Source organism: Musa acuminata, chromosome BXJ1-11, assembly GCF_036884655.1.
Source record: "Musa acuminata AAA Group cultivar baxijiao chromosome BXJ1-11, Cavendish_Baxijiao_AAA, whole genome shotgun sequence".
In the NCBI taxonomy this organism is placed as follows: Eukaryota; Viridiplantae; Streptophyta; class Magnoliopsida; order Zingiberales; family Musaceae; genus Musa; species Musa acuminata.
Genome location: NC_088337.1, coordinates 26,355,254 through 26,477,149, shown reverse-complemented (window position 1 = coordinate 26,477,149; position 121,896 = coordinate 26,355,254). Strand labels below are relative to the sequence as shown.

Below are 121,896 nucleotides of genomic sequence, written 5' to 3'. Positions count from 1 at the left end.
AGCTCAGCCACGTCAGTCATATGGTGCCCGAGTCATGCCGCTCGGCCACATCAGTCATATAGCGCCCTAGTTATGCAGCTCGGCCACGTCAATCATACGATGCTCGAGTCATGCCGCTTGGCCACATCAGTCATACACAGCGCCATGCACCAGGCCCCTCGAGGAGCGACCCGGCGCAAGCCGCTCTCGGGGGGGAGGGGGGGAGAGAATGATAGGGCATATTTTGGTAACCTACCCTCCAACCACTATTCATAGTCACATCAGCATCAAGGTCAACATACTGGACCGTACCCCCCGGTCAATGTCGTTCCGCAAAGGTCGGGCGACGCCAACCGAGTACATCTTCGTGCCACAATGATCATGATGATGTCGATCGAGTACTGTGATGTCCCGCAAAAGTCAGAATGACGCCGACCGAATACCGTGCCATCCCGCAAAAGTGGGGATGACGCCGATCGAGTACCATACCATCCCGTAAAAGTCGGGACGTCGCCGACCGAGTACAGTGCCATCCCGTAAAGACTAGGTCGGCACCAACCAAGTACAGCATCGTCCCGCAAAGATCGAGGCGACACCGACCAAGTACAACGCTATCCCACAAAGATCGAGACAGCGTCGACCAAGTACAACATCGTCTCATAAAGGTCGAGACGACACCGAGTACAACGCCACCGCACAACATCGTGACGCCGAGGATGCCCAACATCCACCCCAAGAGTAAGTCCGCCGCCTGGAGGGTTGGCAATCATAAATATGATAGGTACGACTGGTCCCCTGGCGGAGGGATAAAAACCCATCGCGGGGCGAGCAACAGGTGGTCTTTTGCTCATTTTCCACCCTGTGCTAACTAGATCTTCGGAGGGGTCGAAATCGGGAGCCCCCTTTTCGACTCCAACTTATGTGTAAGGACCGAAGATAGAGAGGCAAGCGACCCGCCAAGGAGAGCTTTCCGACTTTGAAGTCAGAGCCCAAGCCTGACCTCACCAAACGACGATCCCTACTGTCGAAGCGTCGACGTGGACGATCTTGCGCACCTGGGACTAAACCAAGCCATGCTGACTCCCTCTGCTACGGTGTAAAGGATCACTATCACTCGGTATTGATTTTATACCCATCTTGATTTTTATCATTTTATCTGAAAAGTGTTACTCTTCCATTAATCCTAGAGCTAATTAGAAAAGGTGTTCAATGCTTTAAGAAATAATTTACACAAAGAACATATAGATTTAGTGATCATATGAAATTATAATAGTCTATCGACAACAAAAAGCCCGCAATGAAATTTGTTTTAGAAGAATACTTAAATTCTAAGAATAATAGATGATTTTCATATACTATATGTTAGTCGTACCAATTTTGTGTAATGTCTATTCTTATAATCCGTAAAAGAGTAAATACAAAGATCATATCCAAATATCATCTTCACAACTAAGCAATCTCACATTTACTATATGAGTCGAATTAATTATTTAATTTATTGAACTTGAAACTAAATGTGAGTCGAGTATTTATTTTTCTATTTAAAATCACATTAATTTAAACATATCGATGAGCTTCGATTTCCAAATGGTTTCTACCCGCTTCGGTACCAGAAGTTTCCCTATCGAAGCAGATGACGTGCGCATCATCCGACGGTCCCGAACCGATCCCCTCCGTCGAAAGCGACACCGTCTCTCTCTCTCCCCCGGCCTTTTGCTTCTGCAGTTGTATAGACCGTCCGATTCAAACCTCTTTGTATCCCATCCGTCGACCTTCTCTTGATCTTTATATACACGCACGCACACACGCAATCGTCGTCTTCTTTCGAGAGAGATTGCGCGAGCCCCCAGTCAAGGGATCCTCTCCCCGAAGAGAGAAAGGGAGAGACAGCGCGCCTGAAAGATATCGGCTTCCTTGACGAAGCGCAGTGTCGATCCTGAGGTTTGCTCCTCTCTTTCTTCTTTCTTTTGCGAAGTTTGGGTTTTTTTGTTTCGGTGGAACCCTAGAACTTGCTGCCGGCGGCTCGTTTCGAGTCGGAGATTTTGGTCTTTCTTGATCCTGATTTCGTTTCTGGCTCGGATGCCTTAGGTTTCTGATGGAAAACGGGGCGGGTGCTGCGAAAGATGAGTGCCGGCCGGGGCAGATGGGGCTGGAGATGGCGGCGGAAAATGGGGATTCGCAGCAGGAATTAGCGGGCGGCGCTGATGGCGGTCCTCCGAAATCGGAGGATGGATCGAAGGATTTGGGAGAAAATGAGGTCTTTGAGGAGGCGATGGAGCCCCCGCAGCACTCGGTTCATGATTCGCACGTTGGTATGGTGATTGAGCCTGAAGGGGTGGTTGAGCCGGCAGATCTACGGGTGGGTGAAAAGAATCTCGAAGTGGAAATGGTTGGTTCTGAGGGATACATTGATTCAACAGATGCTGCAGGACACGATCAGAGACCCGACGAGCAAGAAATGATCGGTCTTGTAAAGCTCGATGGGGCTCCTGGTGTTGAAGGTAATGGTCAGGAAGATTCAGTTTCTTTTCACAAGCTTGATGCGTCGACTGGTAGCCAGCATACTGATCAGAGTTCTGAAGAACAGGTGGCTGTTGAATCTGAGGAAGGGATGCCAGCTTGTGATGAGTCAGATGGTGAACTTGGAAAAGGGGAAGATGAAAAAGAGTTCATGCTTGGCAAATTAAATTCTGTGGTTCCAGATAGTAAGGATGGCAAAGGGATGGATGAAGTTACAAATGGATCTTCTGAGATTGTGAATGACAGGGAAATTACTGTCGGTGATGGCAACACGGAATTGGTTGGTAAGAAATCTGAGATTGAGGAGCCTGAGAGGGTGAGATTAGATGGGCTGGCTGATCTTCTTGATGAAGGTTCTGAAAATGGACAGTCCCTTGAAGTGACTTCTGATGAGTGTGGGGCAGATAATGATGCGGAATCACATCAGGTTTCGACACAACAGATGAAGGATATATCAGCTCAGTCATTAGCTGTTTCTGAAGAGCCGTCAAAAGTTCCCCAGCTGAAAGATAACAGTGCAGAAGATAACTATGGTTTTGCAACTAATGGACATGCTGCTGTGCAAAAAGAAGGTGGTAGCTTTGCAACTAATGGACATGCTACCATGGAAAAACAAGATGGATCATCCTGCTCTCATGTTACTAGTGCAGCTAATGATTCTTATGTAAAAGACGATAAGGCTGTCATGCATGAAACTACCAAGAAACTTCAAAAGGAATCTGTTGAAAATCTAGGCCATTTGAGTTCTACAAGTAGTGACAACAAGAAAAGTTCTAGCCCATCCGCATTGCCTTCAACTTTGAATCATGAGAACTCGGGAGGCCCTGGCTTGTCATCTCGTCCTGCTGGCCTTGGCTCCTCTGCTCCTTTACTGGAGCCTTCTGTCCGTTCTCTTCAGCAACCTAGGACTAATGGCTCTGCTCCACGGAGGGTCTCTCAGCCATCTGAAGAGCCACCAAATGATGATGGAGAGGAGAATGATGAGACACGCGAGAAGCTTCAGATGATTCGGGTTAAGTTTCTTCGTTTGGCTCATAGGCTTGGGCAAACACCTCATAATGTAGTAGTTGCCCAGGTTCTATACAGGCTAGGTCTGGCTGAACAGCTTAAGAGAAACACAAACCGGCCAGGTGTATTCAGCTTTGATCGGGCTAGTATTGTGGCAGAACAACTTGAGGCTGCTGGCCTGGAGACTCTGGACTTCTCTTGTACAATAATGGTCATTGGAAAAACAGGGGTTGGCAAGAGTGCTACCATCAATTCAATATTTGATGAAGTTAAGTTGCCAACGGATGCCTTCCAGGTGGGGACAAAGAAGGTCCAGGAAGTAGTGGGCATGGTTCAGGGGATCAAGGTTAGGGTTATTGACACTCCTGGTCTCTTCTCTTCCTCTTTGGATCAGAATCGAAACGAGAAAACACTTCATTCTGTCAAGAGGTTTATCAATAAGACTCCTCCAGATATTGTTCTTTACTTTGATCGGTTGGACATGCAGAGTAGGGATTATGGGGATGCTCCACTTCTGCGGACCATCACTGACATATTTGGAGCATCCATTTGGTTTAATGCAATTGTTGTTCTAACACATGCTGCTTCTGCTCCTCCAGATGGCCCAAATGGTAGTCCGTTGACTTATGAGATGTTTGTGACTCAGAGGTCTCATGTGGTTCAGCAAGCAATCCGACAAGCTGCCGGGGATGTACGGCTCATGAACCCAGTTTCCTTGGTCGAGAATCACTCTGCTTGTAGGATGAATAGGGCTGGCCAGAGAGTACTACCAAATGGCCAGGTTTGGAAACCACAGTTGCTGTTACTGTCATTTGCTTCCAAAATTTTGGCAGAGGCTAACATGCTCCTGAAGTTGCAGGATGGTCCTCCCGGTAGGACATTTGGTTCTCGTCCGAGAGTTCCTCCATTACCCTTTCTTTTGTCTTCTCTTCTACAGTCAAGACCCCCGCCTAAATTGCCAGAAGAACAACTTGGTGATGATGACAACTTGGATGAGGATTTGGGTGAGATATCTGATTCCGATGAGGGCTCAGATTATGATGAGTTGCCACCTTTTAAGCCTCTCACTAAGTCCCAAGTGGCAAAGCTGAGCAAAGCACAGAAGAAGGCATATTTTGAGGAACTAGATTATAGAGAAAGGCTCTTCTATAAGAAACAGTTGAAAGAGGAGAAGAGGCGCCGGAAACTCATGAAGAAAATGGCAGATATGGCTACGGATATACCAAATGAGCACACCAATGGGGATGTTGAAGAAGAAGCCAGTGGCCCTGCATCTGTGCCAGTACCTATGCCAGATTTTGTGCTTCCCAATTCTTTTGATTCGGATAATCCTACTCACCGTTATAGATTTCTGGATTCTTCCAGCCAATGGCTTGTCAGGCCTGTGCTAGATTCCCAGGGCTGGGATCATGATATTGGTTACGAAGGTTTGAATGTGGAAAGAGTATTTGTTATCAAAGATAAAATGCCACTATCAGTTTCTGGCCAGCTGACAAAGGATAAGAAGGAGTGCTCTCTCCAAATGGAGGTGGCAAGTTCAATCAAGCATAGTGAATCAAAATCCACTTCTTTATGTCTGGATATGCAGACTGTTGGGAAGGATGTTGCGTACACATTACGTGGTGACACAAGGTTTAAAAATTTCAGGCGGAACAATACAGCTGCAGGAGTTTCAGTAACCGTCCTTGGGGATTCATTGTCAGCTGGCCTGAAGTTTGAAGATAAGTTGATGATTAGCCAAAGACTTAGAGTACTCATGAGTGGAGGTGCTATGACAGGTAGAGGCGATGTAGCTTATGGGGGCCGTCTCGAGGCAACTTTAAGGGACAAAGATTATCCTATAAGACAGGCTCTGTCCACTCTTCAACTGTCTATTATGGATTGGCATGGAGACCTCACACTTGGTTGCAATGTTCAATCTCAACTCCCCTTGGACAGAGGAACTAATCTAATTGGTCATGCAAACTTGAGCAACAAAGGAACTGGTCAAATTGGTATTCGTTTGAATAGCTCAGAACATTTTCAAATAGTTTTGCTTGCCCTTTTTCCCATAATAAGGAATGTCCAGAAGATATTATTTAGTTCTTCTCAGTCTATGTAAGCTGTTGTCTAGGATGGGTAACACGATGAGTTGCTCAAGACTTGAAAGTGACTTTCGTCTTTACTTGTACTGCAAGTGAACTTGGTTTTCGAGTGGTATTTCTCTTTTTTCCTTGGATTTTGCTTTATGCCTGAAATAGAATGAATATCCTACTAGATATCCTAGTAGTTTCGCTGTATTAGATAGAGAAAGAGTTGCTCGAGGTTTGATTATGGCTTTATGAACTGATTTTTGTCAAATGATCATGATGAGTATACAATTTTGAGCAATAATTTCCTATGTTTCAGTCTTGGCTTGTTTTTTATTACTCAATTTCTACCATCTGCAGCTGATACATTCTTTTTTATCCCTGTGCTGATCCAGATTTATGTAGTCCTGTGTCCTAGACTTTCCCTTCGTTTGAGGTGGTTTGTACACTTTTTGAATTTCAAAAATTAACTACCATGATGCTTGAAATTGCACATAAAAAATGTAGGATCTTCTAAATTTAATCGGTTTTTCTTAGATATGTGAATCATTATGAACTGTAAATGGATATTTGTTCAGCTAGTTGTCTATTGACCACTTGGAGTTCAATTAAATCGGTTTTGGAATGTGTGATACTATTCTTGTAAACCAACGAGACTGATAAGAGTGGGGTCATACCAAATTGCTCCTTTATGTTGTGAAAATGTGAGGTCTCCTCCACGTTTTCCAACCTCTTGCTTCTAAAGCTGTGCCCTGTTGGCTCGATCTTGATCCAACCTGTCACATGGATCCCATATCCCTTGTCATATTTTTCTCCTGGACCTATACAGTGGCATTTTGTGGTTCTTATATTTTAATGGTTCCACTTGAAGGAATAGCTTGATGCTAGTTCAGTTGATAATGACTGATTTCCAGTTTGCCCGAGAATGGGTGAGTAGTTATCCACTCTCTTTCTGATGGGACAGGGTTACATTGAAATCCAGAATTATTTCAAATTGTCATCAAAAGTATAGTTTCTTATGTTCAATGTATACTGTGTTCCCCATGTCTCGCCATTCTAATGTCATATTCTTTCTCTAGAGATTAGTAAGTACAGTTTGGATCGATAATGTTCCTGATATGCACTGTCAAAGTAGTTTGTTTGATGTCATCATTATTGGCCTTGCTTTCTTTTGAGATCCTTGTGAGTTAAATTAGCCCTATTTTTTTTCGGAAGCCAAGTAACAGTAACTTTGGTAGGTTATCTGGAGAGGGTTTTTCCAATTTAAGGCACTATGAATGGGTTTCAAGTCTTAACCTATTATTTATCTATATGTATTGTCGATATATATCAAGTAGTTCTGTATTTCTGAAGTTGATAGTCCATACTGCAGCTTGAAAATGGTTGAGAGGTGATAGTTCAAATCAGGGGGATATCTTGCAAATGTTCTGGGATACATGGCACTGTTATCAACTAAGCATGCCAGCTTCTGTACTTGTTGCCTTGTGTTTGTTTTTTGTTGATTATAGTTAAAATGCCTTAGTTCCTTTTTATTATAAACTAATTGCTCTCTCACAATAAGTGTTTCTGATGTTGATTAACCTTCCCATAGAAATTAGCACTGCTGTAGAAAACTATTTGCCAGGTGATTATTTGTTTCAATTCTGTGTGGTTTTTACTGTTAAGTCTCTTTCATGGAATGCTGCACCATAGTGATGTTTTCATGCCTGGATCCATTTGAATAGCTACAAGGATGAGACTGCAATTTACAAGACTGGTTGTCATTATTTTGTTGGATCAGTCTAATTCTGTTTTGGTCTGCATATAGTTTAGATTTTTTTGGGCTCCTTTATTTCACTGCTATCCAAGTTGCAATTCCACTTGTTGGTTAACTTGATCTGAATTGAATTATCTTGTTTTAATTGGTGAATTGAATTAGTATTACTTTCCATGGAAATATAAATAAAAGGATATATGAATGCTTCTAATTGAACTAGAAATAATATCCTACTCTTGGTAACAATGTGATTTTTGTATCAGTTTATGAATGTTTTGGTTAGCATGAAACATCTAATCAATAGTTACATCTGTGCTGGAATCTAATTTAGATGACACAGCAGAGAAGTTAATAGACTGTTCATATATATATATATATATATTATTGTTATTGTTGAACTAGAATCAATGTGATTTTGGTATCAGTTCATGAATGTTGTGGTTTGCATGAAACATCTAATCAGTAGTTACATCTATGCTGGAATCTAATTTAGATGAGCAGCTGAGAAGTTTATAGACTGTTCAGAGATCTCTGGTCTTTGGGATTCAAAGCATCGAGGAAAGCTATAAGTGAACTTGTTCTGTCAAGTAAATGGTGACATATATCTGGAATTTTCTTTCAGATTTAATTCCCAACTAATTTCTTTCCAAAATCAGGAGATTTAAGGAACTAATTACAACTTTTTATTGCAAATTAAAACATAGTTATTAGGACCATAATATATTAATTCTTTTATTGGATTATTTGTTCAAATCGTGAATCTCATTTTTTTTCTTCCAAAAATGATATATTATGTTAAAATATATGAAGAATAATATTTTATAATATGGTGAAAGAGGATGATAGGAATAGTATAATAGAATGATGGAGCAATGAATATTATTAAATATCCTCTTAAAGTTTAAAATACCTTTGATAATATGTGACACAAAATTGGTCCGATTTGGATTTTATTATTATGACACAAAGTTTTTCCCTGTTTTGTCACTCAAAATTATATAACCAATCCATATGAAATATATGTAATATCGATATTATATGTTATAATCATAATTGGACAAATAAAAAAATTATTTATGCATGCACCGATCCAATCTGATTTTTTGGAATCGTATTGTCTTTTGTAATCCGAACCAAATTGATCGATCAATTGAACCGGACCGGCCGGTCTAAACTGGTCGAAACGGAATCCGAATCGAACCGGTGCATCACGGTGCGTATTGGAAGTTGCTATCGTCACCGCGCACCCACTTGCGTCCTTTTGCCTGAAACAAATATATCCACTTGCTTTGTTCCGTGGAGCCCGAAATGTAATTAGGATAGAGAGAGAGGGAGACGGACGCTGTTCCCAACGATTCCGATCTCCCCCTCCCCCCTCCGCAGAGCTCTCTGCCCGTCGCGGTCGACCAATTCTTCCACAAGGTAGTGAAAGAGCTCCCTCTTCTTTCCTCCTCCATCCCTCCCGCGAGCGACTGAGGCACCGGGAAGCCCCCCTTCCCCTCCGTCTTGGCCTTGGGTGTCGGTGAGAAGCTCCGAGCCCTTGGCCGCTCCTCCTCTTTTCTCCACCACGCCGCCTTGATTGATGGATTCCAGCGGCTTCGGGTACGGATCAATCTCCTTATTCCCCTCTCTTTCCGATTCTTCGATCAGGGCCGCAGCGTGATTCCGTTAACGGTGCGGTCGAGTGATCGAACTTGGACCTTGCGGCGGAAAGTTGCTGCTGCCCTTCGTTAATTGAAGGAATGCACCGAGATGAATTTAGATCTGATGTATACCAAGCTTCTGCTAACTGATGACGGTGATAAACAAGTGGAAGATGGGGAATATCTGTTAAGGGAGTAGAGAAAGATGATGGGAATATGAGCTGAGAGGGGAAACAAATAAATGATAGATAAAAAGGAAAAGTGTTTGATACCAACCCCGCCCCACTCCCCCGCCCTCCGCCCCCCCCCACCCACAACCCGCACACACACACGAACCTCCCTTTTTCTAATTTTAGAACCATAGTAATCTACAACTAAGATCATTGTTCTATGTCGATTAATTCTTCTAAGTTCGAAAATAGAAAGCTCATAATACTCCAATTGGGCCATGCATCTTTCCTGAACTAATTCATAGAGGATACTAATGAAGAGAGAACAGGTAATGATCTCAGTTAATCGAAAATAGGCAGGTTTGGTCATCCATTTAGATCTCGAGTTTTTGAATGGAAATTATTAACCACTTCAACTGACTTATTGGTTGGACTTTTTTTGTTGTGTGAGTGTTGATCCTACGACTTACTTGAATCTAACCATATGTTCAAGTAGAAGAACTGTTGAACTAATTGATTCTTGGTAATTTCCTTGAATAGAAGTCTAATATATTCAGCCTAAATGTGTTGAGGCAACTTGTAAATTTGCTTTCTGGGCTTTGGTTCTGCTTGACAACTGTCTGCTCTAGACCGAAGACTTTTAGGACTGGGATCAAAGATCAGGGGTTGCTTTAGGATAATTTCATTTGATTGCGACTTTTCTGAGGGATCTTTAGGCTACTTTAGAGAAATAATATTAGCATACATAATCAGATAATTTTAAAGAGCTTATCCCAATATGTAGTTCACCTATGCATGAATAATGTCGATTAGGATGATAACTTCCATAAGTATAGAATTACTGTGCGTAAGGTGCTATGGCCATTGGGGGCTTAGTTGTGAGGTGCAAAAGAAGGCACACTCCCCTTGGTGGATTGAGACACAAGTACAGTGAGAGTTTACAGGTTACCATTCAATAGTAATTCTAAACTCAAAATACTAAAACTTGTCTGTGATCACGGAGCATTGTACAGATCACAAAGTGTAACAACACCAAGGAATGAGTTGAAATGGGAAGACGAGCAGTAGGAACAATAATCAATAACAGCAGAGGATTGAAAAAAAAGCAAGAAAAGAAGAAGAAAAGACAGGATAAAAACATGTCATAACAAATTATCTGATTGTGTGAATCCTTGAGCATGTGGTCTTATTTTATTTTTAATAAGGAAAAAATCCTCCTTACAGTTCATGATCTTTGCCTTCTTCCGAAAATTTTACATTCTCTTTCCTTTGCAAATTAGACTTAACAATCTGTTGCATTACATAGATCTAATAGTTGTTAGTGAAGATGGTTCTTGCACCATGAAGCAAAAGGGCAATGCACCTAAAGTTTACCTTACAGAAGCCTGTGAACTTCACTTGTCTTGTCTGCTCCATTTTTTTAGTCTACTGTGCTTACTGTGTGCACAACATTTCTTTCATTAGTTTAATCTACAGGTGAAAGATATTGCTTCAAATTAAAATCATATTTATAATTTGAGAAATTTGAAACTAATACTATGCTGGAATTTGACCTTCAATGGGTCTGACTCTTGCACTGAATTTTGCACAAAAGGTTGTAACGTGTTGCTCTCTTTTGTGTTTTTTTTCTTCTGAAAGTTTGATAAGCACAAGATATTCAAGTGACTTCTATAACATGGGATATGTACCAACTTCATGGAATTTTGTGTGGTTACTTTATGAAAAATTCAAAAGTGATATCTGGCAGTTTTAATTAAACTTTGTTTTTTCTAGGTTAATCAGATATTCTGATACACGAAAAATGTTTTTGGTGGTAGGCTTTGTAGATTTAACATGTACAAGTCAGAAATTAGATTATGTTGCAGGCTTGTTATCCATCTGCATTTAGTGGAAAATCAATTTTCACATATTAATGTATATATTGCTCACCTTACATTCTTTAAGATCCAGCAAACTCAAATACTACTCTTAATTGAGTTAATGTATATAGTGCATACCTGGAGATTTTTGGTGGTTATTTATTAATAAGATCAAATAACATGCTTCACCTGGGAATATATGCCCTATGATTAATTAAGCTTGCGGAGACTGTTACTAATCATTTTTTATGAGATTCTATGATATGTCTGTTAGATGTTGTAGTGTATAACAGATCATACATTTCCATTACTTTCACCCTTTATACTCCTAACAAGGAATATTTTTGTCTTCCTTTCTAACAGTCACAGGGTGGACAAGGATTCTGTTGCTGCACGAAAGGTTCAGAAAGCAGATCGTGAAAAACTAAGGAGAGATAGACTAAATGAGCAGTTCTTGGAGTTGGGAAATGCATTAGGTAAAATAAAATGTCTTTCCTGACATGCAATGGATGTCCATACATATAAATCAAGGGAAACATGGAATTAAGTGAATGATGAGTGCCTAAATCTCCAATTTAAAATTTTCAATAGATCTGGGAAATAAATTTATTTTGAAATGTTCAGAAACTCAAAAGCAATGTTCTTCACCATGATCACTGTTTGTTAATAATGGATCAGTGTTGTAGAGGCTTCAGGATGTTTTCTATGTGCTTCTGCTGGTATAAAATTAAACAAAAAATCAATTGGATAAAATTGGATTTTCTAGTAATTAACAATTCTTGTTTCTGTTTTCTGTCCACTTTCCATGTTACCAAATGACTCTTCAGCTTGTAGATTATTTCCTTTTCACATTTCCTATTCCTCCTCACCTTGCTACTCTAATCTTATAAACTTAGATATTCTTAGTTATTTGTCACATTGCATTAGTTTTATGACTAATGCAATATCATTTTAATGCAATTTTGGATTATCGCTCCTTTCCACTTCACATCATATAATATATGGACTTGATTGAACTTTGAGAGGACTAAATCTGAAATAAGCAAAAGTATGTTGGTGCATTTTAGAGATGAGAACAGACATGAGGACATTGAATGGTACTGGAATTTAGGGCACCAACTAAAACTTTGAATTGATTATTGGATCACTGAAAAATATGCCAAAATAGACAGTAAAAAGGTCACTGTTCTTATCAAATTTGAATTTGGATATGATTGTTGCAACAAATAGTATATGACTGTTGTTATTATAGCTATAATAGATTCTACAGTATATGACTGTTGCAGCAACAAGCATATCAGAATTTGGATTAGAGGTCAAGACCTTTTGTCGACTGGATGAAGACCGAGTGTTCAGCCTGCTCCTTTCTGTCTGAATGAGGTTCACAGATCAAGGATATGACAACCAAATTAGTTGCCAAATGTAGAATTCTAATATTTAAGTGAATTAACTTTATCTGTAGTAGTGTGTCTCTTAATTTGGTTATTAGATTTGGCATTAACAATTCATGACTTTATTGAAGTAAGTCCTCCTAATGAAACTCCTCAATTCTCTCATGTTATTATCTGCATGAAAGTGTTGATCTGTTTTTCTCAATTTACACTGCTGAAAACTCTGATGCTGCGGGACATATACTAAAAACCAATGAGTGCCTGATGGACTTCATTTGACCTCTTATTTCAACATGAGTTATATAATCCAACCAACTAGAATATCTTATACCTTAGGCACAGGATACTAGAATTTTTGTCTGACTAGTTTCATTAATCTAACCAACTCAATACAACAACAACCATAAAGGTGTAAGTTCCAACTATTTGTGGTCAGCTATATGGATCTTTTGCTGTCATTGAGATTTGTAAAAAGTCATATGTTTAGTTAACTTTAGAGTACTTAAAATCTTTATTTATAGTTTCTATTAAGGTCTTTTTAGGTCTTTCTATACTTCTTCTCGTTCCACTAATTATTCCGTCTCTTCTAGCTATCATATCTGTAGGTCTCCTAAGCACATGCCCAAACCATCTTAAACGATTCTCTCTCATCTTTCCTACTAGCTCCACACATCCATCTTAGCAACATAAACTTTTGGGACTCTAACCAACTCAATAATTACCATATTTTTTATCCTTCTCATTTTGGGACTCTAAAAGTTGATGTTTAATTATGAAATATTGGGTCATTTAATGCCTGTGAACTGTGTGGATATTTTTTTTTCTCCCTTTCTTTCCTTATTAGTGTGATATGACAACACTAATGGCGGCTAATTTTTGACACATTGAAAAGTTACTTTGTATTCTTTGGTCCTAGATGTCGCTAGAAGCATGCTAATATAATTATTCTTTTATTATAACTATTGCTTGAAAATATTATTTTGATAAGTCCCTCGTCAACATCCTAAACCAATTCATGCTTTTCAAGAATTGTCTGACGACAACTGTTGTACTCTTTTCTCAGATATCCAAGCAAGATATTCTTTTATTAAAACAAACTCTTGAAAATATTATTTGATATGCCCCTTAACATCCTAAACCAAATCATGCTTGTGAAGATTTGTCTGACGACAACTGTTGTACTCTTTTATGAGATATCCAAGCAAGATACTCACTTGCTCCTACATGTGTAGTAGCATCTACTATAATGTTGCAACAAACTTGTTTGTACATTTTACCTAACAGATATGTTACAATATCCAGATCCAGATCGACCCAAGAATGACAAAGCAACTATTCTAGGTGATACAGTACAGATGCTAAAGGACTTGACTGCTCAAGTCAATCGATTGAAATCGGAATATAATTCACTTTCAGAAGAATCTCGTGAGGTAAGTCATATTATATGGAATGAGTATAAATGGTTCTGATAGGCAATCGTTGATTCTTTAACATTTTTGTTGTTTTTTATAGTTGACGCAAGAGAAGAATGAGCTTAGAGATGAGAAAGCAAAGTTGAAGTCTGAAATTGATGATCTGAATGTCCAATATCAGCAAAGGCTTAGAGTTTTTTATCCTTGGGCCACAATGGACCCTTCACTTGTTATAGGTCGTCCTCCATATCCATTCCCAATGCCTGTTCCAATTCCCTCAGCTGCAATACCTATCCACCCAGTACACTCTTATCCCTTCTTTCATGGCCCGATTCCTGGGACCATTTCAAATCCATGTTCTACCTATATGCCAAATTCCCCCAGCAATCCTCAAGTTGAACAATCATCAAACCAGCATATTAATCAAAATATGCATATAAAAGATAGCAGATCACAAACCTCAAGCCATCAAGATTCTAAAAGCAAGCCATCTGATCAGCATCAGCGGAACTCTGGACAAAGAAGTGATGATTTTAGTGATGTTGCAACAGAGTTGGAACTCAAGACTCCTGGATCTGCAGTTCATTCTCAGTCAACATCGGCACATGACGAGGTTGATGTTAATATGCAGTAAATTATTTCATTCAAGCTAAATAAGTTATGTTTTGTTTTATTGTACACGTCATTGATAAGGAAATGATTAGTTGTTATTCGTTGCAACTTGGATTAGTTCCAAACACTGCTTCATTAAAAATCTGTCATTTAGAATTGGTAGGAAATGATATACTGGCGATTGGAAGGAAAAAGGAACTAACTAGTGATTTGTTTTGCAGGACCTGTCCTCTGAAATGAGAAAAGGGAAACAGCTGCCGCAACACAAGGGAAGTGGTGCTTCTACCTGTAGCAGTTCAAGCAGATGTTCTTCATCTTGCAGCGTGCCAGATGACAATTCCAATGATGTTAGAGATGGCTCAGGCCCCGAGAAGCAGTGATGTCCAAGTCCAAAAGGTGCTTCTTATCTTTTTCAAAATTAAACAATAGGAGACTTGCATGTTTAATCCTGTCACTGCAGTCAGGATCCCTCAAACTAGTTCTTTGAGATAAGCATATGACTTCTAGCAATGTCAATCAGGAAATCACCGAAGAAACTGCAAGTTATTTACAGAGCTATTTGCAGTTTCACCTTCTGAGAAGGCTTCTAATCATGGCGCACATGCATGACTTGCTTAGTTGCGTGTGTGGTTCAGACTGAAACTACAAATAACTTGTAAAATCACTTGAAGTTATCTGACGATTTCCTGATTGAGTCGCTTGCAGTCATATGCTCACACATCAAAGAATTAGTTTGTTGGAGACTGGTGCACGGGAGGAGGCCCGAGCTGATATCTATATACACACAGTGTTTCAAGTAGCTAACTTAATGAGCAACAATGGTTTTAAACTACATGGATGTCCCAAAGTTTCGTGAAAGAACTGGAAGAACACGACAGGATGGTTCAAGGTTCGTGAAGAGAGAGAAAAATCTATATAACAAGCATAGTAACTTTTTCTAGCCACACATCTATGAAGCCAGGAGATTCCTGTGTCATAAACTTTCTGGGAGTCACTTGGGTGCGCAATCCTTGATTGAATGATTCCCGGAAATATGGAAATGTGGACGGCACAGGAAGAACTCATGGGCTCGGGGAAGCTGCAAGTTCTGCAGCCCTAATACGTTGCCCAAGATCAGTGTAAGGGTTTTGTTGGGGATTCCAACCCATTCCATCTCTTGTTAGCATGGTTCTCCCTTGTGTCTCATTGCTTGCAGATGGAGGGGAAAGCTGCCGAACACAGGCCCGAAGAAACCCTAAGATAGTTTGTAAATATTGGAGCTTATCTGAGTTGCTGTGAAAGATGTATCATTATTTAGTCAATGACAAGCAGTAAAGATGGGTTTTTTTATCTTAAATAATCTTTATCATTTAATGTAGGTAGAACATTTAAAGGACTTTGTAGGATGCAACAAACCATCAGATTTGTCTTGGTTACATCACACTAATTATTGTTTGCTCTTAGCTCTATATCTTAGGTGCTAAACAAAAGGATTAATGGTTGGTTTTGCGAACCATGAAAGAACAACCTAATTGTACGACATGCCGACATCAGTATCACTCGTTATTACTGTGAGGGATGAATTAATCACTGTTTTCCCTGAAAAGTCGGAGCCCTTAAATCCTGGATGGAGCGTTGAGCCATAGCTGGTTCTTGGAAAAAAGAACATATTCTGTTCATTAGAATCAATCTTACCTTTTGTATAATCTTATTCAAATATCACCGTTAAATATTTAATAAAAAGGGAGGAAAACAAGAGAGCTAACAGCTTTAACACAAACCTCGTTCTTTGAAATTGGAGTGGCAAATTGGATTTGGGACTAAACTTGGAATTTAGAGTTTCAGGCTAATTATAGATTATCTTTTATAGTTAATTATTTTTAATAATTAACGTTTTGATCCTTAACTTACATTCGTATCTCTATAGTTATAAAAGTGAAACATCTATGTTCATTTATACTAATGATATCTATTTTATCTACGAAAACAACAAATAGAAAGATAATTTTAATGTTCGATATCGGACGATGACATTGATGTAGTTGCTTGACTACGTTCGATGATGATAAGATCCGCTCTCATCATGACGCCACTCGCCTCCATGAGAAGCGCGTTGTCAACCTCATTGTCGTCCGCCCTATAATGACGTAGTTGGTGATGGCCGCTCTCGATCCCCTCGATCCTTCGTCATTCCATTCTCTTGGGAGAATCCCTAAATCCCTCTACCACCCCATTGTAGCTGAGGATGCCTTTGCCCACCCCCTCCTTCCATTAAGAACTCCACCATGCGCAAGAAGTGCTCCATCGCCTCCCTCGACCCATTTGCATTGTGCTCGCCTTCTGCTCCAATGGCCTCCCACATGATGGCAACATCATGGATAAGCTTTGGTTAATGCCCGACGCCATGCCATAGAGGGCGGAGTTCATCGTCGACTCAATTACTCTAATGGCCACCTGCACAATGGACATTGTGTAGTCTTGCATGATGGACGCTGCCTTTTGTGGTGCGACCCCGGGAACTAACTAGAGCTCATCCACGTCGTCATTGTCGTGCAAGAGGCCACAATCTACCACAAATGGGTCAAGGGCAAGCACGACCACAAATGGGTCAAGGGAGGTCGAGTGGGGGCGAATCGAGGGAGAGGATGGGCAGAGGCATCCTCAGTTACGATGAGGTGGGAGTAAGGAGCGACTACCACAATCTACATCAACACAAGACGAGCAACGATAAGATCGAGGAGGTACTCCTCGTGAAGGTGAGTAACATTGCAATGAGCAAATATCATCCACCACCACTAACTACATCTACAACAAAACATTAAAAGTATATATTTACTTTTTATTTTTATATTTTCATCAATAAAACTAATATTATGAGGATAAATAAATCTAGATGTTTCATTTTGCTACTATAAGAATATCAATACAAACCAAAACGTGAAAGATAAATAACTACAAGGGATAATATACAATTATCCCATACAGTTTCATACAACATAATAGCACCCAAAGATGTTAGAATCAACAGCTATTGATAGCCATAACATTCAATTCACATGCTTATATCGTGCCCTTATAGTTCAGTACACAAAATCATCTTAAATTGGCACACTGCCATGCGCAAAAGTACATGGTTCCAATGTATGCAAGAAATATCAGTTGTGACAGCGCACGTTTGTTAATGGTAAATAAATTGAATATTTCTATGGTTGTTACAATGCTAAGCTGAGTAAACGCATAAAGAGTACATAAAGCTTAGCTACTACGACAACTACAGGTTTAGGCATGCACCAGCATCATTCAACATACGGGCGTCAAATTACATTAGAAAGATGGAAGAAGGAAATCACAATTTGTGTGAAGTAACGAAGTCACAATTTCCACTGCTATGATGGAATGGCCGCTTGATGAAGCATCATTTGGCAAATAAATGTGTCAAGCCACTTTTAATGCCTTGCTGCATCAGAGTGCACAATCACAGTTGGTCGAGGATACATATTTTCTTTTGTACAGCTGTAAATATTAATGAAGCATCACACTGGAAGACAGAAGTGTTACACCGATGATAAAGATGCAAGAGATGCTCCTGACGAGTTGAAAGTTTGCACCCCTACTGTTACAAGAAGCTTGTTCCGAGCGAAAGATCATTTAAATTGGAAAGAATTTGTGAGCGGGTTGTACCAATTTGAAAAGCAATTTCTAGCTGTTTGTCTAGTGGCAGCATTTCATACCTGGAAAGCAAACAAGAGATGGTCATAATGGCATATCTTGTATGGCATTTAACATGATAAAGAAAACACAATAAAGAAAATCTAAAGCTCAGAAAATGTAACCCAACTAAAACACGATAAAGAAAATGTAAAGCTCAGAACTTGCGACTTGTCGGTATATAGTATCAGCATATGGCATGCCTGTATCACCAAAAACAGCTTATTTTTGTGTTGATTCCTGTTCCAAGGATGTAAATTGCATAAGCAACAAGATGTTTAATGCCTATCAATCTCTCTTTTAGAGTTTATTACTCAAGTAACAAATTCTAAGATGGCTCCGCTTAAACTTATTTCATGTGATTAATATAGGAAAAATTCATCTTCTACATGTTCTGGTGACAACAAGGCCAGGGACTGTTCATTGATTTCAATCATTAAGAGTTAAAATCTGATCAATATATCCCATCTTAGGTAAGGTGTAACAAAGTAATTTTATGCTACTCTTTACACTCATATCAAGAAAAGGTTGCCATTTACACATAAAAAATTATGTTGAAATATTCAAAGTGGATCATGCCAAAACTATACCCAGGAAAACAAAATATTACCAAATACCTCGTAGGAGCACCTGGACTTAAATTTGGTAGCAATCACAGTTGCTACAAGTCATCAAAGTGAAAAGTAGAAGTGATCGAAGGCATGAAGAAACGAATCCTTACTGGGAAAGAAGCTCACAGTCCACCATATTATCAGGACCAGGACGATGTGCCTTTCCATTTGAACGGAATTGTCGAAATGATCTTGGGTTCAAGCCACATGTATGTGGAACAGCATCAACCAATTTCCTTTGCAGGGTTTGAAGCCTCCGGAAGGTTAGCTCATCGAGTGGGGCGATGCAACCAATGCTCCCATCTAGCGTGCTGAATAGAAGGGCAAACCGGTTGGTCTTGTCCGATCCTGGAGCTGTATTGGCTCTATCAAAAGAGGAAGAGAGCATCTGCAGTCTCAAGAACTTTGTCACATGGGTCCCGGCATGAAATTCAGCTCTAGGCAAAAGCTTCTGCCCTTTCCAACTCTCTAGCGTTTTTGGAGCATAATAGAATATCTACAAAGAATTTACTAATGCATTATACAATTACTGCTGAAGTACTACCATGTCCATATTTTAGTTGTCTGAACTTCTAAAAGCACACATTGACAGATAACAACATCTCAGATAGAAACATCTTCAAGTTAGGCTTTAATTGTAAAAGGCACTTTTATCATGTCGTATGAACTATGAAACTACTATGATAAGTGCATATGACAATCAGAAGATACAAGATACTTTACCTGGATATTTTTGTCATCATCAGAAACTACAAGACTCAATGTACTTCCATCAATCAAAAATTCAGTTGCATAACAATCAAGAGAACCAAAATCCTTTGCCAGCAAGCTCAACTGAGCACCCTGCTCTTTCCAATTGAGAAAATAGATGCTTTTGTGGATGTCTCCCAACAAGACAAAATTTTTGACCTGCAACATGTTAATATTGAAATTCTCATAACTTGCAAGTGAAAAAATTGTAACAAAAACAATATTAAAATTCATCACCTCAGATAATATTAATATGTATTATTGCGTCCTTTCTGTATTATCTTATTTTTCAAGCTTTCCAGTACTGGTGCATCTATTTATGTTAAAATTTTCATGTCCAGGCCCATAATCCATGATCTTGGACACATTGATCAATTGAAAAGATTTATTTATTACCTTAAAATACATTTTTGGCCTGAATAATAACACAGTCTAAAAGAAAAAATTAATTCTAACGTACCGATATAGTTGAAATTTTAGATCACCATGGTACCAAAATCGAGCAGGAAATTGTAAAAATTGACTAGTTCAGCTGATGAGTGGAGAGCACTGACCTACTAAATGATACTTTAAACCAAGGTTCACAATACCGTACCATATCGGTATTTCGACCTGGGCTCGGTACCGGTACGGTACGGTATACTGAACGGTACACCCAGGTGTACCGAGCTGTCACGAACGGTCGTTGCGCACCCGCAACAACTCCGTTCAACGAACCGTTCGTCGCTCGCACCTGCATGTATAGCTGCTTGACAGCACGTTTTCTCTTGGTTTTGGGTCATTTTACTTGTAAATATGTAAGTTCGAACAAGCTGCAGCGTTACAAAGCGACCGCTCACCGAACCGAGCAAAACAGCCCCAAAACAGCTCCGTTTTCGCGTGCCGCGGGAGGTGAGCGGAGAACTGCCTCCGCTCACCAAAACGTCAGCCATCTCAGACCCCAGGAACCCCCCGAGTGGCATAGGGCTGGATGGGGCTTCGGTTATATACCGGGCGTTGAGATCTCTTTCGCAAGTTCGCACGTGACCTTTACGGGAACTTGTCTTCGCGCCCGGGACCAGGTGAGCGGCTGTTTGTGGGCTTGCAGCTGTTCGTTCATCCTTGAAAGCCTTGTTTTTCTCCCTCTCCCTCTTTTCTCTTGTGCACACAAGGTGTTCGTCGAATTGCTTGTAAAGCTTCCCCTTTCGCGAGACTTCGAGACTTGTCCGTTGCTCGTTCTTTCGAACTAACTCTCTTTCTCTTTTACAGGTCCTTCGGGACTTGCGAGAGGTTACAAAGTGGGCTGATCCTTGCGGAACAATATCGCAAGGGCGAAGCGCGACTTAGGCAACGCAAGCTAAGTTCGCGTCTTTGCCACAAGGATAACTCGCGACTTAGGCAAGGCAAGCTAAATTCGCATCTTTGGCCGCAAGGGTGCCTCACGCCTTAGGCAATTCCAGCTAAGGTCGTGACAGAGCGGTACACCCAAGTGTACCGAGTACTGTAGCACTGTTACAGTGCTACAGTACACTACTACATTTCTACAGTACTCTCGGACCGGTAACAGTCGGTCCGCATACCGACAACCTGTCGGACCGGTACGTACCGCCCGTACCAGGCGGTACGGCTCGATACGGCAGACCCTGCTTTAAACTCCTTGCACTACAAACTAGTATGGATTAAAATGATAGTCCACGGACTGTGATGAATAAACAGTGATTAGAGGTGCTTTGTTATCCACGTTGTCTGCTAGGCTAAATACATTGTCCCTTCCCAACCACTGTTCATTTATATCCTATCCTCGCTATCATGCATCCATATTTTGGTGAACCTGTAATAGGTACTCCATATATTGATTGTACCAAAGTATATAAACAAATTAACCTTTTTGTATTTTCCCAGGCAGTATACCATGATACAGGTAAGACAACTGAAGATAAAGTACTATCTTCCAATTTATTCACTTTAACTTGCATTGATCCTGAAATGACAGCTGCTAGCAGAACTCAACATTTCAGGGTGAAATTACAAGGAAAAGCTAAAGAAAACTGCATATTAAGTTGATGCTAGAAAGAAACTATACGGTTCTATTTGCCTAGAAGCAACCCTATTCTCAAAATCTAGAATAGAAAAAGAGAAATCCATCATAAACCTTAGTATTTACTGAGTATTTAGTTAGGTACACATATGAGAGGAAACAGATATACTCACAATGTTCAAGCTCACAACATGTAGAGGCGCATCATAGAATGCAATACCATTCAATTCAGTACCAGTCCACTTGTGCAAGGTGATCTTTGGGCCAGATGCTACCAGCAAATGACCTTGGAGAGATGCTAAAGCAGAAACAGCTCCCTTCAACTCTTTGGAGTAAACCTCGGAAACCTGTCAGACAAATTATATGCTAAGTGGACCCCAGCATCGAGTTCAAGTTTCAAAATTGTAATTAAAGGTAATGACTGATCAAAAACAATTTTGCTGCTTGTCATGCTAGTACCAGATTTTGAGCATTCTCAGTATTTTTGCCAAACGAGTATAGCAGCATTCTTCCTCTAGCAGCTACATCCTCACCTTGCACATAAGCTGTGCCAACAGATAAAAGAGTTTCATTTTCCCTTGTTGTCGTATTCTGAAAGAAGCATACCAAAGTTGTATTAGAATACGACAACAAGGACCTCAAGGAAACAGTAAAAATTCCCTCAAGGACGTCATATCTAAACTTACAAATAGTGTAACCACCCTAACAGTGAGAGCATTTTCAGAGGTTTGCATCGGAATGGTAGCCCTTGTTTCCCAGTGTCCACCAGATTTTCCTGACTCCAAAATGCGGATCTCAAACTCATCAACAGTATAAATTTTTTGAAGATCATCCGAGATAACACTATCATTATCACTAAGATGAACAGTATCTTGATCAACCAAAGACGAAAGGACTTGACTAAGAGGCTTAACAACCTACAGAAGCAGAAATAAACAAGAGATCAATAAAATAGCATATGTGTGAAAAGCAATGTCATTACTTGACAGAATGAATAATATACAAAGGAAATACGGAAAGGAATGTATAGGAAAATTCAGACAACATAATGACATCAACGATTATTGAATACACTGAGAAGAGAATAACATAAAGTGAATTTTTCAAGGTGTCAATGTTTTAAATTCAGCTTCTTTTGACCCTCTAAAGCTGATCTGTCATATTTTAAGCAATGGCAATTAGTGCTTTTGTTATGACAACGAACTTGCCTACATCAGACGTCTGTTTCTTCCAAAATTTGTGGCATATTGATTACAAAAACTTGCTTTAATGTGTTTATTTATATCATGGTTTGTAATACCATACCATAGCGCTCGGTATGGACAGTACATACCAATCCAATAGAGGATCGGTATGGGCAGTACATCGGTACACCTTAGTGTACCGTGCATCAATACAGCTCGATATATATCGTACCAACACTTGATTGGTACACCGGTATGGTACAGTATTCAGAACCTTGATTTATATGATAGTTTATCCTCAGATGATTACATATTTAGATCAACAAAAATGTGTAAAATTGAACCCATTTTTATTCAAGGAACCAATCAAAATTGTCTATTAATGTCAAATAACTAAAGAAAGCCAAATGTGAAACATAATGTGTTTGTCAGTTGCATTCCAAGAAAGAATTCAATGAATCTGCATCATTCAGAACCAATCATAGAATAAGACAAACAGTAACAATCAAAATAAGTATAGCATTGACATATATCCTAGGCATTGCTAAAAGCTTTGCAAGACAGATATTTGAGCTCTAAATCAACATAATGTAGGATAACTTACTGGGACAGATACTATCAGTGGATACAGGTTCTTTTCAGAATAGTAAGTGACCTGATGTGGGGTACCCCTCAAAGGGACCTAACCAAAAAGATAAATGTCTTAGTTGCTTCACTTCAGAAGCAATGCTAGAAAGAATGATTAACAATGGTTGGAACACCTATGACTTCACCTTCTGAACTGGCCAATAGTTATCGTAGTTGCACACAGCTGGCAGCTGGCAGATTTTCAGATAGCCCTAAGAAGAAAACTCACTTGTCAGACAGTCTTACATGTAATCCAATTAAAAGAGAAACTAAGAAAGGTAAAAACTATAGATTTGTGATTACCTGTGAGGTGACATATATAAGTCCATGATTACAATTTACATTGTGTAGAACAGTGAAAGCCACAATGGAGCCATCGCAGAGCTACACAAAATTTAAATGCAAAATTCTAAATGAAAGAATATAGACCATCAGCTTTAGGTTAAATGCAAGAAAGCCAGTGCAGATTATAGAAATTAAATAGTCCATATGGTTTGAGGAAACCTCCATATAATACTCATAGTGAACCTAAAGTTTTTCCTTTTTTGGGTACATGCCTCACACAATATAGATTTCATGTTGTATCCTAGTTGATCAACTTTTCACTCAAAAACCATGTATCAGGTAATTTTGTTGACATGTTAATCTGTTATACAGACGACAAATGATCTTTGGTATAAGTGCTTTTCCAGAAATACAGTTTTATACTCTTAGGCATTGGTAGATGTTTATCTATATGCAATGAATTCAATTATTGTAAGTGAACAGAACACCAGCAAACCTGGGGATGAACTCGAAGTCGCTCCCTACAAACCATAAACCAAGCTGGTCTTGACCCAGAAAGGAATAAACCTTGGTAGCCACCAACATTCTTGAATACTGTAATTCTTGGCCTTGAAACAATATTTGAAGCCTCTTCACTTGTAGCCGTGTCAACAGCAACACGGATAAATCTCAAATTGTGAAGTCTTGAAGCACTCACGTTGCCCATCTCATCAGATCTGTGAGGGGAAACTGCATCTTCAACTTTTGGTGTATTTTCCAGACCCTCGTATAAGTATGCATGATAACAAAGCATCGTTCCATCACTTAGTATTCCAAAAAGAAATGGTCGACTATATTGACCAGACCATCTCTGCATGGCTAACTCAACAATTTTCATGTCTTGTGGCAGCTCTTTCTTTACAGAGCCATTTGCTTCATCAGTAACTTTCGATTTAATACCCTGAGAGTTTCTGCTTGGTTCTCGAGCATATTTGTCAAAGAGATGGGTCTTTCCAGAAACAAAATTGTCTACAGAGAAAACACATTTGAAATTTGATACGTCAAAGATTTCAAGTGTGCCACTTTCATAACACACCAAACAATATATATCGCCTTGATCATTGTATAATCCATCATGTCCATCAACCGCCTCAGCAATTCCAGTAGAAAGCCATGCATCTGTACTTGTCTTTCGGAGCCATGGTTCTGGCCCTTTGTCATGATAAAGTGCACAAGCAGAAATCAATTCAGTTGAGCTTGCAAATGTAGCTGGGACATTGACAGAAACTGTGCAAGTGGACGGATCTGGAAACAAACAATATTCTCAGACACATATATTCAAAGAGCTTGAGACAGAAATAGCAGTATATAAAAATACAAACAATCATGAGAACAAGGAAACAGAAAAGAAGTGAATATTACCAAAGTTAGACATGACAAAACCAAGGTATGCAATTTCGAATAATACCGTCTGGTATGGGCGATACATACCGATCAGTCAGCTGACCGGTACACAGACCGCCCATTACCGGACGGAACAATACACACACACACAGACACACACACACACATAATTATGTATACAGTATCGTAGCATATCGAGCGAACATCGAAACACCAGTACAGTACGATATTTCAATCCTTGGGCGAAACACAATAAAACATTAATTATGTATCAGAATGGGGAAGCAAAACAATCCAAAAGAAAAGTAAACAATGAGCTAAACAATTAAACAAAATTATGGAATAAGATCTAAAAGAAAAGGCACTAGGAAGACAAGCTACAACAATAGATACATCAATCAACAAGGTAACATTCAACACTTGACCCTTACTGTGCTGACAGGACAATATATTTGATGCCAGCAAAATATAATATATTTTGAAATTATTATATGATATGCAAAAATCATCTTGACAAGAAAACCCTATGAATACTGACAACTTGACAAACATCTTCACTTCCTGTCGAGTACTGATTAATTATATGTGTACGATTTCTGAGTTTATCCTCCTCTTGTTAAAACATGTCATTGAACTTTATAATAAATGTTTATAAAGTTTATTCATAATTAGCACAAGAAGGTAAAAGAATCATTGTTCATTTATGCAACACTACTGTGACTGGAAATTTTGATCTGAAACTCCCGTAAAAATAGAACAAAACAAAAAAATAATGGAAATTTTAAGTGATGCTGATTGAGGTCAACAACTGCTAGAAATGATCTGGCCTTTCCAAGCCACTCCAGCCAATTAAGGAAAGGGGAGGGCTGTCCAAGCCTATTCATCAACTCAATTAGTAACAAGACATATTTCTCCATTTTTCCTGTTATTTTTGGACTGATTTAATTATTAATTTAAACAGCTCATTTAGTTGGAAAAAAATCCTATTTTACTACTAATAGTTTCCTAGATTCCAAATATAGATACAGTATAGAACAAGCAAGTTTATTTCTTTAGTACAACAAAAAAAAACTATAAGTCCCAACTATTTAGGGTCAGCTATATGATTTTTCTTTGTCACCATTGAGATCTGTAAAAAAACTATATGTTTAGTTAATTTTAAAGTAATTAAATCTTTATTTATAATTTCTAATAAGGTCTTTTTGAATCTTCCTCTATATCTCCTCGTACCATTAACATTAATCATTTCACCTCTTCAGACTATCATATCCTGAGATCTCCTAAACACATATATCATCTTAAACGATTTTCTCTTATCTTATCTGCTTTTGAAGCGATATTTAGTTATTCACAAATAAAAATATTTTTTTCTTATATTTCCTACTAATTCTATACATCCATCTTAGCATTCTCATCTCGATAACACAAACTTTTTATATATATTGTTTCTTAACTGTCTTATAAAATTTTACTTTTCAATCTCAAAGATATCCAATGATCACACAAGACTCTTGACGCCCCTTACCATTAAACTATCTTATTCTCACTCTATTAATAATATCTTCATCGATCCCTCTATCTTGTTGAATAATTAATTCAAGATGCCTAAAGCTTTTACTTAAGAGAACCTCTTGTCCATCCAACTTAATTATATTCTCCTGTCTATTCCTAAAATTCCTAAAATTACGTCTCATATATTCAGTGTTAGTCCTACTTAATCTAAAACTTTTAGTTTCTAAGGATGGCCTTCTTAGCTCAAGTTTACAATTAATTTCACTTAAGCTCTCATCAACTAAAGATAATATCATCAGCAAACATTTAATTCTTTAGTACTAAGTCAATTTACATAGTAGTTTAATTCTTTAGTTGTAGCTTGGAAGGTATTTTCTACTCTCGATTGGCAAACACAAGGTATTATTTGCAGAAGATGCACATATAAAGAAGCAAAAGTAAAATAATTTGTAGAACCGAAAGGGCATATCATTTGAACATTTGAGATCCTAAAAACAAATCTTAAACTCCACGAACATGAATAAATAGTACCTCCAACAAGTAGTTGAATGCTTCCATCAGTCATTTTCAACAATACATATGGGTCAGCAATAGAAACAGATGCCACCACAGGTGCCTCTGAATTAGATATTAACTCAGAATTATGCACTCCAAAGGTCAACTCCTGGGTCATGTAAGAACCATCAAGAATACGAGCACCACGTGCAAAAATTTGTACAACACGACGCCTGGAGTAAACATACTGTTAGACCAAAAACAACATAAACATTAAAAACTAGCTCTTGGCTATACAAAGTGTACCATTTGAAATCTTACAATAATGGATGAAATTGGTTTATTTCTTTGATCTTATAGTGTTAGACCCATCTAAAACTTTGACCTGGACCCAACATGACCTAAATATTTTACTCATTTTTGAATAATATATAACAAATATTTATCCAATATATTCTTTTGACTTTTAAAATTATCATGATATGTTTCTATGTTTAAAAAAATGAGGGAATTTTATTGCGCATCTACCTGTTTTAGATTTCTATTATTGTTTCTTGTACTGTTTTTCATGATATTCCTCACAATCTAATTGCATAACATAAATTACTTGCTAATCTTGTTTTTTTGCTTTCAACTTGAACATATTTAATACCTATGAAAAAAATTGAAATCCAACAAAATTTCAATCTTCTATAATCAACCTGAACACGGACCCAACCCAATATTAAATTAGGTAGGGCCAGCTCCAATCTCACACAAATTATTTGGACTTGGTCCAGGTTTAGGTCCAGGATAGTAGTTACCCAGACCCAAAACCGGCCTACTGTCGTCTCTATTATTCACCATAGAAAAGTGTCCTAAAGTAGCAAATGGAACTACAAGTTGCAGAACCAACAGCCTGAATATATTGATGAAGAGGTCAGCATCAAATCAGAATTACCTGACCAATCAAGCCCATGAATAAGACAACGTACTAAACAGTCCAGTTCACCACTAGGTTAAACCAATCTTCATTTATGTTTCATATGAATAATTCACATCATCCTAAACACTAATGGATTCTTATCTCATGAATATTCTTCTTGCAATTTCTCATCTTGCTAAACCAAGCATCAGTACACGTGCATGTACCAAGTGTCGAAAAAATCTTGAAACAAAGACTAGAAGAACAAAAAAAGAAACTAGTATAAGGCATGTGCCACCCGGTATTGAGCAGTACAGGCCCTGTACAAGGCATACCAAGTGGTATAGAAATTGTACTGGAAATACTGTCTGATATGCCCTGATCCACATACCAGTAGACTGTTGGACAGGTAGATATCACACATAACATACCATACAAGGCAATATTGCGATCCTAGCTCAAACATATTATTTGAATAATTATGCTAGGTGAAGAAATATCATCAACAGACAATTGTACAACTACTAAACAGTATAGTCTGAAACAATTACACAATGTTTTTGTGAAGAAGATACAACACTCACCTTCCAAATAAGTTCCCTGCAGCAATTGTACTTCCTTGAACATAATAATCGACAGTTTCCGTGACCTCTCCCAGATCATCAGCTGTCTCAAGAACCTAGATGACAACAGACAAGCAATTAGGATCATAATTCAGATATACCACTACAGAGATTAAAATCTAGCAAGACACCAGCTGGATCATTTTTGCAGAAATGCAAGATTGTTGCTCACTACCATGTATGGGTACTTCAAACTTTTGCACATTCAGATTAATAGAAAAGACGAAAGAGAGGAGTGGAGGACACCTTTCATCTGGAATGAATGAACTTCTAGTTTTCCAAACAATCACATGAGCTCGCATTAACATGCAAGAAAAACTGACTCAGAAGATGTACAATATTTAAAAAGAAAAATGAGTTTGGAGCCCAACTATGTAGAGATCGATTGTTAATATTAGCATTTGAAAATCTGCAGAAGATGGAACCTTTATGTGATAATCGATTAGGAAGAAAATCTTCTCATGCAAGTTGTGTATTCTGTAAAAGTCTGGCATGCTTCACCAGCGAAACTGTATGTCAACCAACTACTAGGTTCTGCATAATAGATCTCTCATAAGCCTTATTCTGTCAAGCATGCTCAAAAGATTGTGGCCTTTTAGAGTTGCTGTCTGATAAGAGTTTAAGACCATGTCATCTACCAAATATGAGGAGAGTTTCATGCACAAATATCCAATACCAATTTGCTCATAACATGATTTATGAAGGCACAGCAAAATCATGAGGCTTAATTTCATAGGTCTCTCAGTAAAGTCAGTATGTTTATTTTAGGAAGAAAGTTGTGCAAATATCATACAAAAGAGAATATTATGAATAGCAGAATTACATAATTTTTTAGAAAACAGGTACATTAAATTATAGATCTAATATCATATTTCATCATAGATTAGATAATAAGTCAAAATGAAACAATAAGAGAACTTTAGCGCTCTGGAGCAAGGACATATTATCATCAAGTACTATAAGTTGAAATCACCATAGTACGGGTCTCCAAACTTATTATTAAGTAGGCATGATATTCATCATCTTCCATCATTGTTTTTGACGAGTCAGCTGCATGACCACGAGAGCCCTTATGGTAGACAGACCATATCCCCTTGCATCCAGGCAACTCAACCTGCAGGACAATTGAAGAATTTTCAAAGTATCTTAGACAATCTCTCTCAGATTACCTACATTAGAGCTAAGTCTAACTGTTCACGAATAAAAATATTTCTTTTTTTCCATCTTTTCTATTAACTCAACACATCTTCTCATCTCAAGCAACAAAAGAATTTTGCATATATTGCTTATTAAATGTTCAACACTTCGATTCATAAAACATAAGTGACGTAACATGTGTCTTACAAAACTTTCTTTTAATCTAAACTGAACCAGATGATAACACAAAAATTCTTACTCCCATCTCCCCTTTAACCACCCAGCTTTTGTTCCATAAACAATATCTTCTGCAATCTCTCTATCATGTTGAATAATTGATAAATGATAAAAAAATTTATACATTGACAAATAGAGAACAACTATAACCTATTGAAATTTGTCATAAGATATCAGCAAGCCATGCCCTTGCCCAGAAATATCAAAGAATAATAAAACCAGAGTTCACCTCAGTGATCAATTCAGGACGAATTGATTGTTGAAGCACACAAAGAGCTCCATTCTTCCCATGACCCGAACAACATACCTGAACATGAATCATGGATATGAAACACTAAAGTCAATTTTATTTAAAGCTTCACTGTCTGAGAAAATAAAGTAATTTCTGGATAACGTAAAGGTCAAATAAGTACAAAATCCTGAAAAATTAATAAAAGCTAAATCAGCGAGATAATGTAGAGGTAGACAGGTATTATCCAGTTTGTGCCTAATTGAACAGATATACAAAAACCATATTAGTACCACCGGAGATAGACTAAATATATTAACTAGATAGAAATAGCAGAATGTTGTCGCAAACAAGCACATAATAGCAACAACATTAATATCCAGAAAAGAAAAAAAAAAGACCAAATTACTTCGACTCCATCGACCATGATATTTTTTTTGCCACAACACCATAAGGCCGTCCATTAAACTTCATCATGACCTTCTTTAGTCCTTATTCCAAGATTATATAGCTGCAAGTGGGGGAAAGGACTATCGAACAATATGTCTCATCAAAGAGACATATACACAACCAAGAAACGAAAATTGAAAGTGTATAATTAAGCTTAGTAGCACAAAACAAAATGATAGGGTCACAATAAAGTACATTTAAATGATGAGAACTATTAGGATTTATTCATGGCTTCAGTCTCCATAATTTTTAATATGAACACATTTTTGGTACCAGCAAAAGAATTTAGTAGTTGATTAATATTTTCTTTAAGTCGAAATCTTTCAGTCAACAAAGTTTAACAACATCAAAACAGAGCTTTAAGTTTTGGATTTTTATGTTGTTCAGTGAAAATCCATAGTATATCGTAAGGAATCATTCGGCGCCTACAAAAATTTCCCAACTTCATCAAATTTCCATGTTTTCATCTAGACACATTATAATTAGAACCCTTTCAATTTGACAACCAAACATATTCTGAAGCTTCTGACTAAAAGAAACTAAAGCATTGTAATGCATCCTCAAAGTTATGAATAATGAAAAAAAACAATAATAATTAAACTAACCAGTTCATAATTACTTTGCTTTGCAATTCCGGTTGCATTGGGATCAGCATTGATTCTTAAACCATAGGAGAAATCCTTCAATGGACCAACATTGATCAAAGAATCTCTGACAATAAATGAGAAGAACTTCTGCATACAAAGGTACAACATTGACTATACAAAAGAAAAAATATGCAGTAAAAGATAGTGATATAGGAAAGATATTGTAAACAGACAATTTCACGAGCATTTGAAGCTATTATAAATAACAATAGGCACATAAACAGTAAGGCAAACACTGAAACACACCCGAATATAGAACAAAATACATCCATGCACTTGAATGGGAATAGACTATCACCAGGCTGATGCGCTGAACATGCACTAGACACAGCAGAAAGCAAATTCATGCAACAAGAATAACATCATGAACAATAAACAAAGTGCATACCAGGCATGCAATCATAGCATAGATGCTAATTGATCAATATCTTAAACCCATGAAGATTATAATAATTCCAGTAGAGCAAGTGGATGTGTATCATTTTGAAATTAATGCCACAGTACAGAAGCAAACAAAAACTGCAGCATCACTGATGTACAGATATGTTGGAGAAAAAACATGTCTGCTTGTGCAGGTCCCACCAATCAAGATAAGACAAGATTGATTCACACAAGCTGCTATTATATGTGCACAAGAATCAAGATATAAGCAAACAATCTTCAAAAAAAGTTCTCTGGGTGCCCTACTTTATTATGGTTCATTTTAATGCATCATACTGAGATTTCTTGCAACAACAATACCAAATAAAACACTTCCTCCGTAAAGAGAACAAACATAAGAACGAGGTGACCGTAAGAAAAATTCATATCACAAGCATGGGGCAACCACGGCAACTAAATGCATACATACCTGAGCTGTTTCAGAGCTATCTGGGGTAGTAGTGTACAGAGACAGCTCCTCACCACTAGCAAACTCTTGTAGAGCATCGGACGGTGTCCTTCGTAAACGCTTTGCTAAGTGGAGATCACCTTCGGTATCAGCAACCTGCAATGTGGAAATGGAACCATAGCAGAATAAGATCTACAAATTGAACCATCAAAGTACTATTTAAAAAATGCCAACCCATTTGAATTATAATTTAAAAAGAGGAATTTAGGCAATAACAAACATAAGTAAAAGGTTTTTGTTGTCAATCGTATGCACATGGTTATAAATGATATGGATTTACAACAACCTAAAAGAACCGTCAGTATGTATGAAACTAATCCTCAAACCAGAATGAACTGACTAATCAAATGGTTTATGACCCTCACTGCAAACCAAAATAACCAAATAAAAAGTCTTGTTGATAAGTTATGCAGCATGGTTTATAATCCAGAGCCAATAGCAGCCAGCATGGTTCCAGTATAGAACTATTTAACACTTGATACATACCAAACCAGTAAACACCTAGTGGTAAACCCAATATGAAATCAAATCAGACAAAAGCTAGTGGTCCATGTAATGGTTGAAAGTCAAACAAGAAAATACCCATCCATATCGCTAGTATGATCATTTTTTAAGAATTTGACGAAGACATGTATGTTTCTAACATGTAAAACAACATTTAGTCAACAGACATATTCTTGAAGATAAAGACAAGCGACGATCCAGTAACCGGTCTAGATTATCAATTGTTATCCAATATAAACTAACAAACGCAATAGAAGAATAAAGGGCATTGTATCTAACAACAAAGAAGAGCTAAATAACTACTTTCACATAGTCAGACTGCCTTGATGCCAGTATGAGGTGGTGTACCAACACCCGGTGTGACTGGTTATGCCTGGACCATAAAGAAAGAGAGACAAACAGAACAATACAAAGAGAAGAGGGAAGGAAGTAGAAAGGTAGATGGTGGAAGAGGAGCAGAATGAAGATGAAACAAACCGGTAGGAGGTCATGGCGATGAGACGAGGAAGAGGAGGCACCGATGCAAAGGAATGGAGGGAGAGATAGGGAGAGCCTGACAGAAAATAGAGAGAAGAAAGACAAATGATAGGCACAAGAAATTTAAAATAAGTTGGTAATACTAGTGATAGGCATAATACTAATACAATTACTGTCAATTTATCTACCCCATTGTAAACCTGATATGGTGAGACTATGGGAAATAGGTTTAGTTTCAATTCAGATTGGGTAAGATCATCTAATCTGAGTATGGATCAGACATCAGACCAAAAAATATTGATCTGTACCGACTACTACATGCAAAATTTAGTACCTTTTTGTCTGATTAGATATCAAAATGATCACCTTCTCCACCCATAAATTCTTGCCATATTTTTCAATTCACATTTGAACTCAAGACCAACAGGGCAAGTAATCTGCTAGTCAATTAGTTAAACAATTACTACGTTCCAATGGCTCAATGTGATTTCCTCAACTGCTGAAGAGCAACTAAACTTGTGATGCATTATATGTATGTTGAAGTCAGAACTCTTTTGATGATTGCTTTCCAATTTTGACATACACCAAAAGTCCCAAATCAGTCTCTCTGTTAGTACTAAATATCAAATTATCTATATTCGAATAACAATACTTTCAACCAAGGATTGCAATTTCGTACTGTACCAAAGTTTCAATCTTAGCTCAGTACAGTACGATACGAGCATACCGAGCGAAAGCATATCGTCATCGCCTCGTTTCTTCTCCACATGCGGGGAGAAGAGGCAGTTTCTTCTCCCCACGTCGTCGAGGCGACATCGCCTCGTTTCTTCTCCCTGCGTGGGGAACGGTTTCTTCTCCCCACCAAGGCTTCTTCTCCCCGCATGGATGAGGAAAGTCAACGACGGATCAGTGATTACAATAGGCGCTCGGGCACTCACCTAGGCACTCAAGCGAGGCAAGGCCCGAGCGCCTCGCTTCATTTCCAAGCGGCGTGCTTTAAAGAGGCGCCGCCTGGGCGCTCGCCCGAGCCCAGGCGTTGGGCGCTTCGGGCGAGCGCCTGGGTTAAACCAGGCAACCGAATCAGATTTTTAGGTCTGGTTGGTCTCTGGTGCTTTAGTTGGTTCAATCGAACCAACTAAATCATCGATATCATGCTCCCTCTTGCGATTTCCCGGACTTCCCCAACCCTAACTCTCGCGATTTTGTCGTTGAGATTTCTTCTCCGCTGTCGCTACTACCGTTGTCGCTCGCCGCTCGCAGCTCCTGCTCCCACTCCCGTTGTCGTTGCCTCAACAGCCTCGATCTTCTCACTACACTGTTAACAGTACATCAACAGTATACTACTAACTGTATACTAATAATAGTATTTTTATTTATTATATTAATAATATATTATTTTGATTTTAATATTATTAATTTTTATTTATTTAAATTTATTGTTAGGTTTCAGAATAAATGACAAGTGTACAAAGCAACTCAATAGATTTAATATAAAATTTTATTGTTTTGATTTTTCAGACTTTTTATTAATGTGACATTGTGATTTTGTACCTGATTTTTTAATTTAATAGTATATTTTTATTTAAATAATTATATTTATTAATTATATTATATATTTTTATATTTTAGCACCTCGCTTCGCTCAGGCAAGCGCCTCGAGCGTTTTTGGACCTTAGCACCTAGTGCTTTTTAAATCACTGCGATGGATCGAGATCGTCAAGAGAGAGCGACGTTGGATCTCCAGGTTCTCCCTTTTCTTCTCCCTCTTCTTCATTCTCCCTCGGCTAATACTGCATGCTACAATAATAGGGCGGAAACAACCCCAATCGACAGTACCACTCGATAGCGAGCGGTCCACGTACCGGTCTGCTGGCGGACCAGTACGTATCGCCCCGTATGGGTGGTATCATTCGAAATTAAAAACTTTGCTTTCAACCACTAATACAATATTCCAGTATAGCTCAATATGAATTAGACAACTACTAGAAGATCAGAGTTACTTAAGTGACCCTGCATGGCAATCAGAAATATAAAGTACACCAAGACCACAACAAATATCCTAGCCAATTTTCAAGTATTCATGTTGCAAAAAGTAACTGAGGTAAGAGAAACATTTTACTTTTTCACCTCATCTTTCCCATTTGCAGAAGTTGGACCAGATGTTCCAGTACTATACTGAACAAGAAGACTGTCCCCCAAGCGGCTACCCAAGAAAAAGAAGGAACTACCGATGGTTGTGATGCCCTTGTCAGAAACAAGATTAGGCTAAATCAGAGCAAAGCTAAGCAAAAAAGTGAAACAATAGATTGAAATATGATTATGAAAAAGGCCCAAAATAGCAAGATCCAGAGCAAATACAACTAACCGAGGTCAAAACTGAAGCCTTTGATTTCATGAGTTCAAGTCTCTGCACAACTCTGCAAGGAAGAACAACAAGATTCAGCAAAATTTATTATCACTATGCCACTCATTTTACATTCGAAAGATAGTGACAATCAACAAGACTAACTTTGCAGCAGAAGAATGAAAAGGCTATCATGAAATTAACAAACAGCATCATGAGAAAAAACACAATGATAGAAGAATTAGCGACCATTTTCCTCAAGGCTTCGATAAAGTTGATGATTTGCATGCAACACGTAAGATGCCATTGTCTTAAATTTATTATAATTTTATCAAAAAAGTTACAGCAGCAATACCTCCCATCATAAATTAATGTTAGCAGTAATAGATCGCCTGTCTTTGATGAGAACATGGCCACATCAGGTGATAACCATGTCACATTGGCTGCATCAAGCTCCACTGTAAACTTTGCTTTTGGCATTTCTGAACTGAAACAGATATGTATCAGTAAAACGCTCATATCTTCCATCAAATTAAATTCCATAAAAAACTACACAGCCATATGGAAGATGTAAACTAAAATGAGAACAAACAAGCAACCACATCTATGAATGATTTCAGCTGTAATTAAGGAAGCAATGGTGTTCCTAATTATAAGTTATAACAAAAAATTTAAGCTGACTGACAAAATTTTAGTTTATGTTGTTGATTTGTAGTGTCACTATTAACTCATGTCTGTAGGAAAGCTGTAACAAAAACATACCATTATAATTGATTGTTCAACTACGGAACATAGATCAAATTAAAAATGAGCTGCAGTTGATTTTCCATATCCCATAACAGACATTCTCCCACCACAGCAAGAACATGCAAACAATCACTAAATCAAGTATGAAAACAAGGGTTAACAAATTAACAGAACCACTGTTCAGAATCTCAATCTAACACACCTTGTAAGGTCAGTACAGGACTGGTATATCAAGTGATTACCAACTTTTACCACAGTGTCACATAATAATAATAATAATAATAATAATAATAATAATAATAAATGGAATACTGACCAATACCAAGCTATATGACCCCTAATGTTCCTTGGTTGGATCAGTTCTTTGTAAAGATCCAACTGCTATTTAAAACCCTAAACAAGACTATCCAACTGTTTCATTCACAGACAATTTACCAAGACATTAAAAGCCAAATGTTATTGTTGGCTACCAAGCAATTTAATATTTCAAAATCTTTCACATCAATTTAAGATGAAGATTTCAATACTTTATTATGGACCAGGAATAACTAAATCACACAGTAGAGAGGTGATCATAGGCATGCACATGCACACTCATATAGAAGGATGAAAATGATGTGAAGTGGAGAGAGGAAGAATTCCTCAAATCAATTAAAGATGAAAAAGTTCTGTTGGTTAATTAAACAATTAAAGTTTGCACACAAATGAACATATTAACAGTTCCAAGCATCAAGATCAACGATAACTTGGTTTCTCTAATTACTAGAGAAACAAGAATAAAAACAATGTCTTGGGTTCTCAAAACAATAGCATCTAGTCAGTAGCATAGTAGAATGACTAGAAAAAATATAGTCTACCAGCACCGAATCCTGAAAACCTGGTCCTATTATCGGAAGTCTGTCAAGTTCGGAGAAGAATAAAAATCTGAACAAAAAGGTCAATCTAATGTGAAAAATGTAGATAGTAAGACAAATTATAGCAGAAATTCAGAATGCTAGCCTTGAGAAAAACAAAAAGAGTATCAGTTGTACAATGTCTTTTAACATGTTGAAAATGTATGATAAGACCATAAAAGCAAAGATGTACTACTGGTTCACACCAAATCTAATAACCTATTGGACCAATACAACACCGGTACACTGGGCTATATACCAACCTATACTACTCAATATTATTGAATAAAATAACAAAAGATAGGTCAGTTTTTTTTCTGCACTTCGGTACACTGGCATATTTATTTTCTGGAAACTTCAGATTTAGGCTTGTTTCTGAGTTGAATTATTTGATTAGATGTTGTTTGGATTAGGTTAAAGTTAAGTTACCATGACTTCTGTCATGTACTGACCTAAGTCTAGTTTGAATTTGAACTGCGTTGGTATCGGGCTACATATCAGAGTCCTGATATAATTGATCGAGAGTCTGGCTAAAGAAAGCAACTGTTATTTTAATTGTTCACTCGCTGTAATATGAAAAGTATCAGTTGCAATAATGCTACAGAAATTTCAGCTCATCAGATCCTTCAAGTGTTATTTTAACTCGAAGTATACTTGGTTATATCTCATCTCAAAAGCAAAAGTACATCTTTGCCTATCTTTGCCTCACCCGCAGGTAAGGTGGATGTTTGGAAAGGCTATTGCCAGAACAACCAGTGCATCTCATGCTGCCTCTTTGCCTCTGCAACCTTGCATCTTTCTCTGTGAAACCAAGGCAGGAAGGCAATAATACCATAGTGTTCATCTCAAAAGTGAAAGTTGCAAGTTGGATAAAATGTTCCCATTTAGATTGATTATACGGCTTAAGGTTGTAAAAAGAAACTGTCAGTTGACCATATTTACTAAAGTGAAAAAAATAAGCGAAAAAAGCAACAATTTGCAGGAATCCTTCTAAGTCATAAAGCACCCAAGTACCAACTACCCTTGGTCTTGAGAAGTCCTAGAAGAATAAAACTGCGACTGATTGAAAAATTAAGAGTATTGAAAAAGAAAATCCAGATGGAGAAAAAAATTTTAAAAAATATTCATACCAATGTTTGAAATACCACCTGTAAGGATTAGTACAGGCAGTATATGCATGTCCAGCAATCTACTGGTACGCGGACCAGGCCCGGTCCAGAGTATATACCACTGCCACAAGACCTCTACCACCCAGTACATGGCAATACATAGCCCTGCACCAGACAGTTCTTTTTTTTTTTCAGCTTTTCTTTTCATGCTTCTTCTGAAACTTGGTACACACCAGCAATACCAGTATTCAGTACACCAATATAGACCTGTCCGAGGCCTGACCGGTGCACTACTGGTACACAAAACTGTGAACCTTTATTCACACATATACACATTTACCCACACCAGACAACTTTGGAAGGAGCATAATGCACTAGGTTGCCCTTTTGCCTAAAAGAAATGGCAGACAAATTTTCTATATTTTATAATAAATTCCTATAAGTTAGATTCTAATAAACATATTTTCTCAGGTTTCAAATAAGAATCTAGTATTAGAATGGTAAACAAACTTGATAATTGTACTGTAATAAAATTAAAAGGTCAACATGACAATGTTATGAGTTGTGACGAAATTGTTCACGATTCCATAGGCAAGCCCAAGACAACTCAACACGCAGATCTGCAGCATTGTAAATAAATAGTTAAAATATGGAGTTGTCAGACAATACCTGCCTTCTGGCTGGGTAGCAAAGCTGTTGAGGGCAAGCGAGCAAGTGGCGGACTGCAAATCACCAAACCAGGATGAAAAACAAGTGGAAGAAAAGTACAGATAGGAAACACTACAACAAAACATCTCAAAAAGAGAATGAATGACCTGACTGTGGTAATGAATAGTATTGGCACAGATAACAAGAACACCACCAATAGGAGAAGGCACAGCGAGAAGTTTGTTTGCATCATGAGGAATATTCTGAAGAAAGAATAACTTCTCAGAAGAACAATCAGAATATAATAAAAGTGGTCAGAAATGAAATGCTTAAAGACATATGCAGAAGCAAAATAACAGAACAATTTATTGGCTGTAGCTGGAGCACAAAAAACCAAATTGATAGAAAGAACAAGCAACCATTCCATTTTCAGCCATCAAAGTTCTCCCAAAGAAGAAACATACTGGGCCAGTTCCTACAAAATGGCACACATCCAATGATTCAACAAAATCATGACTGGAGGGTGCCCTCTACAGCATGGTATTTTATAGCAACTCGGCTTCATTTCAACCAAACAGGAGCTTCAATATCTCAAATAGAAAATAAAAAACAAAAGTGATTTAAGGATGAAAATATTATCTTCTGCTAGTCATTCAAACAAATGATCTTAAAATCAATAAAATCATATATCCGCTTAATTCTAGGAGTCAGGTAGCACCAAGCACAAATATAACAAACACAGTGGTCAACCAATGTGGACAACAGATGAACATTCTGATCCAAATCCAAGCTGTCTCCATTAAGGATTCTGCAAGATTGGACTTTACCACAAAATATGACCAATGAAGGTGCTGTACTGGCATACCTGGGAAGCAATACACAATAGCGAGGTAACACTGTGTCGATATAGTACATGATTCAATCATCACACCTTCATGCAAACCAAAGAGTACCATGTCATGTTACCACACGACAACATATTCCTAAACTCGTTAGTCTTGGCTACAGAATCCGAAGACATTGTACATGCTCCAGAATATAAACATAGTTCACATACAACTTAGAACTCTTTTCCAATATTGGCAAGCCAACCAAATTTCTGGGGAACATTGATTAGGGAACAATGTAGTACCTGTAGTATCTAAACCTTATTTGGTAATAAACTAATAATACGAATGGAACGGATCATGCTAAGAAAGTTTACAAACCCATTGCTAGTACATGCATATCACAAGTATATGACACAACACAAATTTAAATTAGGTTTTAAGTTTTAACTTATGTCCAAATTTAATGAAGTCAAGACTCAAATAGTCTAAATTGAGTAGCTGGCCATTGTTTACTTGTTATTTAAGAATTTTGGTGGTCATTTTGTAACCATTGGCAAAGGGTTAGAGCAATAATTACGATTGGTGTTTAGGATTCTACTTAGATATAAATTGAATCAAAGAATGAAGTCATTTGGATTCAATTTTGAAAGTTATGTCTCTTAATATAGAATTTTATGATACAACAGATTTTATATCAAATAAACAAAGGATAGACATCACGTGAATTTCCAGATGATAAACTAGTCCTCTCTATTCACTAACAGGCAAAACGAGACAATTGTCAAGCAATCTTGGATAAGTGAATCCAGCAAAAATCTGTTCAAAAGAGAAAAAAAAAATTAAAACATGGTTTTGTTAGGCTTCAAAATCAGTAGAGCTTCAATGTGATGGTTTTCAAATGGCAATATATAAGGTAGTAGGAACAAGCATGTTGGAGACGCGAGCATTCTGCTAATGAAATCGATTCAAACGAATTGAACCGCACAAGCACCGAAAGGTAAAGTTATTATTAGAATCTTCCATGCAATGAGCTACAGGTAATATAGCAACCATTCCAACATAACTTACCTACTGCACAGAAATGAACTAAAAAACCTTCTAAACCTACATGTGGATCTTCTGGTAGACAGTTTAAAAATGATGGTATGTGCTAATCAAAAGGGTAATGCTTTGGGCACAACCAATTCCGCATGACAAAAATAATAAAAAAAATTGTCTGTGGAAAGGTTTTCCAAAGCTTAATGTCCCAGGAGTAGCTAGCAATGCTGATGAACATAACAGAATTGCATGCCATAGCAGCATGATAATAACAATGTTGAATCCTGGTTTATATGGCTGCTATTATTTTTTCATGAACTAAAACTTCAGCACGGGCATCATCAATTATGTAAAACTTACTGAAGCGGACCATATCATAGGATGCTGTTTAAGAGTCGTGCTGATGCTAAGTGCAGATATCATGCATGTGTGATGCTTCCACGAGATTCGCCCAGCCCAAGTAGGTTCTTTTTCATGAAGTATGACCATAACAGGCTCGATATAACCTGCCCATGTCAGTAAAAGCTGAAAAACAATCTTGAATAAGCTAATGAAATAAAAGAAAAGCAGCAATGCTGATGTGCAAAATTCATTATATATAATGATTAGATAAATTCAACTCAGATAGCAAGACATGATGAATCAATTAATAAATATTGTTTTCATCATAGCATTCATAGTTGTGAACTGAAGCGATGAGGACTGCATTACAACATACAGAAGGCCATCCATTTAACGCATCCTAGAAAGGAAGTTTAGCACATTGAGCTGTGTAGGTAGTCAGCCACTAAACCACATACAGTTGTACCATGCTAGCTACTGCTATGCACAGGTATGGAAGCATGTCAAACAGTTAGCTAAAACAGCATCCAAGTATGTGAGTTAGAGAACTATAGACTTAAACAAGAACAGGTCACAGAATTCCCTGTGTAGGTAGATTTAGAAAGGAAGTTTAGCACATTGAGCTGTGTAGGTAGTCAGCCACTAAACCACATACAGTTGTACCATGCTAGCTACTGCTATGCACAGGTATGGAAGCATGTCAAACAGTTAGCTAAAACAGCATCCAAGTATGTGAGTTAGAGAACTATAGACTTAAACAAGAACAGGTCACAGAATTCCCTGCCAACAAGATAGACACTAGACCTATTATTCGCTGCATCAATTTTAAGTTAAAGCAAAATATCACTTATTTATGTAAAATTTCTGGTTTTCTTTTAAGGCGGCTCAAGGTCAGGTAGTGTTCTGGATGTACTTTCCTCCCACTCCTATCTAATTTTGTTTCAGAGATTTAAACTAAATTTAGGCTACTCTTATTTTCAGTAAAAAAAATTACATAGAATAACAAAGTGTGCACAATCTAACAGGTGCACATTTTTCAACTGGTTGAAAGCTCACATTGTGATAGCAAAGATTGAAAAGAAAAATGTCTGCCGTGAAAACAACAGCAGGCACGATGACAAATAGAGTAGATAAAGATCGGAACTTCTTATGATGTCACGAAACACATAATAACAGTCTCTTCTACCTAGATGGTGATTAGTGTTTATAGACTAAGTAGCTACAGGATGATAGAGCTGAGTCCTAAACAGATATTTATTAGTGAGAAAAGGATTCAGCTATCCCTCCCTGTGATTGGCCACTACATAGAAGGCTAAAGCAAGGAATTTCAAATTGCTCTTGTATCGTGATTGGAGTATGGAGGTACCGACATTATATCATGCATTGTGATTTCAGGCAAAACACCATATCTTGCACCAGCAAGACAATGCAAAATAGCAAGTGATCAACAAGCTGAGGTAGCCTAAGCAATCATTGTGAATGTGAGTGCCCAATAAAGTAAGCAATTCTTTCGGCTGCAGAAGGATGTGAATTGGAAAAACAAAAACAAAAACCTCCTGCCACTAGACAAATGCAGAGATAAAGTTAAGCCTTCAACATTAATAGAATACGAGCAGATAAGTACAATATTGAAAGAAATTTCACAAACATTTGTCAGCTGACAAACTTGAGCCGATGTAGTTGATGAAATAACCAGCAAATGTTTTCTCTTAGATTAGTAATATATTAGCTATTTGGAAAACCCTCATCTAGAGCCTTGCATATCCAATCGGATATTAAAAGATGAAGAAATAGTTGCCTCTGCTCTGTGGTTTATTACTTGGAAACCAACTGGAAGACAAGTTAAAGAATTTCATCAATTTTCTGATGGCACCTAAAGATTAAGTCGATCTTTTTGCACTCGACCAACATTGCCTACAGAATTACTGTATCATCAAGTTCTATGTGAAGTTGAATCACCAATATTTAATATGCCCAAGCCCCTATGGAAGTGGCCCAAAATGAAGGCAACAAATGTAATTTCAGAAAACTTATTTTGCATATTATACATGTACGCATATGGATGTTCCTGAGTCCAAATAAAATGGGATGAAAAGATAAAAACAAAGCATTCAGTGAAATATAAGGATGTAGGTCATCAAAATGACCCAAGTGCCAACCTAATCATGAAAGAGTCCAAAATGAAACCATAGACTCGTACTAGTTGTAGTGTGCCTTATTTTTGTATCTTGGTGTGTAGAATTAGAATATATTAATTGATAAAAGCATCATAATGTTTGATAGCTTGTTTCAAGAAGAAAAAAAGAAACAAGTTTTAACTCTCTCTAGCACAAAATTTGTAACAACTTCACTTTCTTATTACCTAATAACCATAAACCACCTGTCTCAGATGAATTTCTGCAATTTATCATAAAAACATACAGTATTTGCCAAGTTTCATAACTGGCCACCATCTCGCTGCTTGGTGATCCAAAGCCAAAAGAATTCAAAATTTTCAACAGTGGCCAGATCACAAATTTAAGTCAAACCAAGTAGAGTTTAGAGAACAAGTACAGAAACATGTCTAGTTTAGGTTGTATTTTAGTAAACTTGGCTCAGTTTTGTGTTAATATAAATGTGAAGTAAGTCAACAGGTTTATAACACCTTAAGATCAGTTGCTGCAGCTTGAACAATATTATTCACTGTAACATTAGCAGTAATGGTACCTTGCAAGCAAATATTTTAGCTAGGTTCCTTGTACCAGAGGATGCAATTATCTACTAGGAGAAGGGTGCAGCAAAATGATTTTGCCCCTTCCAAGAATTGATGCAACATAGAAGTGCCCTTTACAGCCATGAAAACACTTATTCAGAGTTCATCAATTAAGACTTCATTAGATTTCAATTCAGATTTGATGTAGTTAGATATTTAGATGTGTTTCGGTCAGATTTGCCTTTATTTTGGTTAGGTTAACCATGTGTTCTTTGATAATTAATTGCTATGTGATAGAGTTTAAGATAGACTGTAAGTCCAGGTTTTTAGGTCATACTTGGCTGAGCAATATAGCATGAATTATTTAGTTTTGTCTTTCCTATCTTGGATCTAAGATTGCTGGTTTAAATAAACAATGTGCCTCAAGCCACTTTCTCATCTTAGCCTTTCACTTCCCCTACTTCTCTCTTTCCAGTTTTAATCTCCCAACAACTTATAGAAAGCAGTACAGACTAAGATCCTTGTGGAATTTTATTTGATGTGCCAATATCCAGCAGCTATTTTCATACCTACGCTGGATGTATGATGAATCTTCAAGCAAGGCAGAAGACTTTAAATTGCCATATAAAGTTGCCATGGCCTCTGATCTCTCTAACAACCCTATGTTTGAATGTAATTTGGTCTGCTGCAGCCTGAGACTGCATCAAGAGTCCTACATATGATAGTAATGGAGTTAAATTCACGTATTTGTAAATGAAGAAATTTGGATGTAAAGAGAATGGAATTTACAAGGCACAAAAGTGTAGGTCTATTGGCCCTCCCTTCTCTCTTTTTTTTTTTCTCATTCTCCCCTCATAACATTTTTCAACTTTTTCTCTCTTATCCTCTATCCTCCTATTTGTTCAACGATAGGGACACTCAATCGGCTGATTCTTCAACCAGGAGCCACCGATCTAGTATTTTCTACTTGACAATGACAGGTTTGCCAATTGTTTAAGACTGAAAAGCCAAAATGCAGGTCAATTTAAATCCTAAAGTTGGCTGCTGCCACAAGCAACCCAGGGCCAATATAGAACATATGCAGATTTCAGAATCTAAAAAGTATAAACCAATTGATTCCAGAATTCTATATCAAGCATGTTCCTTGTGTCATTATCATCATAAACCAAGTCCAATTGAGACAAACATTGCCAACCATGCTTATATGGACATGCACGAAATCAACAATCAACAATTACGGGTTGAATGGAAGCTGCACTACATTCAGACCTGACCTGGTTAACAGAAAGATATTTATCTTCCCATGACCCCTGTGATAACAGTTGGATTTGAATCCCTCACCTTTAGGCCTTGCCACATATCATAGTGCCCATCACTTTCTTCTGGGGAGATCCACTAATGACACTTTCATGTGGGGTGGAAGGTTATGTGGAGTTTTCTGGTAGTACCCAGAGTCAAAAACATCTACGGAAACTTTTGTGGAAGCGACTCCCAACCTCCGAATGGATCCCATCTATCCTCCACAACTACATCATCTCTTGTCCCATCCATACTCCAGCCAAGATTTCATCACTCACATCTTTTTTTAATGCATTTTTGCAAAGAATTTTTGTCATTTGGTTCAGTCCAAACTATCCTGCACTCATCAATCCTTTGACAACTGGATCAGTGGATCTTTTCTGGATGAAGGCAAGTATTTGGACAAACTATCTGCTGCTTAGTTAAGAGCTCTAATAGCAAATAGCCTTGGGTTCATTTGGAAACACAAACAACAGTCACTTTGCAACCCCATTTCTAACCTATCTCCTTCACTCAAGGAACTAGCACTAATGAATTATTCTTCTCTTTCCAAAAAAGTTTCTGTGGGTCGCCATGGGAATGTTCATCTAGAAAATGTTGTTGACTTCTCTCTGAAATCCTGTTTTACTTTTAAGTTGTGGTGACTCATTTGCATATAACACTTCCACTGCAGGAACAGGTGGCAACATCTCATGGCACCTAAAGAACTTCTGTCGTGGTACTTTTTTGTTACTCCAAAGCTGTTTTAGTTCAGTAATGGACCTATGTCCCTAGGTCTTTGAACACTTCTGCTCACAAGTTGACAAATTTTGATAGACAAAATGTAACCAGTGGATTTTCGCGAGGTTCAACCTGTCCTGATATTTTGTACAATGTTCTCAGGAGTTAACACTACTTAATTTCAAGGGCAAAAAAAAAGCAATCACAGGTCGAATGGAAACAGCAGATAAGTAATTGATCATGCAGGCAACCAGTGTTAAATACGATGCAAGATATATACAGAAACTAGCCATTCTTTTGCATTCATAATGCGAAAGTAATTACTAACTGAAACATTTCTGATCTCTGCATCTAAGATCTAACCAGCAAGTTCAGATGTTGAAAAAAGAGGAACAAGATTAAGCAATGGTTAAATCCAGCTAGAGTTCGATGTGACCCAGCCTTATATTCATCACAAACTGATGCACATAGTTTTGCTTACCATGAACAAAGGTGAAATCCTTCACATGCTTCATGTCCAAATCACGCAAGTTTATTACATATGATGACTCAATTCGAACAGAAACTGCACCACCGGTGCTAGTAGGCTCATCATCTCCAACCAACCCTTGACCAACCTAATAAGCAAGATTGTTGAGAACCACAAGGACATCATGAAGATGCATTTCAAGAAAACAAAAACAGAGAGTCGACACTCTCAAGTGACTAAGATACATATTTAAGAGAGAGTATGGCTAGTAAAGGACAGCATATAGAATTTAAACAAATTGGGCAGGAGTACCAATTGTTTGAACTTTGAAGTATTGTTTGCAATGCTTAACCACAATGAACAGGCATAATATAATAATGCATGCACAAACATAAATACAAAAGGAAGCAAACTAAATAAATAATTATACAAACAATTGATGGAATAAAGAACATGCTTCAGTTGACATCTTATTGATGCACCACACATCTGATAACACATTTTTTATCATATTATCATAAGCAATTATTTTAATTGCTATTTGTTCCTATTGGATATTTTTGGCTCAGATTAAGAGCTTATTTACATTTGGAAATCCTTTCTAGATCTGAGATAATGAGGTAGCTAGAGCAGTATTTGAAAGATTCAGATTCAAATGCATGGTTAAGTAGCTTGATCATTTCTCATGATGTGTGTGTAATTTGTTTAGAAATATATTTTTTTAAAAAATTGCATGATGAAATGTTGAGAAATGGTTGAAGGACTGTACAACTTTGTTGACATTTTAAGTCATACGGGGGCATAATAATTAGAACCCAAGTAATTCAAGCCAATTCCAAGACATATATCCGATGATGATAATGTGACCAATCCAATTAGACATCGATCCTACAATCAATGTCAATCCCAAATCTATTTTTGATCTCCCAAACCTCTAACTTGAGCAACCTAACATCTAAACAACTTGTTCAATGTGTTAATTATTAAAACCAAGGTGTTCAATTCTAGGTAATGAACCCATGCTGGCCTGGTCAGACCAATATGGGCCTGGTCCATTCCAGGGTACCGACTCACGTTATGACATAACATACAGCAGTATTGTTGGGGAGGGAGAGGGGGAAGGAAGAAGGAACAGAAAGAGGGAAAAAGACGAGCAGGAAGGAAGATGGTGGAGGAATAGAAGGAGATATGCCAGAGTGAGCAGTAGGACAACAATGAATGTGCAGGTGGTGGAGGGCATGATGGTAGCAACAATACTCCTCATAGGCCCTAGTGTCACGGACTTAGCTGGTTTTGCCTAAGTCGTGCGGCACACTTGCGTATCCGTCCGCAAAGGTCAACCTCCCCGAAAATTCTCATGGTCCCTTAGGACCTACAAAAGAGAAAACGGGTTAGAGAAAGCGTCTCACTCGGGATCCACAAGCAAACATTCCCAAAAACACTTCATAGACAATGCAAATTACAAACAGACTTTATAAGCTCTGAACAATTGCACAACAAAGGGTCAAAATTGTCCACTACAGACCGAATATCTCTCACTGGTATCCACATGACACAACCTTCATTTACAAGCCTAAAAAGGCCACCAAACCCAACTAAAATGGGGCTGTTAAGCCTTCAACCATTCCTCTACATGTTGTGCAAAGCATAAACAAACAGAAAGACACGGACATACATAAGTATTACATCAAACATCCTGTTTAGAACGTTGTCCGTGACATTCTCCCACACTTATTCCTTCGACGTCCTCGTCGAAGCCTTTACCGACACTGCAACTCCTCGCCTTTACTGAGTCTTCAATCTTCTGCTCCAGCTGCAATGCGCCTCTTGGCTCCTAGCTGCTCTCCGCTGCTGTTTTTGAGTAGTCGAACCTTTGATCCGTCATGCTGCTTCAATTCGCCAATGACTCTGACTCTAGTGTGGGGTTGGCTAAGTTGTGTTGATCCCTGTTAGTTCCTACGGATCCTCCAGATGAAGGAAAAGATCATCCTTACTATGCGCCAGTCTCTCAAATGCCTCATGCTTTTCGAACTAGGTAGATGCTTGTTGGAGCTTTAACGAGCATCGTCTTGCAAACTTCTGAAGTTTTGGGTCCTTCCTCCACAAAATTTGCCCATTGACTCTTCTTACACTTAGTTGTCACTTCCAAGTAGATTCGCATCACTTCCGCTTTCGATTGACATTCTGTTGAGAAAATGAAGCGAATAATCTACTCTCAATAGCACTGATCACCATTGGTGAGGATTTGACAACTATTATCTTCTAATATCTTCGAATGGTCTTTGAACCTGTGCAGAGCTCCTCTGCTGGATAGATAAGAGAATTGGGATACTCGATTTTGCCCATTCTCTTAAGAGTTGAAAAAACAATGGTTACTTGACTTCGCCCGCTTCCTCAAGGGTTGTACTCCATGCATCGAGCTGGTTACTGGCCTTCGCTTGCTTTTTGCTCACACTTCTGAAGCACTCGAAGTGTTTGCACACCTTGCATTGAGTTAGCTACTATGATTTACCTTCTCAATGCCATCGAACTTCTGGAATGTCGGACGTTTTCACCCCAACTTTGAGTAATTCTCTAATAGATTTGATCGCCTCTGGGATTGTACCGTCTTCTCCATCAACCCTGTCGCCTACTCCACTGAGTAGCAAATGTACAACACCGCGTACGGCCTGCTTCGATCCTTGGTCGTGCACTCTTGCATGACCCGAAGTCCTTCACTTTCGGTTATCTTGATGAGAAACTCGTTAACACCGATCTTACGAAGTTCCTTGGCCTTTGCCCTTCAGCCTTGTCTCGGTGCTTAGAGTTTGCCTCTACATGCTCTACCTCCTTGGCCCCTTTCACGACCAAGCGCTATCCCTCCATGAGAGCAAGGGATCAATGACTTTCATGGAAGTCCCGCCTCTGTGGTACCATGGCGCTATCATGCCCATGGCCCTACTATCCGTCGTCTCGCATCTACATCTCTTTTCTTCACGATCAGTAGATATGTCTCTGTGGCACTCCTCTGAATCCACCTCCATTCTAACTGATGCTTGATTTTGGGTAGCTAAGTCCCTCTAGACTCATCGTCGCCTCTTCACCCCTTTCGACCCCTTGCTTCAACACCTTTGTGTTCTCCAAGCAGCTCCCTTTGGTCGATGGAAAGACGGACTGCAACTCTCATGCATGGCCTCTACCATCACGTTGTAGGGTTTGCATCGATTCTATTCTCCTTAGCTTCCTTGGTAGCAACGTTCACTTACTCGACCTTGTCTTATGACTTGCCGGGCTCCTTTAAGCGAATATGGGCTCTGGAGCAATCCAACTCTCCAGCTGTTTCGATCATACCTCTGCATGATCAAGTCCCTCCCATGGGACTCACTGATATTTGCATTCAAACTTTTCCATTGGTGGAACACAACCCTCATATGCTGATGACCAAAGCTTTCATCCGATGCAAAATTCGATGCACGCACGGAAGACCCGCCTCTGCGGTACCATGACCTTCACTCCTTGAATTCATAACCCTTCTTGTCATCGTGTTGTTCACCGAAGTGGAGCTTTCAGTAGCTCCCGATCATACCTTCGTATGATCTAGTCCCTCACGGGATTGTATCGTGTGTACCACGTTGCCACGAACTGTTCCACCACGATCCGCTGCACCATGTAGCCTCCTAGTAACATCTCTATTGCATTATAATCCTTATGGGATGAACTCGAATTGTGATCCCTCCATGTGTGGCTTCTGCCAATACATCGCAAGGTCTCTTCCACCTTCGATTTTGTTCGCTCCTTTGGCAATCGACCTTCATCCACCTGCTCTTAGGTCACACCAAGATGAAGCACCGCTCTAGGACAGTCCGTCGCCTAGTAGCCCCCGAAGTCCACCGACTTCACTGAAAATGGTGCACCATTGTCTGGATCCTGGGCCTCTGCCCCTACCAGCACAATCTTCGCCGCGCACCGCTTCCTTCATGGCAACTTGAATGGCAACACTGTGGCATATTCTTCAAGAGTACCCGCCTCCGCGTCCTCTTGCCCCGTGCCAAGGCCTTTTGAACCCAAATTCGCCTCCGCAAGTTGAGTCGCCTTAGTTCCTCCGTCAAATGCTTCTCCGAGATAAGGTACATGTGCCCAGACACTCCCTTCATCTTTGGCACCATGCAAGATGAGTCCACTCCAACAAAATGAAAGACCCATAGAACAACATGATCTTGCTCTTGCCTCTGCAAGAGTTCATGTCCTTGACCTATGTCCAAGGAAAGCTCTGTGCCTCCGCTTCATGTTCCATCTTCTATGTCGGCTCACTTTATGCGGCTTGGGTACTTCACCAAGTTACACCTAAATTACTCCGCTCCTCATTTTGCATTGAGTTGATGGTGGCCCACGCGCCCACCATTCCACGGTTCAGCCCTCCCTTGAGTCTGATCTCCATATCGACTCCAAGTGTGCCTTCATTTATGTTGCTTTGGATCGCTCCCCCACTTGATCTCGCAATGCATCCACCAATGCATTCTCTCAAGCGAGATGATGCGACGACTCTTCACCGCTCGCTCGATCCATTGAGCTTCGTGGAGTTGCTGTTTTTGAGGTACTCCGCCTCAACATGTGCAATCTATTGCACATGATTCTTCCTCTGGAGAGCCGGAACTTATCCCTCCTGGATATCTATCCCGTTGGAGCAACATCTCTCTTCGTTTCGAAGACCACCAACCCCTTAGACTACTCTGATTTACTGAACAAACTGTGTATTGTTCTGCCTCCTGCAAACGCACTTGCTAGATTACGACACCACGTCGATATAGCCCCCACTGCACCACTCAAGGCCTAGCAACATGCTGAAGCACACTTTAGCCTCCTACGGATGTATCCTTCACATGCCAAAGAGAAAGTTTCAATACTCCATGGTGCCGAGTTTCGGTCGCCTTGGGATGACCGCGAATATTCCATCGTCCGCATACAAGCTCATGCATGAGTACCGAATTCTTCGAGTTAGCAATTTCCCTCACCTCTATGGGCTTTGCATAACTCTTTCGATCGTTGAGCAACCCATTCCACCTTGCATGGTCTTATCCTTTACCAAGCGTCTCGTTTGCCTTGAGCACCATCAAATATAGTTGTCAACGTCGAGCCGTAGCTCAAACTCGACCATCTCAACTTTTGTGCACTTCGCATTCTTCCCAGCTTGCTTGTCCTCGTGGTGCCTCTTGCGCGAAGGGTTGGCCATTCCTCTGAATACCACTATCAGATGCCCGCTCCTCTGAGCAACTCCTTTTCTCTACATCTCCATGCTCGTTTTCCCCCAAACGATCGCGCGTGTGCTGACTGCCCTCAACACAGCCTCGCTAGGTCTCCCACATTTGCATGCCAAGTGTTTCTATGAGTGCTTGTCCCGCTCTAATACCATCTATCACGGACTTAGCTGGTTTTGCCTAAGTCGTGCGGCACCCATGTGTGTCCGTCCGCAAAGGTCAACCTCCTCGAAACCTCTCATGGTCCCTTAGGACCTATAAAAGAGAAAACGAGTTAGAGAAAACGCCTCGCTCGGGATCCACAAGCAAACATTCCAAGAAACACTTCATAAACAATGCAAATTACAAACAGACTTTACAAGCTCTGATCAATTGCATAACAAAGGGTCAAAATGGTCCGCTACAGACCGAATATCTCTCACTGGTGTCCACATGACACAACCTTTATTTACAAGCCTAAGAAGGCCACCAAACCCAACTAAATGGGGTTGTTAAACCTTCGATCATTCCTCTACATGTTGTGCAAAGCATGAACAAACAGAAAGACACGGACATACACAAGTATTACATCAAACATCTTGTTTAGAACTTTGTCCGTGACACTAGTGCGGCCACTCCTAGCAAGAAATAACATCACACTTTAAAAAAAAAAATCGAGTAGACCAGACCAAAGCAAGTTTCAAGCACTATGTATCCCGATCGCTGTCGGGACTGGTAAATACCACGAAACTGAACCGATAAAATTAAAAAACCTTGATTATAACCAAAGGAAAACAAGCTTAAGGTCCATACAAAATCTCCATATGTTCCCTCTTACCCACGTGCAAAATTTGAAAAATCACCATCACAGCACTAGATCCTCAACCTTTAATATAAGGCACAATCCGTAGAATCCAACAAAGTTGTGTACGATTTCAGGGGCACTAGGCTTATAAAGGTGACTCCATAAACAGATAGTAGCATGTTGCTAAGCATCAATCAGAAAATCCAACTGCAAGCATCACAATTAATTGCCCACATAGATACACTAGATACAGATGGATGGGTGAAATACCAAGAAACGAGTTACCAAGATTTATACCAATGTGCTAAAGTAGTTATGACAACATAACATATAACACAATTGCAATGGTTTAGAAGAGCACTTGAGTCCATGATTGCTACTGCAAAATCCTACTTCATATATCATAAAGGATGGTTTGACTAGGGAAAATCTGAACTACAATAACCACAAGATTCTTGCATTACCCTATGAATGGAATAAGATAAAAGCAAAAATAATATCATAATTCAAAACCCAATACAAACCAACAAATTGACCTTTTTGGCAACATCAATTAAATAACATTAGATCCCTATAAGAGAGAACATAGCAGAAGTTCCAAATTACTGCAAAGGTTTCTTTAAGATAAGGTACTAACCATGTGATCGGAAATAGTATGGGGCATTCTGTTTCCAATGTTGGTATGTTCAGCCTTAATGGAAGAAGGTGACATGAAATTCATAGAATTCTTTACCAAACCAGTTGAAAAGGACCAAAGACCATCGATATCTAAAAATATTGTTGACAAGCACAAAGCAATCCACATTAAAGTCCCCTGAATGACTTTTGCATTTGCCCAGAACAGGTGGTGCACTATAAAATGGAAATCCTTGATTTTCAAATAAGTCAATATGATGATCTATATGAAACAATTAAGGGCAATTTAGGCCCCAACAACAACCACCAAAGCCTAAACCTTGACAAGAAACTAAAAAATGTATTGCAAAATATGCTTGACTATAGTTTCTTTAAAAGGCCTAAAGATAGTAAAGAGTAAAAAAGAAGGCCTTAATTTTCAACTTTAAAGATAATTCTAGATTCAAATAATTAATGGGACTAAACAAGGGCACCTATCCAGGTAAGATCAGCGAAGGGCCATACACAAGCAATCTTAACTTCATAAGCAAAGAGGTTGTTTCCATGAAAATTCCAGATTCAATACATAAATCATGTTAAGCTTTATATCTCATACCTATTAGGCATGTAAGACATACTTTCTTGCAAATTTACTATTATCCAAGAAACTTGAAATTCAGCCAAGAGAAACAACTTTCGTGCATAACTTAAATAAAATATGTTATTGATGTCAGTTTAGATATCCACAAAACACGATCATGAAAACAATAACAAAAGAGAAATCTGAACGCAAGTTGGTACCTGAGCAGCCTTCAAAACAATCATCTGAAGCCCATATATAAGTGCTCCACTGCAACAGCCAAGGGGATCTGCCTTTACTACAGGACCCCTTGCAAAAGATTCTCTACCTCTCTTTAAATAAAGCCAGTCCGGTCCCTCAAAGCAGTGCATTGAACTAGAGAAATAATTGGAGAAAAACTCTTAAAAGTTTGCCTTGAACAAAAAATATCAACAATCAAGCAGCTTAGCTTCTTAAAAGCACGTAAAGAGCTTAACTTTTTAAGGATAGCACATAATGTCTAAAGATGTTATAATTTTTTTAGTAGAACATTAAAAAAGTTCCTAGCAATTATTTCAGATATTTGATAAGAGAATTCAACTAAATAATACCAAGAATTCCAAGGTTACAAAGTAGTGCATTTGATATCTTATAGCATTTATTAAAAAGGCAAAAAAACATGGAAGCATACTTATTTCATATAAATGCTTTATAAGTGGCTCCTCATCATGTTCACATTTATATGGACTTTCATGCTCGCTATAGACTGCTATCCATTAGAACAATAAGATCAGCAGGTCACAGCAAAGCAGCCATATATATGCATAGCAACATGCAAAAACTTTTATTTATTTATTTATTTTGATCTGAATTCTGACATAAATTATAGTGATTTTATGTTGGTTGGTTATTAAGTCTGGAAGGACTACTGTATCACAAAATTTAATATGTTCCACCTATGATCAATGTTAAGACCTTGCATGTATCATGGAGGAAATTCTTTAAGAAATAACAGTTAATTAATTTTAGATAGACTAGACTTTGATCTTTGTAAAGTGATCATTGACTAAATAATCCTCATTTGTCATACTCACAAACTTCAGCATACATGAATCCAAGGATATGTGAATTTGAGAAAATTTTAAAACAATGTAGAAAGAGTAACCCTATAAACCACACAAGGCTAAGAAGCCTCTCTAAATGACTGCAGTCTAATTAGTTCTCCTAAGGGACAATTCGCCAAACTAAGCTCTTCAAAAACAAACTTAGTGCTGCAAATTCTAAATTTAGTGGCCATAAAGAAATGACAGAATAAATATTTTGTGTATCTTAATTGGTAAATTGTTCTATCACTCCAAAAGTACAGGAAGGTTATATGCAAACATCTCACCTAGTACGCAATTCATGGGATGAATCATCATATTCCAGAACTGTAATTTTTGCATCTTGAAATGCTAGCATTATTGAATCTCTTCTCTTGTTGTGGTCATCAACTCCAAGAGACAGTATCGCCATTGATTCAACATTACCATGCAAACTAGAGAAAAAAAAAACTAAACTGTTAAGAACTTGAAGAACTGCTAATGTTCAATAATCAAAATAAATGTCAACATAAACCAAAATGAAAGGTACAGAATGTATTTTTCAAGCTTGTCAAATAAACCAGTGGTGACTAAGACATGTCTAAGAAACAGTAGGCATTTGTGTAGAAGCATTTTAAGTTAATTGTAAATTTTACACTTAGATGAAATACTATCATTTTTACAAAATTCAAAAAGCTTTCAAATAAAGAAAATCAGTAACAAAATTATAAAATAACCAAACAGAATTTTAGCATCATGACAATTGAATAATAAAAAAAACATTTGAAGTAAAAAACAAAGCAACTTTTTAACATGTCTGAAAGTAGACTTTTGGCATATGATAAACATTTGAAGGACCATAGCTTGTTAAGATACTAACTGGTGATCTTAGCTAGATGATTAGGCAATGGATCAGACCCATCAGGTCAGATTGAGAAGTGGTAGTTACAATCACTAGGATCGAATCCATAACCAGCATAGCTAGCTTGTTGCAAAAGAACTTGTGACTAGTCCTGATACCTTATGCCTAATGTTTACAATAGGTTGACTATGTTGGGCCAGCGAGTTCGGTCAATTTATGTGTTGTTTTAACTTCTTTTCTAAGGAAAATGCCGCAAACAAGTTATGTAGGTGCACCATAATTAACCAGCATGTATTTAGATTGCCACATGGTGGCATTTTGCAGCCTTTTTCCAACCAGTAAATCAAGTCAAAAGAACACAGGCTTTCCAACTAAAGCATATCATTAGCAAACCAGAAATTTTGTTGACAATAGAAATCATCTATTAGTTAGGATACAGGAGAACATATATAAAATACTACGAGTGGAGGATCTCAAAAGGTTCCCCTAGTTTAGTTCACAAACTTGTAAGCTAATCAAATAATTTTACATTGTAATTTTTTTCAAGGAGACACATGCCCAAAGTACTCCCATCTTTGGTTTTTCTGAGGAGCCTTGGGTGCAATCGAATAACTATTACCATTTTTAACAGAAGAGAAGAAAGATGTTCTGGAGAACTGCTACAACAGATGTTGCCAGATGACAGTTGCAACTTTGTCAAAGGGCGTAATTTAAAAGTAGCATCCCAGATGGAACAGCACGAACATCCGAGAAGCCTAAATTTTTGAAGTGGAAGAAGAGAGAAAGAGAGAGACGGCACACCGGTAATGGCAGACGAGCTCAAGCCGAGCACCAGCGAGGCCATCCATGGTGCCACCTCCGCCATGCTGGTCGCCGGTGGGCCGAGGGATCCTGTCATCATCCTCCTGGATTCTAACGAGGTAGACCTCCAAGATATTGGCCGCGGTCACGACGAGGTTGGGGACGGGACCGACTCGCCTCTGGGTGGGCCACTCAGAAGAGTCGAGGTCGTCGGCCTGGGCCGGGGGAATCTGCGGGGGTGAAGAGTCGGAAGGGGAGTGGGTGATGAACCCAGAGGCGCAGTGCTCGATGCCCGTCGGCCAGTGCATCATCTTGAACGCCGCGTAGCTCATCTTGGCCCTCCTACGGTTTTTCTTTAGGGTTCTTGATCGCCGCCGTTCTCTAGGGTTCGGAACCCAAGACGAAGACCAGGAACGAGAACCCCGAGCGGATAAGCGGAGTGGTGCAAGAGCAAGAGAGAGTGAGAGAAAGAGAGAAGCGCCGGGGAACCCGAGGATTTAAGCTGCGCTTGAAACGCCGAAAGTTGGCGGGACGAGCGGGAGAAGCAGAAGATTTAGGGCACGCGAGCTGTTGAAGAAGGCGAGGATAGATGCAACCGAAACGCACAAATGGGTCAGATTTGGGTTCTAATCGGGCTGGATCGAACCGGAAAATGTCTGATCCCGGTTGACCGACCCAAGCCACACCGAACCGGCAGTGTTTGGCCTTTAAAGCTCGAACTGAACCAGACTATGACCGCACTCTCACCGAACCCGATCCATCCAAACCAACCCATCTAAACGGCCTCATCGACCAAACCGAAAGAGGTATGGCTGATTGGTTTTAATCGGGCTGAACCGAACCCGACTTCCATGAAGACTGATCCGAGTTATCCGATCCAATCCGCACCGAACCGGCAGAATTCGACCTTTAAAGCTCGAACTCAACCAGACTATGTTGTTTAAGTTTTAGATTTAAAATTTGCTTGTGCATGACGGCAGTGGTAGATTTGGATGGTTGACCAACTTTACTTGGTTTAGATTTGATCCATGCCAAGAGTTTTAATTTCACTTAATGTTTGAAATCATATTATAACATTTTACGGTGAAAAGAGAAGTATTTATCTCGTTAATCATGTTCATATTTGATCTTTTATAATTGATAGGGGTAAAAAACTGACTTGACATAACACCCCGGATTTGACGTAATACACCCCTCCCCCACGTCGGACGCCCAGTACGGCGCGTTACCCCCGAAAGAGCATTAACGATGACGCGACACGCGCCCATGCCTACCGTACTTGGGCCTCCTCGGCTGACCCATCAAGGCCGGCCGAGGTAGGCAAAACGCACCAGCTGGCACCCCCCATACCCTGCGGCAGCTCGGCTCCACACGCAACACCCACGACAGCGACAGACACCACCGAAGGTACGGTCCGGCTCTTGCAGGATGGCCCGTCAGGTAACATCAAGCCCCCCTCATAAATACCCCCCTCGGCCCCCAGCGAGGGAGGAGGATTTTCTCACTCAATACAATACTCCTCCCCACTAACTTAATCGTCGGAGGGGTCGGGCCGAGCCGCCAACCCGACCTGTGTGCAGGTACCCGATCGCCGTTAACGCAGCAAGGCCAAGCTTTCCAGGCAGGTCTCGACATCTGCCATCTCAAGGCCTCGGGGAGGGACACGTCCGATTCAAGTCATTTGGAGCCCTGAACCAGCCGCGTCGGCCCCTAGGTCGCGGCTAAAGAGTTACTTACCGTAACAGATTGGCGCTAGAAGGAGGGCTCATCCAAATGTCAGGCGATTAGCAAATCTACCCCGGCGGATCCTCAAATGCGGAGCCCCCCGCCTTAGGGGAACGGCGTGACGAAACCCACGACGAACGCCCCGCGGCGGTGTCGGAACGCTATTGGCGGCTGTTCAACGACCCGGGCTTGTCGCCCCCTGGCGGCGCACCCGCCAACTCCTCGCAAGTGTCGACCGAGGCCTTTCATGACCTCGCCCACCAGGTCCGAGCTCTGACAAGCATGGTGCAGACCATTGTCTCCCAACGAGCCCCTCCGCACGCGGCGCGGCCCTCGCAGCAACAGGAGACCCCCGACCCGGCCCGCGCGCCACTCCCAGGGCCTCCGGGCTCACCTCGAAACCCCACAACTCGACCAGGGAAGCAGAGGACACGGCGAGCCGCCCCGAGCCCGAGGCTCCGACTGCCGACTCTACGAACGCCCTACGGGCCCAGCTGCGCCTCGTCAATCAAAGGCTTGACGAGGTACAACAGGAGGTTCGTAAGTCAAAAGGAGAACTCGGGGCGGACGGACACCAAGGATCTCCGTTCACCCCCGAGATACAGGATCAGGCGATCCCGCCGCATTTCCGCCTCCCCTCCTTAGACACGTATGACGGCGCGACCGACCCCGCGGACCACGTGGCCGCTTTTCGGTCTCAGATGGCGCTATTCGGGACTTCAGACGCCCTGATGTGTAGGGCATTCCCGATGACCTTGCGAGGACCAGCCCGCGCGTGGTACAGTGGCCTGAAGCCAGGGACCATCGCCTCCTTCGATCAGCTCGCCAAGGATTTTGAACTTAACTTCCTGGCGTACGCCCGACCGAAGCCGTCCATGGCATTGCTCTTAGGGCTCAACCAGAAGGAGGACGAGCCCCTTTCTCACTTTGTGAACCGGTTTACGACACAAATACGTGGATTGTCGGATGCTCACCCCTCTCTCTTGATGCAGGCCTTTATGACTGGTCTGCGGCCCTCCAGGTTCTTCTGGTCGCTCGTGGAGAGGCCCCCCGTCGCGGTCCCCGAGATGCTCCAACGGGCCAATCAGTTCATCGCCGCGGAAGCCTGGATGGTCGGAAGGCGGGAGGAGCACAGAAAGGTCAAGAGCCGCCCCGACAGCAACAGCCCACCGCCTCCCGGCGAAAGTTGGACAGGCCCGACCCAAGGCCTCCTCTTCCCGCCTTGAACTCTTCCCGGACTGAGATATTCCTACACGAAAGGGGGAAGGGGCTGCTCAGGGACCCTCACCCGATGAAGAACCCGCGAGAGCTCGCGGACCGCTCAAAGTATTGCCGATTCCATCGACAACACGGGCACGACACCGAACAGTGTTACGAGTTAAAAAGACAAATCGAGGAGCTCATCCTCAGAGGTCACCTCGGCCAGTACCTCCGACCGAGCAAGGAGCAGTCTCCTCGTCCGGAGGGCCCTGTTGAGCAACACATCGATGTCATAGCCGGGGGCCCCGCTTCCGGAGGAAGTTCTATGTCGGGCAGGAAGGCCTATGCCCGGGCCGCCCCCGACGAAGCCTCGGGACGCGGGCCCAAGCCCGAGATCACCTTCCCAACCGGAGCTACCGAGCGACCCCACCACGACGACGCCCTGGTGATATCGGCTAGGGTAGCCAACGCGCAAGTAAGGAGAATCATGGTCGACACGGGGAGCTCGGCCGACATACTCTACTTTGGCGCCTTCCAGAAGCTGGGCCTAGCCAGGGAAAGTCTAAGCCTGATGTGCTCGGCGCTCACCGGCTTTACGGGAGATTCAATATCGCCCCTAGGAGCCATCACCCTGCCTCTGACCCTGGGGACCCCGCCGAAATCAAAGACCGTCATGACCACCTTTTTGGTGGTCGATCTTCCCACCGCTTATAATGCCATACTCGGTCGACCAACCCTCAACAAGGTCAGAGCCGTCGTCTCGACCTACTACCGGACCGTCAAATTCCCGACTCGGGAGGGGGTCGGGGAAGTCACCGGAAGCCCCCAAGAGTCCAGGCGCTGCTACCTTACCTCCGTCTCATTGAGCAAAAGGGCCAGGGGAGGGGCGCCTCTAGAAGATCCCCGGGAAGCAAAGAAGCCGGCCCTCCACCCTGAGCCGAGGGGATCCACTGTTGACGTCCCCTTGCGGGAAGCACGGCCGGATCAGACGGTCAAGGTCGGATCAGAGCTGCCCGAGCGGGAACGGGAACAGCTCGTCGGCCTTCTGCGGGAAAATGCCAACATTTTCGCCTGGTTCCCGTCAGACATGGGGGGGGTCGACCCGAAGGTCGCGGAGCATCATCTCAATATCCCACCTGACGCTCGTCCGGTGAAGCAAAAGCCCCGGCGCCACGCACCTGACCGACAACGTGCCATACAAGAGGAGGTGGACCGACTCTTGGCGGCCGGCTTCATAGAAGAAGCCAAATACCCTCAGTGGTTATCCAATGTAGTTCTCGTGAAAAAACACAATGAAAGCTGGAGGATGTGCGTCGACTACACTAGTCTCAACAGTGCGTGTCCTAAGGACTGCTATCCCCTCCCGAAGATCGACCAGCTGGTCGACGCGACGGCAGGGCACGCGCGCCTCTCCTTCATGGACGCCTATTCAGGATACAACCAGATCAGGATGGCGCCCGAAGACAGGGAACACACGGCTTTCCTTACCGATCAAGGGATCTACTTCTACAAGGTCATGTCGTTCGGGTTGAAAAATGCCGGAGCCACGTACCAGAGGACGGTAAACAAAATGTTTGCCCCTCAAATCGGGAGGAACATGGAAGTCTACGTAGACGATATGATTGTGAAAAGCAGAGAGGCCGGAACACACCTTGCCGACCTAGCCGAGGCCTTCGCCACGCTACGCAAGTTCGGCATGCGGCTCAACCCCACAAAGTGCGCTTTCGGCGTCACCTCCGGCAAGTTCCTGGGGTTCATTGTACACCAGAGAGGGATCGACGCCAACCCGGAGAAAGTACAGGCAATAATCGATATGCAGTCCCCCCGGACGGTTAAAGACCTGCAGCGACTCAACGATAGACTTGTCGCCCTATCTCGCTTCCTTGCCCGATCGGGCGATCGCTGCCTCCCTTTCTTCAAGGCGCTCAAAGACCCGAAGAACTTCCAATGGACATCGGAATGCGAGGAGGCTTTGAAACAGATGAAGCAGCACCTGGCCAGCCTCCCTCGACTCGCCTCTGTCTCCCCCGGCGAGAAATTGGGGCTCTATCTGGCGGCCTCCCTGCACGCAGTTAGCTCCGTCCTCGTGAAGGAAAGCTCTGGTGCATAACTCCCGATCTACTACGTCAGCCACGTCCTGAGCGGACCTAAGGAGCGTTACCCGCCGATAGAAAAACTCGCACTTGCCCTCGTGCTCTCGGCTCGGAAATTGCGCCCCTACTTCCAGGCACACTCGGTGGAAGTCGTCACTGACCAACCTCTCCGGCAGATGTTAACCAAGTACGATGTTGTAGGTCGACTCCTCAGATGGGCGGTGGAGCTCGGAGAACACGATATCAGTTACGCGCCCAGAACCGCCATCAAGGCCCAGGCGGTAGCCGACTTCATCGTGGAATTAGCTCGGGTGGACAAAGACCTCGAGCAAGCTCCCGAGGCTTGGACCCTACACGTGGACGGCTCGGCCAACTCAAGGGGCGCCGGAGCCGGGCTGGTCCTTCTCGCCCCCGACGGACGCTCATTCGAGCGCTCCCTCCGCTTCGGATTTAAAGCCACCAACAATGAGGCGGAGTACGAAGCACTCCTAGCAGGATTAAGGCTGGCCCTCGAGATGCAGGTGGCCGCGATACACGTCCTCACTGACTCGCAACTCGTGGCCGAACAACTCAGCGGCGGATACGAAGCTCGGGACGCAACCATGGCCAAATATCTGGCGTGGGTAAGGGATCTAGCCGCGAAATTCCCTTACTTTACATTATCTAATGTCCCGAGGGAGGAGAACGGACGAGCCGACGCGCTCGCTAAGCTGGCGTCAAGGCAAACCCCCGAAACATGGCCAGAGATGGAGGAGCTTCCCGCTCCCGCCATTGAGGTGGCGGCCACGGCCCCAGGCGGCGCGCCGACCACGTGGGTGCAGGAGCTGTTGCGCTTCAAGCGGGATGGAACCCTTCCCCTCGACGAAGGCGCAGCTCGGCGTCTGCGCCGCACGCAGGCGTGGTACACCGAGGAAAGTGGCCGGCTTTACAAACGATCCTTCACCTACCCCCTCCTGAGGTGTTTGGAGCCTGACGAAGCCCAAACGGTCCTGGCTGAAACTCACGAGGGGATCTGCGGCGAACACATTGGCGGACGGACCCTGGCGCACAAGATACTCCGTCAAGGCTACTACTGGCCAACCATGTGTCGAGACGCAAAAGCTTACGTGCAGCGGTGTGGCTCGTGCCAACGACACGCCCGCGCACCCCGATAGCCTGCGGTCCCGCTCAGTCCCATCGACTGCGCATGGCCATTCGCCCAGTGGGGATTGGACCTCCTCGGCCCCTTCCCACCGGCCTCTGGTCAGCGGAAGTACATAATTGTGGGAGTAGATTACTTCACAAAGTGGGTCGAGGCCGAACCACTGGCTACGACGATGGAACACCAAATGGAGAAATTCGTTTGGAAAAACCTTGTAACCCGGTTCGGGTTGCCCAGGGCCATTGTCACCAACAACGGACCTCAGTTCGCCGGCACGAGGTTCCGGGAATTCTGCGCCGGTCATGGCATTCAACTGAGGTTCAGCTTAGTGGCCCACCCTCAGACGAACGGGTTGGCCGAGGTAACCAACCGGTCCATCCTGGATGGCCTCAGAAGAAGAGTGTCCGCAGCCCGATCGACCTGGACGGACGAGCTCCCCAGCGTGCTGTGGTCGCTGCGCACCACCCCCAAAACTATGACCGGAGAATCCCCGTACAGCCTGACTTTCGGGACCGAGGCCGTCCTACCGCCTGAGATGACTGTTGCCACACTTCGAACAAGGAGCTACGAACAGGAGGCCTCAAACCAGGGACTTCGCGCCAGCCTCGACGTGCTCGAGGAGCGACGCGTCGATGCACACCTGAAGGTCCTCTCTCACCAGAGAGCCGTCGCGAGGGTCTACAACAGAAAGGTGCGACCCAGACCAGTCAGGATGGGCGATCTGGTCCTACGGAGGGCCGAAGTCAGCAACCCAACCCAAACGAGGGGGAAGCTGGCCCCCAAGTGGGAGGGACCTTACCGGGTCACCGGCGTGGTTCGACCAGGTACCTATCGACTCACAACGATGGACGGTTCCTCCCTGCCAAGGACATGGAACATCCAGAACCTTAAAAAATTCTTCGTCTGAGGTCAATGCCCCTGGCAACAGCCCCGGAGTCGAAGTTGTGCAATTTTTGAAGCTTAAAAGACGCTAGGAAAAGGTTCTTTTATTCACGAAGCATAAGATTACAAGACCCGACGTCCGAAAGACATACTGGGAAAAGGTTTTTTTATGTAAAGCAAGGAGTTACAACTGTGACCAGATCCGAAGGGCACAAAAGTTACAAAATGCGGAAGCTGCCCGGTTGGGCTGACCTCCAGACCACCCTAACCGTCGGATCCCCCCATGCCATCATCGAAGGGAACTTCCTCCGGCATGTCCACATCCAAGTCCTCTGGATGTGAGACAAACGGATCCGCCTCCACTTCCAGCCCGGGATGGCTCGTCTGGAACCGGCCAAGGGCGATTCGGTACCCGTACTCGTAGGTGACCTGCCCCGATCGAGCCAGCCCGAGCTGGAAGCCCGGTGACTGTTTATAGGCCTCGATTATCTCCTTCTCTTTCTCCGGCCGCCGCTCCCGCTCGGCCGCCAGGGCCTCCGAGGCCCCCTTCACGTCAGCCAGGGCGCCCTCTAGCCGCTGGGTCAAGACGGCCGCCTCGCCTCGGGCCAGATGGGCCTCTGACTGCGCTCCCTCCAGGAGTCCCCGGAGATTGCCTTTCTCCTCCTCGGCCGCCTTCGCCTCGGACCTTAAGCGAAGGACCTCCGCCTCCAGCGCCAACGCACACTCGTCGGCCGCCCCTGCCTCAGCTCGGAGACGCGTCGCCTCCGCCTCGAGCTCCGAGGAGCGCTGCTCGGCCGCTGCAACCGCCTCCGGAGCTGCCCCGGCCCGAGCCTCCTCGAGCTACTTGCGCAGCTCGGCATTGCGGTCGCACAAAATTCCAAGGGCCCGACCCGCATCGCGAACACGGTCAGCCAGTGCCATCGCGTAATGCTGGCCCTGCAAGGAGAAAGTCAGAACGACCCTCGAGAACACCACAAGTCGGAAGCCGGCAGCGGAACACTTACCCACAGCAGCGACTTCACGGACTTCCCGAGCAAGACGTCGGACGGCAGAGTGTACATTTCGCGAGCCAGATCAGGATGCAGCCCCCCTCGGACGAACGCGGCCGCGGTCTCCCCGTCGGCCCACACTCGGGTCCCGCAGGTCACCCCCCCCCAGCGGGCTACCAACCGGTCAGAAGGTTGGCCCTCGGAAAGTTTGCCCATCAGACGCGCCTGGTAAAAGTCGTTCGGCGGCCCCGCGGGAAGACGGCACAAGTCCCGGATCGAGGGCTCCCGAGGCGCCTTTCCTGCAACCACGTTGCTCGGGCCTGCCTCGCCCCGACCTCGCCCCCCTCGCCTATCGTGCGAGCCCGACTCCGCCGCCTCTGCGCTCCCCTGAGCCCTTGGGGGAGTCGGTTTCTTCGCAACAACGACCTTGGCCTTCTTTCGAGGGCGGACGTCCTCGAGATCCACCGGCGCCTCCCTAGTGCCGACGCTCGGGCCGACCTGGCGCCGCGGAGATACGGCGGGTGAAATACGTCCTCCACGCACTACGGCAAGGTTCACCATCTCTGCACAAGCATAAAGACCTCGGTCAGTATCCCAAAAGAGAAAAGCAAAACTGGAGGGCCCAGCGCCACCTTCTCAACGCATACCTCGAGGTACTGGGCTCAAGCCCGCCTCGACCAGCCACGCCTCGGTCATCCTTCGGATGACTCCGGAAGACGGGAGGATCTCCTTCAATCTTCGAAGGGCTCCAAGCTCCCCCTCGCCCAAAGCCGAGGCAGTATTATCAACTGCGCGCGCTGCCCACCGGAGTCCGAAGTTCCAACTCTCCGGATGGCAAACGTAGAAGAAACGCTCCTTCCACCCCTTGTTGCTGGAAGGAGCCCCACTGACACGGAAACCCGGTCGGGTGGACAAGTAATAACCCCCCGACCCCCTGGACAGACGGAAACAGGAGAGGAAAAGGGATCGGCTTGGGGCGATCTGGGCATAGTAGCATTCCCCGAGGAACGCCACCAGATAGCGCCAAGAATTCGGCGCCATCTGAGAAGGAGAAATGCGCCACCACGCGACGCAGGCAGTAATGACAGGGTGGAACGGAAGGCGCAGCTCGGCCTCGAAGGCATCTACAGTTAGGGCGAAGCCCTTTGGTATAGGATCATACGCCCGCTGCCCCGGCTCAGGGGCAATGAGCGCGAACTCCGCCGGGATACCGTAATGGTCCCGGAGGAGGCCGAGCGACGACTCGCTCACGGTGGAGTCGAGATCGTGCGGCCACATAAGCGATTCGAGGGCTTTGGTGGCCCTTTCCTCGGACGACGAGCGGGAGCTCGCCAGTGCCACCTCCTCACCGGCGGCACCAGAAAGAGGAGGCAGAGAAGGAGAGGACGAAGGAGGGGAAGCCATCCTTACCAAGTTTTTGGGAAGGTAGGGCGGCTGAAGAAGCGCTGGGCCAGGTCACACAAAGAGGCGATTGAAGCAAATACAGGTGCCAAGAAGTGAAAGGGACCGACGGAGCGCTACTTATAGCATGTTTCCCGCCGAAACGGCGACCCTTCCTCTTCTGAAGCGCGCTACGAAGATGCAAAGTCGCATCGCCATAACTTCGGCCGGCGCGGCTCCTAATGACAGCACGGTGCGAAGTACGGAGCCCCTAATCATATCAACCTCGAAAACCGGCGACGCCCGAAAGGCATGGCCCTTTGACCTTCCCCAGGCAAAAGGCGACCCGGCTACCCGCACCCGCACAACGGTCGAAATGACCAAACTCTGGACCAAAAGCCAAGTATCGCCTCGGTCATGTTACGCCCGGAGCCATCGCTCCGGTCGCAGCCTACCTGCACCGAGCACCTCGGCCCTCGGCTTTGCGCCTCCCGAGACACGCCTGCGCGGTCACCCCGCCTGTGCTATGTTCCTCGGCCCTCGGCTCTGCGCCTCCCGAGACACGCCTGCGCGGTCACCCCGCCTGCGTTGTGCTCCTCGGCCCTCGGCTTTGCGCCTCCCGAGACACACCTGCGCGGTCACCCCGCCTGCGTTGTGCTCCTCGGCCCTCGGCTCTGCGCCTCCCGAGACACGCCTGCGCGGTCACCCCGCCTGCGTTGTGCTCCTCGGCCCTCGGCTTTGCGCCTCCCGAGACACACCTGCGCGGTCACCCCGCCTGCGTTGTGCTCCTCGGCCCTCGGCTTTGCGCCTCCCGAGACACACCTGCGCGGTCACCCCGCCTGCGTTGTGCTCCTCGGCCATCGACTCTGCGCCTCCCGAGACACGCCTGCGCGGTCACCCCGCCTGTGCTGTGTTCCTCGGCCCTCGGCTCTGCGCCTCCCGAGACACACCTGCGCGGTCACCCTGCCTGCGTTGTGCTCCTCGGCCCTCGGCTCTGCGCCTCCCGAGACACACCTGCGCGGTCACCCCGCCTGCGTTGTGCTCCTCGGCCCTCGGCTTCGCGTCTCCCGAGCCACACCTGCGCGGCCGCCCCGTCTGCCTGGTGCCTCCGATCCTCGTCGGCCCTATTGGCCCCGAATCTGACCCCGCTCGGCCTCCCGACCGAGTTGTGTCCCGGCCCGGCACTGCTCGAGAAACGTTCACACAACTAACCCATCCACAGCGCACCTCTCAAACCCACCTGAGCCGCACGATTGAAGCAGGGAGCCATGCGTCGAACTCCTTACGTGCAAAACCAACGCATAGCTCCTTTCGGGTGGGGCATATGATAGGGGTAAAAAACTGACTTGACATAACACCCCGGATTTGACGTAATACACCCCCCCCACGTCGGACGCCCAGTACGGCGCGCTACCCTCGAAAGAGCATTAACGATGACGCGACACGCGCCCATGCCTACCGTACTTGGGCCTCCTCGGCTGACCCATCAAGGCCGGCCGAGGCAGGCAAAACGCACCAGCTGGCACCCCCCATACCCTGCGGCAGCTCGGCTCCACACGCAACACCCACAACAGCGACAGACGCCACCGAAGGTACGATCTGGCTCTTGCAGGATGGCCCGTCAGGTAACATCAAGCCCCCCTCATAAATACCCCCCTCGGCCCCCAGCGAGGGAGGAGGATTTTCTCACTCAATACAATACTCCTCCCCACTAACTTAATCGTCGGAGGGGTCGGGCCGAGCCGCCAACCTGACCTGTGTGCAGTTACCCGATCGCCGTTAACGCAGCAAGGCCAAGCTTTCCAGGCAGGTCTCGACATCTGCCATCTCAAGGCCTCGGGGAGGGACACGTCCGATTCAAGTCATTTGGAGCCCTGAACCAGCCGCGTCGGCCCCTAGGTCGCGGCTAAAAAGTTACTTATCGTAACAATAATCATTTCTTTTTAACTGCTTGTGGTTAGTGAAATATTCCATACGAATAGAAAATATTTTCTGAGTCCAGAGGTGATTTGGCACTTTGATTACTTAGATAGATATCATGTGCTAAATTTTGATTAGAGATGAATATTATCCCATTAAAATTGTATCAAACAAATTTATTTTTTTGTATAATTATAATATAAAGTTTAATTAAAAAGTAACCTTTTGCAGTGTTTGATTGAAATTATTATTTGGTGTTAATTATCGTAAAAAATAAATCATAATTTCGTCACGCGGTTCATATTATAATTCAATTAACATTTAACCTTTTATTACTTAGTCATGCTCTAATATTATTATATTATAATTTAATTTAATAATATAATTGACTCGTTAACTTAAGTGAGATATATATACTTTCAGTTAATTTTATGAATCAATTTAGTTCTATAAAATAACTCCATTTTTCTTCCACATTTGATATAAGACAAATTTAGAGTATCACATTGAGTGACCAATAACTTTTAGAAATTCTTGAAGCTTTAGTGATATAGAGAGAGTATAATGTCTTTAACAACAGATTGAATTCAACAATCACAGGGAGATATTGCAGCATAAAACCCTGTGATGTTAAAGGTGAAGTATGTGGTGGTGCTAGCTGCCACAACTGCAAAGTGGAAGGCTATGATCCAATTCCAATTTCCAATTTCTGCATTAGCAGTGGAAGAATAGAGTGCAAATCCAAATTATCAGGTACAGAACTGAACCGTGTCATCTTATCATCTTCCATGGATTTTTTTAAGTAGAATGGAAATTAGTACCCAGTAACTAAGACATTGTTAGCAAGTTGAGGTGTTGCAAACTCCTGGATTTAGAATTGATTCATCATCCTAAGGGTAATAGATCCTTAAAGTATGAATAGTTTCATTCTGATGCATTTATCAGTGGATCTGAAACCAAAATTTCCACTGACAGATTTGGGTTATAATCCACCAAGAATTGCTTTTTCCCAATAATTTGCTAACAACAAAAAGGAGACAAGCAATTACTTATCTAGTTTGTTCTTTGTTACTACTGCTTTTGGGTTTGGAATGCAGTCTCTCTTTTGAGACCTGCATGTTAACACATGTAGCATGTCACAGGAAAAGCCATTCATGAAATTGCTGAGCACAGAAAGCTTTCTTCTCTCTCTCTAATTTGGAATCTTATGAACACAGCAGTCGAGTAGTTCTGCTGCAGTCTGGCCACAAGCAGCATGCATTTTGCCAGTTGCCTCTGACACTGAACAAAAACAGTGGCAAGGAGGAACAACAACATCACATTGGAAATCACATGTTGCTCAAACTGCTTGTGTTTTTCTGCAAGGAATCATTTGACAAAGAAGAGAACAGTAATTTAGTCCATTAAATGAACATGCAATCTTTGGACAACAGAAACATAGTCAAATTAGCTGCTTCCTCTTCCCTTATCAGTACTGATACCCTATACTGCACACTGTTGGAAGTTCCTGGCAGCATTACAATGATGCAACATTAACACAGTTAGTTCTTGGATCAGTAGCTGCTGTTGCTGTTGATGCTACTCAATTCTTGAAGCACTGCCTCCATTGTTGGTCTCTGATCTGGAACTTCACTTGTGCAAAGCAATGCGACACCTGCTAATTTTGCCGCTTCTGGCTTCGGATAATTGCCTTGTAGATTCTCATCGACGAGGTCTTCGAGTTTACCAGACTCCAAGTGAGTGATCCTTGTCTTGCCTGTAAGGATCTGGAACACGATGACCCCAAAGGCATAGACATCACTCTTCTCTGTGAAGCGCCCGACGGTAGCATACTCAGGAGCCAGGTAGCCCATGGCAGCACTTGTTTTGAGGGTCGAGAACACGACATCGTCAGCCAATAGTTTGTGGATGCCAGAGCCAGAGAGAAGAGGATTGGATTGGTGGTCAATGAGAACCTTTGTTGCCGATAAGTTCTGGTGGAACAAAGGCGGTTTGTTTGTTCTATTGCTGTGTAAATATTCGATACCTGTGGAAGAATCAAACAAAATCATGTCCTGTAAAGAAACTATAGCAGTCTGTGGAAATGAAAGAAGAAAATTCCAAAAAATTAGCTCTTGATAAGCTATAGTTTGCAAGCCAACGTTTGATCTAAATGCATTCACCCATGGAAAAGTCTACAAGAATGTTATGCTGTTTTAGATTGAAACTTCAAGAAAGAAAACACGAACTACAATTGATATCATCATAATTGTATCCATGAGCACAAGCTTTTTAAGGAACATTAAGAAAATGACAAGAAAATTAGGAGAAATTAGCTCTTGTTAGGCTACAGTTTGTTCCATTTAACTACATTCACCCAATGGAAAGTCTACAAGAATGTTATACTTTTGAAACCTAGATTCAAACTTTAAGAAAGAAACATGAACCATAAATCATATCATCATCATAATTGTAGCCATCTCACATGACTATTTATGACCACAAACTTCTTCAGGAACACTAAAAAAGATAAAGAGAAAATTAGGAGAAATTAGCTCATGTTAGGCTTATAGCTTGTTCCATATTACTGCATTTACCCAATGAAAAGTCTGCAAGAATGTTTGCACTTTTGAAACCTAGATTCAAACTTCAAGAAAGAAAAAATCAATTCATATCATCATAATAGTAGCCATCATCACGTGTTGCTATCCATGATAAGAACATACATAAATCAATCCATAGATACAAGTCAATACCTTTTGCAATGCCTCTGATGATAGAAACTCTTGTAGGCCATTCAAGAACCTTTTGGATCTCATCACCTTTCACATCCAGATACTGTGACAAGCTCCCATTAGCAACAAAATCATATATGAGGAAACACTCCCCTCTTGCTCTTGAATAGCAGAAACCCTTCAATCGAATGAGATTTTCATGCCTCAGTAATGTCAATATCTTCAGACCCTTGAGGAACTCAACTTCGTCAGACTTGCAACTGGTCTTGCTGATTCTTTTTACGGCAACTTTGGTTCCATCTCGCAGTATACCCTTATACGTAGCGGCAAAACTGCCCTTTCTCCCGAGCAGATTAACCTCCGAAAAGTACTGGGTGGCACACTCCACCTCCTCCAAATTAAACTTGTAGTTCTGAGAAATCTCCTGAGACAAGCTAATTCCGCTGCTCTGATCAGTCATTGGATCCCAGCGATTCGAGTACTCGAGGCTAATAAGTGGAGAGGCACTTCTCTGATATGAAAACTTGGCCAGGTCAGTGCTAAGAAGACCATTCTTTTGTTTACGGCGACGGTACCAAACGAAGGCCATCAGTCCAGAGATCATAATTCCAAAAACAACTACAGTGATTGTAATGAAGACAGCCAAGTTGGCAGACTTGGAAGAGCTGGAGCAGTGGGTTGTGTTACAATGTGAAGAGATATTGACAAAATGCGGGATGTCCTGAGGTGTGAGACCGGCACTAAATGGTTCAGGTCTGCTTGCATTGAGGAGATCAGCAGAAGTGCAAATTCTGAGATCAGTGAACCCAGTTCCACACAAATCGGTGTTACTCCCGTACTTGAAGTTCTCGCCCAATCTTTTCAATTCTTCAGGTAGGAGAAGAAGGTGTGATGAGCTCACGAAATGAGTGAGAGAGTGATGAAAGAATCAAAAGGTTAATGAACATGGAAAGTTACCAGGGGGAATGCTGCCAGAAAGAGAGTTGTTCTGAACGTATAACACTGTCAACTGAGGAAGCTGAGATAGCTTGACTGGGATTGAACCAAACAGCTGATTGAAGCTCAAATCCAACCATGTCAATCCAATTAGATCTCCCAAAGTTGCTGGTATTGCCCCACTTAGGTGATTTGATTGCAGGTCAAGCATGTTGAGCTTCTTCAAAAGCCCCAGCTTTGGAGGAATGCTTCCGCTCAGTTTGTTGTTGGAAAGCTGGAGGACTGAAACAGAGGAGGAAAGATGAAGACAACATTTGCATCAGACATGACAAGAGAACTATAATACACAAACTAGCAAGATGATTCTTCTTCAGAGACGGTTGCAGAAGAGTCATGCAAATGTACCTGAAACCCAGAATGCAATGGAAGAGATTTATGGAAGACAACCCCAAAGAAGACATCTTTGACTCAAAAAGAAACTATAAATCACTTTTACTGAGGTAAAAATCGTGTTTTTCGTGAAAATAACAACATAAAGATGGAACATTTCGCTGAAAAAGATAACCTTTTTCCCCTTTTCCCGTTCTTGTTCTCCACAACGAACTCACCTTGAAGGCCATCCATGTCTCCAATCTCCTCAGGGATGCTGCCGGAAAGGTTATTGACGTTGAGGTAGAGCTCGCTCAGCTCCGTCAGGTTGGCAATCCCTCGCGGGATCTCCCCGGAGATGTTGTTGAAGTGGAAGTAGAGCCCCGTGAGGCTTTTCAGCCGCGCCACCGCCGGCGAGATGCACCCCGAGAGCCCCTTCCCCTGGAGAGAGATGTTGGACACCTTCCCCTTCTCGTCGCAGGCCACGCCCTCAAAGCCCCGCCGGCATGCCTCCCCGTCGCCGGCCCATGTGGTCAGGATCCTGTTCTCCGGGTCCAAGGAAGCCTTCAGCTCCATGAGAGCCGTCAGCTCCTCGTTCCCATGAACCAGCTTCTGGCGGAGAAGATAGGAGTCGAAGAGGAAGAGGAGGAGGAGGAGGTGGAGGAACGGGTGTGAAACCAAGGCCATTGCAGCAGCTCAAAGAAGACAATGGAGGAAAGGCTCCAAGAAAAGGCTCAATAAAGAAAGATCAAAGCTTGGAGGTGCTTCCTCTGCCTTGCAGCTCAGTAGTGAAAAGCCACGGGAGGACAAGGAAAGAAGACATTTTTTCTTGGACCAGAGGAAAACTGTGTGTGGACCAGTGAGTTGGCCTGTGACAACGGTGTCAGAGAATTTTTAGGAGTTGGGAGTGCTCTTGGATCTTGTTGGTGGTGTCTCTGATAAGAACATGCATCAGGGAACACTTGGTGAAGGGTGAGAGGAAATCGAACGAGTCCAGCTCTTGTTCTTGTATAGTTTTGCTGATATCATTTCCAAGAAGACGAAGCTTTGGTGTTCCATTTGGATTGGAACAAAAGGGTTCATCCTTTGCCAAAGTAGGAGCTTCAACGGAATCCGGTTCTTCCTGCACTGCATTCGATTCCTACTTGATATGATTGCATTGAAGAAAAGGTTGTGAAGATGATGTGGACCAGATCACAGACCAGTGTCAGAAAGTGAATTGAATGGGACTATCACCTATCAATTGCCCAAAAAAACAAGTGGAAATTGCATGATTCACTTCTTGTTTATGTATGAAAAAAAAAGAGAGTTTGAGATGATTTACAAACCAATTAAAATAGATATCTGTCAATAGAAATTAGGACATTTTTTTTTCATTGCTACTATCAAAGATAACCAAAAAAAGAGATTTTTTTTCTTTTTTTTATCTCTATTAGTGAATTTATCTTTGTTTAAAATTTTAAATTATACTAAGGATAAAAAATTGTTGGATTATGATACCCTAAAAAGAAGAGAATCCAATTTGGATCTTTTCATTTTTTTTATTGGATAAAGAGTCTGAAATTAAAGAAATTGATAATTTTTTAAGGTCTCTATATATCCTTAAAGTATAAGTGACTCGATGTATTATTATATATTTCTTGGGTTTTTTTCTTTTTTGCTTCTTATCTCAATTAGTGTACTTATCTTTGTTAACATCTTAAATTTAAAGTCTAAGTGAAGCTGATAAAGACATTTTCTCGAAGCTGATCAAGATGTTTATATAAAGTGACATTTTTTTTGTTTCGTTAGATCATTGAAAACAGCCATTTCTCATTGACTAAATGGTGTAGTTAAGCACTTCAGCTGCGTTTAGATGTTTATATTAAGTGACTTTAACTGTACAGTATCCAAGTAAGCTACTGAAAACAGAGAGAGAGAGAGAGACTCGTAGGTGACTATATAATTGTAGAATATCCAATAAAACTATAGAAAACAGAGAGAGGGAGAGAGAGAGAGAGAGAGAGAGAGAGAAAGAGTCGTAGGTGACTAAATGTACAATTTCTAATAAAGCGATAGAAAGCAGAGAGAGACTCATAGGTGCCTATGTAACTGTACAGTAGAACGGAGCTATAGGGAAGAGAGAGAGAGAGAGAGAGAGAGTGAGAGTCACAGGTGCCTATGTAACTGTATAGTATCCAATAAAGCTATATAAACAGAGAGAGAGAAATATTCGTGATCTCTCTCTCTCAATCTCCCATGTTGCAGCTCAAAGATCAACGCATCAATGGCAGTAAAGAGAGAGAGAGAGAGTGAGAGAAAGAGTCGTAGGTGACTAAATGTACAATTTCTAATAAAGCGATAGAAAGCAGAGAGAGACTCATAGGTGCCTAACTGTACAGTAGAACGGAGCTATCGAGAAGAGAGAGAGAGAGGGAGAGTCACAGGTGCCTATGTAACTGTATAATATCCAATAAAGCTATATAAACAGTAAGAGAGAAATATTCGTGATCTCTCTCTCTCTCTCAATCTTCCATGTTGCAGCTCAAAGATCAATGCATCAATGGCAGTAAATTCCGCAGTTAGTCCGATGCACGGGGGGACCATTACTTGGTCCGAGAAGGAGAGAACCGAGACAGTTGCCTCGATCTCTCTTTGAGTTCTTCAATCGTGGCTCATTTCATCCGGGACGCCATGGACCACCTCTACCAAGCTGAATAGCTTCTCCAAAGGGAACAAGAGTAGATGAAGCTGTATTCGCAAAATTATTTTGATAATTGATAGCAGATATTGAGGAAAATCCCCTATTCTGTTAAGGAAAATTCTTCCTCCTAATCTATATAAATAGAAAAATGACATGTTAATGTATTCAAGCTAAAACTTCTTCAATAAAACTTCAGAGCGGATGAGACGAACGAGGCTCCACAGCCATTGAAGCTTGTCATTCACCACATCCCTTACCTCTATATAGCAAAGAAGAGGGGAACTCTTTCCTCTACTGTAGCTTCCTCCTCTACTGTTGTTGCCGTCGTCGTCGCAATCGCAGCAATAACAACAATAGCAGTAGCGATCTGCTCTTGCCCTACTCACGAAGCCTTTTACTCGAAAACTGTTTGCTTTACACATGAGGAAATCTCTCTATTTTGTCGAGGAAAATCTTTTTTCTATTAAGAAAAATCCTCCATCTATTCAAGCTAAAACTTCTTCAATAATTCTTCTTATCTTTATTCTTTCTAACAATAATAAGAGGTTTCAGTTTGAAAAAAAATACTTCATCAAAAAAATTTAAGAATTAAATATTTATTATTATATAAAATATCTTTTAGATTTTGATGTGTAATACTTACGGAACATAGTTTTATTAGTGATAAGACGTATTTCGGATCTCAATCGCGTCATGATCCATATCGCGATCCACCTCCAGCGTTAGTACGAATGTGGGCCCTCGGGACATGGACCAGGCACCACGTTAGATACACTCCTGCAGACTACTCAACACAATGATCGCCTTCCTCTCTCATCGAGCTGAAGCCCGTACAAGGAGGTGACCTCTTGGTAAGTCTTGTTTCGAAAAACTCGGGACGACGCCGCATGGAGTCGTTCCACGCATATCGGGTGGCGATCGCATGAAGGTACGTACTCGCCACTTGGGGCGGTCGACCGTCACGTCAAATTTGCGTACAATCAATCCTCAGACACTGGTATAAAAGCCATTGACCGGCATCTGTTCAGGGGAAGGAAAAAGACCACTGACTTAATCTACGAGGGGCCCAAATCGAGAATCCCCTGACCCAGGTCTGTGTGCAGGGACACAACAACTCCCGAACTAGCTCAATCTCGCGTTGGAGCAACGACCACCCCGACCTTAGCATCGCCTCTAATCGACCAAGAAATATGCTTTCGAACATTGACGACTTCGGACATCGATCGACATACCAAACCGTGTTGACTTCTCGACCACGACACGTGAGTTCACTAACAGTTCAAAGATATTCAAGGGAGCATAAATCTAATATTTATGATTCTTAAGAATAATAGCCAGCATTCTATTTTTTTTAGTTTTATTAAACTCACGTAATAAAAAAAATTAAGTCTTTCTCAACTTCGAAGGGTATCGAACTATATAGATCATATATAACTCGGAATTATATTTTTGTATCTTACTGACGAAGCACAAGCTGTGCCGGAAATCTTCTCTTCAACAATACCTCAACATAAGAATCCAGCAGTGAAGCACAACACATCAAGACAGGAACAGTGGATTACGAGGGAACCGAGGCATGGCACTGCACTGTTCAGCAGGCCAAAGTGCAGGTGCCATCCATCCTCACCTGGTCTGCGAGCAAGACTGAAACAATGATGCAGGAGTAGGGAATCAGATGCCAGAATAAGAAACAAAGGAATCAAATGATTTCAGCGACGACCAACCCCACGAAGTTGATGATGAGGTTGCTCAAATATTTCCTCGAAGCACATTGGAACAGAGAGGAGGCTGCAGTAAACTGCACGAAGGACTGCTCCATTTTGGTTTATGATTGATGGTGGCATTACAACAGCATTAAGTGTGTGGTATCAAATCAATTCTCTATTTCAGTTGATTAAGTTGTAATTGAACATCTCATTTGTTTATTGGATGATTATTATTATTTTTGAAGTCACAACTCTAATTCTAAAGGTTTACTCTTCCAAAAAAAAATAATAGTGATCTTAGCATTAAATACTCCTTCATGTATCTTTCTGATCATTCTTGTATTTCGATTGATGTTGTTAAAGCTAAATATGACTATTAATCCTTGACACACTCAATACTCCTGTAAATATAATTAGAGTTGGCATTTTTTTTTATTGGTTGCGTTTGATTATTTTCGTGTTGAATTTTCTACATTTATATGTCATGGCCTAATCATAAATATCCTTCAGGATAATTGAATCTTGGATGTATCACTTACATTCAAACCTTTCTTCCTTGATATTAAGATTTTCGGTAATAATCTTATCATTTCATTATTCTTGAATAATTAATAATGAGATAAAATTAAACTTCATTACATGTTTGGGAACACTTTGGTTGAAAAATAATGATCTTAGCTACAGAATAAATGTGTGATCTTGCTAAATTAATAAGTGAAATTTTTATTATTTTAAGAATTAAAATATTTTATTAGAAACTTTTATATCGTCTTTTCATTTCTAGTATATTGATCCCATTCTTAACTATCCTTTGTGGTATTGAATCGAAATCATGTTGGTTCTATTTAATATATCAAATATGGATCAAATAATTGTTTTATAGAATCAAAATCAAATTTTGATTCAAAAATATGCTTTATAAATCAAAAATAAGATTTCAGAATATTTTTATAAAACTTATTAAATTTACTATAATATGTATGAAATCTTACAACAACTAATAAACATATTAATATGAAAGCATACCTGATGAATTCATTAGAGTATTTTCTGAATTAATCGATGATTTGATCTTTCAATTGCAGAGTATCTTTAAGAATTTTAAATTTCTGGTGAAGAAACTTCATTCGATACTGCAACCGGGAACCATAATCTTATTTATAGTCTGATGAATCTATAATTATGATTATATTTATAATTGATGAATCTACAATTATGCGTTAAGAGTTTTATATTCTTAACTTATTATTAAGTTAGAAATATAACTGATGGTATTTACACAATTAATTTTTATAATAATTATGTCCCTTAGATAACTTTAATTTTGACTAATCAAAATAATGACTTAACATATTTAATTATATATGTGTGACTCTTAAAATTCTAACAAATCACTCTCCCATTGTTTTTATTTTTCTTACTCCTTTCTCTCTTCACTTTAGGAGATAGTGGAACAAAAACTTTGGTATCAATATTACATTCATCGATGAATGGATAAAAGATAAATGGTTAAAACTTAGTGAGTTTGGAAAGCAAGAAATAATCATTTACTTTCTCACAATCTCTGCTCCCTAATATCCATTTTACATAGAATCATTACCATGGTTTTTGACTACGATAAAATTAAAAATTAAAACACTAACTTCTTAGCATCTTCCAAAATTTATTAAGTGGATAAAACCCATGGATGATGATAAATTGATGGTTTCATCAAGTGCTATTTGGCCAAGCAAGTTTCTGAACCAATACTATGGCCTCCTTTCCAGTTCATTCTCCATCTGCATTAATTGTAATCACATGATCATTACTGATGGAGAAAACATCCAAACCCTATATCAGTCATAAACTATCTTAATACTCAAAAATTTTCAGTCAAATTCTCACCATAATCAACCCTTGCAAGCTGTGGAATGAAGTAAAACCAAGTCCAGAATCCCATGCAGTACTATATATCTTGCTGGGAGGATGGAGTATGTATATACTATTCACAATGCTATCTGGTACTGTTAAGTATGAACAATATTATATTTACTGGTCCGACAAGCTATCAACATTCCAGCTGAGGTAAATCAGATCAGTCTCTTCGGTACAAGACTTTATATAGATTTCACTGCATCCAACTTGTATACAGATCACACTCACAGCCTTTTTCTTAGCAAAACAGCAACTTGTATACCATTTGAATCGATCAGCATGAAAGCATAAGCTCAGAGAGAGTCGCTAATGAAAATGTTACTGAGAAATTGGTTGGCAATACATCAGGAACAAGAAAGCATAAGAGAGAGAATGAACTTGGGCAAGCACAAGAAGAAGCGGGGGAGGAGAAGAAGCTACACTATCACTTCCTCCCGCTCTCATAGATTCCATTCTTTCGTTCGTGGCATGCGACACCAGACAGGCGTCCTCCTCCGTCCGAGGACGCAGCAGGAAGGCAAACGAAGCACTCAATCACCGGTTGTGCAGTGGGTTTGCGCCGGTGGGAACCTGCCTTTTATCTTCTCCGGTCAGCTCATCTGCGATCTGGTGGCTTTCATGGCCGTCGGACGCCGCCACCGCAGGTCGAGCTCCCTCCGCTACCATGGCGGAGCCAAGAAAAGGCGGCTCAGCGGAGTGCATCAGCAACATCCCCAAGAGCAGTACCGCCGTTTTCCTGCGTCGAACGCTTCGGATCATGATAACGGGCCTGGTGTAGAGATCGATCGCCAGATCTGCTGCGCCCGCTTCAGCTCTGCCCTCTGTGGGGTTTTGAGGGGTTGAGGCCGATGATGATGACTCCGAGGGAGACATCTCTCGTCTGGCGTTCGATGGTTACGTAGTCAGCGGATCCGATGGAGGTGGTAAGCTCACGTGAGCTCACCGGCATGATTCTTGGAACCTTCCACACTTGTTTTCTTTTGACCCTCTTCTCTCCGCGTCACTCCTGTCAGAAATTATTAGAGAGAAAATCTCAAATAAATATTAATATTTTATTCGACCATTATTATATATATATATATATATATATAAATTATATTTTAAATTTAATTACGTGTGTTAGGTCTCAATTTCAAGCCCACATGTGTGCGCATGCTATTTAAATTTTTTGTGAGTGCAGTTTAATATTTCTACTAAATTTAAATTAAAACATCCTATCACCATTCAAAAATTAATGTAATCGATTCAATCTATACTAATTTACTTGAATGGATTCCGATAGAGAAACAATTATTTTGAGTATGTGAAACAAATAAGAGTTCTTTGGGAGAAATATGAAAATATATGGTACCATCCATTAAAAAACCCCCAAATTGCACTAATAAATCTGATTTTATTCGGATAATTATTTTTAACAAAAAATATATTTCTAGTATTTGAAAAAGATAGAGACTCCATGTGGGAAATATAAAAACATAGAATACCATAAGACAAAAACCCAAAATACGATGTTTTTGATTTTCTCAGAAATTATTATATTCTATTTATTTAATGATTGATTTAATTTTTGATAGTTTCATTTTCTTTATGATTATTTTTATTCCTTCAAAAAATAATTACAACGCGAAACCTACGTATTAGGCCAACCTGGGCCAGTCACGTGGCTAATGCCGTGAGACACGTGGGAGGCATTAACGGGCTTGTATGGCCCAATACATATTTATGGGCTTTCACGGCCTGTTTCGAATCAGCATCAGTGGCGATGAGACCTGCACGACGAGACCCCGATCCCCTTCTTCACTCCTCCCACTCTCGATCTTTCGATCGAGGCTCGGCTTCTTCCCGATCTCGCTGCCGATGGCGGTCGTCTCCACGGCGATGACGCAGCAACCATCGTCCTCCCCTCTCCCGATGGCCGCTGCAGAGCAAGACAAATCCTCCTCCGCGGCCCCCACCGAGGCGGCGCCGGAATCGGTGACGACTGTGGACTTTGGGAACGCGGAGGCGGTGGATCTGGTACGATCGCTCACGGACGTGGGCGCCATGACCCGCCTCCTCCACGAGTGCGTCGCCTACCAGCGCGCCCTCGACCTCCGCCTCGAGTCCCTCCTCGCCCAGCGCCCTGACCTCGACCGCCACCTCGTCGTCCTTGCCGGCCCCCGCTCCACCCACCTCCTCGACCTCGCCCGCTCCGACGCATCCCTTCTCCTCTCCTCTGCTCGCTCCACTTCCGAACTCGCAGACCGCGTCAGCCGCCGCGTCCGGGACCTCGACCTCGCCCAGTCCCGCGTCCGCGACACCCTCGACCTCGTCGATGCCACCCTTGACCGCTCCCGCTGCCTCGACGCTGCCCGCCGCGCCCTCGCAATCGACGATCTCCATGCCGCCGCCAACGCGGTACACGACTTCCTCCAGATCGACGCCCGCTTCAGCCGCAGCTCTGACAACGGCAATGATGAGCAGCGCCGACAGCTCCTCGACGTCAAGCGCCATGTGGAGTCCATCGCCCGCAAGCGCCTTACTGCTGCGGTGGACCAGCGCGACCACCCCGCCGTCCTCCGCCTCGTCCAAGTCTTCCCTCCGCTTGGCCTTCAGGAGGAGGGCCTCCAGATCTACGTCGCCTATCTCAAGAAGGTCATCGCCCTCCGCGCCCGTCTCGAGTTTGAACACCTGGCCGAGCTCGCGGAGCAGGCGGCCGCAGCCCAGGCCGAGCGGCCCGACTTCGTTGGCTGCCTCACCAACCTCTTCAAAGACATTGTGCTCGCCGTCCAGGAGAACGACGAGGTGCTGCGGAGCCTGTGCGGCGAGGATGGGATCGTATACGCCATCTGTGAGCTCCAGGAGGAGTGCGATTCTCGGGGCACCCAGATCCTGAAGAAGTATGTGGATCACAGGAAGCTCGCCCGCCTCGCCTCCGAGATCAACTCCCACAGCAAGAACTTGCTCTCTGTCGGAGCCGACGAGGGCCCTGATCCAAGGGAGGTCGAGATGTACCTGGAGGAGATCCTGGCATTGACTCAGCTTGGAGAGGATTACACCGAGTTCATGCTGTCCAAGATCAGAGGCTTGGAGTCTGTCGATCCAAATCTTGGGCCTAAAGCCACCAAGGCGTTCAAGAGTGGGAGCTTCAACAGGATGTTGCAGGATCTAATTGGTTTCTATGTCATCCTTGAGGAGTTCTTCATGGTGGAGAATGTCCGGAAGGCCATTAGGATTGACGAGCATGTGGCTGATAGCCTGACAACCTCGATGGTGGATGATGTATTCTACGTGCTGCAGAGCTGCTTCAGGAGAGCAATCTCGACCTCGAGCATCAATTCTGTGTTTGCAGTGCTGAGTGGAGCAATGAACCTGTTGAGCAACGAGTACCAGGAAGCACTGCAGCATAAAATGAGGGAGCCCAATTTGGGAGCAAAGCTGTTCCTTGGGGGAGTTGGCGTACAGAAGACTGGGATGGAAATTGCTACTGCTTTGAACAATATGGATGTGAGTGCAGAGTATGTTCTGAAATTGCGCCATGAGATTGAGGAGCAGTGTGCACAGGTGAGTGATGATTCCTTACGTGATGGTTTCTTCTTTTTATGCTTTGGGTTCCTGACTCTCATATGGAAAAAATGGATAGTTTTATGTGCTTCATGAATCCAAACCTTATGATTCAAAATCAGGTTTGATGCATGATCTTCTGATTAGTATTTAGATAGTTTTAAAGCATCACATACTTGATCGATAGAGTTAGCTCATCTCAATTTAGATCACTGAAGATGTTAATTTCATGCTAAGGCAAAATAAAATACAAGGGTAACATATTTTGTCACATCAATCATTTTGGAGGATCTTGCAGCCACAACAAGCTAGGATTTCAATATCTATTTGAATTTCCAAAACATGAATTCTTTTTATTAAATTGTAACTTCACTCATTGTTTACACAATCATTTCTTTAGAAACCTACCTTGCGGTCAGTTGAAGCTTTTCTAAGGCCTTCACCGCAAGTTTTGAGAGGCAAAAATAGATCTTTCTGTATGTTTCTTTGTGAGTTTGTGTAGTAGAGGCTTTGGGGGTCAATTATTTCAGATTTGTTTGTCTTGACTGGTTTTAGATTTCCATGTTTTTCTTAGTATATGAAGCTGTTAATGTCATTGAGGGTGTGCTTGAGGCAACCTAGCCATGTGGCACAACGGTACATGAATTTGTGTCCTTGCCTTATTGCTACTAGAGAGAGATATGCAACCTTCTGCAACTATAATTTTGTTCTGAGAACTGCACATATATTTTATCTCCTGCCAAACTATATTTTGAATGCATTTTTTGTAATTAAATAATATTGCAGATGTCCTGAAGATCAGGAAACTTCAGACCAACTTGCTCTTCCGTTAATACTTTGTTGCTGTTATTTCCTTGTTACACTTAGATTTAAGTTCAGCCGCAATCTATAGAATATTAGTGGAATCAGAAATAAGAATGTGAGAGGTGGAAAGGCAAAAGAATAGTTCAAAATTGAATTAACTTTAAGAACAAGGCCAAATATTTTTGCTTCATGTAGTCTTGTTACCTATCATCAGTGCCATACTAGTAAGTAGTAACCATGCGATGCAGTATAGGTTCAGATGGATCTAGGTTAGGCTACATTGACCCTAAACTCGAGTCAACGTTGATTTTCTTCATTTAAAAAAAAAATAATCAGTTGCATTTTTGCCATAATATATAGTGGTGAGTTTAATGTGTCCTATTTTAAGTTGACAAAAGTTCTTTGGCCAGTAGATTTGAATCTGAGAGTTATAAAGAAATCATTATAGTGATTTTTTTAGAATTACAAGATTTTTAATAAAAGAAAATTTTTGGCCCATGATTATTTTTTCCTTTTTCTGGTGTCTTGGTTTAACTAGAATCTAGTTCTAAGAAGTCTATAACTGCAAGTGTATCATCTGAAAGAAGCTGCTCTAATTTGGAATTTGGGTAGTGAAAAAGTTTCTTGGCCTTTTAGACTTTAGTATATTTCTTCTCGTATCTTTCTTTGTCTCATTGACCTTCCACTTGGTTATCATACCCTGTCACTATAACGTAGAGAGTAGCTTGACACTAAAGTTCCTTTTAAATCTGTTTTACTTCTAGATCCAGTACTGATATGCTTTGATAAACTTAAATTTCTGGTTTGGTTATTTTTTTTATTTTTCTTTCCACTTTATAAATTGGGAAAAAGAATCTATAAGTATTTTTTCAGTTTACAAATTTACTAACCATTGGTTTGAATTAGGTGGTATTAGTTTCTGTGATGATTATACTTAATGTTAACTTCCGAAGGACCAGATAAAATGTTTGAAGATTTAATTTCGACACAGTTCTGTGCAAAAAAATGCACAAAAATGTCTGACTATAGTTAATGCAAACATGAAATGCTCCTGATCAACCACAAGGATGAGACACACCACGGATACCTGTTTATGGTTTGTCCGGTATTGGTGATTTTGCTGCATTGAACAAATTATTGGGTCTGTGAATACCTAAGACAGGAGATTTTGGTCTTGCTAAAGGCTTAGGCATTAGTTGTGTTTAACTAGATTGTTTGTCTTCTGTTGGTTAATATCTATAAAGAATAATAACACTGATACCATTACAATCTAAAATGCAAATGTTTTGCTAACTGGGAAATGGAACTCGAATCACTGATCCAGGAAACAGAAATTTTGGTAAACTATAGTTTTGATTTTATCAGCTTATCCATCTAAGTTGATCATTAAAACTGGTGTTCAACCTTAAGGATCATATTTATGTATGGTAGAGAACAGATATAAAGCTTATTTCCCATTAGGGTTCTTGCATAAAATTCTTCTCCATTTTTTGTCAAAGTTCCATCATGAAAGTAACATAAGGTTCCGGTTGCCTCATAAATGATTCAAGTGCTACTCATTTTCTGTTCTTTTGTTATTAGTTGATCTTCATATTCAAGAAAAGGGTTTGAATTTAAAATTTGGTGATGATTGTAGATTCTTATATCAGCATTCCCAAGTAATGTTGATATATTCAGGTCCAGTAACTAGCAAGGGAATTATGTTATTGTCTATTTATTCTGGAGGTTTGGAATATGGCAGTGCTATTACCATCAGTGGTAGCACAAATGATAAAAAGCACTTGGTATCTATAATATTTGAAAGTTGTGCGACCTCAGTTTCATCGGAAGGATGGCCAACTTGTTCTTCTTTGGTAATTTTCCTTGTTAGTTCTTCCTTCTTAGATTGTTGAGGAGTGTGGAATAGTAGATTGTTCAGCAGTGGGACTTGAGAGGAGAGGCAGGCTACTGGTCAAACTGGCTATATTATTATCTGCTGTTGTATTATTTATTCTGTATGCATGTGTGTGGATTATTTTGGTAAATTTATCACTAGTGAAGGACTTGAGAGGAGACTGCATACTATTTTCTCATATTTGCGAGCAAAACTTGTTTTTGAGTGATTTACATTGTTATTTGGGCTCATGAATTGTAACTGAATTTTGCCTTTGGAATTACATCCACCTTTCTGTTTTTTGCTAATGTCTTCAGCACTTATTATAGAGTCTAGTTGTATATCTTATTTGCAATAGATGGTTCTAATTTGAATATGTTATTATGTCTTTTGGAATTGGTTTATGACTTTTTCCATATTTTCTTGGTTTTTTCATATATTTTCTCTCTTTTCATTATTTTAATAAAAACCTAACCATTGCACAGATTTGTGAATAACAATTTTTTTTTTATCTTAATTAAGCTCTCTAGGCCATTTGAGACCAACTTGACTCTTTGCTAATCAAATATGTAGCTCAGAATATAATTGCATGAACTGTATACAATTCAGTCTAGATTTTTGATGGATTTGTTTGAGAATTTTATTTTGATGATACAAGAAGCTTTTACTTCTTTCCGTATAGCTGAACCTTATAATTGGTTATAGCTTAGGAGCTTCATTACATGAGGATACCGAAGATGAACCTTATAATTGGTTAAGCTTTCTTATTTTAGAAACAAATGTTATTTTATTTTAATTTGTACTCCTTATGACTTTCAGACTTTAAAAGGGAACATATAGTGAGTATTCATTTGGTAATGACCCATACTTTTGATCTTCATACACATTTTATGTTGTTGCAAAGAATCTAAATAATGGTAGGATCAGTTTGTGGCATGGTATTGACCAGTTCGACTAAGTACCGGTCTCAAAATATGTAGTTGTATAGCACCATATATACTATTATTTTCTTTTTGTTATATAGTTCAATAAGACTGAGTGGTACAAGTCGATATTATCACTTGGTACGTCAAATACCATATTGATTTGATAGGTTAATGAAAGCAATGTTGGACTGGTATATAAATCCTTTATTGTTGCTAAAACATATTAATAACCTTCTGGGGTTTTGCTGTCTCAAGAAGGTTGATAGTGGAGGAAAATACTGTTTTGGGTCCTGTTGATCATTTCTATATTATTTAATGCTTTGTTGCTAAAATATGACTGAAAAAGATGAGTCGAAAGATTGTAGCAATATGGAATTACAATCTCATTCAAATTTATTACAGATTCAGCATTATGCATTATATTGCCTAATATTATAATACGAGCCATCACAAGTGATCTTTTAGTGTACCTTTTGAGAGAATTATGCACTCGTAAGCTGTTGAGAACTCATTCTGTTGCTTTTAGTGTACTCTTTTCTAGACATGATATGTCTGAAATAGTCTTTTTGTTCTAATCATTCTACACCAGGTCTTCCCTACACCAGCAGATAGAGAAAAAGTAAAATCCTGCTTATCGGAGCTTGGTGACATAAACATCGCCTTTAAGCAGGTTCTACAATCTGGGTTGGAGCAGCTCATGTCAACTGTGTCGCCTCGCATCCGTCCCATTCTGGACACTGTTACCACCATCAGCTATGAGCTCGATGACCCTGAGTATGCAGAAAACGAGATGAACGACCCGTGGGTTCAGAAGCTTCTCCACGGAGTCGAGACCAACATCTTGTGGCTGCAGCCGCTAATGACGTCTAACAACTATGACTCCTTTGTCCACCTGGTGATCGATTTCATTGTGAAGCGGCTCGAAGTCATCATGATGCAGAAGAGGTTCAGCCAGCTGGGTGGCCTCCAGCTCGATAAGGAGGTCCGGGCTCTCATCAACCATTTCTCTGAGATGTCACAGAGACCAGTGAGAGACAAATTTGCTCGGCTTTCCCAGATGTCGACCATCTTAAACTTTGAAAAGGTTTCAGAGATCTTAGATTTCTGGGGAGAGAATGCAGGGCATGTGACATGGTTGCTGACTCCTTCGGAGGTCCGAAGGGTGTTAGGCCTCAGAATCGACTTCAAGCCCGAAGCTATCGCTGCTCTAAGATTGTGAATGAGTTAGTCAACTCTCTCTCCTTGCTTTTGTTGAGTTTACCATCAATGAGAATCTTTGCTGTTGTACTTCTGGAAGAACTCACATTTTTTTCCTATTTGTAAATCAGATATGTAAAAGATCTTACTTCATTACAGGGGATTGGCAACATTATATTTTTTTTATGCATTAAATACTTAATTTATATGTATGTTTAGATTGGTAACATCAATGAAGAAGAAATAGCCTTCTGATGGGAGACTTCCACACACACACAAAAAAAAGATTGTTCTGAATGTTTATATAATTGCATTCAAAGTTATTTATTGGGTGTTGTAAATTTGATGTCCTGTCTGAAATTAATAATGCATGTTTGATATGGAAAATAATGCTTATAGATCACCATATGAATGTTACAGTTAAGCCTGCTATCAAAGTAAACTATCCTTTCGAAGTCTGGAAATAGTATAAATATTTGGATTCTTTATACGACACTGCTGGTGATTACGTTCGTCTAATTAACACTGACTAGTCATCACTAACCATGTTACATAATTGATATTTTTTAAAAAATAAATATATTTTTTTTATCAATCTTATTAATTACTTTTTTGTTTTTGTTTTTATTATTTTTAGATGTATCTCGGTGTTGGAGAAGAAATAGATATTTAAAAATGTATATGAAATTATTCCAAGAGAGTTTACATTTGAAGTCAAAAGATTATATATATATATATATATATATGTGTGTGTGTAAAACACCTTATGGTGACGCGTGTCTGTTGGAGTTGACACGCTTCTCTTAACCTTTCTCTGGAACAGTGTGGAAAGTCCGCGTCCATACTGGAACGCGAGAGCACCAAGCAGAAGCTTCGCTTCCTCTTCCTTCGCAACTCCAGAGTTCTCTTCCTCCTTCCTTCTTCCCACTATAAAAACCTCTTCCCGTCTTCGTCTTTGACACGCACAACTCTTTATAGCCTTGTACGCTAATCTCCGCTCAATCTTATTCGCCACGCACGCAGTACTCTCTCCATGGCTGCTCTCATATCGCAGTGGGCCATCTCGCTTTGGAGCCCGAAAGGGAACCTGTCCTCCGCCGGCGCTTGCCTTGGGAAGAAGGACAAGGAAGAGCAAGTCCGAGACAAGAGCAAGCTGGAGCAGCAGCAGAAGAAGAAGTGGAGGCCGCCGCCGTTCGCTGTGGAGTTGGACGGGCTTCACTGCTTCGAAACCATCGTCCCACAGTGAATGATCGTCGCAGCTTCTCCTATTATTATGCTATCAGATTGATAGCAATTCTGTCTCTTTCTTCTTTTTGTTTTTTGGTGGTGGAAATAACCTGTAAATTCTTTTCTGATACACCAAAATCTCCATCTACATTATTATTTGATAGAGATTTTTATTAAAAAAATAACTTTTCTGATTCTTAGCAATAAGTGTTATATATATATATATATATATATATATATATATATATATATATATATATATATATATATATATATATATATATATATATATACTTTTTGAAAAGAATCATCCTACTCATGAATAATATAATTCGTGTGTGTCGATTGAAAGAATGCCTTCAATATATCTTAAGAAGTGATAGGAAATCTACATGATCGTGATAGAGATTCTAAGTTATCCTTCATTCATTTATCTACGTGAATAAAGATTTAAATTAAAAAATATATAATATAAAATTTATTTTTGTCCATGAAGATAATCATCAAAGCAATCATAATTTTTTTTCATCTTTTAAAATATAAAAAATATCTTAAATCTAAGAGATTTTAAATTATTTAAACTCATATTTGGAGATCTTAAATTATTAATTTAAGTATGGATTGAATTGAGAAATTTCTTTTGACCTTAGTCGTAGGTGACTTTAGCATGGATTGAATTGAGAAATCTCTTTCGACCTTAATCTTCATATAGGTGATATCTTGAGAGTATGATATTTTATATTTTTAACTCAGTACGGTATTTTCACCTCAAAGATATCTCGAACATTCTTATGCATATAGGTTTGGATTATGTCGAGTTGATCAATACGTCAATGATATTTTTCTTTAATATTTTGGTGATAAAAGGAAGGCTCGATGTCATAAAAATGTTCGCCTATCAACCCTCTCAATAAACGCTTGAGTGAGGAAGTCATATCCTCGACCCGTAGTACTTTCATTTAGGGGGGACAACAATCACCCTTTTCGCATGTGAATGCATCCACCTTGGTGTAAACACCGACGTGATACGGGAATATATTCAATGACTCCAAACCAATCGCTCGTCCCTATTAAAGTATTCTTAAATCTCACTAAATAAGTACAAATGCTAATAGACATTTTGTAAGTTATAATTCCGCTCTTGCCCTAGCTAGCCCAACAGGCGATGTCACCATCTCAATCGCGATCAACAACTCAACTGCCACCGACATCTAATAGGAGACCCCAATAAAATAAAAGGGAATAGCGAAGTGAGACTATTGCCCGATTCATAGATAAAATATCATCGCTCGACCGACGATCCTCCCCGATGATAGAGGTCGAGGATATCGACTATGAAAACTTGCTCGACCACTATAGCTCCCGAGCTAACGCTAACCAGGACTTCGGAGATACGTGTCATCATTTATGTGATTGACTTGCAAGGCACATATGATTAGAAAAATCCATTATAGTGGAGGTGCAAAGCTAAATGCGCTTGAGATGAATAAGTCGGGAAAATCTGACCCATACTAAAATAAATTTCCTACGACGGAGATGCAAGACAAAATACGCTTGAGACACATAAGTCGAGAAAACCCGATCCATTCTAAGATAAATCTACTATAGTGGAGGTGTAAGGTCAAATGCGCCTAGGACATATAAATCGAGAAAACTCAACTTATTGTAAGATAAATCTACTATAACAAAACCTGACCAGCATGAAGAGAACTCCATTGTGACGAAGGCACAATGCCAAGTGTGCTTGAAACATATAAGTCTGAAAAACCTAACTTACACTAAGATAAATCTGCTATGACGGAGGTGTAGAGCCAACTGCGCCCGAGATGTACAAGTCGAGAAAAATTGACCCGTGCTAAAATAAATATGTTATGATTGAGACACAAAGCCAAATGCACTTAGATGTGTAAGTTTAAAAAATTTAACCTATGCCAAGATAAATCCTTTATGGTGGAGGTGCAAGGCCTGTTGGGAAATCTAGGGGCGACATCACATGAGCAGTGGAAGAATAGAAAATAAAAACCCTAAATGTTCCAAAAAAGGTGTTCATCATCGTGCAAAGATTGGTGCGCAAAACTGGAAAAACTTAAATCCACGTGTGAGATAGTGTTTTACGTAGGGAGATCGTATATCCTTACGCTCCTTAAATCTCTATGTCTGCTATATGAGGAGAAGAAGGGAAGAAGAGAATATGAGGTGGTAACCTAGAAGCCCCAGCCTCTGGGCCTTTAGTTCTCTCTTATTTATAGAGGCCTCTAGTTAACTTAACCCTAATGGATCTTACCCTGTTGGGTACTGGATCTTTATCAAATTACCCAAGCCTCTTAGAATAGTGGGTCTCTACCCAATAATATCTTATTAGCTCTTATTGGATCTCATTCATGGATCTAATAATTTAGGGACTTATTGGATATCCAATAAGATAGGGGTTCTGATGGATATCTCACATATGAACCTCTACTCGTCGCAACGCCTGCCATATGTGTGTGACCCTCTATGCCCAATATTGAGCTGGCCATGAGTCATACCCGTTAGAACTCCTTCTAGCTCAGTGAATTATTATCTCCATAACAATTCACTCGACTCATCGACTACAGACGTACTAAGCCACTAAGCCACAGTCCTCAAATGATACAGGGGAATCTAATCATTTGGACCTATCTATCCCTAGTTACCATGTACATATAGTCCCCCGTCCATCTAATATCCCATAAACTGCATACCAGTCATGGTGTTATCAAGCTCGTACGGTTTCTCATCAAGTCTCACTCTAACCAGATTCTCTTGGAAAAATCTTTCTCTCTCAATCCGAACGACCTTAGCTAAGAATTTATCTGAGTAAGAATATACATGATATTCCTCTCATGATATCGAGAGCGGATGATTCTCTATCGACACTCAATAGCCCTCATAAGGTTGGCTGCCACTCATAATAACCGGTTGTACTAGATTTGGAACTTCCAAACCTATAGGTATAGTATCAAAGAGTGGAGTACTCATATAGTACATCTTTGATATCTCAAATCTAAGGATCAGATACACTACTGGGACTACAGAATTGTTGTCTGACAATCAGTGACCATCAACCATCCAGCATTCCATAAGTGGATCAATTAGTGAACTCATTCTCCAATAAGCTCATGCACCGTATCCTTAGTGTCCCCATACGGGTAGCTATGAGATCAACTGCCTCTATCATATGGACTAGTATACAACACACTATTTTGTCCGATTATCTCGATGTCTCTCTCGAATAACCTATGACCAGGATTATTTAGGATCTGTGTTTAAAGGTGAATCAGTCTCATTATCATGATCTCATCACCATTTGATTCTTATTGCACAGATCCATGAACATCACAATATATTTATGCATGCAGTAAGCAATATAAAGTGATAAAAATGCCAAATAATATAATAAGGGAAAATAATGTGTATCATGTCATACGTGCCATCACTCACTTGATTGGCTTGTAGGACACCTATGACTAGCAAGGCCAAATGCGCCTGAGATGCATAAGTCGAGAAAACCTGACTCATGATAAGATAAATCCGTTGTGATGGCAGCTTAAGGCTAAATCTACTCAAGACACACTAGTCAGGAAACCTCGATTCACGTGAGGAAAAATATGCTATAGCATAGGCGTAAGGCCAAATGTGCCCGAGATACATAAGTCGAGAAAATCTGACCTGCACCAAGATATATGTGCTACAACGAAGGTGCAAGACCAAATACGCTTAAGATGTGTAAATCGAGAAAACTCGACCCACGTGAAGAAAAATCCAATATAGCGGAGACACAATGTCAAATGTGCTTGAGATGCATAAGTCAAGAAAACTCGACCTGTGCCAAGATAACTATACTATAGTGAAGGTGCAAGGTCAAATGCGCATGAGACATGTAAGTTAGGAAAACTCAACCCACGATAAGATAAATATGCTATGGTGAAGATGCAAGGCCAAATGCACTTGAGAGTTGAGATACGTAAGTCAAAAAACTCAACTCGCATGATGAGAAATCTATTATTGAGGAGGTGCAAGACCAAATGCGCCCAAGACATATGAGTTGAGAAAACTCAACCTGTATCGAGATAAATCTACTACGACGAAGAGGTCAAGTCAAATGTGCTTGAGACACATAAGTTAGGAAAATCCGACCCACGTGAAGAGAAATCCTTTACGATGGAAGCGCAAGGCGAAATGCGCCTAAGATGCTTGAGTCGGGAAAACTAGACCTGCTTAATAATAAATTCGTTATGGGGGAGGGGCAAAGCCAAATGTACCCAAGATGCGTGAGTTGGGAAAACCTGACCGGTACAAAGATAAATCTGTTATGACAAAAGCGCAAAACTGAATATGCTCAAGACGTGTGAGTCCTAACTCACGCAAAGATAAATTCGCTACAACGAAGGCACAAGGCCAAATGTGCCCGAGATGCATTAGTTATGAAAACTTGACTTACGTTAAGAGAAATATGCTACGGTAGAAACACAGGGCTAACGTGCCCAAAACACCTAAATCGAGAAAATCGACCTATAAAATGAGATCCCAAATGCTCTCATATGAGACGAACTAACCGACATACTTATGAGAGGGGACAAATGATAGAGAATATATTATTATCTAACATGTGATTTCTATGTGAGATCCAAGTCACCCTCCACCCATCTGCCTACATGGATGAAAATTGAAAACAGAGAAACACAAGCCTCTTTCTTGCCCATTATAATAAAGAAGACAATCACAAGCTTCCTTCTCATCTATTATAAAGAGGAAGATAATCATAAACTTCCTTTTTATCCTCTAAGGTATAACATCACATCTTAAACCCAATATAAGTGACTTGTTTTAAACTATTCAAACTCATATCTGGGGACCTCAAATTACTAACTCGATCGGATTGAGAAACCCCTCCCAACCTTGGTCTTCATGTAGGTGACACCTTAAGAATACAATAATCCTATGAAGCACAATATTTCCATATTGAAAGTACATTATTTTCACATCCAAGATATCTCGAATATTCGTATGTGCAAGAGTCTACATCATGTCAGATTGATCAAGATGTCAATAGTATTTTTTTCTAGATAAAAAATGTAATACTAAAAAAAATTATTATTATTATTATAAAAAAATAAAATGATTTACTTTATTTCTCGCCCATTAAAGTTGGATCAAAACCATATATAAAAATATTTGAAGCTTCTCTTAGCCAAATTATGAGTCAATATATGACTCTCTCGGGATGTAACTAAAACTAATTATATTCACTGTTTGGGTTAATTATTATTCTTAAGTTCAAATAATGTGATGAAAGGATTTAGAAAATCGATGTCATGTTATCCCCAAATCGTCTATGGTGACCTGTCTTTAAGACCATGAGTCCGAATCAAAAAGTACAGCTGTCGCACTTTCGACGGCGCCGTGAGCTCAGTGGCTGAGCCAGGACCCAATCTAAGCGTGTCCGTTCGCCGTCTCCATGGCGAACCGTTCGATTTAGATCCAACGGATGAGGTGGTCATCACTACTTCAGATTTCGAACTCTCTCTCTCTCTCTCTCTCCCCTCTCCGTCCCGTACCAAAGGCGTAAACCCTCTCGCTGCTTTCCTCTCCTCGCTCTCCAACGATGGCGGAGAGAAAGGGGAAGCCCGTGAAGGCGGAAGCGGCTGAGGAATACGACGAAGACGACGTTCCCCTCTCCGTCGTCTCCAAGGCGAAAGCCGCGAAGAAAGAAGATCCGGGCAATGGCGAAGACGACGAGGACGAGGACGAGGAAGACAACCTGCCCCTCTCCCTCTCCAAATCCAAGTTCAAGAAATCCAAAAGCCCCTCTTCTAAGGTCAAAAAAGAAGAAGAGGACGGATACCAGGATCAAAATGTAATTTTCTGCAGAAAGAGCTTTTCTTTAGCTGTTCTATAGGTGCTTATGGGGTGAAATGTGTTTGAAGGTCAAGAAGAGGGAAGAGGGGAAGAGCAGTGGGAAGCCCTCCAAAACAAAGAAAAGAGAAGCGGATGATTCAGAAGATGAGGATTTCAAGGTTTTCGGCTTTTATTCCGGTGCGTTTCGGTTTTGGCTTTCTTTGGCTGTGGATTTGATTTGGGTTCTTCTTCTTCTTGTTGAAGGACAAGAAGAAACAGATGAAGAAGAAGAAGAAGAGGATTGGGGAGGAGAAGGTGATCGGGAAGAAGGGTAAGGCTTCCGTTGCTGCTGTTGCTGCCGGGAAGGTAAAGAGGGAGAAAAAGGTTTATGATTTGCCGGGGCAGAGACACGACCCACCGGAGGAAGTATGTTCTTCTTCTCCCTAGAAAGAAGCACTCTGAACGCTCTTCCGCATACTTATGTTAGGTTTTCTGGTTGAGGATAATTTTGCTTGTTGCATCTTTTTTGATGTTTCAGAGAGATCCATTGAGGATTTTCTATGAGACGCTCTACGATCAGGTTCCAGAGAGCGAAATGGCTGCATTCTGGTGTTCTTCCTCTTCTTTTTCTCGTGCATAAAACAGTGCTTTTTTCTTTTTTTCTTTAGCTATATGAAGATATAAGGAATTTACTATTTGTTTTATGATTTTATTGATACTACAAATGAATGTTAAACCTAATGTATTTGAGCTCATATTGATAAAAACACATGCTTATTGCATCTTAAGCTTTCTCATCTTTCCGAACAAATTTTATACTCTGGTTTGCTGTTGTTGTAGTCTTATAGGTGAAACTTGCTAGCTTTACAATATAAACATCCTCCTTCTGTTGCCATGTTCTGCCCATGACTCTGATGCCGCATGCGTACTGGTCTGATAAAATTTCGGTATGAGCATTAAGACTACTCTGATGCAGCGTGTTGGTTGATACGTATTGGTTTGATAAAATTTTGGTATGAGCATTAATACCTGACCTTAGTTTAAGGTGATATGCATCTTTTAAACGATAGCTATAGATGTGCTGATGCATTGAGGTGAAGCAATTAGGATTAGTTGTATCAGAAGAGGTAGAGAAGGATCTAAGTTCATTTTATCAGAAACAATAAAACAAAAGTTTGATGTCTCTTAGTCTAGCTAACAATTTTGCTCTCATCAAAGCTCAATGGCTGCAAAAGATCCATAGTATTGTCTTAGTTGTTTACATTTTTATGTTCAGCATATTCTTCTTAAGCTAAGTTAATTGCTGAAGAAATATGTGCTCATCGTATGTTATGATAAGTATCTATCTACCTATCGAGTTAGATTCTGAAGTAATGATTGTTCTAATTACATGCAGTTTTACTTTTTTTTCCTGGAATGCATTTATTTATATACCCCTCCTATTGCTTCCTTAATATGAATTGATGGAACAGCAGGATGAATATCCATTGATGGTTCATACTTAGAGCTTGAATTGTGTAAGATGATTTGTCTTTCCCCCTTGTCATATTTTTTTTGGGGCTCATTTTACCTATGACATGCTACTATTTTTGTAGCTATTGGATATTTAACACTAGGAGTTCTTTGTATCATCTGTGCTAGAATTGATGATTATTTGTAAATGAATGTTATTAGATTATAGAGTGATGTATGAATTTGAGCATTCTGGCACCAAACCCAAATGTTCTTAAGAGGCTCGCCAGCGTAACTACCGAGTTCTTGTCTTCATAACTATTATAAGCATAGTAATTTCAGAAGGAAAAATTATGAACTACTGTGACAGTTTGCACTTTTCTTCATGCTTACATACTAATGCGGTCATTGCTATAGTTGACCATCTCGCTTATGGTTGCTGATACCATAATGAAAAAGAAAAAACCTGTCAATGGTTGCATTGTCTCCAAATCTTTGGTGGCTAACATGGCATTTGGCTTATGCTTCCTTTGGTCATGTTACTGGCTAAAATATTCTGCTTATTGACTTAAATGTTGCCTTTTTTCCTAGGATGATGGAATGGGGTTTGCTTCCATTAAATGAAGCTAAGAAGGTCCATGAGAAGAAGCTAAAGAAGGCCCAGCAACAGAAGCTCAGCTCGCCGGTGAAGGTAGCTTCTGTCAAGAAAACATCGATCGCCACAGTTAAGAAAGTTCCAAAAACAATCTCCAAAACTGTGACTAAGATCCCTAAGAAGCAGAAGGCTAGTGATTCAGAAGCAGACGACGACGATGACGATTTCATTATGCCAAAAAAGATTAACAAACAGAAGGTTTCCAGCTGACCCAGAACATCACTTGCAGTGCTTTAGTAGTTCCATTTATTTGCTTGCAGATCCTCATGCTGGTAAGCAGAGGTGAACATTAATCTTGCTGGAAAGGTGTAGAAAGAGGGTTGCTACTAACCAGTACTGCATTGGTACTTATTGGACTGAGTAGATTTACACTCGAAACATGCTCTTGTCATGAAATCATGGGAAATGTTTAGCTATATGGAGACTGATGGCAACATTTTATGAAGTTCAGTGGTTTTATTGACATATAAAATTGACTTTTTATTGAAATAGTATTTTCGAGATTAGTAAGAGTGAGCCTCGATGCAATGGCAAGATTGTTTGATTCACGATCTGTGTGATAAGATATATAAAACTAGTTTATCAACTACAAATAACTTGGAGACCGTAATAGTGAGTGATTAAGAAAATATCATGCGAACAGGGAATGACTTGAAGGATGTCTTCCATTTAGTGATTTGTTTTATCGTTTTCGAGTTATTGGGCCACTTGTTGAACTCCAATTGATGAAAAATATTTTGCGAATCAAGTACTAACAACTAACATGTCTCTACTTGTCTGAAGGATCTTAATATTTCCAAGACTATATGCACTATATTAAAGTTTATGTAAAAACCTCAAATTGCATATGTATCAGCCCGTGATTTCACATTTACCCCTATGCATTTAAATTTAGCATATATATAGTTTATCATGAGATAATCTTGAGATGTGATTCCCAGAATTACGTGTAAGATTGCATTCTAATATTTCTGTATCCTGGTCTTTCATTGTTATCCATCATCCTAACACCTCTTCCTTTCTTCGATCATAAAACAACTTTTCTTTGATCATCAAGTTAAAAGTCATGCCCAGGCAAAATCAGAAGAAAAAAAAATTCTAAGGAAAATAACCAATAATCTTTGAATCCACAAAGACATCCAAGTTTCCAGTTCTGGAAGCAAACAAAAGACAACACACTGGTTTCCAAGTAGAGTCGAAAGCTAAGCGAAGATTAGCTATAAATCCCACAGTGCACAAAATGTTCGAGCTCCCCTTTCCCAATCCGGTGGTCAGTCCTTCCTCAGCTCCATTAACTCTTGTCGGATGCCCGAAGCATTTATAACAACAATTTCTACTTTATCTCCCTGCAAAAGTACCATCAAGAAAAAAAAGAATGACACTGGGATGGATATGTTGGACCTGTAATTGCTAGGGAAACAAACTCATGACCATATCGAGTTGAAAAAATACATACAGTATATATATCCCTTTCAGTTGCTGATGCGAACACATCCTTCACCAAATCAACTGCCTCTGATTCCAACAAAGGTGTGACTGCATCCTGCTCAATTATGCAATGGTTATACCGCTAATGAGGATTCTTGTAATGACACCTCTAAAAAAATTTTATCAAGCAAAATGGGTAGACCTTGGCAGGCAATAATAGAGGACTGGGAGATTTCAGCTGGTTGTCTAAAACAGGTATGATGAGTCCTGCACCGGTGCCTTGGGCACTGTACCCAACTCTCTCATATGATCCAACAGCATCATATGTGAAAACACAACCCTTTCCTGAACCAAAAATCAGTCCAATGATCACATTCTAATATGTTCAAGTACATTTGATAAGAGCTGTAGTTTGGGCTACGAATCCATGAGAATTCGTACCATCACTGTCGAGTCCACCTAGTATGTTGAAAGTGTAGTACGGGAAGAATCGCTTGTAGTAAAGTGTATTGGACAGGAGCTGAGCCATGGCAGGGCAGCTCATCTGTTTGTTGTGCTGATGTTGATAGATCTGCAGCATTAGAAACATCAGCAAGTAATTCTATCGATCACGCTGTAGAAGCATATTATATTCCCAACTAATTCTAATACAGAAATTTTCTAGCCAGAGATGCCAACATACAAAAGAATTGTATACTGGTGTGGGTAAACACAGATTTCCACACATTAAGAAGGTAATTTGACAGTTTAACCTTCTACCATATATGATAGTCCAAAATCAATTCCTTGTTTAGAGTGTTATAACATACTTTTTTCGGACCTTCACCTTTCAAAACACCACACCATTTTTAAAAAATATTAGGCGGATGATGTGAATTCAAACTGCAACCACTATCCTATTTACAAATTTCTGGGGTTCACGTCCTTTTGCCATGTATATATTCACTCGTGCAGCACTTTGGTAAAAGAAAATATGTTTTGGAATCTTTGCCTATTTCATCTTTCTCCTGACAAATACAATCCTACTCATACTTAGCCTCAATTATCTTGATTAAATAGCATCAGATATCAGAATTCATTAGAATGTGATTTCAAAGTTCTCAAACAAACACAAAAGATCACTCATTTCAGCAATGATGAAGTTTTTGCTGCTGTTAACAATTTAAGTCCTCCAAAGTATGCTCAGTCACTCACTATAGCTTTATGTGTGTTGTCTTCCTTTCTATTTTACTGCAACAAACTGTACATGACCCACGAACTCCTATGATTTCAAGTAATAAGATGTGTGGTCATTTAAGTCAAAACAAGACTACCTCAAAGCTACCATGGGAAGGACAGAGCCATCATACCAACTTAACTCATGAATTATACGTGTTGAAGTCCACCCTGCATCTTCAGGGGAAGCATTTAGATGGCATATACCTAAAGGTGAAGGCATCTTTACTATTATAATGTAAGAAAAAGCACTGCACATCTCAAATGTTGATGACACCCACCATCTTACACTCAGCCAATAGAACAGGAGAGATATGGCCTATACTTTATCTCAATAACTAACAGCCTACTTTCACCATAAAACTTATAGACCACGCTTGTCTCAAGAGTGTAATAATTTAAATAAAGAATCACAGAGATGCCTGTAGAACAGGTCCAAAATATTGATTACGAGTGTAATAATTTAAATAAAGAATCACAGAGATGCCTGTAGAACAGGTCCAAAATATTGATTACCACTAAAGATTATTATGCATTGAGAGGTTAAGGATTTCCATACTTATGAACTAAACTACACCACACTGTTATTGCATATTCAGAATCTAATTGGGGACACACAGTTTAAAGCCTGCAGCTGTGCAATAACCAACATCAAAATTACTAGCTTGTTACAATTAGTTCCGGTGTGAAAGTTAATGTTATTTTGCCCTATAGAGACTTGAAGACCAATAGTTGAAAAAACATGAGATCATTAAATATCCCGGCAATATAAATTGTAAGATGTTAGGTACATCATTGTCTAGAACTTATGTATTTATGATCCACAATCAAGAAACAATATTCGTGATGAGTTTTCAATTTCATGTCCAGATTTCCAAGAATCACAAGAAAATTTGACAATCTTCAAGTTGACTTTATTTTTTCAAAGAATGAAAGGATTTATGCTTGATAATTTTGGATTTGGATTATAATATATGAAATTCCTGGTGTCCATAACTATCTGAATGTGCACATGTAGTGTTCTAGTGTAAAACTTATAGAGATGCATCATGTGGTTAGAGTTATGTCTAAAAATGTCACAAGAAGGTTATCCAGTTAGTTTCCTGGCACAAAATAAAAGATCAATACAGAAGGAAATATGTTCCATTCAACATACAAGAACCTTCCAAGAATGGACACCTTATCAAGGGAATAACAATATAGAGAAGTACATCGGGAAAAATCATTTAGATGATAGCTTAGCAGGAGTTTGTATGTTTTTAATAAGTGATGATGGAAAATCTAACCAGAAAAATTAATGCACTTAAACCTGTATTACATACAACCCTGTGCATATCCTGGATGATAAAAAAACCGTAAAAGATTTTGGTTATGACAATAATGTATGTTATAGAAAAGAAGTTTTTCCTAATTATGGTCTATGTCATGTATATACAAAGTTTGAACTTTGAAACAAGTTGATCAATCTTCTCTAAAATTCAACTCTTCCACTATAACTTCAGATCTTGCTACAATTCTAGATCTTCTATTTGTGTTAAAAAATACTAGACATAAATCATAGTTCTAGAATATGTCTTATCAGCTGGTTGGCAACCATCTAAGAGCATGTGCAATGCATTGTATTGGATTTGATCATTGAGGATATATCCATACGAAATTACTACTTAGTATTGTGTCCCTAGTAGTTTCTTTTGTATCATCAGCAAATCTGGGTGTCATCCAAGAATAGATAGGAAGGATAATATGATGCCAGTTTTTAAAATTCCTGTCTCACTTACTCATTCTTAGTCTTTTTTCTACTATTTCCACTTTGATCATGTAATTTTCTTAATACTTGTTGTAATAGCAGCTATTTGTACAAACAAGTAATTGCTTTTCTTATTTTTGAGGTCCAACAAAGGTTATTTAAATCTTACCTTCTTTTTGGATCGAACTCTGACTATGCTCGAAGATGAGCATCTACTATTTGTTAGGGTGGTAGTTATATTAGTTAGTAGCTTCCCATCTGATGAAAAACTTCCACAGAATACTGTGAAGCAAACTTAGTTGAAGGCTTCATTCTTTTTAGTCCTCCCCCCTTTTCTGTCTTGTTTGCTTACTTTCATACTTCCAGTTCTCTATTTGCAGCTGTTTGAAAACGTAATACTGAAAGTTTAAGTTCAGTTTTGATCTAAAGATTCTTTTGCAGCAATGGACTTGTTAAAGACTGTAAATTGCTTCTATGATTGAGGTAATTGATTAAAGATCTGAGATAACACAAGTCATTTGTTGAACGCGGTTTCCTTATCGACAAGCATGAGCACCAAAACACAATAAGCACACAAATTAGAAATATAGCACCAAAGGAACATGGACATATACACGATCTAACTATCAAATGGAACGATGTAATAAAAATCGCTGTTTTACCAAGTGCCTCGCCGCCAAGTTCTTCTGCAAAGCCTTCAGATCACCCTGGAAGCCCGACGACGCCATCACGCACTTGTCCGCTCTGCACCCCCAACGAACAGACAAAACAACAAACAGCTTATAAGCATGGATTCAGATCCCAGGCCGGGAACTCCAACAACCGAAGGTAACACAGGGCATTCCACCGTACAGCTTGCAGATCTTGGAGTAGTCGCGGGTGTAGATGCTGTAGCCGACGGAGAGCCTGGTGTCGGCGGCGATGACGCAGTAGTCCGATCCCGCGATCGCGACGCACGTCCTTGAGCAAAAGGAAACGAGAGATTAGAACATACATGTTAGGGATTTCAAAGGAGGTGGAGACCGGGAGGCGGTGCGCACCCTCCGTTGTTCTCGTATACCCAATCGCGGCGGAGAGCCATGTCGCCGTTGATGAGAGAGAGAGAGAGACAGAGAGAGGGGTAGCCTTTTGGTCTCGGTTTCTTTCTCCTCAAGACAGGAGATTGCAGTACGCCGCTGTGCTTTCGGGCTAGGCCGAGAAAAGCCGGTCGTGGCCGCACCGAACCGGGTCGGTCCAGGTCAGAGTCGATTCGGCTGGTTGGATTAAGCCGGTTTAATTTAGAAGGATTTTTTGTTATTCCAAGCAATTTTGAGTATATACATTTTGTTTCATTTGATCTCTCACGATTCATTAGGACTCGTCATAATTCCTCACTGTATCGATGTTGGATACCATTTGTCACCACTCAATCTAATGAAATTATTCTTCCATTAACTAAACTACAAGTCTCAAATGTTTAAACCCATATATTCCTTATAAATCAATTTATTTTTACTTTGATTAGGAGTGTTACAGTTTAAGCTTATTAGTTTTGATTCATTGGATGTTGTGATTTTCTCATTGGAATCCTAATAATAATGGTAGCTATTTCTTTTTCTTCATCATTGCACAATGATTAGTGATAAGGGCAAAAATGGCAACAGATGCCACGACGTCAGCCACGCTAGGTGGACGCACTGCCCGAGGAAGCAAGCATTAATGCCTACTTGATGTGCGCCAACGACACCAGCTCTCAGCCAACAACCTCAGCATTTGACTCCGTGCGCTCAACCGAGGCAAAGGAGCACGTCGATCGAGGCGTACCCATACCCTACAGCAGCCCGGTTCTCCACGCAACCCCAGTGGCAATGTCAGACGCCACGAGAGGTACTGTCCTGCCCCTGCAAGTAGCCACATCAGGTAACATCAAACTCATCTATAAATACCCCAGAGTTCTAGACGAACAAGGGGAAGAGGAACTCACTCAGACACAAAACACTTAGAGGCTCTTCTTCTGCCTCATCCACAATCCCCTCCACATCGCTGACTTGATCGTCGGAGGGGTCGGGTTGAGCTTCTGACCCGACCAGTGTGCAAGTACGAGACAAGGTCGCCTCTTCCCCGACACTGCGGCAGAGCTCTCCTCCTGACGGGACATCCAGACCGGACCACCGAGGTCGGCCACCAGGAGGACCCGAGGCACCCCACGCAAGATCCCCGCCATTCGGACCCCCTGAACGAGCCGCGTCGACCCCGAGGCCACGGCTAAAAAAGTTATTTACACTAACAGATTGGCGCTAGAAGGAGGGGCCTGAATGACGAGGGATCCGAAGGCCGAGGGCCGACTGCCGGTCCGAGACCTTTGTGCGGCCAGCCCACGTCAGCCGCTCGGCTGACGATGCAGCCCGCCGCCTCGGCTCCTCGGCCCCATGCGAGGCCAGCCTGCAGCCTCGGCCCCATGCGCGGCCACCCGCCTCAGCTGCTCGACTGACGGCGCAGCCCGCTGCCTCGACCCCTCGGCCCCATGCGTGGCCGCCCGCCTCAACTGCTCGACTGACAGCGCAGCCTGCTGCCTCGGCCCCATGCGCGGCCACCCGCCTCAGCTGCTCGGCTGACGGCGCAGCCCGCTGCCTCGACCCCTCGACCCCATGCGCAGCCAGCCCGCGTCAGTCGCTCGGCTGACGATGCAGCTCGCAGCCTCGGCTCTTCGGCCCCATGCGCGGCCAGCCTGCTGCCTCGGCCCCATGCGCGGCCGCTCGCCTCAGCTGCTCGGCTGAAGGTGCAGCCCGCTGCCTCGGCTCTTCAGCCCCATGCACGGCCAGCCTGCTGCCTCAGCCCCATGCGCGACAACTCTGGGGTATTTATAGATGAGTTTGATGTTACCTGATGTGGCTGCTTGCAGGAGGCAGGCTGATAGCGTCTGACATGAGGTTGGCGTAACGTGAAGAACCAAGCCTGAGTTAGGTGTTAATGCGCCTCGACCAGTATTCCGGCTCGATTAACCGAGTGCAGTTGCGTCGATCGAGGCATGAGGCGTCGGCTGACGTCATGGTGTGTCACATCGCCATTTTTTACCCTTATCAAGAAGCATTGAAAGCTTTGCAATGGCTCCCATCTCTATTTAAGCATACATATAAAGTAAAGAAGAATCATTATGTAGCAGCCAAATAGTAGTTGCTTGAGAAGGTGATGGTTCTGAACTCGGCAGAGATATAGATGAAGGCAGATCCTTCAAGAAAGACTGAAAGGGCAGGAAGACAGGAAGAATCTTTATGTAGCAGCAAATAGTAGCAGCTTGAGAAGGTAACAGCCCTGGGGAGGGTGACACACCCTTGTCTTTCTCCATGCAAACACCAAGATGTTGAAGACAAACTTGTCGTTTTGTATCCTCGAGTAGAAGAGGGAGAGAAGACTGTATCTTTGGCAGATGAGGCTAATCGAGGAGGGCCCGGTAGATGACGACGAAGCAAGGTAGGATGGCTGTCGGATTGGCCACCAGCAGCTCCTCAAGATTCCCGCCGCTGTACCCGACAGCCACCGAGTCGTACGCATCCTCATCCTCATCCTCCTCCTCGTCGCACGGCCGCTGGACGCGCCCGGCGATGACTCGGCAGACCAGCATCGCCCGCCGCTCCCCCCCGCCGCTGGCGTCGTGCGCGCGGCCGCTGCTGGCGGTGGTGCGCACGCCGCGGGGGTGGTGCGCCCCACCGAAGCCGTGGCGGATTATGGTGCAGACGCCGCAGGGGGCGCTGGAGCTCGGGCCGGAGCAGAGGGAGGTGGAGCCCCGGGCGCCGAGAGCGCAGGCGAGGGAGGTGCAGTGGAAGCGGAGAAGCTCGTTCCCGTCGGCCGCGCAGCGGGAGGGGTGGTGGCGGCGGCGGAACTTGACGGCGGCGCGGTAGTCCTCGAAGGGGGCGACGGCGCTGGGGGCGTTGTGGACCTTTAGTATCCGCTCGATCTTGCAGATCGGACGGTCCTTCTTCTGCCAGCTGGACTTAAAGATTATCTCCACTACGTTGCGCGCCGAATCCTCCGCCCCCAACTCCGACACTGCGCCGTACGCAATTAAGAGAAATATACGTACGTTTGACAAAGAAACATACACGAATCATTCCAATTATACGTATAATCTTCATTTAACTCCAATTTTCATATATATATATATATATATCTGTTTGTGTGTGTGTGTATTGAGAGGAAAAAGATGGAAATTGAGGAGCTGATGGTGTTTGTATTGTACGTGACAGTATCATCGTTCTTCTGCCTCTCAAACCAATCTATAAGAACAGTACCAGCATGGCGCACAGCCTGATGCAGCTCCAGTGTCTCGGGCTTGGTGAACACCTCGCCGCACTCGGAACACGAGCACAGCGTCGTCCTCGGCCTCGGATACCTCCTGCGTACACCAACACTATGAATCGGTGATGGAGTCCTCATCTAAATCTGCCTCATAGCTGAGCAGGAAATGAGCACCTTGAGGAGGGATCGATCGAGACTGCGTGGCACTCGTAGCACCCTGCCAGCTTGGGCAGCTGCATTCCGCCCCTGGAGTAGTAGCTGCCGCAACCGAGGGACGAAACCGGTGGGGGGAGGTGCCGGGCGGGCCGGACCGCCGGAGCCAGCGGCGCGGTCTCACGCTGGGAGGTGGAGCCAGCGTCCGAGTTGGGGTCGGAGTCCGAGCGGTGGACGACGACGTCGCGGAGGGCGCAGATGGACGGCCCGCAGGCCGCGCGGCCGAGCTTCCCGGCGGTCGATGCGGGGTCGTGGACGCGGGACGCGGCGGTGATCCGGCAGCTTAGCAGGCCCTTGAACTGCTCCCAGGACGAGGAGGAGGATGGAGGCAGCTGTGTCTCGGTAGGGGGAGATGGCGGTGGCTTCTTCTTCTTCTTCTTCGTGGTCATCTTTCTTCTCTCATGTTGGACATCGGGGTGGCTATGTTGGTGGCGCTGTCGGTTAGCGGTGGTGGCGACCGGGAAGAAGGAGGCGAGAACCATCAGTATGAGAGCAGCGAAGGGGTGGGTGAGGATCGAAGCCCTTCTCCCCTCCACCATTAACACCTCCGCTTCTCTCTCTCTCTCTCTCTCTCTCTCTCTGCTGCGGAGGGAAGAAAGAGCGAAGGTGGGGATGGAGGAGATGAGATGGTGGTGGTTGGAGACGGTGGTGATGAGGGAAGACTTGTATTGTTTTTGTTGTTGTGTTCTGGTCTCTCACCGTGCCAAATTGTTGTCTTGGTGAGGTGAGGTGACCTTCGCCACCTAATGAATGGGTGTCATCGATCATTAGAATATGTGCAGGGGTGGGAAATTATGTACCAATTGATTGATTGACTGATATGACCAGCACTTGCATGGTTAGCAGGTTGATATGATTCATATTCATAATTATATTTTTGATTCGACTAGACATAATTATATTTTTTTATTCTTTTAGACATAATTTAATTTTATAACTCTCTATCACACTATAAAAAAGTCTCAAATATATTATGGCTAGGAACATGACACCACTTATCCGATCATATATCATTATTTATTGTCTAATCTAAATTAGTTATTGATGTAAAAGCCTTATATTAACTAAATCTTTTCATCAAGAATTTTGTCAGACACTTCTAATATAATTTTTTAGGTCTCAACCTCAGTGGATTCGATGCTCTATCCAATCATACAAACGATACTAACGAAAAAAAAAGGCAGCCTCAATCGAATTCATTGATAATTGAAATCTTCATATATAATCATATAAATCAAAAGTATCTTCTCTAATAACTCATCATTATCATGCCAACTTATTCTAACTTCAACATTGGGAGGATTCCACTCATCCACATTTTTAATATTTTCTCCATCTTATCTTCTGAATATTATTAATTGTTAACAGCTAAATTGGTCTAAGAGTCATTCATATATAATCAAAGAGTAATATGCTGATGTTATTTTTAATCTTTAAGAGGATGGAAGTTTGTATTTTCATGTGATAAGGAGCTTAAATTTATCTTCTTTTCTCATTATGCTAAATAATTTAAACACAACAAACCTTAATTTAATCATTTTTACATCACCATAATATTATATCATATATTACAATGTTGAATAAAATCATTCCTTTAAATATAAATCTTATGATATTCCAATATCTTAACATAATTTATGAAGATAAATAAAATATATGATATTAATGACAATTTTGTTAGGAATGAGTCGGCATTAAGAGGGGGGTGAATTAGTACAGCGGTAAAAACTGTTGTTAAAAAATCTTTCGTTTCGATTAAACCTGTTTCGGAAAGATATTAACTTAAAAGCGTAAGGGAGCGTAGTGAAAATAATAAGAAGGTAAAGCAGTTTGCAGTAAAGGTAAATTACTCAAAAGGAAATGCAAACCGATTTTATAATGGTTTTATCGTCATGACCTACATCCACTCCCGATTCTTCTTCACTCGAGGCTATTGGCTTCCACTACCGGTCTTTCTTTAATGGACGAAGACCAACTATCCTTTTTACACTCTTATTCTCCTTTTCACAGGTTTAGGAGACAACCTATTACAAGCACTCACTCCTCTTTAAAGAGAATTCTAAACTTAGAATTAGAATTTAGAGGAGGGGATATCTCAAGCGATTACTATAGCATTTTCCTACTTTTAAATTCTTTGTGCTTGTGTATGTTAACCAAAGATGAGATGGGTATTTATAGGCCTCAAGTGGATTCAAATTTGTAACCTAAAAGTGTCTCATCCCCGATTTTCGAGGTACTGACGGTACTATCGCCTGTAGCACTAACACTAGGTGGTACCATCGCCTGACGGTCTCTTGGAGATTGTGTCTAGGCGGTACCATCGCCCGATAGTCTCGGAGACTATGCCATGATGGTGCCACTTGTCAGGACATTGTTCGAGCCTTTCACTTGGCTAAACATAACCCAAACTTAGGCTCAATTGACCCCTAATTGATTTGGCCCAATTCCAACCCAATTATGTGCTAACTACGAATTTTAAGACATACACTAAGCTAAATAAGTTCGTTAGTCTAGGTTTCTTCCGACGAGCTTCTAGCGATCTTCCAGCGAACTTTTAACGATCTCTCGGTAATGTTCCAGCGGACTCCCAACAAGCTCTTGGACTTTATGACAATCTTTTCGGTGAGTTCCAATGAGCTTCTTTGGCAAGCTCTTGGACTTCTAAGTCAATTCGGGCAGAACTTTCATCGAACGTCCGGCCTTCCGACGAACTCTCGAACTCCTAACAAAATTTTATTCTCGACTCCGGGACTTCATTTTGCTTTATGCCTTGATCGCTATCGTAGTTAAAACCTACTTTGATCTAGATAATTATTATAAAGCTTGAATCAAATGTTGTTTGGTGTGTCATTGGTTCATCAATGCTTCATCTGATTCTTTGGCGCATAGTCCTCTCTTGTGGCCTATTGCCCAATCAGTCAGTTGACCTCCGCAACTCCGATTTTCTTAGTACAATTTTCGCTCTTCTTGACCCGATGCCCAAATTTATAGTCCGAAGTCTTCTGCCGATACGTCAATTGATCATCCGGCTTGACGTCCAATTTTCTGACATGTTTCTTTTCGGCCTAACATGATTCTTCCTACTTTAATTGTCTCTCCCCGATCAAAGCTTCATGCGTCACTCAAAACGCATATCAAATCATAAACATTATCAATTGGTTTCATCATCAAAATTTGAGATTCAATAATCTCTCCTTTTTTTGTGATGACAACTAATTGATGACGATGTTAACTTTAACTCCCCCTATCAATATGTCATAGTGACAGAACCTTGAACTCAAATTGAATTCAAGTGAAAGCAATATTTCATTATGGATATTTCATCATTGCATACATCATTATCATAAATTAAAATATTACATGCATAATATTAAATCATTATATATATTTATAAAATCATCATTATATGTATGATTCCAAATCATCATTCATAATTACATCATACAATACATGATTATCATCATACCTTCTCTCCCTTGTCATCAACAAAAAGGATAAGGACATCTATCAGGTTTTAGATATATGAAAGCTTAGCAATTTAGTAAATTTTTCAGAACTTTAGAACATGCAAGCTAGTGAGTTCTTTCTTCTCTTTTGAGAAGTGCAAGCTAGTAATTTTTTTTGCTTCCTTTGCAAAGCGTAAGCTAGTGAAATTTTACATCATTTGACAACATGCAAGCTAGCAACAATTTTGAGTTTTGCAAGTTTGTAAATTTTTTTAGATGTGCAAGTTAATATGTTTGCTTTTCTTTACGATGTTCAAACTAGCAAGTTTTTGAAAAAGAAAGTGAGATAGTAAGTTTAGAACATGCAAGCTAGCAAGTTTTTCATATATGAAAGTTGACAAATTTTTTGCATCTTTTGAGATGAGCAAGCTAGCAAGTTTTTGCTTTTTTTGCAAGTTTTCAAATTTTACATATTGAGCTAGTAATTTTTCTCCTCCTATGTTATTGTCAAAAAAAAAAGGGAAAATTACAATGTTGTAAGTCTTTTCCCTTTGCATCAATTTTCAAATCATGATAAAGTTAAAGTATCAATCCTTTTTTAATATGTTTGTGCATCATTATAGTTTTAAATTAAAACATACATAATTTTAAAATCCGACATTTTCTTACTTCATGCATGATACTAAAATAAATCAATCATCACTATGGGTATATCATAAATTATACTAAGATATTAAAATTTTTAGGCATTTATCACTTGATGCATGTTAGTACCAAACATTCATTATTTATTTTCTCCCCCTTAGTCATAGGCAAAAAGAGAGGAATATCACAAATGTGTAAATATTCAATGTGACGTTATCACATGGAAGATATCAAGAAAAAATTTTTTTTGATGATGAGATATACTTCATGAATTCAAGGAGAAAAAAAAATATCATATCATGAAAGATAAGATCATGTGAATACCAAAAGACATGATTCATATGGTAAATTTTTCTTTAAATAAAATAAAAAAATCATAGGAGTACAAAGAAGAGATCTTGATTTTAAAAAAAAAATTGAGTAATTCCAAGAAATTAAGATCGGATAAAACTCATTCAAATTCAAATCATAAAATCATCAAAATCATTTTCATAGTCCAAGCGATCCATAAAAATGATACAAATTTATCAATCTTCCCTTTTGAAAACTCGATAAGGTAAGGATTGAAAAATTAAAAAAAAAATATATTTCCCTTTTATTTCACACAAGCATGCCTTTTTCATTTATGCCAAATCAAAACATACATCATGTTTAAAACTGAAAAATCAATTTTTATTACGGCAAAGATCGATAAGCCATAAATTACAAGAATCATCATGCATAATTTTGAAATATAAACTTATTAAGCATAATATCAAACCTCTTAATATTTTCATTAAGACATCAAGTATGGTTTCATTGGACATTAAGCATTTTCAATCAAAATCGAAAATCATCAAGATACATATTATTTCTTCTTAAAAACATACATAGAACTATTATTAGATTTAAATCTAACATTTTGTTCCTTTATCACAAAACATACAATTTTTATAATTATTTTTTAAAATAAAAAAAGCATGATATAATTTTTATAATTTTTTTTATTTTTTACTAACCAATTTAAAGATAACTCATGAAAAATCATTCAGTAATTTTAAAATAAAGTAAAAGAGTTTCGTTTGAGTTGTTTACCTCATTGTCAAGAGTCATCAAGGTGAAGTTCGTCGTTTCGTCTTCATTGGTTTGCTCTTTGTCATCGGATGAGCTCGATTCATCTCAAGTCATCTTGAATAATTTCTTCTTCTTTCGCAACTTCTTTTTAAGTTGATTTTTATTATTTAATTCTTGTTTCATGAACTTTTTAAATTCTATAGTGAGAAGTTCAAAGTCATCATCATCATCATCATCATCATCTAAGTGGTATTCTATTGTTTGAAGTGTTAAATTCTTCCTGTTCTTTGGAAGGTTATTCTCAAGTTCGTCAAGTGCCACATAAGTCATTTCATAGGTCATCAAAGACATGATAAGTTCTTCAAGTAGAAATTTATTTAAATCCTTTGTCTTTTATATTGCAGTTGCTTTCGAATCCTAATTTTTAGAAAGAGATCGTAAAGCTTTATTAACAAGTTCGAAAAACTTTTACCAAGTACTTTTAAACCATTGATGATATCTGTAAAACGGGTGTACATGTCTCTAATGGTTTCACTTGGTTTCATATGAAATAATTTAAAATAACATATTAAAAGATTAACTTTAGAATCTTTAACTCTACTTATGTCTTCGTGTATGATTTTAAAAGTGTGCCAAATATCAAAAGTCGTTTCGCAAATAAAAATTCAATTAAATTCATTTTTATCTAAGGCGCAAAATACAATATTCATAGCTCTAGCATTTAAAGAAAAAAATTTCTTTTCCAAATCATTCTATTCGTTCATTGGAGTAGAAGACTTTTGAAAATCGCTTTCGATAATATTCTATAAATTCAAATACAAAGAAAGCAAGAAAACTCTTATTTGAGTTTTCCCAATGAATACAGGAGGACAAATGATAGAAAAATCTTGAAAGCCAAAAAGAAAAACCCTCTTAAAAGTCAAAAAGAGTCATTTCTCTTTGGTGTGAAACCAAACGAGAAATAATATGGCTCTGATACCAACTATTAAGAACGAGTCGACGCTAAGAGAGGGAGGGTGAATTAGTGCAGCGGTAAAAACTACGTCATTCAAAAATCTTTCGTTTCGATTAAACTTATTTCAGAAATATATTAAATTGAAAGCATTAGTGAGCGTAGTGAAAGCAATAAGAAGGTAAAGCAATTTGCAATGAAGGTAAATTGCTTAAAAGTAAATGTAAATCGATTTTATAGTGATTCGGTCATCGTGACCTATATCCACTCTCGATTCCTCTTCACTTGAGGCCACCAGCTTCCACTACCTGTCTTCCTTCAATGGGCGAAGACCAACTATCCTTTTACACCCCTCTTCTCCTTTTCACAGGTTTATGAGACAACATATTATAAGTGCTCACTCCTCTCTAAACAGAATTCTAAACTTAGAATTTAGAGGAGGGGATCTCTCAAGTGATTACTACAGCATTTTCCCACTTTTAAATTCTTTGTACTTGTGCATGTTAACCAGGGATGAGAGGGGTATTTATAAGCTTCAAGTGGATTCAAACTTAGAGCCTAAAAGTGTATCATCCCCGGTTTTTGGGGTACTGGTGGTACCATCGTTTGATAATCTCTCAGAGACTATGCCATGACGGTGCCAATTATTGGGATACTGTTTGGGCCTTTCACTTAGCCCAACACAACCTAAAATTGGGCCCAATTAATCCCTAATTGAGTTGGTTCAATTTCAACCCAATTATGTGCTAACTACGAATTTTAAGACATACACTAAGCTAAATAACTCCGTAAGTCTAGGTTTCTCCGACGAGCTTCCAATGATCTTTCGATGATCTTTCGGCAAACTTCTATCGATCTCTTGGTAATTTTTCAACAAACTCCCGGCAAGCTCCTAGACTTTACGATGATCTTCTTAGCGAGTTTCAATAAGCTTCTTTGGCAGTTCCTGGACTTCTCAGTCAATTCTGATAGAACTTCCGACGAACATCCGGACTTCCGATGAACTCTCGAACTTCCAACGAAATCTCATTCTTGACTCAAGAACTTTATTTTGCTTTATGCCTTGATCGCTATCGTAGTTAATCATGTATACTTAAAACCTACTTCGATGTAGATAATTATTATAAAGCTTGAATTAAATGTTATCCAGCATATCATTGGTTCATTGACATTTTGTCAGATTCTTCGGTACATCGTCCTTTCTTGTGGCATATTGCCCAATTGGCCAGTTGACCTTCGCAACTCTGATTTTCTTGGCGCAATTTTCGCTCTTATTGGCTTGATGCCCGAATCCATAGCCCGAAGACTTCTGTCGATATGTCAATCGATCCTTTGGCTCTATGTCTAATCTTTTGACATGTTTCTCTCCGGCCCAACATGATTCTTCCTACTTTAATTGTCTCTACTTGATCAAAGCTTTCTACGTCACTCAAAACACAGATCAAATTATAAACATTATTAATTAGTTTCATCATCAAAATCCAAGATTCAACAAATTTCACATCATTGTCTCTCTTATATTAATGATAATCGATAGATATGCTTCTTTATATTTTCATAAACCCAAATTATACACCAAAATTCTCATGATTTTTTTATTATTAAATCTACATCCTACATTCACCTTTTTATGCTTCTATATTTGAATAGTCTTATAATTTACATAGATAATAATTTTAAAATTATATATTACTTTTATAGGGCCTCTTCCCTATAAAAAATTTATCTGATATTAGGTCTATCTTGATGTCAATTACTATATATATATATATATATATATATATATACTGATTATTCTTGGATAAGTCCTAAGAAACACTTCAGCTATTCACATCATCATAACATAAGCTCCTTCCCTTTAAGGCTATGATTCCCATAGGGCAAAAAAGAACAAGTGAAATGAGACAAAGGAGGACTGTGGGGGAGAGGCACAGGTTGGAAGAATGGTGACTGCCATGACCTTTCTTCCTCTGACTTGAGAAGGACAATCATAGCTGGGCTAGAAACTCAACATCAGAGTAGTTATGCATTAGCAAGTTGATTAAGAGTCTTTTAAAATGATTTAGATAGTGGAGAAGAAGGAAGGAAGCATGAAAACGATAGTTTTTTATTAATGATGAGTTATTCATGCTATAATTTTGATCAATATAGTATAATATGACCTATTTATCTTCAAAACATCTGAAATTTAAATATATGATACTCCAATTTAATATAAGAGAATTCGCTTGATTTATAAGATCACAAGAGTCATACAAATTAAGCATTTAACATTTTCGTATTATAATAAATAATATTGAAATAAACCTAAATGAGCCTATTATCATTAATTTGGATTTAAATATTTCAGTTCAGAAACTTATTAACTATCAATTATTAAGATCACAAAATATATAGAATTATAATGTTTTCTCCTCAAGGGACCAGACAAGTTGATCCCTTGCTTGAATCATAAGGAGACACTAACACCACCTTTCTCTTTTTCCATGCTAAGACACTTTGTGATGCATGACTGACCTTCCTAAAAGTGCTTGCTCGATGATTGATGATACAAGAAACCAATGGGATTTGAAGTCCTCACATGATCATGTTGTTGTTTTACTGCATCATGGAAATAGGTGCATTGTGTCTGTCAACCTGCAAGCCAATGTGTGGCCATCCACCACAAAATGATGAGGGCCTTGACACCATGTGATCAACCATAATGGACATGTGAGGTGCTGCTTGCCTCTGAATCATGCTAAGTTCATGCATGGATCGCAACTGATGTGTGCACCGAAGTATGGAGATTATTATTTACAGCAGAAGATACCGATCTCATATTTTTAATCTGATTGATTATATGCATACAATTTCACTACACATTTGATGCATTAAAATTTGGTCACTAGTGATGTATACCATAAAATATTCATTAATCTCATACTAATGTTAATAATTTAAAGAAGATATTTATTTTTTTAATAGGTAAACAATTTTTTTTGAAGATTTAATAATAATCACTTTTGATTTTTTTTATAATATATCATCTTTATTTAATCACTTAGTTTCTATGCTCCTCGATTAATATAAGATTGGTATCTCAGTAAATGAATTGGACCCTTTTCTTCTCGATGCTGACGAGCCTTATAAGGAATTTTTTATTTCGGATGAGTCCGTAAGATTTTATCGTTTTGAGCCAAATGAATAAAATCGTGTGGGTACATCCAAAATTAATAACTCGTGAGTTCTCGTGCCAATGATGATAAATAATTTTTTGTTAACTAATATCTCTTAATTCATATTGAGTTTACCGAGTTTATATGTATATAAATATGATGAAAAAAAATTTAAAAAGAGAGAGAGAGAGAGAGAGAGAGAGAGAGAGAGACATATTTGGACCGGGCCTTATTGTTTCACCTATTTATGGCCGAAGAGGGCCCTCCGATGAGACTCGTGGGTAAGGAGCCCAAAACCCCTCGCGCGATCGATCTCAGGCGGGCACAGATCCCCAGTATCATTTCAGGGCTGTGTCTTGGGTCTTTCGTGTTCTTGTTTGCAGCTGAATGCATCATCTTGGTGAACATGAGCAGCGGAGCCTGTTTGATCCGAACGTACAAGGTTTCTTTACGATCCCAATCGCAAATGATCTTTTCATCATCGTCGTCGGAGTTCACCGGGTATGATTTGTTTGCTTCATCCCGCGTCGTCGTCCAGGTGTTCGTGAAAAGGTCAGTTCGTTTTCGGCATTGTAATTGTAGTTCTCTTGATCTGCATAAACTATATATACACGTGTGTTCATTGATAGAGTTGAAACCTCGATCAAAGTTATCAATCTTATGTAGTTAAAAGAGAAGTGTTTGTGGGACACATGACTTTATCTTTTATATAGTTTTGATGCCTTTGGTTTTGAAGAAAGTGTACCATCTTATTCATTTACTAGTGAACTAATGCAGGAAAGGCCTGACAGAATCCGACACTCTCCCTCGACAACAAGTAAAGCTGAAACCGAGGAGGAGGCGGCGTGTGTCGGTTGATGGGAATAAAAATCGCAACTCTCTCTCTCTCTCTCTCTCTCTCTCTCTCTCTATATATATATATATATATATATATATATAGACGGACGGAGTAGTAGGGCAAAGGAAAGAAGACTGTATGGCTATGGCTAATCCATACGAGAGCATCGCCATGCAACCCAGAAACACAGAGGGGCCACCTCATGATCTCGACTTGAGACACTCTCGCAAGCTGATGTCCCTTATCCGACGAGAGAAGTATGATGAACTGCGGATGGAATTCCAGAAGACGGAACCCGTCAACTTCATGGAGGACCCTTTGCTCAGCGTGGTGATCGCTTGCAAGAAGACCAGCCTCGCCATGAGGCTTATCCGTGACCTGACGACGGATCAACTCATGCAGTATAACTTCAAGGGCGACACGGCTCTTCATGTCGCTGCCGCCGTGGGTGACTGCCAAGTGGCCAAGGAGTTGTTTACCAGGAAAGGTGAACTCGTCGGTGTACGGAACCATAATATGGAGACACCGCTGCATAAGGCGGCGCTCTACGGGAACTGGGACATGTTCTTCCGGCTGTTAAGCGCCGGTAGCGACCTGTTCGCTCGGAAGGAGGACGGCAACAACGTCCTTCACTGTGCCATCATGGGCAATGCGCCGGGTAATTAGATTAAATTTGGAGCCCCCTCATTCAAAAGATTCCGATACGCATGAATAAAATGCATCTTAGTTGTTGTCTGAGGCCAAGTCTCAACTTGGGATGCAGAGCTTGCGATGGAGATTGCAAGACGAGCGCCAGTGCTGAACTTCTTGAGGAATGCTGACGCCGTCACCCCGTTGCAGCTGATGGTGACCATTCCCGAGTTATTCCGAAGCCAAACACCACTTAGTCCCCTCGAATCCTTGCTCTATGATTGTAAGCGCTTCTCTACTCTTATGTGGGAAAAGAACGGTGGATTGTTAGAATTACGGCGGAGTCGTGGAATAAGAATGACGATATAAGTCTAATTTTATTGGCTTAAAATATTCAAGCTTACAACTACCATCTCATCTCATCTCATCTATTATCGAGAGATAAGAGTACAAAAGTGTACTCGTAAAAGGACAGAGAAATATTTTTTTCACCTGCTAAAATATCTCGACACCTTTGTAGACATATATGGGATTATATCTTCCACAAGCATTTTATCTTCTTCTAATATATTCTCTATTTAGCTAAAAGACTCATATACATGTTAAAATCTTCCTTCATCCAATTACACGAGTTCCACTAAAATGCAACTCAATTGGTGCCACGGAATCACATATTTGTGCACAATGGGAATCAAATTAATGATCAGGAAAAGAACTTTTTGTGGCATTCTAAAATCGAGAATCATCACAGATAGATCCATGCTTGCTTTGGAGCTTCAAACGGCAAAGAAGAGGAGAGACTTTTGCAAATTTCTTTTATGGTTTTTCTTCGCATTTCTCTTGTTCTATATGATACAAGATAAGATTTCCCCAACTATACGAGGAAATCTATTTATTCTGTTCTTTCTCCTTATCTGTATAAATAGGAGAAGGAACATGTTAATGTATTGATGCATTTTTCATTTCTTTAATAAAGCTTATTCACTTCTTCAATAAAACTTCTTCAATAATTGTTCTTATCTTCTATTTAGTATCAGAGCAGTGAGAAAAGCAAAGTTTCGCTCGGAACATGTGTATTAAAACATTTTTTATTTCTTTAATAAAGCTTCTTCACTTCTTCAATAAAGCTTCTTCAATAATTATTATTATCTTTTATTCTTTTTATCACTTGAACATAGAGGAAAGAGAGGATTGCCAAAATACCACATCTTTTTATTTTTATTTCTTGGTGTGTACATGTGACAGTTTCTTTTTTCTTTCAATTTTGATCATAAATCTTCAAGAGTCGATACTTAAAATAAAAAATAAAAAACCCTCTATTTCACATAAATCAAAGTTCTTGGGACTCAAATCACTATTCGAAAGCACCAGAAATTTATCTTGCTACAACAGTTCATGATAATTGTGGCTGTGATAAGGCTCAGAAAACACCGAGTAGGAAAACACCAACATCGATGCTCGTAGAAGAATTAGTATATTTGGTTTTACATTTCAGGGATTCCTTTGGAACGGCAGGACTCTGGTGTGATAAATCCTGGAGATGTAGAGAAGGTATATATATATGTATAATCTTTTGCTAATTTATGATTTATATGGCAGCTTAAAAATTTCTGAGTATCTCCGTGGAATCCACTATTATTTCTGTCTCTTTCTTACTTTATTATCCATCTACTACATGTAATCACAAGCGTGTTGGAGATACAGAAGAAGAAGAAGATGATGTTGGAAATGGTTCAAAAATCCCATCTCACTACAGCACTCTCTTTGACCTATTGGAATTGTTGAAGATCCCAGGTCCGTACTCGTCGTAGCTTCTCTATTCACGATCGAGGTTACAGTACTGATTCGTGCTATTTTTGTCCATGCAGCCGGCTGGATTCTACTACTTGTTTACCGAGTTTGTAGGCAACGTGAGTTACATTTCTAGCACACTATGCGATAGATGTGTGTTTTGTGTTGCATGACCATCCGCACACCTATACAATCAACACGGTAAATAATCATTGGTAAATGTCGCCTCTTCTTACGTTTGGCAGTGTCGCCTACCATGGAACGACTGGAGAAGCTAAAGAGACATCATAAAGCGGCTATGGTACTTATCGAGCTCTTAGCCACATCAGGATACTTCGATTTCCTTCTCAGCGGTCGCAGCGGAATAGATTCCAGTGACCCAATGAAACAAGTTCCCGCTGAATCAGTGATGGTGGCGACGATGATGGTGTCGGGCGAACCTGATACGGAGACCGAACGACTGGAAACGGAGGATCGCCCATCTGAGAGGGGAGATGCAAGTGCAACGCAAGGGCAAAACAAAGATAAGCGCCCAGACATAAGATGGCACGAGTCCCCGTTGATCACCGGTGCCAAAATGGGCCTCCATGACTTCGTCCGGAAAATTCTACAAGTATGCCCACACTCAGCAACGTATCTCGACACGCACGGCACAAGTGTTCTTCAGGCGGCCATCAAATACGGTCGCAAAGAGATCGTGGAAACTATCGTTGAGATGACTCAGGGCGACCTCCCCGTTCTACCCGCCTGGCTACTGTCCAGCATCGACGCGGAGTCCCGAAACACCATCCTGCATTTTGCTTCTGACAAAACCCCTTATGCCCAGGCAGATGCAGTCCAACTCCAAGATGACCTTAAATGGTTCGAGGTGCATATTTTACCTCCTCGATGCTGCCTTAGCGTTTGCAGTCAAAACAAAAGAGTTAATGGCATTATATATTTGTATGTATGGATGCAGAAGGTGGCAAAGATTGTTCCCAAAGAACTGGCCAACAGTCGAAATAGCGAAGAGAAGACAGCACAAGAACTGTTCGCTGAGAAGCACCAGAAGATGTTCGAGAACTGCAGGGACCAACTGATAGACATGGGGAAGACATGTTCCGGCCTTCTGACAGCCGTGGTTTTCGCATCCAGCTTCTCCATCCCCGGCGAGAAGGACCCCAAGACCGGCAACCCAGTTTACTACGACATGCCTGCCTTCAAGGTCTTCTCCCACGCCTACGTCATCGGCTTGTCCTGCGCCGTCACCTCGCTGGTGTTGTTCTTATCCCTCGTCATCTCACCTTACTCCCAGCGGCAGTTCCGTCTGGCCATCCCCGTCAAGTACTTCTTTGCCATCCTTTCTTTTGCCATGTCCCTGCTGGCTCTCATGGTGTCATTCGCCTGCAACATCTTCCTCCAGATCTACGGTGGGCAGCCGACGACCACAAGGGACCTGCTTCCACTTGTACTGGAGCTCACCGTGTTTCCCACCCTCTGCCTCCTTGCGCTGGTCTATTACGGCGCCAATCTTTTTCCATCTTTTCGTCGCATTTGGACGTAGTCGATACGCATATCGTACGTTCCGCCTTTGTTATGTTTTACTCATCTGTACGTCCGGTGCGTTTTGACGATGGTGTGTGATGCATTTCCAGGATGCGATAATAATATGTTTTGAATTTTCGTGTGAAATTTGAGACGTCGTATGATTCTACCGACCGATAAAATGCATCTTCTTCTTCTTCTTCTTCTTCTTTATTATTTGTTAATAACAATCATAATAATCCATTCTGGTTTGTTACGTAAGATACAAGCTAATCAAGAACATATTTAATCCAAACTCCTCTTCCTTCCGGAGAAAGATTCGTGTAGCTTAAGCACTAATAGTCTCTGCCGAGACATCTCATTCAACTTAATCATAAATAATCTCTGTTGTGACATCTTGATTGGTTAGTGCACATAAGACACGTGTAAGAATTATTTGATATAATGATTTTTTTATATTTTTTTGGAAAAAATAACCACAAAGAACACTATGATTTCTTTGTGAGAATAACTACTGTGCATCTCAATAGTGGGTCAAGCTATTTGGGCCGGGCCTGATTTGGGGCGCGGAGGGCCCTCCCATGGTCTCAGGGAGCGCGATCGATCTCGGGCTGGCGCAGATCCCCAGATCTCGACTAAACCCCAGGGTATTATTATTTCTCGGCTTCGTCTTCGGTCTTTCGTGTTCTTGTTTGCAGCCCAATGCATCATCTTGGTGTGCATTTTGTGTCAGGAGCAGCGAAACGGCGTCGAAGTGCGTATCTCCCATCTTTATGATCCCATGCGGAGTTCATCTCGTCCGAATCGCACGAGTTCGTCGGGAACGGTTTGTTAATTTCATCCCGGATCGTCGTCCAGGTGTTTGTGAAAAGGTCAGTTCTTTTTTCTTAAGTGTTCGTACATGGCCATATGCGTAGCTACATAGTTGTACTTCTCTTGATTTGCATATCCTCTGTGCGCAATCTCGTGACTACGTAGCCTATTAACACTTCCCAACAATCCCACAAGCAATAGTTCGTTTCAATAATATCATTAACATGATCGACGTACAAGAGCGACTTGCACGTTCGATTTGCCTCATATATATGCATCATTACTAGCGGGAGCTAAATGTATAGAGATTGTTGTCTGAGAACTCTGAAATTAAATTGCAGTTGTTTTGATTAACGAAGTTTTTTTTTCATTTATATTGACATTAATATATATAGGAAAGGAGAAAATGAAAAAAAAAAGCTAGTTATGATTTAATAACACTTCCTTCTTAATCTGTGATCGCATGAGATGATCAAGCTTTTCCTGTTGATACTGCTTAACCAAATTCATATCATATGTTCCTTCAATTTACACAGCAAAAAAAAAAAAAGAGAAACAAACAAGGAAAAAAAAATTGAGGAACCCACATAAACAGAGGTCAAGAGTAAACACAATAATCGATAAGAAAAGAAAAGAGAGAGAGAATTTTGATGCAAGAGAAAAATAGAGCTTCATTTCTTCTTCTTCTTCTTGATAAGACTTTATTTTTTTTTCTTTACTCACTATATCTCTATTCGATCATGAAAAATCACATTCATGTATTTGGATGACTAGAGATATAGATTTTTGATGCAAGAGATAAATAGAACTTTATTTCTTCTTCTTCTTCTTCTTCTTCTTCTTCTTCTTCTTGATAAGACTTTAATTTTTTTCTTTACTCACTATATCTCTATTTGATCATGAGAAATCACATTTATGTGTTTGGATGACTAGAGACAGAGATCTTTTATGCAAGAGATAAATAGAACTTTATTTCTTCTTCTTCTTGATAAGACTTTAATTTTTTTCTTTACTCACTATATCTCTATTTGATCATGAGAAATCACATTTATGTGTTTGGATGACTAGAGACAGAGATCTTTTATGCAAGAGATAAATAGAACTTTATTTCTTCTTCTTCTTGATAAGACTTTAATTTTTTTCTTTACTCACTATATCTCTATTTGATCATGAGAAATCACATTTATGTGTTTGGATGACTAGAGACAGAGATATTTTATGCAAGAGATAAATAGAACTTTATTTCTTCTTCTTCTTGATAAGACTTTAATTTTTTTCTTTACTCACTATATCTCTATTTGATCATGAGAAATCACATTTATGTGTTTGGATGACTACATTCATAGACTTCTATTGTGGGTAACCTATTAAATTTACTATTGATTTTTTTTATCTTCGTAAGCCATGAAATATTTATCTTTATGATCATCTCTACTCTGTGTTGCTGAGAGAGCTTTCAAACCCATCTTTTAACAAGTTTAATTTTTATTTAATAATAATACCTTACAGACCTATAAACAAAACGATTTGAAGGATTAGCTAGCATTGACTCAAATCGACCACAGATCACCATTCTAGCTAGATGAGGAGGATTACCACCACTGCCAAATTCCAGTGACCGGATTACGACAGACATTCCATTCCCTTATCCGGAGAGGTTTCTTCCACGATTCCTGCACTTCCAGTCAACAACCACTTCACAGGAGGCACCTACCCTCCTATCTCTTTCTCTCTCAGTTTCATTATTTTCTCCAGTGGACTTCCTGCAAGCATGCATATGAATGTTTCATTCCTTCACGAACCTTCCTTCTTTCGTCCGAGCACTTTCTGTGGATAGAATGAAAGCTCAAGATGTCATCAGATACGTAACAAGGATTCCTGTAGCCCATAGTAAGGACACATCTTGCATGTGAAAGACCACCTGCAATATCAAGAAATGCAATGGTCCAACACAGTCCCAACACATGTAAAGTGGCACTCGATCAATTAGCAGTGGTTCGAAGCCGATGCACGAAGGAATGGTTCGCCGTGGAGACCTGCCAACATGATGACATAATGTTTTCACCATTTAGTCAAAGTAGTATGATAAAGATAAAGCCTTTTCTGAAGAAACATCTGAGCTTAGTCTTTCTGCAATGCTGTGGAACAGTAATCCTTTCTTCTCAAGTTTTAGTTCTGGATATAGCTGTCCACAAACAAGTGATTTAAAATGTCATCATTGACGATCAAAAGTCATATTAGGTTTTCTTAGCCTTTATAGAAAATTCACAGAACTGTTCTTATCCAAAATATCAATCAAACATTCCAAATCTATTTTCACTTTATAAATATAGCAGTTCAAACAAGTCCTCCTTCATTTGTACCTAAATCAAACTGAACTGAGCGACTACTCATTAAACAAATACAAATGCACCAGAAGATGAACTGCTTGTAGACAAATTTCATATGTGAATTATAAGAGTTCTTCAACTTATCTTCCAAATGCAAATATTGTAAAACTATCAAAAGAATTCTTTTCCTGGTGTTTACCAATTTGTGTTCGATGCTTATTATTATTATTTTTTCATATCTTCGTTCTGCCTAATATTCTTTGATATGATAGGTAATAGGATGTCACACTCACATCAACGTAGAGTGATGTGTAACTCTTTTTGTTGCAAATCCATCTAGAGAGAATAAATTCACCTCTGCCTAACAACTCTGTCATGAGATTTTAAAATGAATGCGGCCCATGTTTAACACTTTATGTCAACATCTCCATATAATATTTCTAATAGTTCAACAAACCATCAATTTGTATTGGAGGGATTTCCATCACAAAAGCAAAAGCAAGACAAGAAGGACA

General features: G+C 40.7%; 11 protein-coding genes across 15 annotated transcripts; 7 read left to right on the top strand and 4 right to left on the bottom strand.

The window, feature by feature from the left end:
• The first annotated feature begins 1,777 nt into the window (after positions 1 to 1,777).
• Positions 1,778 to 5,789, top strand: LOC135597399 (translocase of chloroplast 101, chloroplastic-like). The gene is made up of 2 exons (XM_065090308.1): positions 1,778 to 1,920; positions 2,068 to 5,789. The coding sequence occupies exon 2, from the start codon at positions 2,075 to 2,077 to the stop codon at positions 5,606 to 5,608; it is 3,534 nt and encodes a 1,177-aa protein (XP_064946380.1). The 5' UTR covers positions 1,778 to 1,920; positions 2,068 to 2,074; the 3' UTR covers positions 5,609 to 5,789.
• A 2,846-nt stretch (positions 5,790 to 8,635) lies between these two features.
• On the top strand, positions 8,636 to 15,748 carry LOC103971648 (transcription factor bHLH121). 3 transcript variants are annotated; one of them, XM_065090307.1, is made up of 6 exons: positions 8,636 to 8,934; positions 11,368 to 11,480; positions 13,698 to 13,825; positions 13,908 to 14,420; positions 14,641 to 14,815; positions 15,268 to 15,748. In XM_065090307.1, the coding sequence occupies exons 1-5, from the start codon at positions 8,915 to 8,917 to the stop codon at positions 14,797 to 14,799; spliced, it is 933 nt and encodes a 310-aa protein (XP_064946379.1). In that variant the 5' UTR covers positions 8,636 to 8,914; the 3' UTR covers positions 14,800 to 14,815; positions 15,268 to 15,748. The 3 variants fall into 3 exon arrangements, with proteins under 3 accessions (XP_064946379.1, XP_009383993.2, XP_009383990.2); XM_009385718.3 differs by having other exon boundaries at positions 15,208 to 15,748; XM_009385715.3 differs by having other exon boundaries at positions 14,641 to 15,748.
• A 1,729-nt stretch (positions 15,749 to 17,477) lies between these two features.
• Positions 17,478 to 56,723, bottom strand: LOC103971647 (cleavage and polyadenylation specificity factor subunit 1). 3 transcript variants are annotated; one of them, XM_009385713.3, is made up of 26 exons: positions 56,136 to 56,723; positions 54,781 to 54,927; positions 53,633 to 53,786; positions 46,211 to 46,346; positions 41,037 to 41,182; positions 38,976 to 39,071; positions 38,830 to 38,882; positions 35,767 to 35,898; positions 35,433 to 35,484; positions 35,195 to 35,311; positions 32,048 to 32,182; positions 31,156 to 31,284; positions 30,101 to 30,178; positions 29,471 to 29,611; positions 28,459 to 28,553; positions 27,007 to 27,203; positions 24,077 to 24,864; positions 23,599 to 23,679; positions 23,442 to 23,507; positions 23,273 to 23,350; positions 22,171 to 22,401; positions 21,944 to 22,075; positions 21,658 to 21,831; positions 19,441 to 19,626; positions 18,828 to 19,213; positions 17,478 to 18,129 (listed from the first exon to the last, which is right to left on the bottom strand). In XM_009385713.3, the coding sequence occupies exons 1-26, from the start codon at positions 56,465 to 56,467 to the stop codon at positions 18,015 to 18,017; spliced, it is 4,377 nt and encodes a 1,458-aa protein (XP_009383988.2). In that variant the 5' UTR covers positions 56,468 to 56,723; the 3' UTR covers positions 17,478 to 18,014. The 3 variants fall into 3 exon arrangements, with proteins under 3 accessions (XP_009383988.2, XP_018676515.2, XP_064946377.1); XM_018820970.2 differs by having other exon boundaries at positions 31,156 to 31,281; XM_065090305.1 differs by lacking the exons at positions 53,633 to 53,786; positions 54,781 to 54,927; positions 56,136 to 56,723 and having other exon boundaries at positions 41,037 to 41,201; positions 46,211 to 46,348.
• A 20-nt stretch (positions 56,724 to 56,743) lies between these two features.
• Positions 56,744 to 59,086, top strand: LOC135596471 (uncharacterized). The gene is made up of 2 exons (XM_065088515.1): positions 56,744 to 56,747; positions 58,125 to 59,086. Exons 1-2 carry the CDS (start codon positions 56,744 to 56,746, stop codon positions 59,084 to 59,086), a joined length of 966 nt encoding a protein of 321 aa, XP_064944587.1.
• Positions 59,087 to 59,151: 65 nt separating this feature from the next.
• LOC135596470 (uncharacterized) lies at positions 59,152 to 61,170 on the top strand. The gene has a single exon (XM_065088514.1). The coding sequence runs from the start codon at positions 59,152 to 59,154 to the stop codon at positions 61,168 to 61,170; it is 2,019 nt and encodes a 672-aa protein (XP_064944586.1).
• Positions 61,171 to 68,836: 7,666 nt separating this feature from the next.
• LOC103971645 (BRASSINOSTEROID INSENSITIVE 1-associated receptor kinase 1) lies at positions 68,837 to 72,544 on the bottom strand. Its single transcript, XM_009385712.3, has 4 exons — positions 71,724 to 72,544; positions 71,137 to 71,397; positions 70,201 to 71,046; positions 68,837 to 69,491 (listed from the first exon to the last, which is right to left on the bottom strand). The coding sequence occupies exons 1-4, from the start codon at positions 72,169 to 72,171 to the stop codon at positions 69,019 to 69,021; spliced, it is 2,028 nt and encodes a 675-aa protein (XP_009383987.2). The 5' UTR covers positions 72,172 to 72,544; the 3' UTR covers positions 68,837 to 69,018.
• A 7,011-nt stretch (positions 72,545 to 79,555) lies between these two features.
• LOC103971644 (conserved oligomeric Golgi complex subunit 4) lies at positions 79,556 to 86,342 on the top strand. Its single transcript, XM_009385711.3, has 2 exons — positions 79,556 to 81,330; positions 85,523 to 86,342. Exons 1-2 carry the CDS (start codon positions 79,645 to 79,647, stop codon positions 86,150 to 86,152), a joined length of 2,316 nt encoding a protein of 771 aa, XP_009383986.2. The 5' UTR covers positions 79,556 to 79,644; the 3' UTR covers positions 86,153 to 86,342.
• A 6,568-nt stretch (positions 86,343 to 92,910) lies between these two features.
• Positions 92,911 to 95,812, top strand: LOC135597398 (uncharacterized). The gene is made up of 5 exons (XM_065090304.1): positions 92,911 to 93,235; positions 93,306 to 93,395; positions 93,481 to 93,642; positions 93,755 to 93,825; positions 95,260 to 95,812. The coding sequence occupies exons 1-5, from the start codon at positions 92,984 to 92,986 to the stop codon at positions 95,531 to 95,533; spliced, it is 849 nt and encodes a 282-aa protein (XP_064946376.1). The 5' UTR covers positions 92,911 to 92,983; the 3' UTR covers positions 95,534 to 95,812.
• Positions 95,813 to 96,410: 598 nt separating this feature from the next.
• LOC135597397 (proteasome subunit beta type-1) lies at positions 96,411 to 100,911 on the bottom strand. The gene is made up of 7 exons (XM_065090303.1): positions 100,754 to 100,911; positions 100,566 to 100,673; positions 100,376 to 100,457; positions 97,193 to 97,322; positions 96,954 to 97,096; positions 96,780 to 96,866; positions 96,411 to 96,669 (listed from the first exon to the last, which is right to left on the bottom strand). Exons 1-7 carry the CDS (start codon positions 100,792 to 100,794, stop codon positions 96,595 to 96,597), a joined length of 666 nt encoding a protein of 221 aa, XP_064946375.1. The 5' UTR covers positions 100,795 to 100,911; the 3' UTR covers positions 96,411 to 96,594.
• Positions 100,912 to 102,826: 1,915 nt separating this feature from the next.
• LOC103971641 (uncharacterized) lies at positions 102,827 to 104,934 on the bottom strand. The gene is made up of 3 exons (XM_009385707.3): positions 104,163 to 104,934; positions 103,982 to 104,085; positions 102,827 to 103,739 (listed from the first exon to the last, which is right to left on the bottom strand). Exons 1-3 carry the CDS (start codon positions 104,738 to 104,740, stop codon positions 103,126 to 103,128), a joined length of 1,296 nt encoding a protein of 431 aa, XP_009383982.2. The 5' UTR covers positions 104,741 to 104,934; the 3' UTR covers positions 102,827 to 103,125.
• Positions 104,935 to 114,437: 9,503 nt separating this feature from the next.
• On the top strand, positions 114,438 to 118,363 carry LOC103972533 (uncharacterized). The gene is made up of 7 exons (XM_065088513.1): positions 114,438 to 114,951; positions 115,057 to 115,206; positions 116,419 to 116,474; positions 116,612 to 116,717; positions 116,792 to 116,833; positions 116,960 to 117,582; positions 117,673 to 118,363. The coding sequence occupies exons 1-7, from the start codon at positions 114,438 to 114,440 to the stop codon at positions 118,255 to 118,257; spliced, it is 2,076 nt and encodes a 691-aa protein (XP_064944585.1). The 3' UTR covers positions 118,258 to 118,363.
• The last annotated feature ends 3,533 nt before the right edge of the window (positions 118,364 to 121,896 follow it).

Bases quoted from the DNA above. Each gene is read 5' to 3' on its own strand.
- LOC135597399 (XM_065090308.1), top strand. From the start codon at position 2,075: ATGGAAAACGGGGCGGGTGCTGCGAAAGATGAGTGCCGGCCGGGGCAG.
- LOC103971648 (XM_065090307.1), top strand. From the start codon at position 8,915: ATGGATTCCAGCGGCTTCGG. The intron at 8,935-11,367 runs GTACGGATCAAT...CCTTTCTAACAG, and splicing joins ATGGATTCCAGCGGCTTCGG to TCACAGGGTGGACAAGGATT. The intron at 11,481-13,697 runs GTAAAATAAAAT...TACAATATCCAG, and splicing joins GGAGTTGGGAAATGCATTAG to ATCCAGATCGACCCAAGAAT.
- LOC103971647 (XM_009385713.3), bottom strand. From the start codon at position 56,467: ATGAGCTACGCGGCGTTCAAGATGATGCACTGGCCGACGGGCATCGAG. The intron at 32,183-35,194 runs GTGAAAAAGTAA...TCCACATTGCAG, and splicing joins CTGCAAATGGGAAAGATGAG to GTTGCTGATACCGAAGGTGA. The intron at 30,179-31,155 runs GTTAGTTTAATT...ATTCATGTTCAG, and splicing joins AGCAAAGTAATTATGAACTG to GTATGTTGTTCGGGTCATGG.
- LOC135596470 (XM_065088514.1), top strand. From the start codon at position 59,152: ATGAAGAACCCGCGAGAGCTCGCGGACCGCTCAAAGTATTGCCGATTC.
- LOC103971645 (XM_009385712.3), bottom strand. From the start codon at position 72,171: ATGGCCTTGGTTTCACACCCGTTCCTCCACCTCCTCCTCCTCCTCTTC. The intron at 71,398-71,723 runs GTGAGTTCGTTG...CCTCTGTTTCAG, and splicing joins AGACATGGATGGCCTTCAAG to TCCTCCAGCTTTCCAACAAC. The intron at 69,492-70,200 runs GTATTGACTTGT...ATTCTTCCACAG, and splicing joins CATCAGAGGCATTGCAAAAG to GTATCGAATATTTACACAGC.
- LOC103971644 (XM_009385711.3), top strand. From the start codon at position 79,645: ATGGCGGTCGTCTCCACGGCGATGACGCAGCAACCATCGTCCTCCCCT. The intron at 81,331-85,522 runs GTGAGTGATGAT...ATTCTACACCAG, and splicing joins TTGAGGAGCAGTGTGCACAG to GTCTTCCCTACACCAGCAGA.
- LOC135597398 (XM_065090304.1), top strand. From the start codon at position 92,984: ATGGCGGAGAGAAAGGGGAAGCCCGTGAAGGCGGAAGCGGCTGAGGAA. The intron at 93,396-93,480 runs GTTTTCGGCTTT...TTCTTGTTGAAG, and splicing joins CAGAAGATGAGGATTTCAAG to GACAAGAAGAAACAGATGAA. The intron at 93,643-93,754 runs GTATGTTCTTCT...TTGATGTTTCAG, and splicing joins GACACGACCCACCGGAGGAA to AGAGATCCATTGAGGATTTT.
- LOC135597397 (XM_065090303.1), bottom strand. From the start codon at position 100,794: ATGGCTCTCCGCCGCGATTGGGTATACGAGAACAACGGAGG. The intron at 100,458-100,565 runs GTACGGTGGAAT...TTGGGGGTGCAG, and splicing joins TACTCCAAGATCTGCAAGCT to AGCGGACAAGTGCGTGATGG. The intron at 96,670-96,779 runs GTATGTATTTTT...GTACTTTTGCAG, and splicing joins CTGAAAGGGATATATATACT to GGAGATAAAGTAGAAATTGT.
- LOC103971641 (XM_009385707.3), bottom strand. From the start codon at position 104,740: ATGGTGGAGGGGAGAAGGGCTTCGATCCTCACCCACCCCTTCGCTGCT. The intron at 104,086-104,162 runs GTGCTCATTTCC...TGGTGTACGCAG, and splicing joins TCGATCGATCCCTCCTCAAG to GAGGTATCCGAGGCCGAGGA. The intron at 103,740-103,981 runs GTACTGTTCTTA...CGTACGGCGCAG, and splicing joins TCAGGCTGTGCGCCATGCTG to TGTCGGAGTTGGGGGCGGAG.
- LOC103972533 (XM_065088513.1), top strand. From the start codon at position 114,438: ATGGCTAATCCATACGAGAGCATCGCCATGCAACCCAGAAACACAGAG. The intron at 115,207-116,418 runs GTAAGCGCTTCT...TTTACATTTCAG, and splicing joins CGAATCCTTGCTCTATGATT to GGATTCCTTTGGAACGGCAG. The intron at 117,583-117,672 runs GTGCATATTTTA...GTATGGATGCAG, and splicing joins ATGACCTTAAATGGTTCGAG to AAGGTGGCAAAGATTGTTCC.